At 45.5% G+C, this 143,302-nt stretch overlaps 5 protein-coding genes and 1 pseudogene across 61 annotated transcripts in view; 2 read left to right on the plus strand and 4 right to left on the minus strand.

Moving 5' to 3' along the window:
* Positions 1–17,247, minus strand: part of Nr1d2 (nuclear receptor subfamily 1 group D member 2) — a 28,787-nt gene extending 11,540 nt beyond the window's left edge. Inside the window, exons 1-4 of the mRNA XM_052190438.1 lie at positions 16,930–17,247; positions 8,405–8,671; positions 6,733–6,821; positions 826–970 (exon numbers count right to left, since the gene is read on the minus strand). Coding sequence (XP_052046398.1) covers positions 826–970; positions 6,733–6,821; positions 8,405–8,671; positions 16,930–16,945 — 517 coding nt within the window. The 5' untranslated portion in view covers positions 16,946–17,247. The remainder of the gene's footprint in view (positions 1–825; positions 971–6,732; positions 6,822–8,404; positions 8,672–16,929) is intronic.
* On the plus strand, positions 3,527–6,689 carry LOC127690884 (uncharacterized). 50 transcript variants are annotated; one of them, XM_052190417.1, is made up of 7 exons: positions 3,527–4,190; positions 4,225–4,258; positions 4,293–5,312; positions 5,449–5,482; positions 5,653–6,026; positions 6,129–6,230; positions 6,265–6,689. In XM_052190417.1, exons 1-7 carry the CDS (start codon positions 3,731–3,733, stop codon positions 6,536–6,538), a joined length of 2,298 nt encoding a protein of 765 aa, XP_052046377.1. In that variant the 5' UTR covers positions 3,527–3,730; the 3' UTR covers positions 6,539–6,689. The 50 variants fall into 50 exon arrangements, with proteins under 50 accessions (XP_052046377.1, XP_052046376.1, XP_052046375.1 ...); XM_052190416.1 differs by having other exon boundaries at positions 4,293–5,584; positions 5,891–6,026; XM_052190415.1 differs by having other exon boundaries at positions 4,225–5,584; positions 5,925–6,026.
* A 25,499-nt stretch (positions 17,248–42,746) lies between the features above and the next one.
* Positions 42,747–44,785, minus strand: Rpl15 (ribosomal protein L15). Its single transcript, XM_052190439.1, has 4 exons — positions 44,697–44,785; positions 44,043–44,224; positions 43,672–43,808; positions 42,747–43,103 (listed from the first exon to the last, which is right to left on the minus strand). The coding sequence occupies exons 2-4, from the start codon at positions 44,212–44,214 to the stop codon at positions 42,798–42,800; spliced, it is 615 nt and encodes a 204-aa protein (XP_052046399.1). The 5' UTR covers positions 44,215–44,224; positions 44,697–44,785; the 3' UTR covers positions 42,747–42,797.
* A 58-nt stretch (positions 44,786–44,843) lies between these two features.
* Positions 44,844–54,994, plus strand: Nkiras1 (NFKB inhibitor interacting Ras like 1). Of its 6 annotated transcripts, none has more exons than XM_052190445.1 (5): positions 44,866–45,063; positions 49,300–49,349; positions 49,451–49,560; positions 50,852–51,093; positions 52,091–52,553. In XM_052190445.1, exons 3-5 carry the CDS (start codon positions 49,467–49,469, stop codon positions 52,331–52,333), a joined length of 579 nt encoding a protein of 192 aa, XP_052046405.1. In that variant the 5' UTR covers positions 44,866–45,063; positions 49,300–49,349; positions 49,451–49,466; the 3' UTR covers positions 52,334–52,553. The 6 variants fall into 6 exon arrangements, 4 of the variants coding, with proteins under 4 accessions (XP_052046404.1, XP_052046405.1, XP_052046403.1 ...); XR_007979190.1 differs by lacking the exon at positions 49,300–49,349 and adding an exon at positions 54,309–54,994 and having other exon boundaries at positions 44,867–45,063; positions 52,091–52,401; XR_007979191.1 differs by lacking the exon at positions 49,300–49,349 and adding an exon at positions 54,313–54,994 and having other exon boundaries at positions 44,867–45,063; positions 52,091–52,401.
* On the minus strand, positions 54,611–106,584 carry Ube2e1 (ubiquitin conjugating enzyme E2 E1). Of its 3 annotated transcripts, none has more exons than XM_052190440.1 (6): positions 106,433–106,584; positions 105,666–105,850; positions 101,551–101,601; positions 57,451–57,583; positions 56,597–56,744; positions 54,611–55,376 (listed from the first exon to the last, which is right to left on the minus strand). In XM_052190440.1, the coding sequence occupies exons 2-6, from the start codon at positions 105,815–105,817 to the stop codon at positions 55,279–55,281; spliced, it is 582 nt and encodes a 193-aa protein (XP_052046400.1). In that variant the 5' UTR covers positions 105,818–105,850; positions 106,433–106,584; the 3' UTR covers positions 54,611–55,278. The 3 variants fall into 3 exon arrangements, with proteins under 3 accessions (XP_052046400.1, XP_052046401.1, XP_052046402.1); XM_052190441.1 differs by having other exon boundaries at positions 105,666–105,754; positions 106,433–106,581; XM_052190442.1 differs by lacking the exon at positions 106,433–106,584 and adding an exon at positions 105,885–106,097 and having other exon boundaries at positions 105,666–105,754.
* On the minus strand, positions 89,854–93,052 carry LOC127691119 (60S ribosomal protein L10-like; annotated as a pseudogene).
* Positions 106,585–143,302: the final 36,718 nt, after the last annotated feature.

Genomic DNA, 143,302 nt, shown 5'->3' on the forward strand with positions numbered 1-143,302 from the left:
TGGACAATCTCTGTGAGCTCCAGGCCAACTAGTGCTGCACACTGAGATCCTACCTCAAAAAACCTTTTTTTAAAAAAGACTAAAACAGCTAAGAAGACAGTGATGATAATATAGTGCATAATAAATATATGTGTATTATTTTTATGTGTATCAATGTTTTGCCTGCATGTATGTGTGTGTGTGTGTGTGTGTGTGTGTGTGTATGTGTGTGTGTGTATGTGTGTGTATCACATCACATATTGTGCCACAGATGCCAGAAGAAAGCATCAGGGTCCCCTGGAATGGAGTTAGAGGCACTTGTGAACCAGCCACCTTGTAAATACTGGGAACTAAACCTGAATTCTGTACAAGAGCAGTGTGTGCTTTTAATCACTGAGCCATTTTTCTATGTCAAATAAATCCTGCCCTTCATCCCCAGAAAAAGAAAACTTAAAATCATTCAGGAAGAGCTGCAAATAGTAGCATACACATTTTAATCCCAGCACTTGGAAGGCAGAGGCAGGTGGGTCTCTAAGTTCAAGGACAACCTAGTCTACCAAAGTTAGTTGCAGTACAGCCAAGGCTATGCAGAGAAACCCTGTCTTGAAAATCAAAATCATTTAGGAAAAGCTGTGAGTCAGTTTACACGAAGCAACATAAAGGCAGCCATGCAGACGGACAGCCACCATAGAGATGACAGCACTCATCCACCGTTTTGAGTTTAAACCCACAGGAGGGCACAGTGTGCTTTCTGAATCTGTACTTACCAACCAACTAACCCTGGTAACTGCTGACAGCTCAATGATCAACCTCACACTTTGCCAACACTCTGCCCTGGGCACGTACCATCTCGCGACATTCCCACAGACAGACACTTCTTAAAGCGGCATTGCTGGCACCGGTTCCTGTTCATCCTCATGATGGAACAGTTCTCATTCTTCAGGCACTTCTTATACTGGATGTTTTGCTGAATGCTCCTCCGAAAGAAACCCTAAAATAAAGGAAGATTTATCTATCCATGTAAAAATAGCCATGTGAAGTCCTCACAAGAACTATTCCCTTATCAAGCTAGTATATGTGGAGCTAGACCTATGTCAAAGAGAGAAAATCTTGACAAAGAAGTTAACTGGATCCTTACTGGTAGATACAACACTTAACAAACAAAATTCATCTCCCTGTGGAGGCTTCTCTGTGCTGGCCCACAGTCCCTTTTCATAAGCACTCCTGCTGCTAGACTGCAGCAGCAGCCCATGAGCTCTACCTTGAGAGCAAGCTCCAAAACTTTTTTTTTTCTTTTCTTTTTTTTTTTTCCGGAGCTGGGGTGGATCTCAATTAGCCCAAGGTAGCCTTGAACTATTGATCCTCGTCCCTCTCCTCCCAAGTGCTGGGATGACAAGCATGTGCCTCTATATCAAACTTCTGAAACTTAAAAGCTGACAGGTTGATAGCTGAATTCTATCACTAGAACCTTATGTTACAATAGCCGAGCTTGGTTATTTCTGGAACATTCTCTGGTGACACCAACATACCTAGACACACATGACAACCATCCCTGGCCACATGTGAGCAGCACATGTTATAGCACATGCCATTATCCAGCCATGATCCAGGGAAAGAGGGTTCTCAGACTATAAACAACTATCTTTACTACATAAATCGTAAGCACATGCTCTATGCCAGGTCTTCATCTAACCCTAGCCCAGGAAAAACAGAAAACTCAAGAAAAACAACTAAAAAAATCACTTTGGAACATATATCCCCTTAATATAACTGACTACACATGATACATCTTAATTAAATATTGACCAGATATAACACTTTTGCATTTTACTGCTATGATAATATATATTTGGTTTAAATTATGCAAAAGCTAAGAAAAATCCATTTTTAAGAAGGTATGAGGGCATGGTGGTGGAGGCACTTGCCTTGAATAAGGCACTCTGGAGGCAGAGGCATGAGGATCTCTGTGAGTGGATCTCTGCCAGCCTGGGCTAGAGTGAGCTAGCTCCAGGACAGCAAGCACTACCCAAAGAAACCCTGTCTCAAAATAAACAAACAGGGCTAGAGAGATGGCTCAGCGATGAAGAACACCAACTGCTCTTCCAAAGGTCCTGAGTTCAAATCCCAGCAACCACATGGTGACTCTCAACCATCCGTGACAAGATCTGACGCCCTCTTCTGGAGTGTCTGAAGACAGCTACAGTATACTTACATTAAATAAATAAATAAATAAATACATAAATACATAAATAAATAAATAAATCTTTTTAAAACAAACAAACCAAAACAAATAAAAAAGGGTACTGGAATCTATGAGGTAGACCAGGGCAAAGTATTTGCCTAACCTGGTTTCATTCCCAGCACAGCACTGCCCCAAAAGTATGCATTTAGCATGATTTGGTGATACACGCCTGTAATCACAGTAACTTGGAAAGCTGAGGCAGATTTTGAGTCTAAGCCAACCTGGGCTACTTCACAAGACCCTGCCTCAAACAAATACCACCAAGACATTTATCAATTATTTGCATTTCTCGATAGTGATGGAGAGGTGGCTCAGTGGTTAGACGTGCCAGCAGCTCTTCCAGCTCCCCCATGGCAGCTGACAACCCTTTGTAGCTCCTGTTCTAGCAGATCTAGTGCCCTCTTCTAGCCTCCACGGGCACCAGACTCTCAGGTGGAGCACAGACATACAACACGGCAAAACAGGAACACACATTAAAAAGTACGATACTTTTTTTAAAAGAATATATAACACATTTCATTCAAATTGTTGTTTTATTTTCTAGCTGTAAACTGAGAATGAATTTAGCTTTGAAATATTTTATATTTTCTTTAAACATATGTATTAATTATACACACAATTCTTTAAGACAATAGAAAAGAGCTTTGTCTACAAAAAAAAAAAAAAAAAAAAAAAAAAAAAAAAAAACCTCACTAGTCATTAAGAACTCCCGGACTCAACTCATTCAGATCTTTCCCAGAAGAGACTTGCTCTTCCTTATCTTACTCACTCTGCCACACCCTGCCAAACTGAATTCTTACTCTAGCCTACAGTGAGAAGACAGCAAGAACACATGTTGATCTTGTTAACTTTTTGGTAACAGGAAAATAGAGTTGTGTCAGCTTTAAGGGATTCCTGGATGCAGGTGAGGAGGCAGGGCCACCTCAAAGAGGCTACCTAAGATTCTGGTTACAATTACTGGAAATTAACTCTTCCCTGTGTGTTCTAGTTAATGATCTGACTCACTTGTATACTGTTTGTGGTTATTATTTCTTTTTGTTTGTTTTGTGTTTGAGATGAGATCTTGCTAAGTAGCTCAGGCTAGTTTAGCATCAATAATGTTCTTGCTTCAAGCATTATTTCTCAGCACACTACATTTAAGTAAATACTTAGCAATTATTCCCAGTCCACAGTACTGAACAGGATAAGATCTGATATGGTCTACATTCCCCAAAGATCAATCATGTTCTAGAAACTAACACCCAATACACAGTGCTACATGTGTCATGGGTGGTCTGCTTTCTTAAATTGGCTAATGTTAATATGAAAATGAGTTTGTTATGAATAATACATTAGGAACCAGGCATGGTGGTGCATTCCTTTAATCCCAGAAGAGACAGGTAGATCTCTATTGAGTTCTACAGAATAAAACCTAACTCAAATCTTGGTTTATATGCACAGTGCCTATGCCTGTAATCCCAGCCATTGGCAGGAGGCAGGATCACAAACACTAGGTCATCCTCCACTGCCATGCGCAGCAAGTACCAGGTCATCCTCCACTGCTCTACACACCAAGTACCAGGTCATCCTCCACTGCCATGCGCAGCAAGTACCAGGTCATCCTCCACTGCCATGCACAGCAAGTACCAGGTCATCCTCCACTGCCATGCACAGCAAGTACCAGGTCATCCTCCACTGCCCTACACAGCAAGTACCAGGCCATCCTCCACTGCCATGCACAGCAAATACCAGGTCATCCTCCACTGCTCTACACACCAAGTACCAGGCCATCCTCCACTGCCCTACACAGCAAGTACCAGGCCATCCTCCACTGCTCTACACAGCAAGTACCAGGTCATCCTCCACTGCTCTACACAGCATGCACCAGGCCATCCTCCACTGCTCTACACAGCAAGTACCAGGTCATCCTCCACTGCTCTACACAGCAAGTACAAGGTCATCCTCCACTGCTCTACACAGCATGCACCAGGTCATCGTCCACTGCCCTACACAGCAAGTACCAGGTCATCCTCCACTGCCCTACACAGCAAGTACCAGGTCATCCTCCACTGCCCTACACAGCATGCACCAGGTCATCCTCCACTGCCCTACACAGCAAGTACCAGGTCATCCTCCACTGCCCTACACAGCAAGTACCAGGTCATCCTCCACTGCCCTACACAGCAAGTACCAGGTCATCCTCCACTGCCCTACACAGCAAGCACCAGGTCATCCTCCACTGCCCTACACAGCAAGTACCAGGTCATCCTCCACTGCCCTACACAGCAAGTACCAGGTCATCCTCCACTGCTCTACACACCAAGTACCAGGTCATCCTCCACTGCCCTACACAGCAAGCACCAGGTCATCCTCCACTGCTCTACACAGCAAGTACCAGGTCATCCTCCACTGCCATGCACAGCAAGTACCAGGCCATCCTCCACTGCCCTACACAGCAAGTACCAGGTCATCCTCCACTGCTCTACACACCAAGTACCAGGTCATCCTCCACTGCCCTACACAGCATGCACCAGGTCATCCTCCACTGCTCTACACAGCAAGTACCAGGTCATCCTCCACTGCCCTACACAGCAAGCACCAGGTCATCCTCCACTGCCCTATACAGCAAACACCAGGTCATCCTTCACTGCTCTACACAGCAAGCACCAGGTCATCCTCCACTGCCCTACACAGCAAGCACCAAGTCATCCTCCACTGCTCTACACAGCAAGCACCAGGTCATCCTCCACTGCCCTACACAGCAAGCACCAAGTCATCCTCCACTGCTCTACACAGCAAGCACCAGGTCATCCTCCACTGCCCTACACAGCAAGTACCAGGTCATCCTCCACTGCTCTACACAGCAAGTACCAGGTCATCCTCCACTGCTCTACACAACAAGCACCAGGTCATCCTCCACTGCCATGCACAACAAGCACCAGGTCATCCTCCACTGCCCTACACAGCAAGCACCAGGTCATCCTCCACTGCCCTATACAGCAAGTACCAGGTCATCCTCCACTGCTCTACACAGCAAGTACCAGGTCATCCTCCACTGCCCTACACAGCAAGTACCAGGTCATCCTCCACTGCCCTATACAGCATGCACCAGGTCATCTTCCACTGCCCTACACAGCAAGTACCAGGTCATCCTCCACTGCCCTACACAGCAAGCACCAAGTCATCCTCCACTGCTCTACACAACAAGCACCAGGTCATCCTCCACTGCCCTACACAGCATGCACCAGGTCATCCTCCACTGCCCTACACAGCATGCACCAGGTCATCCTCCACTGCCCTACACAGCATGCACCAGGTCATCTTCCACTGCCCTATACAGCAAGTACCAGGTCATCCTCCACTGCTCTACACAACAAGCACCAGGTCATCCTCCACTGCCCTACACAGCAAGCACCAGGTCATCCTCCACTGCCCTATACAGCAAGTACCAGGTCATCCTCCACTGCTCTACACAGCAAGTACCAGGTCATCCTCCACTGCCCTACACAGCAAGTACCAGGTCATCCTCCACTGCCCTATACAGCAAGTACCAGGTCATCCTCCACTGCTCTACACAGCAAGTACCAGGTCATCCTCCACTGCCCTACACAGCAAGCACCAAGTCATCCTCCACTGCTCTACACAACAAGCACCAGGTCATCCTCCACTGCCCTACACAGCATGCACCAGGTCATCCTCCACTGCCCTACACAGCATGCACCAGGTCATCCTCCACTGCCCTACACAGCATGCACCAGGTCATCCTCCACTGCCCTACACAGCAAGTACCAGGTCATCTTCCACTGCCCTACACAGCATGCACCAGGTCATCTTCCACTGCCCTACACAGCAAGTACCAGGTCATCCTCCACTGCCCTACACAGCAAGCACCAAGTCATCCTCCACTGCTCTACACAACAAGCACCAGGTCATCCTCCACTGCCCTACACAGCATGCACCAGGTCATCCTCCACTGCCCTACACAGCATGCACCAGGTCATCCTCCACTGCCCTACACAGCATGCACCAGGTCATCCTCCACTGCCCTACACAGCAAGTACCAGGTCATCTTCCACTGCTCTACACAGCATGCACCAGGTCATCCTCCACTGCCCTACACAGCATGCACCAGGTCATCTTCCACTGTCCTACACAGCATGCACCAGGTCATCCTCCACTGCTCTACACAGCAAGTTCTGGGCTAGCCCTAGACTACCTCAGACTCTGTCTCAAAAGAAAAAAAAAAAGGAACTGCTCCAACACGGCAGTGTGCTGCCCTATCTGTCTGGCTCATACCTGCTTCCTGACATTCAAGGCCTGTGCCTGACTGAAGAGTGAATGAAGCAGAACTGACTGCTCTATACCCTGAGTGAGTAACCTGAGACAGCAAATTTACTTTGACTAGACACTGAAGAGGAACAGCTGATTCCTGCCCCCCTCCCTTCTAAATAAACTGTGGACATCCACAAACCTAACCCACTTTCTCTACTCCCAGAAATAGATTAGTAGTAAGAAATAAAAGCTTTTGTTACCTTACAGCCTTCACAAGCATGAACTCCATAGTGGAATCCTGATGCCACATCCCCACAGACTTTACACAGTAGAACCATGCCACTAAATTCTAGGGCATAAACAGACAGAAAATAAAAAGCTGGAAGAATCACTCAAGTGCTTTTTCCAATTGAATATGTTATCTATTTCAATTTGCAAGTGCTTTGAAACAATACACTTACACACTTGTAGCATGGAAAAAAAAATCTCTTCCTTTCTCCCTCCCCCCCACCCAACAGAGGCCCTTCCCCACACTAGGCTTGTGCGCCAAACTTCAACCCCAGCAATAGCTGGCCTTTTCATTTTTTAACAATCTTAAGCAGATTTTAAGGAAACCTTATAAATTTGTAGTTACCTGATACCAGACATGCAACAAGAGCTTAAAAAAAAATCTAGATAAAAAAATTAAGAATTTAAGCAGAGAAATTAATCAATAGAAAATGCAAAGGGTGGTGATGGCTAAAGAGATGGCTCAATGATTAAGAATACTTTCAGAAGACCAGGGTTTAGCTCTCAGCACCCATGTGATAGCTAACAGCAGCATGGAACTCAGTCCCACCTAATCAGGCCTCCAAGAACACCTCCACACATGGTGCACATATATTTTTCCAGGATCACACATACACACAAATTTAAAAAGCAAGTAAGTAAGTAAATCTTTTCAATAAAAATAAAATGTAAAGAAAGCTGGAGGTATAATTAGTGAAGATTGCTTGCGTAGTGAACATGAGGCCTAAGCTCTATCCCCAGCATCATAAAAGAAAAACTTAGAGGTGCAAAGGTTTTGAGCTATGCTGCTCAAATAAACAAGCGATAGGCAAGCTTCATGCCTTCTCTACCTGCTCTACCCACATTCGCTCAGGTAAGCTGCCTCACTGATCACTGTTTCTAACTCCTGCTTCATGAAAGTAAACCCTTGCCACAACCAGCAAACACTACTACGAGGCAAGGCTCCATACTAGGAGTCCAGCAGAAAGGCCCCTGTGTGTGGTAACGGGAAGAAGAAACACGGTTGGGCTACTGTGATCATTTGAATATGCTTGGGCCAGGGAGTATGGCCTTGTTAGAGTAGGTGTGTCACTGTGAGTGTGAGCTTTAAGACCCTAGTCCAAGCTGCCTGAAAGTTAGTCTTCTCCTAGCAGCCTTCATATGAAGATGCAGAACTCTCAGCTCCTCCTGCATCATGCCTGCCTGGATGCTGCCATGTTCCCACCTTGATGATACTGAACTGAACCTCTGAACCTGTAAGCCAGCCCCAATTAAAAGCTGTCCTTTGCGGGGCGGTGGTGGCGCACGACTGTAATCCCAGCACTCTGGGAGGCAGAGGCAGACAGATTTCTGAGTTCGAGGCCAGCCTGGTCTACAGAGTGAGTTCCAGGACAGCCAGGGCTACACACAGAAACCCTGTCTCAAAAAAAAAACCAAATCCAAAAAAAAAAAAAAGGCTGTCCTTTATAAGACTTGCCTTGGTCATGGTGTCTGTTCACAGCAGTAAAACCCTAAGACAGCTACATAGGCCCACATAACAGCCAGCCCCTGACAGAAACCATGGTTACGAGAGGGAGAATAGAGTAGTGTGGCACTAAGTAACAACCCTTGGACATAAAGGTCATCTGCATTAGTGAGAACAATATAAAATACTAACGGACTTACTTGTCATTCCGCTGTGACTCTTGGTCATGCCAGGAGCACTGGGTTTGCCTGTTTTCACAGGACAATCTGTGCGGTCGCTCTTCAGAACACCATCGATGCTAGAGATATCAGTGTTCTTGGGATTGCCGTTGGCATCACAGTTAGAGCTATTTGGAGAAGACGGGACAGAGGAGGACGAGGACTGGAAACTGTTCTCGGAACCCTCGCTGTGACAAGAGGCAGGGCTGGAGGCGGAGCTGGAGGAACTGATGTAGGCAATCACACCTCCTAGAAAGCAGTGCAAGTGGACAGACACACAATGATGCGAGTATCTGGTTTTTACTCAGGTAAATATACTACTTTACTGAATTGTTAGAAATATCACTAATTTCAGAAACAAAAAGTGATTAACACTATTTTTGTTTACACCAAAAATTCTTTATGTCTCATATTACTCCTTCTACAAAGTCCAAAGTTATGTTAGACCACACTGATCTGACCATGAGAAACCCTTCAGTAGCTTGTCTGTCATAAGCACACACAGACCTAGGGCTTTCCATTTTCTAACTTGAGTCCCTTCCTGGCTCACACCAGCAAATTGCCACAGACAAAATCTGCACTAGTCCTCAGTCTCCCCATTATTCCAGAGCTGGTTTCCTGGCACTTAGCTTAGACACAGGCATTGGGAACAGGGATTTCATTTGGAACAGCAGACAAAGTCTCCCAGTCTTGCTGCTCTGACACTCCCTGAAGACAGGTCTCCCCAGTGAGTCCAGGGTCCACCTCCCTCTAGGACCCACCCATTACTGCACTTGTATACTCATCTCTGTGCAGACGTACTATGTGTCCTTCTAACATAGTTACAGGCCACATTAAAGAGCGGCAGAAGACACACAACTATGCAAGAACAACATTAAGGTAGATGATAACACTATCTACCAGTGTACCTCTCAGTAGGCCCAAAACACAACAGTAAGTTCATTGAAGTAACCTCCACAACCTCTATGCAAACTGGCCTGGCCTCTGCAAAGCTGTAATCTTCTCGGGATGAGAAACAGTGTTTAAAATCATTCTTAGGGTATAATTTTAAACTTCTTCCCTTAAAGAGATAAAGTGCTATAAGACTAACACCAAGGCCAAACATATAATTTCCCCAAATAAGCAATTTTTATTTCCCAGATATTTACCAAATTACCCAGATATTTCCCTTATTTACCAAATAAGTAATCCTCTCCTCTGCCAAGGTCCACTGTGCTTCTACCCCCATCAACAAATTCTCACTGGTTCCTCAATGCACAGTAGAAACAAGATACAATGGTCATCTTTTTCCAGCACTATATGCACCTACCATCTGCCTGCATCCACCTATTTTTCCACTAGCTATAAGCAACCAGCAGTGCTGCAATTCCCAGCACACTTTATAGGGATGAAGCTGACCCCAGCACATTCTTGTACCATCTACTTCTTCCTTTGTGAAGTACGCATTAACTAACAGAGTCCAAGCACTGTGAAATATAAGCGGGAAGCCAGGGGACTCCTGACAATAGTCTAGATGATGGTATACATAAGGAGCTGGAGAATATCAGGTGCAATGGGAGCATTAACTTGAAAATAAAAGCTGTAGAAGATAAAGATGTGGCTCAGTGGTAGTGCACTTCCCTAGAATGGATGAGACCCTGGGTTCAATTCTCAGTACTAATAAAAAAGAAAATTAAAATGTCCTAAAGATAATAGCTCTTGACCCAATTTTTGTAAAGATGGAATCTGTGTTTAAAAATATAAGAGATAGAAGAAGGCTCTACAGGCTCAGGTTTGTGCCACATGTGAGGACAAGACAGAGTTCAGATCTCCAGAACCCAGATAAGAAAACAGGTAGAAAAGGCTAGAGAGATACTTAGTCATTAAGAGCCCTTTCCTCCCTCTTGCTGAGGACCTGAATTCAGTTCCCAGCACCCATCCATATCAGACTGCTCACAATCACCTTTAACTCTAGTTTCAGGAAATCCAAGTCTCTTCTGGGCTCCACAGGGACCCCTGCATACTATAAGTGTACAACTGTACACACACACACATACACACACACACACACAAACACACACACATATATAAAACCAATGCCAGGTGGGCATCACGTCCTGCCTGCACTCACTGTGCATGAGAGGAGACAGTGAATCCCTGGAGTCAGAATAGCCGACACAGTTCAGTAAGAAGACCCGCCTGCCTTAACTATGTAAGGTAGATAGCAATCAAGAGACACAGAGAACATCAGCCTCCAGCCTCCACACACATGTGTTCCTAAGCACATGCCAACACATATATTCAGAAACACACACTGTAAACATACATTCACAAATAGTAGTACTAATAATATAATAATAATAAAAAAAAAGGCATCAGAATTGCAACCACTTCGGTCTATTGTGTTGAAATCAACTATTGGATGTGTATTCAAACACCAATCACTCACATCCATGTTAGAAACCTCTGAGGAGTAAACCACAACCACAGCTCTCAGGGGGAGGAAACAGCATCTCCTTGGCTAGGGAACTTCTCAGTATGTAAAAATTGCACACATTTCACAAGATTTTGTTTTATGTGCCTCAGTTTGTGTTCATGAATATATGCCAAGTATTTGTCAGTGCCCACAGTGTCCAGAAGAAAGCATAAATCAGCTGGAGTTACTAGCAATTATGAACAGCCCAATGTGGGTACTGGGAACACAATCTGGTCCTCTTATACAACAGGATCTGCTCTTAACTACTGAGCCATCTCTCCAGCCTCAACACTTCACTTTTAAAAGCAAAAGTAATAATTTACTAGTCTAGGCATGATGGCACATGCCTGTATTCCCAGTACTTCCCAGACAAGAGGATGAGGAGTTCAAGGTCATCCTCAGGCACATATCAAATTGAGGCCAGATGAGCTTCATGATAACCACTCTCAAACAAATTACATTATATATTGCAAATGCATATGTGCACACACACACTAATGTAGGCAATTCCATCACCATTGTCACCCATTAAGCCCATGTCTGACATCTGTTAAGGCTGGAAGTGTAAATCTGCTCTTCCTGGTCAGGCCCACGCCCCCACATGCTATTTTGTGTGCTCCTCTCATCTGCCCACAGGGCAGCTAGTACCCCACAACTTGGGTTTTTCTTGTAATGTGGTCCCTAGCCAATCATTCTGGACCAGTGGCATCAGTATCTGACTGGGAACTTGTTAGTAATGTACATTCACAAGCCCACACCAGCTCCTCTGCATCAAAAACATGAGGAAGCTAACGTGAGCACTGCAACCTCCTGATATGGAAGGCAGTGGCCAACGTGGCTCTCGCTATCCCTGACTTTAAAGCAAGTGACCTCGGTTAGAAACTGAAAAGATGCTCAGTGGTCAAGAGTGTATACTGTTCTTGCAGAAGACAGGAGTCCAGGTCTCAGCATCCACCTCAGCAGATTGCCACTGCCTTTTAACTCCAACTTAAGAGGGATTCAAGCCCTCATCTGGCCTCTGCGGGCACTCACACTCGCATGCTCTTAAATTTTTTTAAGGCCCAGAGAGATGATGCAGCAGTTAAGAATATTGGCTGCTAAGAGGACTGAAACTTGATTGATTCCCAGCACTGACAAAGATGCTAACAACTGTTTGTAACTCCAGCTCCAGAGAACCCTCTTCTGGCTTCCTCCAGCCCATGGTGCAGCCAAAACACCACACATATAAACAAAGATTTAAGAACCTGGGTATGTATCTTAAGAAGAAAAGCTTTCCAACTTTGAGTTTCTTTTCATCACTAAACTACCCTGTCCTCTTTTTATAACACATGCTTCCCAGTCCTGCCCAAACTGGAGAAAGTAGCCTTAGAAATGGGCACTTCCACAGGATCTTTGTATAGAAGTTTAAAAATGACTACAGTCAGAAAATTCAAACACAAACTGGCAAGTTGAGCATGGTGGGGTATGCCCCTAAGTCCCAGTATTCAAGAGGCAAGGCAGGGGGGATCCTGAGCTACACACGACAACTCTACCTCAAAAGTAAAACAAAACAAGAGAGGGGAGCATTAATTGGCCAGTTACAAAAGTTGGAATCTATTAAACACAACTGACCAATCATCTGAAATGCCATGTGAATTCAATGAGAACCTTGAAGCCTATTCTGTCCAGAGAAAATCACTAATCAGTTGTCTTTAGAAAAAGAGATCTGAAGTGCATATCATAAATTCCAGGGTTAGCAAACTGCTACTATGTTTACAAGTGTCTCTACTCAGAAGAGGATACAAAGAAAAGTATTTTCCCAAGGAGTATCTCACAGCTCTGTGTCTGTAAGAAATATAGCTAATCCAGATTACTTAAAACTAGCCAAAAGCACTGCTTGGGCTATGATAAATTTTAAAACTTCCTTTACAAAAGCTCCAAAATAAAACATAAAATTTCCTAGACTGTTACTAATCCAGCTCATATCTATCTCCAGTCTTTAGGAGGTTCAGGTGCTTGTATTCAACACCTTGAAGTCACTGGGACGCATCCAGAAGCAGCTGCCTTCTCGACCTCTTCTCTAGACACCTATCTACTAACCCTATGGTTAGCAATGTGGAAGTTAAATGTAAACTTCCTAGAAGGTAAAGCTTACTCAGCAGCTCCTCTTGTGAAGAAAGGAGAGTCAAAGTCTTAAGTCCTCAGGCAGTACTAAAGCATCCATAAAGTTACTCAATCTCCAGATCACATTTCAGCCTTCAAACTTCCATTAGCCCATTTGCAAATGAGGAAGCTGGGGCTGAAATACACTGAGTAAGGCGGCAGAACTCCAGTAAGCAGCAGAACCAGGTACAAAAGTCACCAGCCCTCCAATGAGTCAGTATACAAGATCACTCTTACTGAGAAGACCTGAACAAGCAAATTTCTTTCCATCTCCCAACCCTGAGTCATCACTCATAAAACAGAAATATCTGCCAGTAATTTCAAAACTAAAATGAAAGTGTACATAAAACAGGTTATTATTTTTTTTTGTACAGTCTCTGATGACAAAGCAAGAAATGCAATATCCCTGATCCAGCAAATCCCAACACTTCCAGAAACAAGCAGAATGCACTTCTTAGAGCCTTGAGCTAAAATTAACTCAGGCAGCAGTCGTCTCTATTTTTAGCTGGAAGGAGAGTGGGGCTGGGCCAGGTTCCCAGCTAGGGCTTACCCAGGCGTCAACTGGGTAAGTCAGGAGTCAATGCCCTCCTGCAGACTGGGGTCTGCTTTCTTCTCTCCTGGGATTATCCACCCTCCTAGAAAGGAGGCTTTCTATACTTTCCAAATTTAGTCCCTGATTTATTAGTAATTCCTCCTCAGAGGTGTGCCTGTGGGTCTGGGGCTCCAGAGCAGTTTGGTCTCCTTCCTGAAAAGCTTTAAAGGAGAACTGTGAGCGGTGGTGCACGACAGGGCAGAAGGCTGAGGGTCACACATGAGCAGTGAACAGGACAGAGGTCAAGAGGAGCAAAGAACGCACCCACTGCTAAGCAAGTATCCTTAAAAATATAATCATATTTTTAAGTAAGATTACAAAAAGGAGGTCTTACTATGTTAAACTAGCAGTATTTTGGTTTCTATGTAAAACAGGAGAGGAGGGAAGTTAAGAAGTAATCTGGGTCTGGAAAGTAAGCCAGCTTCACTAGCAACAAGGCTAAGAGAGAGAGAACCAGCAGAATGCTGACATCAGGGTCTCTGACCAGGCACCTGACCCTTTTCTCAGCCATACACCTATTCCTTTTATTGAGTGGGTTCACACATTGTTGTCAACCTCACCAGGACAGCTCCCTATATTCTCAACATCCCCTATGTCAGTGGTTCACAACCTTCCTAATGCTGTTCCTTTAATACAGTTCCTCACATTGTGGTGACCCCAACCATAACATTTTTTGTTGCTACAATGTAACTGTAAATTTGCTACTGTTATGAACTATAATGTAAATATCTAATATGCAGGATATCTAATATACGACCCTTGCAGAAGGGTTGTTCAATGAAAGAAACCCTCAGGTTGAGAACCATTAACATTCCTGACAGCATGGCAATGAAGCGGCCTTTGTTGATCCAACTTCTCACTGGGTAAGTTATTTAACTTCAACTTATGTAGCCCTTCAGTTTTAGAATGCTGACAACAGTACCTTCTTTCATGAATTAACATGAGGGAAATATGGCCTGATATAGGGAAATTACTAACAAGACATTGTGATTACTACTCTGCCATCTTTATGCTAGGAGCAAGCTATCAGAATACTGAAAAAGACACCACTCCCTCTCCTCTGCCCAGCCTTTTGCTGTCCTTCCTTCTTTAATGCAGGCCCAGGACTTTTCCAAACTATCTTCTGAGCCCACTCACCCCACTAACTGCTCAAACATTTTCTGCTCCACCCATGACCAGTGCCACTGTTCTGCAGATATTCTCCAACAGCAGTTTCTGCCTGTATATCCCCTCTGATGTTTAGCCATCAAGCTGAAACCTAAGAATACACTGTACAGGAACATCTTCCTAGTTTTTAAAATGTGAGCCAAAGCTGTGGTTGTGAAACGGCTGCAATGAACTCTCTTTTATAAAACACTCTGGAGAATTTAGTATACACAATCACAATCCTGTGATAAAAATGCAGAGTCGATTTCTCATCTGTGAGACAAGCAAGGGGAGTAGAGACGGCATGCCATGAATCAGAGAGCAGTATTATAAATGACCTCTGGTTCAAAGTGTCAACTGATACCACTGAATTTGGCAGAAAGATAATGTTTTACAACACTCAAAAGGAAAGTAAAAGAAATGCTATCAGCTTCATCTGAAAAGTAGGTGGCAGAGACTGTAACACATCAGATGACAGGCCCAAACTCACTGTCAAAGGAACAAGAGGAAACTCAAGACTAAACTGCAAATTTATGTATTTCATATCAGGCAATTTCTGAACAACGGATGAAATCTAACTTCAAATACTTCCCATGAAAAGGTTCTGAGGTGCCTCCAAGGTCCCTGACTCAGCAGAGCAGTATTCAAAAGAGAAAATTGGGAGGGGGGATTAATTTGCAACAGGGTCCAAATCAAAGAACCCAACTTAAACCGTGGAAAACGCCCTACCCTACCACTTCCACAGTAGTCTGCTCACTTCACCATCCCAAAGGGCAGCAGGGGTTAAACTTGTTCAGAAAAACACAAAGCAAGGACCGAGTTAGAACTGAAAATGGGCAGGGGAAAGAAGCAGTCAACAGCCAACCGAGAAAATGTTCACATTTGGTAGCTCCGAAAATCAAGACTAACATTAATAATCATGTCCTCCAAAGGCTCAAATCAGAAAAACCTAACCCACCTGACCCAACTACATTATGAAGTTACAAAGAATCCATGTGAAGGGCAGGATTAGAACAGGCTTAATCTACCAACCTCTAAATTTCGAATGGAAAAAGAGGTTCACCCTTCCCCCCATGAATGATGACTGAATATTTTATATTCGTCAATGACTAAGAAGGACTATAGGTAATCAAAGCAATCATGAAACTATTTTGACCATTGGTCATAAAACATTTGTTAGAACTGGAATGATTTTTAATGTGCAAAGAACTCAAAAAATTCAAAACGAGAACTTCATTTGCTTCAGGTATAAGATCATCACTGGAGTCGACAAAAGCGAGGCCGGGAAGGTGGTATTATATGGCCATGTCTTTGAGGATTCAAAGTCAGTCCTGAAAACAAAAAGGATTGTTTGTTCTTTTGGCATTTTGAGTAAGGACCTCACACTGTAGCCCATGCCTGCAACTTTCTGCGGCCATCTGCCTCAAACTATTGGGCGCGAAGCTAAAGGTTTTTAACGTAAATAAAAGTTTTATGTAAGGTCCTGAAATCCTAGATCGCCAGTCCTAGGATCACAGCGAGCTGCGTGCAGAAAAGCCCTTTCCTTCCATGCTTGAAAGGACTTCTGGGCTAAGTGCCCCTTGAGGCGGACTGCTCTGTACACGCCGTCCATCCGGAGGGTGCTGCTCGACTCCCGCAGGCCTCTGAGCGAGAACGACCCACGCACTCCCTGCATAGCAAGGTCAGCCTAGCCGGGGTCACCCCGGGACGCGCGGGCTGCAGCGCGCACTGCGGCGGGACCCGCGCCTGAACTAGCGGCGGGTGCGCATGCGCAGCCGGCCCCGCAGTGGGCAGCAGCGGGAGACCCGGGGCCGCGGCCACGTCACGGCGGAGGCCCCGGAGGTGGGGCCTCGAGCTGACTATGGGCTCCCCGGCGGCGCCACCCCCACGTGTCCCTCCGGCCCCGGGGAATGTGGGTCACCGCGCGGCCTCACGTGTCTCCGCCCGCCACCGCCCAGCGCGCATTATGTAATGCCGCGTCACTCGCCCGCGCAGCCAACCGGCGCCCGCGCTGCCGAACGTAAACACACCATGCACGTGGCCCGTGCGGCAGGGCCATGTGAGGGGGGCGGCCGGCGCGCGGGGAACCCGGGTGCGGGATCCCAGCAGCCCCACGCGAGACGGACGCACAGACACGCGACCCTGCGCCCCGAGCCTGCCTCCTACTCTTACCTGCGTTCAGTTCCATGGCGCTTGGCAGGGTGCGGCCCTCACCGCGCCGCCCGGGGCTGCAGGCGGTGGGGCTCGCCGGCCCGCCTCATGAGCACCGGGTGCGGGCGGCTCCTGTGGGCCGCACGACACAAGCGCGGTGCAGCGGCTTCCTGTGGCAGTGCTCGGCAGCGGGCACGGCAGCTGACGGGGAGGGCTCCTCGACCATGTGACCCGCGCACACCCCCCTCCTCCGCCGCTGCCAGCGGTACCGTGGCTCCGCCCGCTCCTCCGCTCCTCGACTCTCCCGCTCCTACTCTCGGCTCCGCCCGCTTCCTTTCTGCAGGCTCCGCCCCCAGTGCATGGTCCTGACCTCTCCTTCCAATCCGTGGGCCCACCAGCTCCTCCCTAGACACGCCCTCCCCTTTTTCCTCCTTTCCTCACACTCTTGCTCTGGACTTTCCCTTCGCCCGGCTCCGCCCCCTGTGTGGTTACGCCCCTCCCTCCTTGGACTTGGCCTGTCGACCCCGCCCCCTCCCGAAGCTACTGTTCAAGCCTCGCCCCCTCTGCCAAGCCTGGCCCGGCCCTCCTCCCGGCTCTGGCCCCGCCCACCTCACCTCACCCCTCCCTCCCAGCTCCTCTCGCACCCGTGGTCCCTTGCCTGCAGACCTCAGGCTACGTGCTAGAGGTTGTTTCCTCTCTCCCTTCCCTCCGCGCTCTTCCTAGCACAAACCAATCTGGTCACCTCCGTGGTCCCACGGTTACTGCCGCCAAGCTTTCCAGGACTCTGAGCTTGGCTAGCTTCTGCCCAACGCTCTCAACGCCTAGCTTCCGGGGTCACCGACCCTTTCTTTTCCTGTTGTCCCCTTAGGTGTTTCCATCCAAGCTCATCGCCTAAATAAACCTGTGTTGTGGTGATCCTCACATTCACATTTCCAGCGAAAGCCTCAGCTCCGGATTTCCATATCCATCAGCCGGCTTAGCTACGCCCCTTGCGATTTTAGAACTCATCAAACGTATACTACAGATTGGTGCATTTCACCTTGCATGTAAATTTTCTAGCAAACTGAAAATGGAAACAAATTAGATACGTGCTAAGGTGAGTCTGTGAAGATAGAGTCATTTGAGGCGTGCATTTTGAATGCGCTACAGATGTCGGCACAGATAGGAAAGTAAAATGTAAAGTTTAGGCTTTGGGTATGACCGTTGCAAAATGCAACCCAGTTTGTGCTGAATTATTTTGGCATAGAATGTTGCACCATGTCGTAGGATGGACACGTTTACTTGTGAACATTCCCCCACCTCCCACCAATAGCAATCTTTTCTGTTGGCTAATCAGCCTGAAATCAGCAATTTAAACGTTTCTAACAGGCTTTCTCGCTGCTTTTTATACTCTATTCCATCCTTAGCAAACTGAGCTAATCTACCCTCACAATGCCTCTGCTCTTCTCCACACACACACCCCGGGGGTGGGAGCCATGGGCTGCTGCAACAACTCTGGAGTCAGCTCCAACAGTCTCTTCTCCACAGCAGTTAATTTTGTTGGTTGTTTTTTTTTTCAAGACAGGGTTTCTCTGTGCAGCCCTGGCTGTCCTGGAACTCACTCTGTAGACCAGGCTGGCCTCGAACTCAGAAATCTGCCTGCCTCTGCCTCACAAGTGCTGGGATTAAAGGCTTGTGCCACCACCACCCGGCGTTTTGTTTTTTGTTGTTGTTGTTGTTTTAAGCAGTTATTTTTAAAATAGTAAACAGATCCTATGACTCGGCCTCAACACTGAAAAGCCTCCACGGTCTTCCTCGAATCTACTCAGACTCTAAGGACTGTGCCTGAGTCTCATAAGGCCTCTAACCCAGCTGTCCTCTTCTTCCACGCCTCCGGCCTTAATCATCCCCACGTGATACCAGTGCAAGTTTCCCAGCTTCTATTGCAGTTTTCCTCTGTATATGAAATATCAGCTACCATCTACCTCAAGTAAAATGAGGTTAATGCAGACAGTCTAGAAAGAAAAATCACAAGTGAGTTGTGCTCTTAAAGGGTCTAGTGTAGGATAGCAACCACATGGCATTCGGCATGGCAAAACGACAAGTAGGTGGAAAAGATCACTGGTTGCTAGCCACCATCAGAAAAGAGATTAATCCACTGAGCGCAGAGGACTTAGACGTCAGGGAAGCTCCTTCTGTTCGACACTGTTGCACTCAATACATGTGAATATGTCTGTCCAAAAAACAGGTATGTCTAAGATCAGGAATTATCAGGGTTTTGGCGGTAATGACGTGTCCATGTGCCACTGTGGGGCAGAACGTTGACTGTGGGGCAAATTTCATCTTTGTGGGGACAGAAGGTACATAGGAATTCTTAGAACTTTCCATCGTTTTGCTGTGAAAACAGATAGATGGATAGATGGATAGATAGATAGATGGATGGATAGATAGATAGATAGATAGATGGATGGATAGATAGATGGATAGATAGATAGATGGATAGATAGATAGATAGATAGATAGATAGATAGATATATAGATGGATGGATAGATGGATATATGGATAGATGGATAGATAGATGGATAGACGGATATATGGATAGATGGATAGATAGATAGATAAGTGGATAGATAGATGGATATATGGATATATGGATAGATGGATATATGGATAGATGGATAGATAGATAGATAGATAGATAGATAGATAGACGGATAGATGGATAGATAGATAGATAGATGGATAGATAGATAGACAGATGGATAGATGGATAGATAGATAGATAGGTGGATGGATGGATGGATTGAGGATGGATGGATGGATGGATAGATGGACAGATGGATAGATAGATAGATGGATAGGTGGATAGATAGATAGATAGATGGATGGATAGATAGATAAGATAAGATAGGACATTAAGTCTCAAACCCAGAACAAATGACTAATTGAAGTGCCTATTTAACATTTGAAAATGGACCTGGCCACCAGGTTCTCCCAGCATCCTTCAGTCCCTGCTTGTAACAGGGTATGGCTCGCATACCCTACCCCCTACCACAGTCTCCAGCCCAGAGACTGGGCTTCCCTCCCCCCACCCAGCTGCCCATCCCTGTATAATCCAGCCATTTTGGTTAACCAGCCCCTTATTCTCTGATAGTAACAACCACACACACACACACACTTAAAAAATATATGCAGCCACACACGTTTAAATTTTTAAAATAATCAAAATGGAAAATGGTTCTCAAGAATATAAGCCTGACTCATCAATAATAATATAGCCTGGGCCTGGGCCTCCAGGTTTCTTAAGACTGCAGACTTCCAGCACCAGCACGAGCTGCTCTTCCAGAAGACCTGGGTTTGGTTCCCAGGGCCCACATGAAAGCTTTTCAACATCTGTGACTTCAGTTCCAGGGTGTCTAACACCCTCTTCTGGCCTCTGCATGCACTGCAAGGCTGTGGTACACACATATAAACAGGCAATATCCATACACTAATAAAAATTAAATTGAGAAAGCTGATTCTTTCCACTAGAGGTCTGCAGTTACTATCAGAGACAGAGAACTCCAAACAAGGCCTGTGACTACACGCTACTAGCCACTGGGATCTCATTGGGTGTCTTGATACCACAGAAACAGCATCCATACCAGGTTGTTCCCAGAATGCCAGGCTGGAGCGGGAATTGCTTTTGCCACTGTGCTGTCTTTGCACCAAGCCTCAGCCTCTAAATTCTCAGATTACTTACAACAGGTGTGCGCTTGCTCCATTCACCATGCTGTCTTCTAACTGCAACCTTCTGAGGCATGGTGGCACGTGCCTTTAATCACAGCAGCACTCAATCAAACCTTTGTGAGTTTGAAACCAGCCTGATCTACAAAGTTAGTTCCAGCACAGCCAGACTGCCAGTGCTGTTACACAAAGAAACCCTGCCTGGAAACACCTGAAATAGATTAGATAGATAGATAGACAGACAGACAGACAGACAGACAGACAGGAGATAGATAGACAGACAGACTGACTGACAGGTGGGTATGTAACTCCCAACTTCTGAGACTAAGGCAAGAGACTCTAAGCATTTGATGCTAGCCTGAGAATATGATTAAGATCTTTTTGTTTTTTATTTTCTGAGACAGAATCTCCGGTAGCCCAGGCTGGCCTCTAGATCATTATGCAACTGAAAATGACTTTGCACTTCAGATCCTCCTGCACCCACCTTCCAATTCCTGGAATTATGGGCATAGAACCAGCACAGCAGCCATTAGCTCTGTAATGAACAACAGCAAAAACCAGCAGCTGACAAGTAACTATGGACTTGGACGAAGGGGGGAAGAGCCTAAATATTACTTCTATCACAAGTCCATTCCCAACCCCCATCATTTTTTGATTTGAACATCTGTCTTATATATTTATTTCAGTTGTCCAAAGTCCATTTCTCCCTCTTCCTCTTCCTCCTCCTCTGACTCTTCTTGGTTTTTTGGTTGGTTGGTTGGATGGTTGGGTGGTTTTTCAAGACAAGGTTTCTCTGTAGCCCTGGCTGACCTGGAACTCACTCTGTAGACCAGGCTGGCCTGGAACGCAGAAATCTGCCTGCCTCTGCCTCCCAAGTGCTGGGATTAAAGATGTGTTCTGCTGAGTCTGTTTTTCTTATTTGTAACTAAGGAAACAGTCCAACTGCTTTAAATCATTTTTCACCCATTTTTAGGAAACATTTCCTGATGTTAAGTTATCTCATAATTTAGTGGTTTGCAATAGCAGCATTTAGGATGGGGTGTAGCCCAGTGGTAGAGCACTTACCTAGCAGGAGGAGGTCATGGTTCTGGTTCCATCCCTAGGACAGACAGATCAAAAGCAAACAGACCACTAAAAAGAAAAAGTGGATTAGTTCGGATAGAGGTCCCTTGACTTGCAGCTCGAACTCCTCTGGCAGCCTGGCATCTTCTCTGCCCCTTCCCTCCCCTCTGCCCCTCTCCTCCCCTCTGTCTCTCCCCTCCTTTCATGGCTTCTACAAATGTGTGCTACCTAGGATTCCTTGACACGTGACAGCCTTGAGGTTTCAGGCTGCTGTCAAAGTATTCAGGGCCCCAGGGCAAGTATTCCAGGGTCAGAGCAGAAGCCAAATCACCTTTTCCGAATAAACTTCTTGGCTGACTTCAAGGAGACCACAGCCCACCCAGCTAAGAGGGGACACAGACCTCATTCCTTCATAAAAAAGCTCACATTCTGAACATAACACAGGAAAGAATATTCCTCAACTACCACTGTTCAGACAGCACAGCATTTTGTTGGTGGTGTTTTTTTCAATTTATTTAAAAGATGTGGGATTTTGTTTTGTTTTGTTTTGTTTTGTTTTGTTTTGCTTTGAGACAGGGTCTCACTATGTAGCCTTGGCTGGTCTCCCACTCTGTAGACCCAGTTGGCCATAAACTCAAAAAGATCTGCCTGCTCTGCTTCCCAAATGCTGGGATTAAAGTGCACCACTACATCCAGCTAACCTCTTTATTTTAAGAATGCATTATTTTTCCACTCCAGCCACTGACTCCATTTCAGTGGTTGTTTTTTCTCATTTGGTTCTTCTTGAGGCAGCTTAAGAGGAAGAGCTTCTGTAGGATAAGACTTGGTCTTAGAGATATTTAAGGTTGCTGTATAATAATAAAATGTTTTCCTATTGTGAGTCACTTTTCCTCTGAGGCCAGAAACTGTTTAGCACTTCATCGGGAAACAGCAGGGGGTAAGTGAAAAGATTTACCGCCCTCCCGGCCGGCCGGTGCTCTTTCTTTGGAGAAGCCTCTCTGGGCTAAACTGGTTAACTCTTTGTGAACCAGAAAGAAAGGAAAGGAAAAGAATTAAGATGCTGTGTATACAGGGGCCCTGCCAGAGCCTTACAGATACAGAGGCAGAAGCTAGCAGCCAACCATTGGACTGAGTGTGGGGTTTCCAATGGAGAAGTTGGAGGGCAGACTGGAGGAGTTGAAGAGGTTTGCAGCCCCATATGAACGACCAGGCCGGCCAACCAGACACCCCAGGGCTCCCAGGGCTCCCAGAGACTAAGCCATCAACCAACACATGGTTCCAGGCAAAAGAGTGGCAGAAGAATGCCATCAGTGGGAGGAGAGGTCCTTGGTCCTATGAAGGCTCAATAGATGCCCCAGTGTGGGGAAATCGAGGAGGTGGGTAAGTGGGAGCGTGTTGGGTGGAGGGGCATATTCTTGGAGGCAGGGGGTGGGAGGATGAGTTGGGGGTTTGGGGGGAGGGAGGAAACCAGGAAAGGGGTATAACATTTGAAATGTAAATGAAGAATATGTTCAATTAAAAAAAGATGCTATATAAAAGCAAATATGCACAGACATATACATTCAAACTGGAACCAACCCAGGCATGAGCTATCTCTCCAGTCCCCAGCAGACCATTTTAAAGAATTGCATAAAAGCAATCCACCTTTACTCAAGGACTACACTGTAAGCATCAAAGCCTTATAGGCTACACCTGTCTAGGTAAGCATTCTCATCCTCTCTGATAGACAGCATTTCCCAAAGAGTCATGTAAGGAAGGAAAATGGTTCAGAGAAAGAAATGCAATCAGGGAAGAAGTGAAGCCCACGCTGGCTTATGACTCTGTTCTTCACTCCACACTTCACAGCCTTATGTGTTGAATGACTGGAGTTTTGTGTTGTGGGGTACCCACCCACCAAAGAAGACTGCTCAGACATGGGTGTCTTAGTGTTGTGAAAAAACTCCATGATGGCAGTAATTCCTTTTTTTTTTTAAGATGTATTTATTATTATGTCTAAGTACACTGTAGCTATCTTCAGGAGCACCAGAAAAGGGTGTCAGAACTCTTTACAGAGCTTGTGAGCCACCATGTGGTTGCTAGGATTTGAACTCAGGACCTTCGGAAGAGCAGACAGTGTTCTTAACTGCTGAGCCATCTCTCCAGCCCCACCCCCAGATCGCGGTAATTCTTATAAAGGAATATATTTAATTTGGACTGGCTTAAGTGACTTCAAAGGTATAATATTGTCACCAATGGTGAGAAGCATGGCAGCCTGCAGGTAGACATGGTGCTGAAGAAAGAACTGAGATTTCTGCATCCGAGTCTGCAGGCATCAGAGAGAACACACTGGACCTGGCTTATTTGAAACTCCAAAGTCCACCCCCAGTGGCACACTTCCTCCAACCAGCCTAACCTACTTCAACAAGGTCTCACCTCCTAATCCCTGTCAAGTAATGCCACTTCCTAATGACTAAGCACTCAAATATGAGTCTCTGGTGACCATTCCTATTCAAACTTCCACAATGAGTTTAAGCCAAGAGAAAGTCTTCATTAGCTGGTCAGTGACTGACTGTACTGGAATCCCAGTGTAGCACCAAGTCTTTCTCGGGGTGAGCTTTTAAGAACCAAAATCAAATTCTGAGTTGACATACTTACATTAAGAAAAACAGCCAGAAGCAGAATGACAGAAGCCAAAAAGCAAGGTGGGTACATTTAGAGACTTTCCCAAAACTGTGACCTTGATGGATTCGGTCTTTTTTTCATCTTGGCAGGTGGTGCTGTCTCTGTCTTGAGTTTTACAGCCTGGATAGCACTTCCACCATGGAGTCAGTTGTGCTAAGGTCTAGAGTTCTGTTATTTTCCCCACTGGTCTTAGAGAGTGAGTAAAATTGTAGACTCAGCCTGCTCTAAAGACATGTATATAATTGTCCATAAGATGCAGGGCTCCACTGTTAATCCAGTCAGAATGAGAACTGAAGGCCCAGCCAGGGCTAATAGTAAGAGTAATTAGCCAGGGGAACCAACAGAACAGAGACTGATACCAATTATCTGATTTATGTCCTTGTGTTTTTCTTCCTATCTTTCTCTTCTTTCTTTCTCTTCTTTCTTTTTTTTTTCTTTCTTTTATTGCTCCTGATTGATTAGCACAGAAACAACAGGTTTCTCCCCAAAGCCACACATTGCTCCCCCTTATCTCATGGGGAGCAAGTCTAAGCCTCTCTAATTTTGTAGGATCACAAGGGAATATAACTGTTGTTTTAATTCAGAAACATAAACTTGTAATACCTCTAGGTCTTGATCAACCTGTCTTCTATTAGGTTTTATAAAAAATTTTTATCTCCCATGATAAAGGCTGTTACCACTATATAGGTACACCTGGGGCAGAATGTGTACTAACGTACATAAAGGGGTTTCTTCATTTGGAAAGCATCAGAAGAGATACATTTAGTCAAATCATGGTACATGCCTACTATGTAGTCTCAGGGGGCAAGTAATATTGCTATAGTGCAAAAGAATTAGCCAAAAAGGTAGAACAGCAGGCATCAGAATAAGGGGAAGTTCCTAGATTAAAGATTTTGGATATTAGACAAGTTCCAGCCCCTTGTAAGTCTTCTACATTATTTGTTTCTTACTGTTCCCAGTCACAGTGGGTTTTGTTAGTCAATGGGCTGTCAGTCTGGTTAGTTTCTATCCCTTTGGAGTATGGGGACCAGGGGTCTAAGCGTAACCAGCAATCCTTGTTGATTTCTAGCTGAGATGATTGACTTGAGTGGTAGACTGTGTCAAGAGTAGAAAATAGGGAATCTCTCAGTTTCCTAGACAGCTTGAGGTAGAACCCTGACCCTGGGCATATCAAGTGCATTGCAGGAGCCTTGGCATGGAGATCTTAGGACCCAAAGGTCTGGGGAGCTCAAGGGGTAGTTTAAATGTATTCCTAGAGCCCTTCCTGCAACATAAAGTTCGATTCCCTGGGCTCTTCCTGTTTCTTAAATTCCAAATATTGTTTAAGGAGCCTCAGTTTCACAACTACAATTTTTGCAATGGAAACTCCCTTGTTCCTGGCAAATAGGGACCCAGCCAGAGGGCATGCATGGAACTGTATACTTTGCATTTATATCTCGAGAAATAAACTTCTATTTTTCCCTTTCTTCAATACAACCAGACTGTTAGAGTAGGCATCAGTAAGCAAAGGTCAGGATGGAATGTAGGCTGCTGGTCCTTAGCTACCCCTGTAACTGTCCTTCTTAGATCCCAAGCCTGACGGCGGTGGGCGTCTGACCATGAGTCTGTAGTCTACCAAATGTGAGACCAGAAGGAGGTGGAGGGGCAGGAATCAGCATTTAGTGTCTTGGGGAAATCCAGTCCCAATCCAGACTCAGAGGGAGGTGATGTTGCCCACTATCACCTCCCTCTGAGTCTGTGCACTTGAAAGCAAAGGTGTGTTGCGTTGTCTCACCTCTGCCAGTGTAAGGCTGAAAAACCGCATCTTTCAGGTCCAAGACAGTGTACACCTGTTTCTTTGGAGGATTTAGATTCATGAGAACCAGAGGTCCCAGGTTTCTTCACAGGCAGGGGTATTGTATTCCAGGGGAACTGTCAGTGCTCTAGGGGACTGTCTCTCTCTAAGTCAAGCAGTAGGGACTGCAATGTCCATTTTTGTTTCCAAGGTGGCTGGGTATTGTTCAGTCTGGATAGGAGGGCTGAACTGGTTAGATGAGCAATTACGGAGAGCCTGGAGCATCCAAAGTTTACACCCCAGGAGCCACTGCACTCTTCTCTGCTCCGAGTGGCTCTGAGTGCCCTGCTGTCTCAAGGCCTGGTCTCTGGGGATCTTGCTGGGACCTCCAGAAATGTTGTGTATTATCACCAGAGAAGATTACTCAGGCTTGAGTTTAAACCAATGAAAAATCTTTGTTATCTGGCTGGCAATTAGACTGGGTATCTGGAATTCCAGTGCAGTGCCAAGCCTTTCTCGGGATGAGTTTTTTGTTTGGTTGGTTTTGGTTATCTGTTCCTTATCTCATGTGTTGCATTCCAACCTCAGAATCTCCTCTTTTAGTTCCTCTTCCCACCACTCCTCTCTCCCAGATCCACTGCTCCTATGTTTCTCTTAAGAACATAAAAATAAAGAGCAGGCCTCCCATGGATATCCACCAAACATGTTATAACAAAAAGACTGGGCACAAGTCCTCACCTTAAGGCTGGATGAGGCGATCTGGTAGGCGAAAAAAGTTACCAAGCACCAGCAACAGAGTCTGAGACATCCCCACTCCGTGGCTGCTGCGTCTGCCTCTGGAGCCCCCGGAAGCCCTGCTTAGCTGATTCAGTGGCCATGTTCTCCTGATGTGCTTGGCCTCTCCAGCTCCTGCAATACTTCCTCCACCCCTTCTGCATGGTTCTCCCTAGTGTTTGGCTGTGGGTCTCTGCATCTGCTCCCATCAGTTTCAGGATGCCACCCCTCTAATGACAATTGTTCTATGCACCGATCTATGAGTATAGGGGAATATTATTAGGATTAATTTTTTAATCTCCCAGTAGTATTTGGTTCAATCATGGGTCTCTGAACTGTCCCACCTCTAGTTCCGGTCATCCAGGAAGTGTCAGTTGAGTGCTTTCCCTCTTATGGTGTGGGCCTCAAGTTGAACCAGTCATTGGTTGAATAGTCTCACAGGTTTTGTGCCACCTTTTCCCCAGTACATCTTGCATCCAAGACCAATTGTAGATTGAAAGCTTTGTGGCTGGAATAGTTCCCCCCCCCACCGGAAGTCTTGCCTGGTTAGAGAAAAATAGCAGCTTAGGCTCTGTGTCCCCCATTAGTAGGAGGTTTTTCTGGGGTCAACCCCATAGATTCCTGGGAGTTTCCGTTGCACCAGGTTTCTTTCTCACCTCTGAAATATCTACAAATTCCAGTCGTCTCTTACAGTGTGCTCCCCCTCTCTTCCCTCCCCCACTTCTCTCCTGCTATGTCACCTGCCCCAAGTCCACACACAGAATCTGTTTTCTTTTCCCTTCCCAGGGAGATCTATGCATCCTTCCCTGAGCCGTTCTTGTTATAAGTCTGTGGATTTTAATATGATTACCCTTTACTTAATAGATAATGCCCACTAGTAAATGAGTACACATCATGTCTGTCTTTCTGGATCTGGATTACCTCACTCAGAATGATCTTTTTTAGTTCAATCCATTAGCCTGCAAATTTCATGATATCTGTTTTTTAACAGCTGAATAATATTCACATTGTGTAAATGTACCACATTTTGTTTATTCATTGTTTAGTTGAGGGACATCCAGGTTGTTTCCTGTTTCTAGCTATTATGATTAAAGCTACTAAGAACATAGTGGAGCAAATGTCCTCGTTGTAGGGCAGAACATTCTTTGGCTATATACCTAGGAGTGGTATAGATGGGTCTTAAGGTAGATTTATTCTCAATTTTCTGAGGATCTGCAATATTAATTTCCATAGAGGCTTTATAAGTTTGCACTCCCAATGGAGGAATGTTCATTCCCCCTGCTCCACAGTCTCTCCAGTGTGAGCTGTCACATGAGTCTTTTATCTTAGACTTTTGGACAGCTGTAAGATGGAATCTAAAGTAGTTTTGATTTGCATTTCCCTGCATGACAGATCTTGCGCCTTCTCCTCCTCCTCCTCCTCCCCCCCTCCTCCCCTCCCCCTTCCTCCTCCTTCTTTTTTTTGGGGGGGGCGGGGTTTGGATTTGTTTTTTTCAAGACAAGGTTTCTTTGTGTAGCCCTGGCTGTCCTGGAACTCACTCTGTAGACCAGGGTGGCCTCGAACTCAGAAATCTGCCTGCCTCTGCCTCCCAGAGTGCTGGGATTACAGGCTTGCGCCACCACTGCCCTGCCTTTGCCATCTTCTGATATCTTTTCCAAATTCTTTCTTCAAAGGCTTAAAGTTTTTGTCATACAGGTGTTTCACTATCTTGGTTAGAATTACCCCAAGATATTTTATATTATTTATGGCTATTGTAAATGGTATTATTTCTCTTATTTCTTTCTCAGCCTATTTGTTATTTTTGTAAAGGAGGGATACTTATTTTTTTATAAGTTAACCTAGCCACTTCACTAAAGATGTTTATCAAATGTAGAAGTTCCCTGGTAAAATTCTGGGGTCACATAGGTATATTATATCATCTGCAAATAAAGACACACTGACTTCTCCCTTTCCAATTTGTATCCTGTTGATCTTCTTCAGCTGTCTTCTTGCTCCAGCTAGAATTTCAATTGCTATATTGAATAGACAGGGAGAGTAGGCAGCCTTATCTTGTTCCTGATTTTAGTGAAACTGCTTTGAGTTTCTCTTCATTTAATTTGATGTTGGCTATTAGCTTGCTGTAAATTGCTTTTATTATATTTAAGTATGTCCCTTTCATTCCTTTTTTTAAAAAAAGATTTAATTTATTATATGTAAGTACACTGTAGCTATCTTCAAACACACCAGAAGAGGGCATCAGATCTCATTACAGATGGTTGTGAGCCACCATGTGGTTGCTGGGATTTGAACTCAGGACTTTCGGAAGAGCAGTGAGTGCTCTTAAGCCCTGAGCCATCTCTACAGCCTGCACAGCACCCCCCCCCCTTATTCTTAATCTCTCCAAAACTTTTATCATGAAGGGATGTTGGCTTTTGTCAAAGGTGTTTGGTTGGTTAGTTAGTCGGTTTTGTTTTTGTATTTGTTTGTTACATCTAATGAGATGACCATAGTTTCTTCTTCTTGCAGCTTGTTTATGAATTACATTTACTGATTTCCATATGTTGAGCCATCCCTGAATCCCTCGGATAAAACCTACTTGATCATGATGGATGATCTTCTTGATGTATTCTTGAATTCTGTTTGAGAGAATTTTATTGAGTATCTATGTTCATGAGGGAAATGGGTCTGGAATTCTCTTTCTTTGTTGAATCTTTGTGTGGTTTTGGAATCAGGGTGACTATGGATTCATAAAATGAATTTAGTAATGTTTCTGTTTCAATTTTGTGAAATAATTTCAGAACTATTGGTGTCTGTTCATTTAGTCTGATGGAATTCTGTCTGGCCCTTGCCTTTTTATTCTTTTCTTTTCCTTTCTTTTCTTTTCTCTTCTTTTCTTAGGGGGTGGGAAACTTAATGACTGCAGCTATTTCCTTAAAGGGTAGAGTCTATCTTAATTGTTTATCTGATCTTGATTTAACTTTGGTAAGTGTTATCTATCAAGTGTTAACTATTTCTTTCAGATTTTCCAGTTTTGTGGACTACAAGATTTTGAAGTTTATCCTTACAATTGTCTAGCTTTCCACAGTATCTGTTATTATGTCCCCCTTTTTGTTTCTGATTTTGTTGATTTGGATGTTTTCTCTCTCTCTTTTAATTAGTTTGATTAAAGATTTGTCTGTCATGTTGATTTTCTAAATGAACCAACTCTTTGTTTCATTCATTGAAACATTCTTAGCATTGGTCTCTTTCTATTCCATTGATTTCAGCCCTCAGTTTAATTATTTCCTACTCTCTAATCCTCTTGAGCTATCTTAATTTTTTTTTTTTTTTTGGCCTACTGTATGAGATCTTCCCATTTTATTTTCCTTTCTTCTCTTCTTCTTTCTCTGATCCTCCTCTTCCCTCTCCTTTTCCTCTTCTCCCTCTTCCCTTTTCTCCCTCTCCTCCTCTTCTCTCTGCACCTCTTCTGTGTAGCTCTGGCTGTCCTGGAACTTGCTTTGTAGAACAGGCAAGGACTAAAACTCGAAGAGATCCACCAGCCTCTGCCTCTAGAGTACTGAGATTAAAGGTGTGCACCACCACTGCCCAGCTTCCAAATTCCCATTATGTGGGCACTTAGTGCTATGTTCCACTTCGATATGTTGTCCATTCGTTTTCATTGAATTCTAGGAAGTCTTTAATTCCTTTCTTAATTTCTGTCTTAACTTAGCAGTCATCTGGTAAAGAGTCGCTCAGTTTCCATGAATTTGTAAGGTCTAAATTGTTTCTGCGGTTGAAATCCAATTTTAACGTTTAGCGGTCTGACAAGATGCAAGGGGTTATTTCAACTTTATTGTATATTTGAGACTTGCTTTGTGACTGAGTGTGTGGTCAGTTTTGAACAATGTTCTGTGAGATGCTGAGAAGATGTAGTTTTTGTGTTGTGGTGTGAAATGTCCTGTAAACGTCTGTTAAGTCCGTTTGGTTCATAATGCCTCTTACCTCCAGTATTTCTCTGTTTAGTTTTTGTTTGGATGATCTGTCCACTGCTGAGAGCGGGGTATTAAAGTCTCCCACTATCAATCTGTGAGGGTCAATGTGTGACGTAAGCTTTGGTAATATTTCCTTTATAAATGTGGGTGCCCTTGTATTTGTGGCATAGATGATAGGAATGGAAAGATCATCTTGGTGGATCTTTCCTTTAATGAATATGAAGTGCCCCTTCCTGTTTCTTTTGAATGACTATACCAGCTTGTTTCTTAGGTCTATTTATTTGGACAATCTTTTCCAATCCTTTACTCTGAGGTAATGTCTACCTTTGATATGAGATGTGTTTCCTGTATCCATCAGAAGGATGGATCCTGTTTTCACATCCATTCTGTAAGTCTGTCTTTTTACTGAGGAATTGAGTCCATTGTTATTGACAAATATCAATGACCAATGGCTTCTGATTCCTATTATGTTGTTGTTGATGGTGGTGGTGGTGGTGGTGGTGGTGGTGGTATTATTGCATTTTGCTTCATTTCTTTTGGTTTTGTTGATGGGAGATTATTTATCTCCTGTGTTTTCATGGCTATAGTTAATCTCCTTTGGCTGGAGTTTTCCTTCTAATACCTATTATAGGGCTGGATTTGTGGGTAGATATTGTTTAAATTTGACTTTATCTTGGAATATCTTGTTTCTTCCATCTACGGTGGTTGAAAGTTTTGCTGTGTACAGTAGTCTAACCTGGCATCGGTGGCCTCTTACAGTCTGCAATACATCTTTCCAGGCCCTTCTGGCCTAGAGTCTCTGTTGAGAAGTCAGGTATAATTTATAGGTATTTCTTTATATGTTACTTGGCCTTTTCCCCTTGCAGCTTTTAATATTCTTTCTTTTCAACTTGAAGCAATCCCACTAAAATCAGAGACTAGACAAGGCTGTCCTCTCTCTCCATATCTTTTCAATATAGTACTTGAATTTCTAGCTAGAGCAATTAGACAACATAAAGAGGTCAAGGGGATACAAATTGGAAAGGAAGAAGTCAAATTATCACTATTTGCAGATGACATGATAGTTTACTTAAGTGACCTGAAAACCTCCACTAGAGAACTCCTACAGCTGATAAACAACTTCAGCAAAGTGGCAGGTTATAAAATCAACTCAAGCAAATCAGTTGCCTTCCTATACTCAAAGGATAAGCAGGCTGAGAAAGAAGTTAGGGAAACGACACCCTTCACAATAGCCACAAACAATATAAAGTATCTTGGTGTGACTCTAACCAAACAAGTGAAAGATCTATATGACAAGAACTTCAGGTCTCTGAAGAAGGAAATCAAAGAAGACCTCAGAAAATGGAAAAATCTGCCATGCTCTTGGATCGGCAGGATTAATATAGTTAAAATGGCCATCTTGCCAAAAGCAATCAACAGATTCAATGCAATCCCCATCAAAATCCCAACTCAGTTCTTCACAGAGTTAGAAAAAGCAATTCTCAAATTCATCTGGAATAACAAAAAACCCAGGATAGCTAAAACTATTCTCAACAACAAAAGAAATTCTGGGGGAATCAGTATCCCTGACTTCAAGCAATACTACAGAGCAATAGTATTAAAAACTTCATGGTATTGGCACAGTGACAGACAAGTGGACCAATGGAATAGAATTGAAGACCCAGAAATGAACCCACACACCTACGGTCACTTGATCTTCAACAAAGGAGCCAAAAACATCCAGTGGAAAAAAGATAGCCTTTTCAACAAATGGTGCTGGTTCAATTGGAGGTCAGCATGCAGAAGAATGCGAATTGATCCATTCTTATCTCCTTGTACTAAACTTCACTCCAAGTGGATCAAGGACCTCCATGTAAAACCAGACACACTGAAACTAATAGAAAAGAAACTGGGGAAGACCCTAGAGGACATGGGCACGGGGGAAAAGTTCCTGAACAGATCACCAATAGCTTATGCTCTAAGATCAAGAATTGACAAATGGGACCTCATAAAATTACAAAGTTTCTGTAAGGCAAAGGACACTATTAAAAGGACAAAACGGCAACCATCAAATTGGGAAAGGATATTCACCAACCCTACATCTGATAGAGGGCTAATATCCAATATATACAAGGAACTCAAGAAGTTAGACCCCAGGGAACCAAATAACCCTATTAAAAAATGGGGCACAGAGCTAAACAAAGAATTTTCACCTGAAGAAATTCGGATGGCCGAGAGGCACCTTAAGAAGTGCTCAACATCATTAATCATTAGGGAAATGCAAATCAAAACAACTCTGAGATTTCACCTTATACCAGTCACAATGGCTAAGGTCAAAAACTCAGGAGACAGCAGGTGTTGGCGAGGATGTGGAGAAAGAGGAATACTCCTCCACTGCTGGTGGGGCTGTAAGATGGTACAACCACTTTGGAAATCAGTCTGGCAGTTCCTCAGAAAACTGGACATGACACTTCCGGAGGACCCTGCTATACCTCTCCTGGGCATATACCTAAAGGATTCCCCGGCATGCAATAAGGACACATGCTCCATTATATTCATAGCAGCCTTATTTACAATAGCCAGAAGCTGGAAAGAACCCAGATGCCCCTCAAAGGAGGAATGGATACAGAAAATATGGTATATTTACACAATGGAATACTACTCAGCAATTAGAAACAATGAATTCACAAAATTTTTAGGCAAATGGTTTGATCTGGAAAATATCATCCTAAGTGAGGTAACCCAGTCACAAAAGAATACACATGGAATGTAATCTCTGATAAGTGGATATTAATTAGCCCAGAAGCCCTGAATACCCAAGGCACAAATCACATAACAAACGACTCCTATGAGGAAGTATGGAGAAGGTCCTGATCCTGGAAAGGATTGATCTAGCATTGGAGGGGAATATAAGGACAGAGAAAAAAAGGAGGGAGGTGATTGGAGAATGGATGGAGAGAAGAAGGTTTATGGGACATATGGGGAGGGAGGGGATCCGGGAAAGGGGAAATCATTTGGAATGTAAACAAAGAATATAGAAAATAAAAATATATATAAAAAATTCTTTCTTTTCTCTGTATGTTTAGTGCTTTGATTATTATGCAGCAAGGGAACTTTCTTTTCTGGCTCAGTCTATTTGGTATTGTGTAAGCTTCTTGTACATTTATGGGCATTTCCCTCTTTAGGTTAGAAAAGTTTACTATGATATTGTTAAAAGTATTTTCTGGGCCTTTTGAGCTGGTAATCTTCTTCTTGTTCTATTATTCTTAGGTTTGGTCTTTTCATAGTGTCCCAAATTTCCTGGATGTTTTGTCAGGAAGTTTTTAGAGTTAACATTTTTTGATCTATGTATCAATTATCTTTAGTGCCTGAAGTTCTCTCTTCCATCTCCTGTATTCTGTTGGTGATGCTGCATCTGTAGTTCCTGTTCACTTACCTAGATTTTCTCTCTCCAGAATTCCTTCAGTTTGTGGGGTCTTTTTCCCCCTTCTATTTCTAATTTCAGGTCTTGAAGAGGTTTATTTATTTCCTTCAACTGTTTGTTTGTTTGTTTTTTCTTGGCTTTCTCTAAGGTTTAGAGTTCATACTCTATAGAGTTGAGAGTTAGCAAATATTTCAGATAAAAACCCAGTTCTTTGTATTCTGAGACATCCTCTTCTGGACACCTTAGGCACCTATATTCATGTGCAAGTACAGCTCACACACACACACACACACACACACACACACACACACACAGACACACACACACAAAAATTAAAAGTAAAATCTGGAGACATAGTTTAGAGCTTAAGAGCACTGGCTACAGCCGGGCGGTGGTGGTGCACACCTGTAATCCCAGCACTCTGGGAGGCAGAGGCAGGTGGATTTCTGAGTTCAAGGCCAGCTTGGTCTACAGAGTGAGTTCCAGGACAGCCAGGGCTATACAGAGAAACCCTGTCTCAAAAAAAATAAAATCCCCCCCCAAAAAAAACCAAAAAAAAAAAAAAAGCACTGGCTACGTTTCCAGAAGATCTGGGTTCAATTTGCAGCACCCAGATAGTGCTTAATAGCCATCTGTAACTCCAATTCTTGAATATCAGACACCATCTTCTGGTTTTCCCTGGCACTGTCTACATTTTTATGTAGGCAAAACATACGTATACATAAAAATAATAAATACATCTTTAAAATTTTTAAAATAAAATATTTAAAGATTATTTTATAAAAATATAAGATAACCCTTAATAAAAATAATCACCTAGATAAGATACTCCATGGTGTGGGGATAGTCACTGTCCAATCCAAAAATGCATTTCTCCGAGGTCTAGGACCCACCTTCCCTTCTGTTAGGCTGTGAAATAGGCTCCACAGCCATGGCTGACCTGGGGCTCACTATGTAGACCAGGCTAACCTCAACGTTATGGCTGACCTGGGGCTCACTATGTAGACCAGGCTAACCTCAACGTTATGGCTGACCTGGGGCTCACTATGTAGACCAGGCTAGCCTCAACATTATGGCTATTCCCTTGGCTCTGCCTCCTCGGCACTCAGATTATAGGTATTAGAGATTTGTGTTGTCAGGCCACTAAGTTTTTGGTAGTGAGCTAAAGCAGCAATAGCAAACAAGTGGAGACAGCACAAAGTCCCAGCGGCCAAAAGGAAAAGAGAAGCCAGGTTCCTCGTTAGCTTATGGGCTGGGCTGTGAGGAAAGCTGCCACGATCTGTGTGCTCTGGGCCATTGCTCTGTGTGTGCAAACTACATGTTAGCACTGGGGAATCTCTCAGGTTGCTTTAAAGGTACAAAGAGAAGATGGGCGAATTGGATCGGAGGGTCCTACTGAACAACCTCACTCACCATCCCTTAAGCTATTGTCTATAGATTAAAAACAAACCTGTTAGCTCAGTGGGGGCATCTCTGGGACAACTTGGAAACCTGGGATGGGGGTGTTCCTGGGTGGATGGGGGGGGCTTCTGGAAGGATATGGGGGTGACCCTAGCTGAGAATCCTAGCAGTGGGAGGTATAGAGGCTCAAGTGGACACCTCCTGTAGCCAGGCAGGACTTCCAGTGGAGGGAGAGGGACACCAATCCACCCACAAAACCTTTAACCCAAAATGTGTTCTGCCTACAAGCTGTGCGGGGATAAAGATGGAGCAAAGGCTGAGATAATGGCCGAGCAAGGTTTGGCCTAACTTGAGGCCTACCCTGTGGGAGACAGCCAACCCCTGACACTATTAATGGTCGTCTTCCATGTTTGCAGATAGGAACCCAACATAACTGTCACCTGAGAGGCTTCACCCAGCAGCGGATGGAAACAGATGCAGAGTTACGCGAAGTCAGGGAGTCTGGTGGAAGAGTGGGGGGAGGACTGAGGGAGCTTGAGGGGTCAAGGGCACCTCAAGAAAGGGCACCACCCAGGCCTACAGTTAACCTGGGTCCACAGGGCTTGAGACCAAACCACCAAGCAAAGAGCACGCTAGGGCTGGACCTAGGCTCCTTACACATATGTAGCAGATGTTCATCTTGGTTTTCATGTGGATCCCCTAACAATCGGAGCAGGTGTGTCTCTGACTCAGTTTCTGTTGCCTGCCTTTGGATCCTTTTCCAAAGCTAGGCTGCCTTGTCTAGCCTCAGTGAGAGGATTCACTTAGTTCTGCTGCGACTTGATGTGCCAGGGAGGGTTGGTACCTATGTGTTTGGAGGGGGTGGGGGCTCGTCTTCTTTACGGAGAATGGGAGGAGGAGTGGGGGAAGGAGAGTGAGAGAGTGAGACTGGAAAAAGAGGAGGGTTTATTAAATGAATAGGTATATTAAAATGAATAACTTAGCCGGGCAGTGGTGGCGCACGCCTGTAATCCCAGCACTTGGGAGGCAGAGACAGGCAGATTTCTGAGTTCGAGGCCAGCCTGGTCTACAGAGTAAGTTCCAGGACAGCCAGGGCTACACAGAGAAACCCTGCCTCAAAACAAACAAACAAACAAACAAAAAAAAAAACAAAAAAAAAATGAAAAACACCTGTTAGTTAGCAACTCTTCTAACATAACCTGAAAGAATTTTATTTTTTTAATGGGCATCACAACATGTCTCCAGAGGTTGTTTTTTGTTTTGTTTTGTTTTTTAAAGATTTATTCATTTATTATATGTAAGTACACTGTAGCTGTCTTCAAACACTCCAGGAGAGGGTGTCAGATCTTGCTACAGATGGTTGTGAGCTACCATGTGGTTGTCAGGATTTGAACTCAGGACTTTTGGAAGATTAGTCAATGTTCTTTTTTTTTTGGTTTTTTTTTGGATTTGGTTTTGTCGAGACAGGGTTTCTGTGTGTAGCCCTGGCTGTCCTGGAACTCACTCTGTAGACCAGGCTGGCCTTGAACTCAGAAATCCCCCTGCCTCTGCCTCCCAGAGTGCTGGGATTGAAGGCGTGCGTCACCACCGCCTGGCTTAGTCAATGCTCTTAATCACTGAGCCATTTCTCCAGCCCCCAAGAATTTTATTTTTATAAGAGAGCAAGAATGGAAGCATTGGGTCAGCAAGGTGGTCCAGTGGGTAAAGGGTTCAGCTTGACACCAAGGCTAACCACTTGATTTTGGTCCCCAGGACCCATAAGGCAGAAGGAGAGAACAGACTTCTGCGAGTTTTCTTCTGAGCTTCTTGCAACCCGTGGTACACCTTTCCCCCAGCAGGCATTATTTTTAAAAAATTAAAAAGATGGGGTTGGAGAGATGGCTCAGTGGTTAAAAGCTGGTACTTCCTAAGGTCCTGAGTTCAATTCCCAGCAATGGCATGGTGGCTCACAACCATCTGTAATGGGGATCCGATGCCCTCTTCTGGTGTGTCTTAAGACAGCGACAGTGTATTCACATACGTGAAATAAATAAATCTTTTTAAAAAACTAAAAAGATAAGAGAATGGATGCTTTTATTGAAGGAGGAAAATTACTCTAAAGGTTTTATTTTTCTCAGAAAGAGCCAAGCTATGAATAATCACCGCTGTGATTAACACTAATTCTTGCAATATTGTTGCTTGTAGGTCAACCAGATCCCTTTCTGCTTTATAAATTGAGCTGGAACTGCTCCTGCTGCCCCAGGAGTGCTGGCTGCCTGCCCAGAAGTGCCAGCTCTGTACATGCTCAGTGCACAACGAGCCCATGCAGGGCTGAACTCAGCACAAATGAAAGTTCAGACGTTTGCAATAAAAACAAAACAGCCAAGGAGCTACAAGACGCGGATATCACCCAAGGAACCAGACAATTCTTTTAATTGGCCAAAGACCCACTATCAGAGGAAATGGTGACATAGACCACCATTGGTCTTCACCACCAGAGACCATCAGGGTGCTTCACGCTCAGCCTCAGCTCGTTGGAGGGGTGCGTTTGGGGTGAGGAAAAGGAGACACTCTAGTTTTCTGTGTGAGAAAATAAAGTGTTTCTACATACAGATGATGAAAGGGTTCCCCAAACAGTATTATTAGTTTTGGGGTACACAAGTATTCATTGGGGTAGCTACTGTGTATGTATGAAGATGTTTGCAACTTTTTCTTGTCATTAGTAAGCCGGATCTCATGATATAGCCCACACGGGTCTGGAATTTGGGATCCTCCTGCCTCAGCCTCCTGAGTTGCTAGAATTACAGGGCTGCACTACTAAGCTAGAAGCATTTCAAGCTGTTTATCAGTATCCACCAGCTTCTACTCACTGGACGTTAGGAGCAAAACATCCATCCAGTGTGAGAGACAAAAATATCTGCAAATATTGCCAAATGTCCCCGAGTGACAATCCCTTTATCCCTCTGAGATCTACAGGCTTAACAGTTGGGACAGTTTGTTGGAGTGTCTGCGGAGATGAAATGGTAGATGTAGAAGTCAGCAGAACAATAGAGAACTCTATTTTCATTTTTTTCCCAATAAATCACCACAAAATACAGGTTTATGAGACCACAGTCCTTGTAGGCTGGGCTGGGAGGGCGCTCCAAGGCACATCTTGTTGGACTAGAATCCAGATATGGGCAGGACTGTTTCCTGTGGAAGCCTCCGTGTGTGACCCTGCGGTCGGACCCTGGCTGTCTGCAAAGCTGGTACTGATGGGCTGAGTCCTCACCACAGTGCCATCACTCGGGCCGTCTGCCTGCTCTCCACTTACAAGGCCCTTACCATCACATTAGGCCATGAAAAATTTCCCAAGTCAAAGTCAAATGACAGAAACCTTTATCCTGTTTATTTTGTAACCCCACATGTCCATGGGTTTCAGGTTCTTGATTGTGAACAAATTTAAGGGGACTATGACTGCCTTAGTAACTGACCTATTGCTGTAGACACCATGACCAGGCAACTTAAAGAAGTCATTTAATTTGAGGAGCTTGATTAGTTTCAGAAGGTACATGGCCATCAGAGTGGGTCACATGGTGACAGGCAGACAGGAGGGCGTGGTTCTGGAGCAACAGCAAGACTCTGCCTAAGCTAAAAATACAGAAAACTAAGCATTAACAAGTTAGAGAACTATTATATTGGAAAATGGGAAGAATATTGACATTTTCATCATATCAATGATGGGTGTGTTACCAGTGATGAGTTGACTGTTAACAGATTTGGCCTACAGATTAGAACTAGGGATCAAGAAATACGGATCTTAAATGATTTTCTTCTCTAAATGCTTTATTTAACCGCTGAGCCACTTCTCCACTCCCAACGAGGACTGCTTTTTGCATTTTCCTTTCTAATGAGTGAGATGCTCTTTAGGTTAGCTAACAATTAATCTCTGGACCCAAGGGGTATGCTCATTCCACCACAGAATTCTAGTGATTAGATAATGCATAATTTCATTACCAGTTGGTCTGAGACCAGCACTGCCAATAATGCAGTTTCTTTATAGAACAAGGAGAGTTGCAAGCAAGTTAGTTCAGGTGTTTCTAGAGTGCCAATTAAATAATGATTTAATTTTGAAGGGATGGGGTGCTCTTACTGTGATTTGAAGCTATGTATGTCAGGTACATCTCCAAAAGCAGGCTTTTTCCATCCTTCCTCCCCACCTACTGCCACCCCCCACACCCATCCACCCCACTCCCCCATCCCCCAGACAGGTTTTCTCTGTATAGTCCTGGCTATCTTGTAACTCACTCTGTAGACCAGGCAGGTTGACATCCAACTCAGAGATCCACTTGCTTCCACCGTGAGTGCTGAGATTAAGGGCATGCACCATACTCAGCAGCAGCAGCATGCTTTGAGGGCTTTAGCAAGCCTAAGGCATAGACCAACTATACTATCTTGGGAGTAAATTTGTTGCCATGTGTTTTTCTGGGGGCATGGTAAACTACTGAGCCAGGGTATTGTTACATAGTCCAGGCTGGGCTGGAATCCATAGCAATCTTGTTTCAGTCTCCCAAATGGGCATTATAGATGCACACTAGGACTAGTGTAAGAGTTATTTTTAAAGGAAGCAGTGTTTCCTACTAACCCTTTATTTGCAGTGTACATCTGTGAAAAAAATTGCACAATTGTCAGACCTCATTGCAGACCAATAATTAGTCTAACTGGCCAGCCTTCCTAATACTGGACCAAGCTTCTAAAAATTAGCAAAGGACTTAATATGTATAATATGCTACCATTTGAAAAATAAGACGTTTTAATATCTTCTGAACCAGGTGTGATGATACATGTAATCCCACCAATACTGAACTGCTGCTAATTTGAGGCCAGTTTGGGACCCATAGGAAGGTAGTCTCAATAGCAGAGTATTTCATAGTAGTAGTATTAGTAGCAGTGGGCAGTATTTGCCAGGTACACACAAGGTACTAGATTCCATCCCTAGGATCATGAAAACCTGGTAAGGTAGCAGATGTGGTGGTAAACACTTGCATTTCTATTTGCACAAGGTGGAATGCCAGTTTAAGGTCTGTTGCTGTCTCAAAATCTAAATAAAACTCATTACACCTATTGCCTTCAGGACAATTAACCTGAAAAGCATATTCCCGAGAGTAAAGGTTTGTACCCAGGAAAGGGACCTTTTTTTTGGAGACAGGATATCTGTGTAGCCCTGGAACTCATTCTGTAGATCAGACTGGCCTAGAGCTCAGATTCATTGGCCTCTGCTGAGATTAAAATTGTATGCCACACACCACCTGAAGGCAGACTTAATGCAATGCCTACAACCCACAGCCTTTTTTAAGACAGACACTGTACTGCTGATTCTCCTGACTACCTCCCAAGTGTGAAGGTAAAAAGTATGTATACTATCCTGAGCTATATTGTGTGGTTTTGAGTACACCACTTAATTATATTCTTTATTGATAAAATGGGGAACAGCATACATATCTATTCTAAGTTGAGATCATGTATCATGAAAGCTAGGTATGCTTGTAACCTCAGCACTGAAGGCCAACCTGAGTTGTGTTGATGGATGCCTGTTATGATCCCTGAATCTACAAGGGAAGGCAGGTTAAAGGCAGGCTCAGCTGTGTGAAACTGATCATTTGCTATGGACTCTTAACTTCCAGCACAAAAGGGCCAGGATCAATTTAACAGGACTCCCCTAACTGCTGTGTAGACTGATCTCTAAGGTAGCAAGGACAATGGCACGCTTCTGTGACCACTGACTGACTGGCTTTAGCAGGAAATCTTAGCAGTGCTAAGGAGTGAATGGAGTCACAGTGCCCAGCCCAGGCAGTTTCCTAATTAGGATACTTGTTCTCCCATGTTTGCCATTAAGCTATCTTTTTCAAGTTCATTTGCTTTAACATAAAAGATAACATAAGGTCCACTTGTTTAACAGACATTTATTACTTCCGTTGAACAACCTCTATACAGTTCCTTGTTTTGTTGAATATAAAAGACTTAGGTCTCAGGACTCAAGTCTAGTATTTTCTGGAAATCAAATCCTTTTAAAATCTCCACAGGAAAAAATTTAATAAAAGCAATTAGATTGTGATACCAAGCCAGCTGTTCAGAGATAATACTATTCTTTTTTTTTTCTTGGAGACAGGGTTTCTCTGTGTAGCTCTGGCTGTCTGTCCTGGAACTCACTCTGTAGACCAGGCTGGGCCTCAGTATCCGCCTCAGCCTCGGAAATCCGCCTGCCTCTGCTTCCCAAGTGCTGGGATTAAAGGCGTGCACCACCACCACCCGGCTAATACTATTCCACACTCAAAAAAATCACTGTGGGAAACAACCTCAAGGCCCAGCACAAATAGAAATAAAACATGGTAGTATGTGTGCCCTTTGTGAAATGTGATGAAAGTCAAAGCAGTTACCAGCAGCTACTTAGGGGTAGATTTGTTAACAATGAAAACACAGTACCAAAATTTATTTTTCTTACCCAAGAAAGACTGACTAGAAGCTCACCCACTTTTGGTTTTTCTCTATTGTAGGCAGTCCTGGAACTCAAGATCCCCTGCCTCCGCACACACCAGCTGCTAGAAAAGCTTAATCACAACTTATATTTGCTTGGTTGATAATAACTTACAACCATAGTTACTAGCTTATAAATCCTAATGGAAATAATCTGCCCTAAGTAAGCCCTACTCCAATGTTCAATCTTCATCAGCTTCAAACCCATACTCTAGATCCAACAGAACATGAAACCTCTCCCAACTTACCTGGTCTTCTGAAAATAGAATTAGATTCAATTTTCAAAATGTGGGTTATAATTGATTTCACCTTTCTATGCATATTCACAAAACAGGTTTGAAACCTCCACCTACACATTTCTAAGCAAAATCCAACTCGCTTCTATCACATGCACCAAACACATCTGGGCTAGTTTCAGGACTCCTTTACAGGTAGGACACCACTTGGCACAAACACTATACACTCAATCCCCTAAGCAGACAAAGCACAGCACATCAGAAACAAGATACATCATCACCTGCAGTTTCCAATTATTGCACTTTAACTTCTTTCTATACGTTCACAAAGCACTCATGACAATCTGTAATTTTAACAAATAACACCTCTAAGCAGAAATGACTGTCCTAAATTGTTTATTGGATATGAATTATACAAATATCACATGTATCAGCGGTAACGGTGGAGCTGGAGAGTATTGCGCCTTCTCCAGGCTGCACGGCGAGAACCACCAATAGTGTGGTGGAACTTGTGGCCTTTTCCGAGGCCACGGCTCTTTCGGCCAGCAGATGTCAGCCCACGCATCTCTCTGTGCTTGTGGACTGGTTTGGTGATCCACTGGGTGTCAGGATTTCTTCTGATAGCTTTATGGAATGGATCAATGAGGATAACCTCAAAAAATTTATATGTGGAATCTTCACCAACCCAGTAGGAATTTAGGACTCTCAAAGCCCCACAATGGCGTCCAGCTCTCTCCTAAAACAGGGGGAAAGACCAGTCAGTTTCCTGTACTACATATAGCAGTAAATAGACAAAAATCCTTCCAACTCTGGGTCATAAAAATGAGACTGAAGCAGGCCAGGTCCCCACACACCCTAAGAATTAAAGAGCAGCTTAAATGGCAGACACGTAGACAGAAACATCATTTCTTATTCTCCCTAACACCAGGCAGGAGCTGTCCCAGTCCCCTTCAGTAAGAGATTAAGCTCTTAATCCTATACATAATTCAACGGAAAAAAAAGTAACAGACACACACTATTAGCAAAGTAAACAAAACAGGAGAATGGCTCAAAATTTTACTGCCTCTCAAAGAGCACAGGTTCTGTACAACTAGTTCTGAAGTCCAGAAACCAAAACACCTATGTAAGCACCAGAACAGTAACAAAGAGTGAATATTGATTGTGATTGCTCTTTGCCAAGATTAAGTAGAAAATTCCTCCATCCCCACCTTATGCCGAGTGAAACTCCACTGTGTTCCTCCATTTCTTCTTAGCCCACCATCCCAAATGGGTTGTCAAGACAACTGATACTCCCTACCACTTACCTCAGCAACAGACTGAAGGCTTCGGGCAAATTTCAGCTGGTTGACACCATGGTGGACAGGCTTGCCGTAAGTTGCACCCTTAGGAACAGGGCGTTTGCGACCACCACGGCGTACACGAATTCTGTAAATGACATAGCCTACACAAAACAAAATATCCGACCACCAACGTTAGACTGTTAAGACTTTCCAATGCTTCCTTTTAATTACAAAGGTAGATGAACTATGTAGACTAAAGTATATCTGTAACCTTTATATCACATTTAGAACAACTAAATTAACCAGCATTTTTTTTGGCGGGGAGGAATTCCAAACTGATGCCCGCCGGCTTTTCTAAAAGTATTATAGATCACCCACATCGAGACCTCACGCACCTTGCTTAGCCTTGTACCCCAGTCTTCGTGCTTTATCGGGCCGGGTGGGGCGGGGAGCCCTGTGCAGCGCGGAGAGCTGGCGGTATTGCCAGCAGCGGACCCTCAGAAGAAAGCGCATCACGTCGGACTGCTTCTTCCTCCATAGCTCCTGGATGTACTTGTATGCACCCATCTTGGCTCACCTTTGAGAGGAAGAAGCAAATCGAAAAGAGCGCTCGCTGTCAATAGCACCGACTACAGCCCGTCCATCCGCCTGGCGCCCCACCGTCCGCCGGGAATGAGAAGGGCTCTGCACAGGCGGGACTGACTACCCCAGGCTCGGGGAGGCCAGGACCGCAACAGGGCTGTAACCGCCACCGTGAGCAAGGCCGGGAGAGCTTCGTCCCACCACCCGGGCGGCGTGATGAGAGGCAGGCCGCGGCCAGGCTTCCACCCCAAGCCTCCTTCAGTCCCGGGCCCAGCTCGGATCCTGCCGCCATCGCGTCTCTCAAGCCTCCCGAATGGCGGCGTATCCGCGCCCTCTCTACCCTGTATCCTAACGAGGCGCTCCTGCGAGGCAGAAGCACCGAGACCGCAGCGTATCCCGGGTCGGATGGCCGAAGACTAGCGCGATTCCCGACGGATAGAAACGCAAATACCGCACAGCCGCCCTACCTGATGGCTGCCGCCAGAGGAAAGGAAGAAGCCTTTCTCCCACAATCCCTTTTGTGGCTCCTCCCCCAACCTTCGGGCCCCTCCTTCCGGTGGGGAAGGGTGGCCGCACGGTGCCTCTTGGGGCTTGTAGTCCGGACTACAGCCTGGTGGGCGGAGTTAGGCTGGCAAAGCCCGCCGCTTCCGGTTGCTCTCCCCCTAGCTCTCTGCTGGGCTCCTGAGCTGGTGAAGCTGCAGGAGGTGAGAGGCGGTGAGTTCGTGCGTGTCACGGGCAAGGGGCCCGAGGAAGCAGGCCGGGGACGGGTTCCAGAGGGGCGTCTTCGGACCGCGGTGCCCTGCGTGCCACTGTCTCACTGCCCTGCAGTGTCAGGTTGGTGTCGCCGCCGGCGCCTCGCTTCGTGATCCCGGGGCACAGTGGCCGCTAGGCGGCCGTGGCGTGGGCGTAGGCGAAGCGGCCGCACTCGTGGACCTCGCGCGTTTCCTTGAGGCCCGCGGGGAACTTGGGACTTGCGCGAACCAGGCTAGCGGGTGGACTGTGGCGCCCTTCCCCCTCTGGCTTTTCCTGTAGTGGATGGGAGCCCCGAGGTGCTAATGTCAGCCTGGGGGGACTTTATTTTATAGATGCTTTTAGGATAGCAAATTCTTCATTTGCCAAGACCTGTTCCAGGAAGAAATGCCCAGATTGCTGGCATTCTGCCCTGCGTTCTTTATTGAGAAATAATGGTTTATTGGAGTTTTTGCAGCTCCAGAATTTTCTTTACTGTCGTGCGGTTTTAATAAACTCTACGCTTGTTTGTGGCCAAGGTTGGGAATTATGATTACCTTTTTCATCAATCGGTGACTCTGCTCATCTTTTAGAATAAATGATAGCTTTAGCATTTTAAGAGTCCTCACCTGCCCTATTTAAAAATCCATGGATATATCGCTTAATAAGTGCGGAGCTCAGTCTCAGCTGTTGGCAATGCAGCGCAAACAACCCACACTTTGAGGGAGTGGAGGGGTATTGAGTGGTACAATGACAGTTGTCCCAGGAGGAGTGAGGGGTCATTAACTGACTCTACTCTTTTAAGCACATCTAGTGGAGCTTGCAAGTTAGGATGGAGTGCAGGATATGATTTTTCTTTTAGAACAGTCTTCAATAAATTTTAAGGTTTATTTTTAGTTTGTGTGTTTATTTATGTGTGTATACTTGGATGTATGTTTGTGCACCACCTTTGTACCTGGGGCCCACTGAGGTAGGTGGAAGTGATTGGAAGCGTCCATGTAGGTGCTGGGAACTGAACCCTGGGGGCTTTGCAAGGGCTGCCAGTGTTCTAACTGCTGAGCCTCTCTTCAGCCCCCTGGATGAGGTTTTCTGAGAAAATAATGCTGAAGAATAAATTACAAGTCTGTGGGTGCAGTTCAGTGGTAGTGTGTCTAAAGGTTTCATTGATGTGAAGAGACACCATGACCAGGGCAACTTTTATAAAGGAAAACATTTAATTTGGGGCTGGCTTACAGTTTCAGAGGTTTAGTCCATTGTCATAGCAGGAACCATGGTAGCGTGCAGGCAGACATGGTGCTGGAGAAGGAGCTGAGCGCTCTACATCTTGATCTGCAGGCAGCAGAGAGAGATGCGCCTCACTGGGCATAGCTTGAGCACAGTAGATCTCAAAATGATCTCTCCCACCCCACAGTGAGACCCTTCCTCCATCAGGGCCGTACCTCCTAATAGCATCACTTCCTTTAGGTAAAGGATTGAAACACATGAGTCTGTGGGGGCCATACTTATTCAAAGCACCACAATGTCCTTAGCAGTTAGGAATCAGAAACTAAACCTCAAGGTTTTAAGTTGGGGGTAGGGATGGCTTCGTGGAAGGGTTAAATGACAAGACAGAAGAATACCAGGACTGAAGGGACTCTGACCAGCTTGAGTGTGTTGAGTGTGGCAATGGCCGAAGGATTTGCCTTTCTCTCCCATTCCCTCTGCCTTTCTAAAAACCATTAGATTCCATTTCTAAAGCTAGCCACCAAGGTCTGTTCCCTTATTTGGCCACTTCCTTCTTCTGAGGCTCTCAAGACTATCAAGGTCCAGCTATCAAAGTATTGAAGTCAAAAGCCCTTTTTAGCTCACATCATTAACTTGTCCAATTAAAATTAAACACCTCATCATAATACTGGATTACCCCTTGTACCTTTATAAACCACCATTTGCCTGTGAGGTATGTCCAACTCCTTAAATCCAGAGGCAGTCCTTTGACCCTTCAGGACAGATACCCCTCCTCCCTCTCCCTTGTTCCCTACCCCTTCTCCCTCATCCTCTATCTCCTGCCTTTGCCTATTTCCTGCCCTCTGTCCCTCTGGGGAAAAGAAATCTTTGTGTGAGAACTTGGTCTTGGGGGTCCAACAGACAAATATAGCAAGCAGTGTTCTGGAATCAAATCTAAGGAGAAAAGAAACTACTGAATGATTCTGAGAATGAAAGTTAGAAAAATGGAATAGAGAGATTAATGAGGTTATGTTTCCTTAGCAGCAATTACTTTTTTTTTTTTTTTTTTTTGTTGTTGTTTTTGAGACAGGGTTTCTCTGTGTAGCTCTGGCTGTCCTGGAACTCACTCTGTAGACCAGGCTAGCCTTGAACTTAGAAATCTGCCTACCTCCTGCCTCCCAAGTGCTGGGATTAAAGGCGTGTGCCACCACCACCTTGCTAGTACTCTTAACTGCTGAGCCATCTCTCCAGCCCTAGCAATTACATTTTAAAATTTAATTTTCAGAGATAAAATTTCCTCTTTCATTTTGCTATGTAGCTTTAACTGTCCTGGCAACTTGAATGTAGACTAGGCTAGCCTCAAACCTGCAGAGACCCTCTGAGCTCCCTCAGGTGAGGAGGTTAATGGCTCAAATAAAACACCATTTTACAGTTTGTAGATCAGAAGCATCACTAGGTTAAAAGGCCCTCTGCATCCCTGGCTTCTTCATGTTTCAGTCAGTCAGTCCCTCTCCTCTAAAACCTGCCTCATAAATACACTTGTGCTTAGGTCCCCAGCCCAGCCTTGAGCTCTGTAGATCAAGGTTAATTCACTTATCAACTTGACTATATCTGGAATGAGCTACAGGATGAATGTCCAGAAATGAGGACATAGCTGTGATCCAGATCTTGAGGCTGGAAGACACAGGCTTTTGATCCAGATCTTGACCTGGTATGACATATGATCAGGATCGTGAGACCTAGTGGCCATGAAAAGCTTAGGCCCAGGCAAGGTGGTATATACCTTTAATTCCAGGAGACAGAGGCAAGCAGATCTCTGAGTTCAGGTCCAGCCTGGGACAGAGCAAGTTCCAAATAAAGAGTTTAGGTCCAGGTGTAGTGGCGCGCACCTTTAGCCTGGGCCACACCTTCTTCCGAGGCCTGCATAAGGACGCTGGAAGAAGGCAGACTCACTCCTCCACCCTCTTGCACTTACCTACCAGCACACCTGTTGGAGTCTACTTCACGATTCCAGATTCCACCGTAAGCAAAGGACCAGGTGAAACACCCACCCTCGTGGGACTGAGCAACTACTAGATTCTTGGACTTTGAATTCACAGCTGTCCATAGTTGGGTTAGTTGGACTGCAAGACTGTAAATCATTCCTATAATTTCCCTTAATCCATAGAGACATTCTGTAAGTTCTGACTCAAGAAAACACTAATATACACACAAAAGTTCTTTTAAAGTAAGTTCTCAAAATAAGTTTCCAGGGTTAATTTGGGAGCATCTTTGGAAGACCCTTTTTGTGGGGAACTGGAGAGATGGCTTATTGGTTTAGAGCACTGGCTACTCTTCCAGGGTCCTCTGGTTTCAGTACCCACATGACAGTTCATGACTCTTTTAACCCTGGGGCCTAGGGGGTATTGGGGGCACTGGTGTAGGTGCTGGGAATTGAACTTAGGACCTGCAAGAGGAGCTTTTTCTGTTTTTGCCTCCCAAGTGCTGGAATTAAAGGCTGTGCTACCGTGCCTGTTTCCGTTTGACTATGTGTGCATGCATGCATGTGGGTGCATGGGCCCACACACAAGCATTAGTGTTTTGCCTGTATCTCTGCGTAAGTGTGTTGGAAACCCTGGAACAGACAGTTGTGACCTACCATGTGGGTGCTGGTAATTGAACCTGGGTCCTCTGAAAGAGCAGCTGGTGTTCTTAACCCCTGAGCCATCTCTCCAGCTCCACCATTTGACACTCTCCCACACATAGGGTTTCTCTGTGTATCAGCCCTAGCTGTCTTTTGTAAACCAGGCTGGCCTCAAATTTTCAGAGATCTTGCCTTTGCCCTTTGAGTGCTGGTATTAAACACATTTTAACATTTTTGTTGTCTTTAGGAACCATTTTTCTTTTTACCTTAGCTGTTGATATCTTGTCTTCTGGAAAAACAAAAGCCTTAAGAAAAATGTTACTTTACTCATGGTAATCCTCCTGCCTCAGCACTTTTCTAGCATGCTGTATTATAGGAAGGAGCAAGCCATGCCTAGAGATGAACATCCAAGCCAGTCTCGAATCCACTGTGCACGGAGCTGAGGCAGATCCTCCTCTGCCTTCTGAGTACTGGGGTTATACGTCCACTTGGGCGTTTTTTACAATCTATTGCAGATGATCTCTGTGGCAATATATAAGGAACCTCTAACAGTGATCTAAGTGTGGTAAGATGACCTTACTCTGTACTGGAGTTCCCCCTGTATTACTGGTTCAACATAACCTCTAAGGGAAAGGACTTACTTCAAAGCCCCCATTCTCTCCACAGTGCGTCCTTGGAGAAGATGGGCAAGGGTTGCAAGGTTGTCGTGTGTGGGTTGCTGTCTGTTGGGAAAACTGCAATTTTGGAGCAACTCCTTTATGGGAACCACACTGTTGGTAAGATTCTTAGTTTCTTTCTGGATTCTGAAGCTGGTGGAAGGGGCTTGTGGCTCATGCTGACTGGTATAAAAGAGTAAGCAGAAGGAATTGGGGTTCTGTGGCATTCAGCAGTGTTTGCTAAATGTTCTATGCATGCCAGAAACAAACCCATAGACATAAGTCATATGAAAATGGGGTCCTGTGTACCTGCATCGAATGGGGCTCTGGGAATCATAGGGTCTCTGAGGTAGCAGCATCAGGTGACAATAGTCTTCAGCATAGCATGCTGCTGCTGTTGGTCAGGCTTAAACATGAAGAAATGGCTGTTTGCTTCAGTATGACCTAATTTGTAAATTGGGATTATCTCATTTGTTTATTCCTTCCATGAGTACGCTGTTCCATCTTCTCTGTATCACATTGCATGTGATGGTGCTTTGCCGAGCTCAGAGGTGAAGAAGATGGTGTTTTGCCTTTCATGAGGTCATGATTTTGGAAAAGAAGATACACAGGTTAAAAATGAACTGAAGTTTATGTAAGAGATTAGTAAATACCGATGTACAGAGCTTTTCTTTCTGGCAGATACACACTTTATCTTTTATAAGCCATTTTGGTGACCTTTCTTTCTTTCTGTAGACCAAACTGACCTGGAACTCAGAGATCGCCTGCCTCTGCCTCCCGAGTGCTGGAAATGAAGGCATTTGCCACCTCCACCGCTGACACCGCCTGACTAAGAAATACTTTTTTAAAATTAAAGAAAATTATTGTATGCTTGGGTGGGGAAAGGGCATGAATAAAGATTAAAGGGTAGGGCCTGGAGAAATGGCTCAGTGGTTAAGAGCACTGACTACTCTTCCAGGTCTTGAGTTCAATTTCCAGCAACCACATGGTGGCTCACAGCCATCTGTAATGGGATCTGATGCTCTCTTGTGGTGTGTCTGAAGACAGCTACAGTGAGTTCAGACTTAAAACAAGATATGGGATGGAGAGATGGCTCAGTGGTTAAATCACTGACTGCTCTTCTGCAGGTCCTGAGTTCAAATTCTAGCAACCACAAGGTGGCTCACAACCATCCATAACGAGATCTGATGTCCTCTTCTGGAGTGATTGAAGACAGCTACAGTGTACTCACACATAATAAATACATCTTAAAAAGAAAAGAAAAAAAGATACTTTGGGATGAATAACTACTTTTCATTTTGAAGAAATTAGTAGGCATGTGGCCATTATGTGTGGTGCAGGGAACCAAGGAAGCCAGCCTTGGAGGCATGGGAGATAGGGAATAACCGACCCTGGTTCCTTTTTAATGCAGGGATGGAAGACTGTGAAACGCTAGAAGACGTGTACATGGCCTCTGTGGAGACAGACCGTGGGGTGAAGGAGCAGCTGCACTTGTACGACACCCGAGGCCTGCAGGAAGGCGTGGAGCTGCCAAAACATTATTTCTCCTTTGCTGATGGCTTTGTTCTTGTGTACAGTGTGAATAACCTGGAGTCCTTTCAAAGAGTGGAGCTTCTGAAGAAAGAGATTGATAAGTTCAAAGACAAAAAGGAGGTACGTGGCTGTTTAGCTACCGGGTGTGAAGTCTGATGCCGTCAGAGTGCTAATGTGCATTCTATATAGTTTACACATTTAAAGCTGTTCAGTGATACAGGCGGTATCTGCGAACAGTGTGCATGACTGGCCAGGCCCATGAAGCAAGGCGCTTGCTCTCTGTCTCTTGCTGGGTTTTACTCTGAACAAGGAATGCTTTCCTAGCTCACATACTGTATAGCTCAGTCATGTGGGAATCCACATACACACACCCCTCTACCTACCTACAAGCATAGTGAGTCAGCACCAGCCTCTCCCTGTTTGCCGCTTTTCCTGCTGTTTGGAATTCACTAAGCTCAGTCAGCAACCTGGGAGCCATACAGCACCCCTGTTAATAGTCTGCTAGATTCTTACATTTTATTTGTTTGCTTTGATTTTGGAGACAGAATTTTTCTGGCTGTCCTGGAACTTGTTTTGTAGACCAGGCTGGCCTCAAACTCACAGAGATCTGCCTGCCTCTGCCTCCCAAGTTCTAGGATTAAAGGCGTGCACCACCATGCCTGGCTGATTGGCCATCTTTTAAAAAAAATGTTAAAGACGTATTTTAAATTATGTATACGTGGGGAGGTGGGAGGAATTATATGCTCATGAGTGCAGGTGCCTGTGGAGGCCAGGAGACCAGAAGAGCCCTGTTGTCATGTTTGTCACTTCTGAGGGTCCCCATGCACACCTCCCATCCCAGCGATCTCGGCCAGCCGAGTCCTAGGGCTCCACACTTACTAGGTAAGCTCTCTACTTCCCCAACTTGTCTTTGGATAAGGTTTAACTAAGTTGCCCAGGCTGGCCTTGAACTTGCAATCTTCCTGCTTCAAACTCCAGAGCAGCTGTGAGTTAGTTTACTGTTTTCTTTTCCTCAGTATCATTTACTTAAAAGTAGTTTGCTAAATGGAAGAGCATGACTTACCCTGTTTTTGTGTAAACTGTTATTGATGATTACCATTGTCTTTTTGTTGTCCAGGTGGCAATCGTTGTGTTAGGAAACAAACTGGACCTTTCTGAGCAGAGGCAAGTGGATGCTGATGTGGCACAACAGTGGGCAAGAAGTGAGAAAGTGAGGCTGTGGGAGGTGACAGTGACAGACCGGAGGACACTGATTGAGCCCTTCACCTTACTGGCCAGCAAGCTTTCCCAGCCCCAGAGCAAATCCAGCTTCCCTTTGCCGGGGAGGAAGAACAAAGGCAACTCCAATTCGGAAACCTGAGCCCAGCCTCAGGTCTGCAGCCGAGGCTGAGTTAGCGCCACTGCTGGCCTGCATGGAACCCCTATGCGGTAATTTAGTGCACTTTATAATTAAGTTACTGGGCTAGTTTACTGCTGCTGGACATTATTTTGTCTTTATTTGAAACCTGTTCTTAAAATCAAGTTTATTTATTCTGTACTTATCAATAACAGCAAAATAAAAGTTTAGAGAGTGTGCAGTATGCCCTGGGAACTCTTCCAGCCGTCAGGAACTCTAGACTCATTGTCATTTTATGCAAATGTCTTAGTGTGTCTGTAAGTCATTACTGTGTGTGTGGAGTGGCTTTCTCCTTCATCCTCTCATGAATTTCAGGGGTGGAACCTTACCCACTGAGTCATCTTAACAAGCCCAGACTCTGTTTTACAAAAGTTGATTGATTACTCAGGGCTAAGATCTAAGATCGATGCTCTTGGGAAGAGCCGGGTCAAATTTCTAGCATGGCTCACAACCACCCAAACAGATTCTATGGGCTTCAGTGTCCTTTCTTGGCCTCTTCAGATGCTGCATGCACTTAGTGCTCATATATACATGCAGGGAAATCACCCATACACAGAGAATAATACCTAATTTTTTTTAAAGTTAATTTTCTAGGATTATAAAGCTTGGCAATTGCTTTGTCTACCTAAATTGTCCCAATAACAACAATTTGGATCTCTGAGTTAAATTCTCGTTTCACAGAAGCTTTGATGAACAGAACAAAAGTGGTGGTTTTGCTTTGCTCTATTAAGATCTTAGGGTTAGGACGAGGAGCTTTTATATTCAAAACCCTGTTTTTTTTCTATAAGCTAGGCCTGTGTGGATGATAAAAAGAAATTCTAGAGGGTCTTTTGAAAATGGCCTCTGAAATGGCTAGGCTGAAGAACGGGGAAACATCCTTTTTCTTCTTCTTTTTTTTTTGTTGTTGTTTTTTTTCCGAGACAGGTTTCTCTGTGTAGCTCTGGTTGTTCTGGAACTCACTTTGTAGACCAGGCTGACCTCGAACTTAGAAATCCACCTGCCTCTGCCTCCCAGTGCTGGGAGGCATTAAAGACTTGCACTACCACTGCCCGGCCCTTTTTCTTCTAATAACCTTGTCATATACAATAAAATGTCAGAAATAGTGTTACCATTAGTTTTACATATTAAACTGAATTTACAATTTATTTTATGGACAACCTTACCAAGATCTAAGCAGTATTGGTTATTGTATTAAAAAAGATTGCCAGCCTTATACGAAGAACTAGGAAATAAGCTGGTTGGTATTTTCTTTTTCTTTGTTTTTCAAGACAGGGTTTCTCTGTGTAGCCCTGGCTGTCCTGGAACTCACTCTGTAGACCAGGCTGGCCTCGAACTCAGAAATCTGCCTGCCTCTGCCTCCCAAGTGCTGGGATTACAGGTGTGTGCCACCACTGCCCGGCTAGCTGGTTGGTATTTTCAGCTGTAAATCATCTTTAACCATTTAACTGAAAAGCAAACTATGAAACAGGGTATAATAAGGAATGCACTAAGACAAGTGAGGAATGGAATCTTTGATGCAATACCTTTGTGGCTGGCGCAGCTCAGTGAGTTCAAGCCAAGGACGACTATACCGTAAACCAGCATGTCCTGGGTCAATCCCCCCCCCCCCCCTTTTAGACAGGGTCTCATGTAGCCCAGGCTGGTCTCAGACCCAGTGTGTGGCTGAGTATGACCTTGAACACTAATCCTCTGGCATCCCCCACCCCTGGGATGAAGGTGTGTGCTACTGTGCTCAGCGTTTACCTGCATGAGTCGGAGCAAGGGACAGCAGCACCCCACTCCCGAGTCGTGGAACCTGCTCTGCCCGGGGAGCACTAGCTTACCAGGGTGGCACGCGTCTCTCACGAGTGCCATGTGCAGATCAGAAAATGCTTTGAGAAACAGACATTGGAGTCCATCTTCGAAGCTTAGCTGGCTTACACTGTTTATTGTTTTTAAGATAGCTCCAGGAGACTTGAGAGATGGCTCAGAGGTTAAGAGTACTGACTGCTCTTCCAGAGGTCCTGAGTTCAATTCCCAGCAACCACATGGTGGCTCACAAACATCTGTAAAAGGATCCAATGCCCTCTTCTGGTGTCTGAAGACAGCTACAGTGTACTCATATACATAAGATAAATAAGTCATAAAAGACGAAATGTGCTGTGTAATTACCAGTCCTGGCATACGTAAGTAATGAGTATTCCTTAACCTGCTTTGAGAAGCAAAGACTGCAGAGAGAAAATGAACACAGCAGGTCAGTAGTTGTTCTTAATATTGTTTATTAGTACAGTAACAAATGCAGACATAAGAAGTCTAAATCAACCAATCGACTGAACAGTTCCTATTCCACACTTACAGTTAACAGCTTAAGGTATTTCACTACAGGTTTCCACAAATCCTGATTCAACCCTTGAAGTAATTTGCATATAAAATAAAATACATTAACTACAGGTTTCCTACTTGGTGTCTGTAGCCTGGTATCCATTTTATATATATGAGGTAACAAACTCATCTTTGAAAACTGGTTAAATACCATTGTTTCCTTCTAAGAAGGAAAAACAAATTCCAATTTTTCTGAACAAGAAAATAGGACTTTACATAAATGGCCATGTATGTAACCTATACAAATGTAAGCTGATTTTGAAAGTACAGTAGACTACAATCAATGGAACACAAGTGTCTACACATGCTTCTTTCCTGTTGTACTAAAAGTCAGCTAATCTTGCAAAGTGACAGCTCTAAAAGTCGCTATTACCGGTTTGCCTACTGTAGCAAGATACCTTAAGTTACAACAAAATCCTGGGAAGTAAGACTGAATAATATCTGTTATAGAAATACCCTACTCTTTACCAGCTCCCACCCCCACCCTTTCAAAATCATAAGCAGCTCTCTCTGTGACAGACAAATCATGTAAGAACTGAAAACCCAGTTTATGTAGCGTATCTCTTGGTCCACTGCCTGGCCATTCTGTCGTGTTCTGCTCTGTTGGTCATATACTGAGTGGCAATACTCCCCACCAAAGGGTCAGCTGGAAGAAAAACATGTAGATTACTTTGGAGAAAGAAAATCAGACACTTTGGATATAAACACACAGCAGTTATCACCATGCCCATGTCTGAAACACTCATTGTCAGAAGATGTTTTCTTCTAATTTTTTTTTTTTTGGTTTTTTTTTGGATTTGGTTTTTTTCGAGAAAGGGTTTCCCTGTGTAGCCCTGGCTATCCTGGAACTCACTCTGTAGACCAGGCTGGCCTTGAACTCAGAGATCCGCCTGCCTCTGCCTCCCAGAGGGCTTGGATTACAGGTGTGCACCACCACCACCCAGATTCTTCTAATTTTTAAAAGCAGTTTTTAAAAAGGTTTATTTTCTGTGTCTGGGTACTCTGTCTACAGGTTATGGATGTAGGCCCCTAGTGGGTGCTGGAAGCTGAACCCTGGGAGCCCAACCCGGGTCCTCTGCAAGAACAATTACTCTTCAGCTGGGCTATTGTTACAGCCCCTCTTCTAATCTTCTGAGAAGGTGGGAAGAGTGGCTTGGCTTTCGTATTCCAGTTTAGTTCTCCCAACAAGTGCCACTCTTTGTTCTTCGTGTGTATGACCCAACTCAGGAGTCTGGGGTATTTAAGGCTCCTGGACCAACTTTGTTCAGCCAATTAGAGTTGTGGGTGTTGGGAAGTCTCTGTGGCTGGTACAACTGGCAACATCCAGTGTATAATGTATGCGTAGAAAAGGCCAAAAACAGCTGGGCGGTGTAATCCCAGCACTCGGGGAGGCAGAGGCAGGCGGATTTTCTGAGTTCAAGGTCAGCCTGATCTACAGAGTGAGTTCCAGGACAGCCAGGGTTATACAGAGAAACCCTGTCTCAAAAAAAAAAAAAAAATCCAAAAAAGAAAAGGCCAAAACCCAGACCTCCAACTAAATGTGTTTCTCTGAAAATGGAATGCCTAATTAAATTTGTATATTTAAGCAGAAAAATAATTTCTTTTTTAAAATAATTAGTCCCAATAAGATTACAATTCTGAAATCACCAAGTATTTGGCAGAAAGCAAACTCTGAAGTGAGCACTGGCTGTGGGCAAACCTGGCTGCAGAGCCGCACCCACTGTAGTAATGAGCCCAGAGTGGCTGCATTGTCTAACTAGTACACTAAACACTTGATTAAATGTCCTTTCATGGTCTTAGCTTATGTGGAAAACAAGTACTTTTTCATTTAGTAAGAAATACAGTGCTGATGGCCATTAACCTTACCAGGATTGCAGTCTGTAAGGAGCGAGCAGATGGAGAGGAGGACTTTTGAGATGGTCAGTGCCGGGCTCCAGTTGTCTTTCAGTATGTCCAAGCAAATAACTCCTTGGCTATTAATATTACAGTGATAAATTCTTGTACGAAATGTAACCTAAAAATAAGGCAGTTGTCAAGCACCATTCAAGTAGCAGGCATTATGACATTTCAGGTGACTGACAGGTCAGCGGGTAGACGCTGCTCAAGTGGGGCACACTCGATCCTCCATCTCATTTTACAGCAGCGCCCATTGCCAAAGGCAAAGTCCATTACTTCTTTACAGTTTTTCTTTTCTTGATCAGGCTAGCCTGGTACCATGGATCCCACACTAGCTGCAAACTTTTGATCCTCCTGCCTGCTTCTGTTTCCAGAAAGTAGGATAACATATGTGCTAATAGTAACATCTGGCTTAATTTTAATGTTTTAAATATGACTATGTCTAAGTTTGGATTGTTGGTTGTTTGCTGACCTCTTGTGTTAGCTGGAAGTAATACACTGCTTTGGAGTGTGCATCAAATCTAACAAGCTAGACCACAAATAGCACAGTTTTAAGCACTTACCCCTAGAAATGCCTATTGCCAGCTGAGGAGCCAGCCCAATCCACAATCATCACATTCTCTTAAAACTAGAAAACACTGCAGAGCAGGAAGCTGAGCTCTGTGATCCACACAGCAGATCTAGACTGTGCCGCAGCGCACACAGCTCTGACTAGCATGGAGTGACTGTGTAAGGAGGCCTCATGAGGGCAGCACACACAGCAGGAAGAGTCTAAACTTGATCTCTGAGAAGTTAAATGTCAGCAGACATAGGAGATTCCTTACCTTTGGAGGCTTGAAGGGATACTCTGGTGTAAAAGTAATATCAAGGAAGAATACTCCACCTTCATACACAGAGCCTGGAGGACCCAGAATGGTTGATCTCCACTCATAGATGTTGTCACCTTTGGGACCAGCACTGTGAAATAACACAGGAGCAGATAAAGACATGGTGACATTGTATCAGAGAAGGAAAAACCCTCCCCTTATCCTTCTGGTTGAATGCTGGGTTCTCTTCATAACAAATGTGGTCGTGAGCTGTGACAAGAACACACCAGAGCCTCCTAAACACACTAGCCAAGACAGGGTACTTTCCTCAGATGTGTGGAGACAGCAGCAATTAAAGGCTCAGGTCTTACAAGATAAGCTGCTTACTATTATGATTCAAAGAAACTCAGGACAAATCGCAGTACCTGTGGCTTCTCCAAGCACCTCTCCCGCAGCAGATAGGTGAGAAGTCAGAGCACGCCCTCTGTCAGACAGCTCCGCCCCTCCCCCATCTCCTCTTCACTGCACTGCTCAGCTGTTTGGACTATGGTTCTCCTGGTCCACACCACCCTCCCGACTTCTGGTTTCTCTCCTGGTCCGCTTGCCCCACCTCCCTCCTCTCTTCCTTCCCATCCCATCCCCAATGGCTCCAATTCAGTCTGCTAGCTAGGCTCAGTGTAGACTCTCCCCATGTCTCTGCCTGTTCTCCCCTTTATCTACAGTAAAACCTCCTCCTCTGCCATACCTAGGAGCGATCATGTCCTCATTTTCACTTAGTTTTCTCATAGCTAAATCATTTCTTGTAACCTTTTAAGTAACAAGAATCTTTGCTCTAACTAAAGTGCTTGGCACACGCACAATTGCTTTAGCTAATACATCGCTACACTCCTCCGCTTCTGGTCCCCTGTGACAGAGTAGCTCAGACTGTCTTCAGAGTCCCTCGGTTCCCACAGATGCAGGGCCATGGATAATTCCCAGGTGGTAACTACACTTCCTGCCTTATACAGTGAGAGGGGAATGTCAAGTATGCAATCTGTTTCCACCTCAGTGAGAAACTAAATCCTAACTTCTATTAGCCATCAACCAAACCCTAGTCTTGTTAACTATACTTGCTTGTACCCTCATTTGGCTACATCATCCTTCTATAACATTGCACTGGCTTCCAGAGTACTCTGTATTCAAGTACCTTAGCAATAGAGGTAAAAGCTCACCTCCAATTCTAAGACCTAGAGAGTAGTTCATAACGTGGGGTACAGGGAAAGACTAAAAACTGACTTATTCTATTTATGTAGTGTGTGTGTGTGTGTGTGTGTGAGAGAGAGAGAGAGAGAGAGCTGGAGTGACATGTGGGTGTGCCATGGACGCTGGAAACTGACCGGACCCTAGAGAGAGAGAGAGAGAGAGAGAGAGCTGGAGTGACATGTGGGTGTGCCATGGACGCTGGAAACTGACCGGACCCTAGAGAGAGAGAGAGAGAGAGAGCGAGAGAGCGAGAGAGAGCTGGAGTGACATGTGGGTGTGCCATGGACGCTGGAAACTGACCGGACCCTCTGGAAGAGAATCAGGTGTTCCTAACTGCTGAACTATCCTCTCCAGCCTCCAACAATATCTTAACCAGCTCTGTCCTAGGAATATACTATGACCCCTCTGGTATAGCTGTTACCTTTACTGCTTCATTTACTGAGAACAGAATGGGTTCTCAATTATCAAAAGTTAGCTTGATTGTGTCCCCTGCTTGACTTCTAGTCACTAGGAGGGAGGTTGGGCTCTTGGGAACAGTCAGGTCAAAAAAGTGGAAGTTGTTATGCATTAGCTCACTGTCCTAAATCAGACCTCATCACCAGAACATTCACTTCTTACCTGCCCGCAAGGATAGAGCAACAAGACAGCTATCTGGAAACTAAAAGGTGGTTCCTCATTACACTAAAACTGCTAGCACTTAGGTCTTGGAGGTCTCGTCCCAAAGTGACAGAGGAAAGCTAAGGCCTTAAAAGTTCAATCAATACCATTCCAAATGTCACCTAAAACTATCCACTGTCAAGCTGGCTGATGGTTAGAGTAAAGCACTTGCTATCAAGCCTGATGACCTGAGTTCAATCCCCAGGGCCCCGCCCCCCATGGTGAACAGAACCAGCTTTCCATACACATGTGGACCAGGCTGATCTTGAACTCGGAGATCCATCCCTCTACCTCCAGAGTGCTGAGATTAAAGTAATGAGCCACCACACTCAAAATTATAACTTAAAAACCAAGAACACCCAGTTATTTTAGGTATAATTCAGAAGACTTAGTTATCTTTTTAAGAAAAAGACTGGGGGGAGTAGGGAGGGCTGGAGAGATGGCCCAGAGGTTAAGAGCACTGGCTGCTCTTCCAGAGGTCCTGAGTTCAATTCCCAGCAACCAAATGGTGGCTCACAACCATCTGTAAAGAGATATCAGGTGTGTAGGCATACATGTAAGCAGAACATTGTATACACAGCAAATAGATCTTGAAAAAAAAAAGGAAGAAAGAAAAAGGAAAAACACTGAGGCCCTAGGATTGAGGAATGGACTGTGAAAACTGAGCTAGAAGCAGGCAAGTAGACATCACAGGAAGTGAGAGGAGAGAAAAGGGCCCCGATGTCCAAGTGAGCTAACAATGTTTCAAGACAGCCCAAGCAATTTCCGGCATTCATGATCTAACTGATAGTCTATAAAGACTCGGCACCCCTTGGGAGAAAAGGTGCGAAGACTATCAACTGGCCAGAGGCTAACCTCACACCTTCACCAGCGTTGAAATCAATTCTGGTTTGTTACACCTGGGAAGGAGGGCACTGCTAGTACCTGGCAGGTAGAGGTCAGGATGAACTAAGTAAGCACCCGGAAGTGCACCCGACAAAGCACAACACATAATTACTTCAGCTGCAGATCCCAGCAGTGCTGAGGCTGGGAAGCCCAGCTTTGGAGAGAATGGCTTAAGGTCCAGCTTAGAAAGGAAGGGGTTTTAGCTGGTTAAAGTAACAGCTCTCATTATTTTACTGCTCTGTGCCTGCTGTAGAAAAAGAAACACATATGGCTGTTACTGTTGGATTCATGCTTTCAGTGTGGTCCCTAAGTAAGTAACATCACCATCCCTTGGGGTTTTGTTAGAAATGCACACACTACACTACCCCAGAGCCCATCCACTCACTTCCTAACTAGATCCCTAAATGATTCCTGAATACACTCAGGTTTAAAGGTCAGCTATAGAGGACAGTAACTGGTAATACAAATTATCTGTTTCCTAGTGTTTGGCGTTAATTATCATTTTATTGTAGTTCTCCGCACCCTCACCTATAACTCTGCAGTGAGATCAATCCTGGCAGAACTTAGTTCTTTTAGATGGCACCATCCAGTCCACAATTGTCTATATTCCTTGACAAACATTATTCAAAAATCCCTTTCTTTTACTTTCCCTACCTGTCCTGGAACTCACTAGACCAGGATCACTTCAAACTCAAATAGTTCTCTACCTGGCTCTGCCTGCTGGGACTAAAGGCCTGCACCACCCCATCAGGCCCCAAAATTCATTTCTTGTCTTCTTTTGCTAGGCAGCTCAGAGACTGATTCAGCTCTGCTGGTAGCAGAGGGTAGATCCTTCCCTCCAACACTCTCCTCTCTCTAAGACCTACCCACGCAGCATACCTAGGACTTCTATGATGTGGTGGCCCATGTCTATAACCTCAGAATGTGAGAAGCTGAGGCGGAAAGCCAGACTGCAGTGAGTCTGACAGTCTGACATGTTTTAGTGAGCATCTGTGTAAAAGTCTATACAGGAGGAAACAAAGGCGCTAGGATACAGTGAGGTCATGGACTCTTGGGAAGAGCATGTGGACCAAAGACAAACCTAAGCAGGTTCTCGAAGACCTGCCCACACCACATGTCACTGGTGTTCAGGGAATCTAGGCATCTTTACTGGAACAAAGTGGGTCCAAGGAGTTGTATCTTCCTCACTAAAGAAGGAAACCGGCTTAAGTACCCGTCAAGAATGGCATCCCTACAAATTCCTAATTCTTATTACACCAATACTCTACTTTCCAACAGGAAGAAACTCTCAAATGGGTCCAAATCCTGGGGCTTGTTTCTTCATGGTAGCTATGCAAAAATTCTACATCAGAGGAATGTCTCAGCCTTCTGTAAGGAATCCAAACAAACAAGCCTTTTATGTGTATAGGTGGTATCCCTGGATATATGTCTGTGTACTATATGCATTCAGTGCCTGCAGAGATCAGAAGAGGGCATCAGATCTCTGAGAAGTGGAGTTAAAAGTAGTGGTGAGCTGTCATGTGGGTACTGGGAATTGAACCTAGGTCCTCTGGAAGAGCAGCCCTGGCCTAGCTCTCTGGCTCATCCAAGAAATTAAAAACATATTTTATGTATAATAGGTTGACCTTGGACTCCTTCCTGCCTCCACCTTCTTAGTGCACAAGGAATTTTTAATGTAACTTTACCGTAACATAAGGCTGACTCGTCACCTACAGATACTGTAGAATCTTGAGATTTTGCAATATATTTCAAGGTAGGAAGAAAACAAATCTATCTTGGCAGTTACACAGGCATAGCACCAGTTATCTGGCTACAAATCTGTCTCTGGAGTGTAATGAGTTCATCCCACACATACTACAAGCCTACCATACTAGTGTATAACGATACTCCATGCACCACTGTTTAGGATTAAACGGCAGTATTCGAATCAGGTAGAACAATGACGTCACTGTTTCTTCTCTCATCTGACTAGGTCTTCAGCTGCAGGTTACTACATATGCTCTGTAATGCACAGTAATGACAACTAACACACCCGGGAATTTACATTCAATCCTTTAATAAAGACATGATTTAATCATAGTGTGTGTGTGTGTGTGTGTGTGTGTGTGTGTTGCTTCTCTCCTTTCAACAAGTGGATTTCAGAACAGAGAGGGCTCAGGTTGTCAGGCTTGGCAACAGGAACCTTGACCGGGCGAGTCCTCTCCCTGGTCTCATCAGATTTTTAAGAAGAAAACTGAAATAAGCAATGCTTTTCTTTCTGGTCTGGCAGTGCAGTGCAGTCTGCAGTTAGAACCGTGAGACCATCACCTTGGAAAGACTAAGGGAACTGTTTCGGATAGACGCTCCACTACAGTACTGTGGACTAAGAGGCAGCTGGGCGAGCGTGGGTCTTGTTGAGGTTTCCTGTTTTGAGAGGGAGTTTCAGTGTTAGTTCAGGATTGTCTGGAAGCCTGGGTCCCCCTGACTCAGCCTCCTGATGTGAGGGTCGCAGGCATGTGGCCCCACGCCAGCTTTTGTCAGACATCAGCGTCCCTGTGTAGTGGGTGTCTTCCTCATCGTGTTCACCTTTTGTGTTGGGCTGCTACCTAGCACAGCCTGTGATCAGTCTCTCTCCGATTCCCAACACAGGGCTTGAAGGAATACGTGGGAGTGTGGGATTTGAACTTGGGCCCCTCTGCTTTTATAGCCAAGAGATCTCCCTAACTCATTCAAACTTTCTGACCACAAAAGCAATCGAGTCTTTAGGCAGTGTTGGACCCTAAAGGCAACACTCCCACAAGGAAAGCTTCAATTCTCACACATACACACTGTTCTTTTCCCCTCATGCTGCAACTGCTGCCAATCTCAGAGAGCAAGTGGGGGCTGAGTCAGGGCCCGGGAACTTTAGGACCTTATTACAATAATGTTTTGGTCACTTACTGTTGACATGAAACTGGTTTTTATTGTTTGGTAAGATTTTTATTAGTAGTAGTAATACTTTTAAGTGTTTTTGTAGCCCCCTGTTGCTCTAAGAAATGTCATTTATATGAAACTTTCTGCTTATGAGGGGATCTCAGAATCCCTGCACACTTTCCAGTTGAGCCTGGAACTTTCTTGCCTTCCCCTCCAACCTGCACAGTGTCCTCCTCGGAGGACATGAAGACCCTCCATCGAGGAAGCCTGAGGACATCTTTGGAGAGCAGACATGCTTTCAGAGAAAGCTGGCTTTTATGGCCAGGGAGAGAAAGGCCAAGAGGAGTTCCTCCCAGCCCCTCCAAGAAACCCATCAGGCTCAAGGTGTCTCGTGGATGCAAAGGTCCGTTTCCGTTCTCACTGGGGTCTCAAGGCCTTCCTGGAGGCTGCAGCTGTGCTGGGGAGGGCTGAGCAGACAAATCCCCAGCTGTGCTCTATCATGCTGGACATTAAGGCAACTTGCAGATGTGGAAAACAGCGCTGCTCCTCGAGGGTTTTTAATTTTGGAAAGTAGCTATCCTCATTTAGAATGCTGTGTATATTTTTAGTTTAAAATTAGATTTTTAATGTTTGTTTTAATTTAGAACAGGCCAAAACTCCATAAATATTAACAATACAATCACATTACTGGGTCTAAAGATATAATGGGGTGGCTCTAGCGACTGAACCCTAGGACTTGGTCACTCTACCATGATGCCACCACACAGCCTCAGCTTCTAAAAATGGTTTCTTTGGCTTGAGACATGATATTGCTGTACAGCTCAGGCTGGCCTTGGACTCCGGTATAGTTATGTGCCATCAAGTCTAGCTCTTGTCAGCCTGTAACCAAAACATTGGAGAACCCACTAAGTAAATCATTTTAAACATTAGTGAAATTAGCTAAAATAAGTAGACATCAAACATGCTGATGACAACTATAATTCCAGCGCTCAAAATATAGGCAGGCGGTGATGATCTATCTCAAATTTTGGCCAGTCTGAGCTATACAGTGAGTCTGATCTTAAAAACCAAAAATTCAGGATAAAGCTTAGAAACAGAGCATTTCCAATGTCCTGTGTTCAGACCCCGCATGGTGGCACACAGGTTTAATGTCAGCACCTAGGAGGCAGGCAATCAGGTCTCCATGAGTCTGAGCCCAGACTGTTCTATACAGCAAGTTCCAAGCCAGCTAGGAATACATAGTGAGACTTAAAGCGGGGGAGGGGGCAACAACAGATACTAGGACCTAGAAAAAATGCAATTGGGTAATATCACGGTTTGCGGTGTGGGAAAAGCTACTCTCATCTTAACCCATGACACAGACTGTACTCAGCCTAGGCAAAAGCCGTCACTGCCCTAGAGCTGTGTGCCCAGACTGCTCGTTCAAAGGGGCCCTCTTAACTGCATTCTTTGAAAATTCTCCACCTGCTTTTGAATACAGCTGGTGAAATTTATATATAAATCTATGAACTTTGACTTCCCAGCCAAATTGATTTTTGTTTCTTTCTCTAAAAAGAAAAATATAAGCTAGAGATGGCTCAGGCCTAAAGAGCACCTCCTCCTTGTACGAAGGACCCCGGCTCCATTTCTCTCTTCTACAGCGAGACAGCTGCCTGTCAGTGCACACACACACACACACACACACACCCCCCATACAAAGAACGGATATGTCAAGGGGACTTTATGTCCTCTGCTACATGGGCAAGGCCTTTTTGTGTCTTGGACACTCACCCCTCCTACAGAGGGCTGCGTCACTGGAGAGGTCTCTCGGACAAGGGAACCACCCAGACAGCATACACGAGCCAGCTGTAGTTAGCTTCTTCCTAGCCCAGAAGTCGGAGTAGAAAAGTGCACAAAGAATTCAGCCAGCCCCTAACTGTTATCAGAGCCCAAGTAACCCCTGTCCTAGCCAGACTCCGAGTCTAAGGCAACCTACAGTAATCAATGGCTGTTCAGGTGTTTTGTTATCTAACAGTAAATAGCTGGTTGCTTCTTTGACCAAAATGGATTTGCTACTGGTGTTAAAGCTACACAGAATGACAACAAACACAAAGTGTGGGGAGTGGTGGAGAGAAAGAGCCACAGTTAGGAAACAGTTGTCAGCTAACACACCTGGGAACTGTACACTCAGCTGAAGAATCACCTCAACTGCAGCCAAGTGTGTGTGACATTTCTTGACTGCTGTATGATGCGGAAGGGCCCAGGCAACTGTGAGTGGTACACTCCTGGGCAGGCTGGCCTGATCAGTAGGAAGGGGAACTGAAAAAGCCAGTAGGCAGTGCTCCTCCATGATGTCTGCTCCCAAGATCCTGCTTGGCTTTCCTCAAGGATAGACTGTAACTTGTAAACTGAAATAAACCTCCCCCCGCCCCCCACAGTTACTATTGGCCAGGGGCTTTATCGCGGCAACAGAAACCAAACTAAGAAGGATTAAAAAAAATATTTGCAGTATACAACATTAACAACTTAAGTGTTAAAACTTAGTGACAATAGAAAGCATGCACAGGCATTGCTCAAGACAGGAGACCTAAGTAGCTAATAAATACTCAGTCTTAGATGGTCACATAGAAAAGTACATTGACAACATTGTAACCTTTTCTGTATCAGAAAGGCATCTTCTTTAGTAGGACTAGTAACGATGATCACTGTACTGACCATCTCCCTAAACTACACTATGGCTAGGAGACAGCCACACAGCAGTGCGTGTGTACAAACTACATTACGGCTAGGAGACATGCTACCACACAGCAGTGCGTGTGTATAAACTACATTACGGCTAGGAGACATGCTACCACACAGCAGTGCGTGTATACAAACTACATTACGGCTAGGAGACATGCTACCACACAGCAGTGCGTGTGTATAAACTACATTACGGCTAGGAGACATGCTACCACACAGTAGTGTGTGTATACAAACTACATTATGGCTAGGAAACATGCTACCACACAGCAGTGCGTGTATACAAACTACATTACGGCTAGGAGACATGCTACCACACAGTAGTGCGTGTATACAAACTACATTACGGCTAGGAGACATGCTACCACACAGCAGTGCGTGTATACAAACTACATTACGGCTAGGAGACATGCTACCACACAGCAGTGCGTGTATACAAACTACATTACGGCTAGGAGACATGCTACCACACAGCAGTGCGTGTGTATGAACTACACTACGGCTAGGAGACATGCTACCACACAGTAGTGCGTGTATACAAACTACATTACGGCTAGGAGACATGCTACCACACAGCAGTGTGTGTGTATAAACTACACTACGACTAGGAGACATGCTACCACACAGTAGTGCGTGTATACAAACTACATTACGGCTAGGAGACATGCTACCACACAGCAGTGCGTGTGTATAAACTACACTACGGCTAGGAGACATGCTACCACACAGCAGTGCGTGTGTATAAACTACACTACGGCTAGAAGACATGCTACCACACAGTAGTGCGTGTGTATAAACTACACTACGGCTAGGAGACATGCTACCACACAGTAGTGCGTGTGTATGAACTACACTACGGCTAGGAGACATGCTACCACACAGCAGTGCGTGTGTATAAACTACACTACGGCTAGGAGACATGCTACCACACAGTAGTGCGTGTGTATAAACTACACTACGGCTAGGAGACATGCTACCACACAGTAGTGCGTGTGTATGAACTACACTACGGCTAGGAGACATGCTACCACACAGCAGTGCATGTATACAAACTACATTACGGCTAGGAGACATGCTACCACACAGTAGTGCGTGTATACAAACTACACTACGGCTAGGAGACATGCTACCACACAGCAGTGCGTGTGTATAAAAATGTGGCTTGTAAATGAGATGAGGTACGCACAGTGAACAGGAAGAGTACACAGGAAAATGTATTCATTTAAGAAAACAAGAACAAACAAGGTTCCATAGCAGTACACAAACAACCTCATCTTTGGGAGCAACACAATGCAGCCAAACTATCAACAATAGCTGAACTTGGGAGATAAGAGGAAGGATGTTTACCCAGGCATGAGTTATTAACTTAGAGTGCAATGCCACGTATTCCTTCTAGAACATATTTTTACACTGAAAATTTAAACAAGAGGTGAAGAGATAGGATCCAATCATCTACTAATAAAGTAGAGGAAAAACAAAGCAAACATCTCAGGTTCTTTAGGTAAGCGTGCTCTGCCTGAGGAGCCGTGTTCAGGCTCCGCAGGTCAGAGGCTATGCACACCACTGCAACTGTTCCATCCTGTTCCACAGAGCAGGCAGCTTGGATCTGAGGTAAGACACACTCCTGTTATTTAGGCCCAAATAACTTTTCAGTGGTGACTCACCGACTTATCTGAAATGCCTAGACCCAGACAGATTTCAGACTTGGGGGGAAATTTACAAATCAATCAATCAATCAACCAATCAATCAATCAATCAATCAATGTGTGTGTGGGGACAGCGCCCCTGCCATAACCGAGGTAGATTTGAGTAAGATTAATTGGTACTCCTACAGTATAACATCATGGGCAAGACTCTAAAGTAATCCATAAGACGTGTAGGGAATGTGGGACCGACCATGTTACCCGTCAGGCATAAGAACTGGTAAGGCTGAATGAGTGAGTTCTAACTCCAGGAATCTCAGACTTGAGAACGCCAGGTGGGGAGCCATTCCCTGCCGGCCTCTGTACCTGCTCTAGAACAGGTAACCTGCTCTTGACACTCCACTGAGAGGACCATGGGCAGTCAGTCACAGAAAGTAACACCTGGAGTTATTTTCCATGCTAATGAGGTATCTAGATAGTCTTAAGCCTACAGCCAATGAGTTTCCTTTGGGGTATACCTTCTCCCAAAAGGCATTAAATTGCTGGCTCATCCTGAATAAAGTATATGCATGTATGCATGTATACCCACCATCAAATAGCCAGCGCGAACCAGCAAGGATCATCACAGCTGTTTCATTAAGGATCCCCTTGGGGAAGGCCTTCAACTAAAGAGCAGCACCTCAGCTTCCTGAGGAAGGCTTTCTCCCCTCCAGCCACTCCAGTACGTACTCTTGGGCCCTTGCTCCTCTCTCTGCCTGGCGCATAGATGCCCCCAGGGGAAAGGTAGACCTCAGACCCCCCCCCCCGCCCCCCAGGTCCTGACTTCCGCTCCAGTAGTATACCGCAACACCTGGGTACCCAAGGAGACTAGAAACCTGTTTCTGACTTTTCCTTGGCAGAGGCAGGACGCAGTAAGGCATGTTTATAACTGCTCTCATTTTCATTTTAAATGCTTTTAAAAGTTACATTTACTTCTCTCTGTATATGTGGAAATCAAAGAATAACTTGTAACATTGGCTCTCTCTTGCCACAATGGGTCCTAGGAACTGAACTCCAGTCACTAAGTATAGCTGCAAGCATCTCTACCCAGGAGTCCCTAAAACCTGACCATGGTTAAATGGTTCCAACGTCCCTTGTGGCTCAGTGGGCACATTAAACACAAGACAAAACAGGCATTTTAAAAACAAGGAAAAATAAAAGTTCCTCCCTACAATTACAACCAGAGTTCTACCGCTCAGTTCACATGCTATTTCTTTGTTTCTTCCTGTTCCGCTGTCAGGGAGCTGATGTCCAACAAAGCATGCCACGGTGAGGCAAACCAAAGGCAGACTTACTCCAGATCAGCTTAAAACAGCAGCAACAGCAACAAGAACCGACTTACAACTACACATCAGGAAATGTCACATTACAGTCATATTAAAAACAAGGATATCCATGGAAGGATGTTTCTGGACCACAGCAAGGCCCCCTGCTTGTCAGAGGCCATGCCTGCTGCCAGAACTGCAGATAAGCCTCCTGGTCGTCAGCGGGCTGTCTCAGACTCTGTTGCCTGCTCTTAAACCCTTCTCTCCTACTGGCTTGCCGCCTTCAGCCCGAACAGGATGGTTTGTGTCTAGTCTTACTGTAACTTGCTGTGCCAAACTTGGTTTAGATCCCTGGGATTCCTGTTCTTTTCTGAAGAGAAACAAAGGAGCAGTGAACCTGAAGGAGATGGGAATGGGGGAGCACTGGGAGGAGTGGAGGTGGGGGAGGCTGAAGTCAGGTGCAATGTATGAGAGAAGAACACACTTAAAATACACAAATACATGGTGTGTGTGCACAGCCCTCGTTCCCAGGCTGGGGTATGTACAGCACAGCAGTGCGTGGCCAGCAGGAGTGAGGAGCTGGGTTCCCCTTCCAATACCACCCATGTGTGTGTTATGGGTTGAATTAGGACTCTCGAAAAACTTGTGAGTTGAAGTCCTAAATTCCAGTACCTTGTCCTGTAACTTTATTTGGAAATAGTGTATCATTGCAGATATAACTGATTAGAATGAAATCCTTCTAAACAAGGTAGGCCATCAATTCATAAAATGATATTCTTACAAAAGAGAAATTAAGATTACAGGCACACACACATACACACACACACACACACACACACACACACACAGAGAGAGAGAGAGAGAGAGAGAGAGAGAGAGAGAGAGAGAGAGAGAGAGAGAGAGACTGACAGACAGACAGACAGAGACAGACAAAGAATCAGAAGTACTTAACAGAACAACTAATAGTTCAAATATTACGGGTGCATTGCAAAGGAAACAAGAAACAAGCACAATTTCAGCTCTATCTCCAAGCTCAAAGGAGGACATAAGCCAGCACAAAGTCAGGTGGTCTCAGATGCAATCTAAGCATAAGGCCGCTCTGTGCCATCCCAGCCTGTAGCTAGGTACTGAGAAGTCTGACAGCCATAGGATGACCTATACTCAACTATGAGGTAGTCCTTATGACGCAAGCTGTAGCTGCCCCTGGGAAGATAAGGTCAGTACCTTTTTGTTCCCTCCTACTCCACCCAAGCTGAATCCACAAGCACAGAACTATTTACTGCAAAGGAGTGTCATCTTGCTTCTGTCTTGGCTTCAATGGCCTGTAGAGACAGAGGCAGGGTGAGAGACTACTGAGTGTGGAAATACCCTGCACAAGTCGGGGCTGGGCGTGGCATCTCTGACTTCAGTGACCCCATCCTCTTGTCTGCACTCAGCGATCTATCAAGCTGAGCAATGGCACAGAGCTAGGTGGCACAAAGCTCGGTACTAGAGCGCCCCCTGGAGGCCCTAATGTGTACCACACACGGGAATGGGACATTTTACAGGTGCCCAGGTTGACACTTACTTATTTAAATGACAGCCATTTAATATCTAATACTGAAAGATTACAAAGCAAGGTCCTGACTAATAAAAATGTCTTATTCTGTGACTTTCTCATTTTATTTTTGAGGCAAGTTCTTTCTATGTATACATGGCTGGCCTGGAACTTGATACTTATATTTAGACTAGGTTGGACTTGTACTAGAGATCCACCCATCTGTCTCCTTAGTGCTGGAAGCAAAGGCATTTGCCACCAAGCTTGATTCTGAATTTTCAATTTTACATGAAGCATATTTTCAGAGAATTAATGGCTTAGGTAGCTAAGTATTCCATTTAAGTTCATAGAAAAGGCCCAAAGGCAAAGAATACAAGTTTGTTAGGAAGGAGACAGTTACAGCTTAAGGTGAGAAGCTGGCTTTAAGATACACAGTGGGGTTAAGGGACCCAAATGCCTGAACAAACCAAAATTACAGAGTAAAGGGATATAAAAATGAAGCATGTGAGGCATTTGTCTTCCTTAAAGGGAACAGATAAAATAAAACATGGTACAGTGAATATTCTTCTGGTCTCCACCAGCACTGCAGTAAGGGCTTGTAAAAGGCACAGGTGCTGGGCAGGAAGACAGCAGCCACATGCTAGGAAATTAGAATGCAGATAGTGGCAAAGGGTTGACAGGAAACAAGTTAGGCTCAAGTGCACCAGTCAGCAGCCTCCCGAGGACCTGTGGTGCCTCTGAGGCTGGAGTGCTGCAGGAGAATGCTTGGTTCAAGGGAGAAAGTGCTAAGGGGAAGTCCAAGAGCCTTTGTGACAGGTGGAGTTCTAAGAAGGGCTGTTTCAACTTCCTGCTAGCCAAAACCATACCAGAGAGACCAGGCTGCGCTTTACTGACAAACAGCAGAGTCACCTGTTAACCTTGCTGTGATACAAACTCCCCACAGAGGCCAGAGAATTACAAGAGGAACCAGACTGGGCCAGAGACTTGTTTAAGCCTGAAAGGGATTCTAAAGAGGACACATGACAGCCAGCTTTGGGCTGCAGACTTAAGTGACCCTGAGCAGGAGACTGAGCCGAACTAGCCCAGGTTACTAAATGTGCACACTGTTTTGAATTGCTACATTTGCAGTAAGCTGTTAGGGAGCAACAGTATTTTCTAGAGATGGGGAAAAACAATAGGAAGGACTCAGCACCAGGGTCGTTAATATGGACGAGGGCAGAGGTGCTGCGCTAGGCAGTGAGAGCCCAGAGCCCCTCCTCTACTCAGTTCCCAGACGGCAGGCCAGCTCTCAACACAGGTACTCCGTCGGCATTAGACAACCAAGGAGTACAGTGCCTCTCTAAAATACAATGCAATGACCAAAACTAGAGGGCAGCCAGCAACAGGACACCAGAATTGTAGAGAAAAGGACACTTCAAGTAAAAGCACAGATTTCAAAAACTCCAGGAAAGTCAGCTAAGATCTAAAACATTAAGGTACAAAAAGAAGGTTCAAGAAAAAAACAAAAAACAAACAAACAAACAAACAAAAAAAAAACAAACAAGGAAAATGCTCCATAAAGGATAAACAGAGGAAGGCACGGAGGTCAGAGAGTGATAAGGAAAAGCCCTTACACTGGATGTGGAGCTGCATTCCTGGAATGGAAGGCAAAGGTCTGGAAGGTGAAGAGCCTGAGTTAGCGACAGCAGCTGGTCTCAACCATAACAAGGCAGGCCCCACCGCTAGCAACCAACAGCTCAGGGAGTCGAGCGCTTCTGGGAGCTCAGCGTGGGTTCAGATGGCCAGACTGATGTGGACACAGTAGTCCAGCAAGGTGGGCTGAGACGGGGACTCTCCAGGGCATGCTGGCCGACTAGATAACATCATGTGATTCAGGCTCAGCAGTCTGCCAGTAAGGGTGGAGAGGGACTGTGGACGGGCGGGTGCCACCTGACAGACGCCAGGCCCTTCCACACACTCCACAGCTTCATGCACATTAGCTTGTGGCTCAAAAAGAGAGAATTAATTTAAAGGAACAGAATTACTTTGAAAGAGTTTACTTGGCACCTTGTTGGGTTGTTATTTAAAGAGCTGGGGCTCACAAGTCTAAGACTTACAGACACGGTGAGGTAAGATACACGCACTGGATGGTCACTGCAGTCTCACTCCTGCATGCCTCTCCCAGTAGTTAACTAAACGCACCATCCACAGTTGCCACTTTGATGTTCTGTTGGTGGGTGTTCATGCTGACAATGACCACTCGAGTGAGGGCTACCAGGGCAAGACACTGCTAAAGTGATAAAATTAGAGCCCTCAAGACTCTTGGCAAGACATCTGTCAGGGGGTGTGGCTGCCAGCACTGGAGCAGCAGCAGCTGCAGCACTAGTTCCCAGTCCCCAGAAACCTGAACAGGGGACAGAATGTTCATCTCCAGCCAGCCAGAGCTGTCACTGTGAGCCCAAGTCTCTGGCCTTGGGCTCCACCACAATGATACCGGCTAAAACCAGCCTTCACGCTAAGGCAGCCGCCGTTCTGCAGGTGAGTCTGGTGATCTTTCCACACAAGACTGCACAGCCCCTAGCAGCAAGTAGACAGTGCATTCTCCTATGTTTACAGGAGTGCCACAAGCTTACGGTTCATAACTTACCCACTTAGACTTTATGATCTGGTAAGTTCTGTGCTCAGCAAAAAAGTTTGACTTCTGGATAGACAGATGAGGCCAAATCATGCAAGGCCTTTAAAGAGCCAGGATGATTTTAGATGAAGCAAAGCCACAGCAGGTTCTTTAAAATACCATTCGAGAAAGAATTTTACCCCATTTTGCATCCAAGAGTAAGAGGGAACCTTCAGGTAAGTAACCTTAACCTACCCACAGCCATTTAGCTATTAACTGGTAAAGGCCAAACCCAACCCTCTATATTCCGAACCTTTTCTATACACGACCTCCTATTGTTAGAAGTAAAAGCTTCACCTGGGCTAGTGTTTGGAGCGAGGAGCCTGGTAGTCATTTAACACCTATGGCATAATTCAAACACTCAAAAAGTGGTGGACGCTAAGCCTGCTTGTGGGCAAGCAGCAAGAGGTTCTGGTAGCCAGGAGTGCAAATGCGCGGTTATGCTTCACGGTGCCCAGTTAACTGAATGCAAGGCTACAGTAAAGAATTTCCAAACACACAGTGATGGAACCCAACACAAATGTAAACACGTAATGTATCCAAGGTATTTCAGGCCTTGCAGCCTTCACTGAAGCCTTTGCCTGGAGCACATGATGTGTGACCTTTGCACTGTGCATGCAGACAGGCACACAATGCCAATTAAAACTGCCTCACATGCCTTAGCTGGAACTCTGAGACTACTGCATGGATGAGCTACAGTTTCCTATACACAAAAAGTTCTGTGCTGTAATAGAAACAACACTTTTTTTTTTTTCGAGACAGGGTTTCTCTGTGTAGTCCTGGCTGTCCTGGAACTCACTCTGTAGAGTAGGCTGGCCTCGAACTCAGAAATCCGCCTGCCTCTGCCTCCCAGAGTGCTGGGATTACAGGTGTGAGCCACCACCGCCCAGCAAAACAATACTTTTAATTGGGAAAAAAAGGCTTTCAATATTTTCCCATCATTCCTTAGCATGTAAGTACCAAATTAGTACATCTCTGAATTATATTGTGTACTTTTTGAGTTTTAAAAATATTTATTAATTATTCAAGAATTCCTTATAGTATATTTTCACCCCCATTCCTCTAAGATCCACTCAAGAGCCTCCCTGTGCCCCAACTTTCTGTGTTTTCTTTTTTGCATGTTTTATTTTAAAAGCTGTTGAGTTGCTAACCTGAGTTTCATAAAAAATAAATAAAAATAGTAAAGTAAATAAGAAAATAAATCAGATAAAAATGCCAGAAAATTCTTTAAATTTATCATCTATTCTCAATAAGCATTTAATTTATACCTATTTCTACATCTATATATACAAATATAGGTATATATAAATACACCTATATACACAAATATATAAAATAGGACCCCAATGGTCCTATTTTTAAAAATAGAGAAAGGGGTTGTATAAGTGAGAAATGTTAGGAGTCCTGCTTTAGAGGACTGGTCACAGGGACGTGGTGTGGTTGTGAGCTCAAGGCCACAGACTGGCCATTCCACATGCACGCACAGGCCGGTCATTCCACATGCACACACAGGCCGGCCATTCCACATGCACGCACAGGCCGGCCATTCCACATGCACACACAGGCCGGCCATTCCACATGCACGCACAGGCCGGCCATTCCACATGCACACACAGGCCGGCCATTCCACATGCACACACAGGCTGGTCATTCCACATGCACACACAGGCTGGCCATTCCACATGCACACACAGGCCGGTCATTCCACATGCACACACAGGCTGGTCATTCCACATGCACGCACAGGCCGGCCATTCCACATGCACGCACAGGCCGGCCATTCCACATGCACGCACAGGCCGGTCATTCCACATGCACACACAGGCCGGCCATTCCACATGCACACACAGGCTGGCCATTCCACACGCACGCACAGGCTGGTCATTCCACATGCACACACAGGCCGGCCATTCCACATGCACGCACAGGCTGGTCATTCCACATGCACACACAGGCCGGCCATTCCACACGCACGCACAGGCCGGTCATTCCACATGCACACACAGGCTGGCCATTCCACATGCACACACAGGCTGGCCATTCCACATGCACGCACAGGCCGGCCATTCCACATGCACACACAGGCTGGTCATTCCACATGCACGCACAGGCCGGCCATTCCACATGCACGCACAGGCCGGCCATTCCACATGCACACACAGGCTGGCCATTCCACATGCACGCACAGGCCGGCCATTCCACATGCACGCACAGGCTGGCCATTCCACATGCACACACAGGCCGGCCATTCCACATGCACACACAGGCTGGTCATTCCACATGCACGCACAGGCTGGTCATTCCACATGCACGCACAGGCCGGCCATTCCACATGCACGCACAGGCCGGCCATTCCACATGCACGCACAGGCTGGCCATTCCACATGCACGCACAGGCCGGCCATTCCACATGCACGCACAGGCTGGCCATTCCACATGCACACACAGGCCGGCCATTCCACATGCACACACAGGCTGGTCATTCCACATGCACGCACAGGCTGGTCATTCCACATGCACGCACAGGCTGGCCATTCCACACGCACGCACAGGCTGGTCATTCCACATGCACACACAGGCCGGCCATTCCACATGCACGCACAGGCTGGCCATTCCACATGCACGCACAGGCCGGCCATTCCACATGCACACACAGGCTGGTCATTCCACATGCACACACAGGCCGGCCATTCCACACGCACGCACAGGCCGGCCATTCCACATGCACACACAGGCCGGTCATTCCACATGCACGCACAGGCTGGCCATTCCACATGCACGCACAGGCTGGTCATTCCACATGCACACACAGGCTGGTCATTCCACATGCACGCACAGGCTGGTCATTCCACATGCACGCACAGGCCGGCCATTCCACATGCACGCACAGGCTGGTCATTCCACATGCACACACAGGCTGGCCATTCCACACGCACGCACAGGCTGGTCATTCCACATGCACGCACAGGCCGGCCATTCCACATGCACGCACAGGCTGGTCATTCCACATGCACACACAGGCCGGCCATTCCACATGCACACACAGGCTGGTCATTCCACATGCACGCACAGGCCGGCCATTCCACATGCACACACAGGCCGGCCATTCCACATGCACACACAGGCTGGTCATTCCACATGCACACACAGGCCGGCCATTCCACATGCACGCACAGGCTGGCCATTCCACATGCACACACAGGCTGGTCATTCCACATGCACACACAGGCTGGTCATTCCACATGCACGCACAGGCTGGCCATTCCACATGCACGCACAGGCTGGTGTGCCAGCTCAGCACTGGGAAGCTCCTCTGGGGGGGAAGTAGAGAGAAGGAAGGATGAGCGAGGCCTAGCGCTGCAGCTTTTTATCTACTAGTCAGTTGACAAGAATAAGAAGAGGGCCTTTAAGGCCAGCACCCAAAAGACAGAGGCAGGCAGACTTCTCTGAGTTCCAGGCCAGTCTGGGCTAGATGTAGGTAAATATATAAAAATAAACAAGAAAAGGAAAAGATGAGAGGACCAGATGTCCTGCCACAGAGCAAATCTGAGGCCAGCCCTGGCTGCATGAGACCATGTCCAAGAACAAAGCACAGTCAAACAACAAAAGGAAAAGCAGTCTACGTTTTCACAATTTAACTAATCTAATGTGAATGTGTGTATGTGTGTAAGTATTGTGTACTTTGTGTATCACCTACATGCCTAGTACCTGTATATACAATGAGAATTTATCCATCCATCCGTCTACCTATGTGCTCATCCATCCAGCTGCTTATCCATCCATCTATCCATCCATCCACCCATCTATCATCCATCCATCCATCCATCCATCCACTTATCCATCCATCTACTCATCCACCTGCTCACCATCTGCTCATCCATCCATCTGCTCATCCATCCATCTATCCATCCACCCATCTATCATCCATCCATCCATCCATCCACCCATCTATCATCCATCCATCCATCCATCCACCCATCTATCATCCATCCATCCATCCATCCACTTATCCATCCATCTGCTCATCCATCCATCTGCTCACCCATCCATCTGCTCATCCATCCATCCGCTCATCCATCCATCCGCTCATCCATCCATCTGCTCATCCATCCATCTGCTCACCCATCCATCCGCTCACCCATCCATCCGCTCACCCATCCATCCGCTCATCCATCCATCCGCTCATCCATCCATCCGCTCATCCATCCATCCGCTCATCTATCCGCTCATCCATCCATCCGCTCATCCATCCATCCGCTCATCCATCCATCTGCTCATCCATCCATCTGCTCATCCATCCATCCGCTCATCCATCCATCCGCTCATCCATCCATCTGCTCATCCATCCATCTGCTCATCCATCCATCCGCTCATCCATCCATCCGCTCATCCATCCATCTGCTCATCCATCCATCTGCTCATCCATCTGCTCATCCATCCATCCGCTCATCCATCTGCTCACCCATCCATCCGCTCATCCATCCATCCGCTCATCCATCCATCCGCTCACCCATCCATCCGCTCACCCATCCATCCGCTCACCCATCCATCCGCTCACCCATCCATCCGCTCATCCATCCATCCGCTCATCCATCCATCTGCTCACCCATCCATCTGCTCATCCATCCATCCGCTCATCCACCTGCTATCCATCCATCCATCCATCCATCCATCCATCCATCCATCCATCCGCTCATCCATCCATCTGCTCATCCATCTGCTCATCCATCCATCTGCTCATCCATCCATCTGCTCATCCATCTGCTCACCCATCCATCTGCTCACCCATCCATCTGCTCACCCATCCATCCGCTCACCCATCCATCCGCTCATCCATCCATCCGCTCATCCATCCATCTGCTCACCCATCCATCTGCTCATCCATCCATCTGCTCATCCATCCATCCGCTCATCCACCTGCTATCCATCCATCCATCCATCCACTCATCCATCCATCCATCCATCCACTTATCCATCCATCCGCTCATCCATCCATCCGCTCATCCATCCATCTGCTCATCCATCTGCTCATCCATCCATCTGCTCACCCATCCATCTGCTCACCCATCCATCTGCTCACCCATCCATCTGCTCATCCATCCATCTGCTCATCCATCCATCTGCTCATCCATCCATCTGCTCATCCATCCATCCACTCATCCATCTGCTCACCCATCCATCTGCTCATCCATCCATCTGCTCATCCATCCATCTGCTCATCCATCCATCCACTCATCCATCTATCTGCTCATCCACCTGCTATCCATCCATCCATCCATCCATCCATCCATCCACCTGCTCATCCATCTTCTCATCCATCCATCCATCTGCTCATCCATCCATCCATCTGCTCATCCATCCATCCATCCATCCATCCATCCATCCATCCATCCATCCATCCCATCCATCCCATCCATCCGCTCATCCATCCATCCACCCACCCACCCATCCATCATGTGCTGGTGTTCTGCCCAGTGCCTGTGGAGAGCAGAGGAAGGCATCAAATCCTCTGTGATTACAAAGGGATTTAAGTGAAGTCCAGTATTCATGAAAGCAGATCATTTCTGACAAGATTTTCAAGTGTAATTTCTGTTATTTCAGAGATTGTTTTTGAGATAAAAATGATGACAGTTTTTCAACTTAGGTTTCACAGACCAGTTATTTCAAGTCTACACTGAGCTATGTGTGGACACACATGCAAATGTTACCGGAGGTTGTGAGCTTCCTGAGATGGGTGCTGGGAACTGAACTCAGGGCCCTCTACAAGAACACGAGCACTTGTAATTGGTGAGTCATCTCTCCTGAAGGGACTTGTCACCTTAATCAATATGTTAAATGAGTGACTGAAAAGTCTTTTATATTAGATAACTTATCATTTAACAGACAAAAGGAAAAGTAGACCAATCAAAGAACTTGGCAGGCACAACTTATGCCGTGTTCCTGTCACCTGCCCTGGGGACAGAGTTGAGGGCCAGTATAGAAGCCTGTTCTACCCTAATCACACTATCTGCTGTGCACCAACAGAAGCTCTGACTATCCTCTAGATCCGAGTAGTGTTCTCATTTGTAAAATGAGCAATAAAACTAGATCAAGGTCCCCTTTCATTTTTAGAACTTCCAAGAAAAGCTGGCATCTTTTGTAAAAAGAATTAGTTTTTTTCATCGAAACATTATGTAAGTTTATACAGAACAGTTAGAGGTTTTTTGTTTTTTTCCATGTAAAGTCCATTCCTTCCCTAGACGGAGGCTCCAACATGGCTAGGCCTTAATCTTTCCTGCGCTGTGTTTTCTTAAAACAGCACACAATGTGTGGATGTATCTTAGTGAAGGCTTATGAACAGTAAGGGAAATGAGAACAAGTTTATATAGCACTGACTGCTTACTGACCAAATTCCAGAGGTACACAGGTAATTTATTTACTGGTTATTAATTTTAGATATCCCCACTTTACTTACAAAGTCAAAATGTAAGAATGTATTCACAAGCCTCCTGATGATGTTACAACTTCTTGGCCTTCCAATCTGCACCCAGTGGGTCTTATTCCAAAAGCCTTACTTAAAAAAAAAAAATAAATCAGCTACTTGTGTAGGAAGAAGGGGAAGAGAAGGAAGATTTCACAGGAGGGGATGGAAGGAGGAAGGAAACAGAATGGGAAAGGAGAGAGGATCTGAGAGGAAATGGGAAGCAAGAAAAACCTTAAAAGCTAAATTCTTTTCCTAAAACCGTATCTTACCTCCCTACAACTAGACAGTAGAATCGGCAGCTCCAGGGTTCTTAGAAACAGCTAAAACCTCGAAATAGATGCCAGCCCTCTTCCAGTTTCCCTAATGCCTTTACATACTGGGCTACTGTTTTGAAAACAATATTTTTTTTTATTTCAGTGCTTATTCATGTAGATAAACTAGAAAAACACGTGGAAATTTAATGTCATCAATTCACAAAAGTTCTCCAAAAAACAGCCCACAGGAGCTGTGTCTTGTAGCTGGCGTCTTCCTTCCCTTGTCTTCTGTCTGAGGCAATGGTGAGGGCACTAGAGCCTCCCTCCTGTTCTCCACTATTGCCCCTCCTCTGCTTCCTGAGGGGCATCACACGTGCCCTGGGGTGTAACTCAGAGGTACAAGCACATGCTCAGCATGTATAGGATCCTAGGCTCCATATTACACTTTGAAAGAAAAATCCAGTAAAGGATAAAACAAACTTTAAAAGATACAAAAAAAGAAGTTTCTAAAATTAAATGCTTTTTAAGTAACTTAGACTACTTGAGGGGCAGGTGCCACTACTCCCATTTCATTTAGCTTTTACTTTTATCTATTTACATTTTATTTACTTACTTTGTGTGTGTGCCCCTGTGCCCCTGAGTGAGGCCTAGCTCCAGGAGCTGGCTTCTGGGAGCTGGACTCGGGACAGGCCTTTGCAGCGCGCTCACTCCTGCTGAGGCGTTTTCTCCGGCCTACGCCTTGGCTCTCACCTTGGCTCTTAACCCGAGCTTCTGAGTTTTGTTTTGGTGCAGGTGGGTGAGCTTCTGGACATGACTCTAGAGGAGTAGGGCCCTCAGTCTGTTTTTATTAATGCCTTCTATATGACAGATAGCAGCCCGGGCACTGACATGAACTGTGGAATGCCAGATCTACTTCAAGTAGGGGAGCAACTTTGTTCAATGTGTAAAAGCTAAAATAAAGTGTCAACTCATTATCTATTCTCTATATTCTTTTTCCAGTTATAAAGGAACTGAAGCCATTAATTCTTTTTATTTATTTTATTTATTTTTCCATTTCAGGGAATATCACCAAGCTCTAAAAAGAATGCAGTGTTAAATTCACTTTAATTTTTAAAATAAACCTTATAACTTTGGGCTGTGTCTCTCGTACTTAGAACTCTCAGGAGCTGTAACTCACACAACTGTTTATTCCAGCACTGTCCCTTCCCAAGCTGCCCTCCCTGGCTCAGTGGCCTCACCCTTCTCGATGCTGTGGCCCTTTAATACAGTTCCTAATGTCGTGGAGACACCAACCATGACATTATTTTGTTGTTACCTCATAACTGAAATTTTGCTACTGTTATGAATCATAATGTAAATGCCTGATATGCAGGATATCTGATGTGTAATCCCCCAAGGGTCATGGCCCACAGGCTGAGAACAGCTGGACTGAATCCTGATTGGGTTTCACACGTTTGCAAAGACACACTGGCTAGCACACAGGCAGCTGGGACATTATAGCTGATACAGTTAAAGAAAAACTTCCCAAGGAACTATTTCTTAAAAAATACAATTGTAATTAAAAAATAAAACCAAAATTGTAAGAAAATATTATCCAATCTGTAATACAAAGAGTTTCCTAGTATTAAAAAGTGCAGACACTTCTGCTGTTTTCTTTTCCATGGATGGCTGCCACAAGTTCTGGTTAAACTCACAGCTGAAACTGGAGGTGAGGAGAGGCCACAGGCTAAGGAGACAGGCCACAGACCTTGTGAGGACAGAAAGACCGAGACAGTGAAAACCTGAGCCACACTAAGAAAACTGACCCGTGCCGTGTTTGCACTGTGCCCTCTGCAGGACTGACAATCCACAGGTGAAGTATCTACTCTGGGCTTCAGACCCACAGAACTGGAACTCATGCTCACAGACTTGAGCTCATCTTTTAAGACCCTAAACCAAACACCACTGACATTGTGTGGTAAGGAAATGTGAGTGCTCTCACACAGACATCCCAGACAGTGTTTCAACAGGAACCAAGTGTTAGCCTGTTAAGTTGGCTCAAGGTTGGTGATGTGAAACTGTTGGCATCTTACATCAACCTCAGTTACATCTAAACACAGAACAAAATTTGTGAGAAATATAAGAAATTATTCTCCGTCTAGCTTTTCCAATATAGCCCCTTTTCAAAAACCTTATTTTCTCCATCTGCATGATGATTTATAGTGTTTAAGGACTGCTGAGAAGAGCTTCAGGACACCCTGGACCTTCTCAACTGCCTTTCAACCTGGCTGGAAAAATTTTCTAAAAATGGGGGAAACACAATATACCTAAAATAAAAAATCAGATTAAAGTCATTATTTCAGTACTTATCAAACACTTTGATTCAGCTAAGGGTCACAGCACACACTCCATTTAGTCAGGAAAATTTTATATTTACAAAATACAAAGTATCTGCATTGTACCCACGGCAAAAGAGATAAAGAAATTCAGCACAGTAAAAGCTAAGCAAAAAAAAAAAAAAAAAAAAAAAAAAAAAAAAAGACACTGGACAATGGGCACTGAGAAAGGTGTGTATATGTAACATTAATGAAACAATCCAACCCCATGCTCACACACATACTGACTGCTATCATCTTTGCAGGTCTTCACTAGTGACATGACAGGGCTGGGTAAGACATAGAGACCACTGACATCACAGCATGCAATGGCTAAGACGCTAATGGCTATCACCCCATGGTCTTATCCGGGAAGATTAGAGGTCTCTGTGAATGCCATCCTGAGTTAGAGGCAAGCATAAGTCAAAGAACTTTCATCTAAGAACTGGAATGAAAGGACGAGAAGCAGGCTTTTAACTTCCTATGATTGGGAACCTAGTTTGTTGGCTACAAATGTCTCTGTGCTCACAGGGCCGGCCTTTCTATAGTAACAAGCCGTCTGTGTCCACAGACACACAGCCAGTGGCGTTCCTTTCCGCTCCCTTCTCTGCCCAGGTCCTATCTAGATCTCTTTACTTTCTCAGTTCTAGGTCCTTGCCTCTCATGAGCTCACATCAGACCCTTCAATCGCCTGTGGAACAGAACAGAAAGTCTTTCCAGGTATTAGCTCTGCCCAGCACTACGAGCTCACCACCACCACCACCACCATCACCTTCTCCCTAACTTTATCCGGACCCCATAGCTGAAGACCCTGTGAGGTTCTGGCCTGGGACAGGAGCAAGACTAGGAGTTGGTTTCATCAGATGCCTAAAGGGTTGGATGAAAGAGAATTACAACAGAGCTCACATCTTTCCTTTCTGGTCGGCTCCCCAGGCCTGAATGCAGCACTGGCCCTGGGCTGATAGCAGTCACATTTTCATTCTCCACACCCAGTTTATAATTTTAGTCAAACCAAAGTGTTGAGTTTTCCCAATTGTGATGATTTTTCTCATTTATCTACCAAGTAACTGCTTCCACCAGTGTCTGCAAACAGCCAAATGAGCTAGCTATCTTCATATGCAATCTGATCTATACAGTACTACTGTACATTTTCTTAAAAAATAAGACTATAAGCCAATACACAATATATGTCTATAATTCTCACACTTAGGGGTAGAGACACAAGGATCACAAGTTCAAGGACACCCTAGTCTATAATAGTAAGAACTGCACAAACAAAAATCCATACATTTAAAATGTCCAAAATGTTGTGTGTGTGCACATGTATTTAATCCCATCACCTAGAAGGCAGAAGCAGGCAGATCTCTCTGAGTTTCAGCTCAGCCTGGTCTACATAGTGAGTTCCAGGATAGCTAGAGCTACATACAGGATACAACTGTCAGTTACTCCAGTTCCAGGGGATCTGACACCCTCTTCTGGTCTCCTAAGGAACCAGGAACGCATGTGATATACATTTATATATACATATACATACATACAAATATAAGTATAAATGTGTATATATATACATGCACATACATACACACATACAAATATAAGTATAAATATGTATATATACAAACACACACACTCTTGCAAAACACTCATACTGAAATAAAACTAAATCTTTTAAAGAGTTTCTAAACAGATTATTTCTAAATAAAAGACTAAAACTGAAGATCCAAGCTTTGTTCTTTTTTTTGTTTTTTGGATTTGGTTTTTTTTCCAGACAGGGTTTCTCTGTGTAGCCCTGACTGTCCTGGAGCTCACTCTGTAGACCAGGCTAGCCTCGAACTCAGAAATCCGCCTGCCTCTGCCTCCCAAGTGCTGGGATTACAGGTGTGCACCACCACCGCCCGGTTGTTCACTGTCAACTTCAACAGTTAAATAAAGAACAGTTACTACAATTTGTTTGCACAATCACTCCAATTTTCTTTGATATATTCAGATGTTAGGTACACTAAAAACTTAAAAATAAAACAAACCAGAGTAGCACATGTTTTTAATCCAAGAACCCAGGAGGTTAGAGTCAGGCAGACCTGTGTGAGCTAGAGTCTAAACTGGTCCCTAGTCTGTTCCCGGGTTAAACAGCTGGCCCTACCTAAAAACAACAATAAAGACCAACTTGGGACAGGGTGGATCTGGGAGAAGTGAGGGGTTACAGTAGGGAGTAACTGTCATCAAAATACATTGTATGAAATTCTCAAATAGTAAAACAATTATATGTATGTAATTGGTTCTGTGTAGAAATATTTTGCATTCATGTATATATGTGCACTGTATTTGCCTGGCACTTGAGGAAAACAGAAGAGGGTACCAGATCTCCTGGATCTGGAGTTACAGATGGTTGTGAGCCAAAAGCAAGCAGGGAGTTGAACTCAGGTTCTCTATAACAGCAGCAAATGCTCTCAGTCACTGAGCCGTCACTTAAGCCTCAACATGCTGTTCTTGTTTTTTAAAGACATAAAACACTTAGATTTGGGTCTGGAGGATGACTTAGTGGTTAAAGGCACTTGCCACCAAGTCAAATGTACTTTAAATTCTGTAATTAAAAAAAATTTAAAAGCAAATTAAAAAAAACCATAAGCAAATCAATCACAAAACTCAGGTCTAGCTGGTGTATTACTGAGCCTTTAATCCCACCACTCGGGGGGCAGAGCAGGAAGAAGCCTGATGCCTGCTTTCTCTCCACAGCAAGTTCCAGGTGAGGAAGCCTACAACAGCCTCCCTGCATGTGTGACTGCAGGCCAGAAGAGGGCGTCAGACCTCATTACAGCTGCTTGTGAGCCACCATGTGCTTGCTGGGACTTGAACTCAGGACCTCTGGAAGAACAGTCAGTGCTCTTAACCTCTAAGCCATCTCTCCAGACTGACAAACCTTTGTATACTAGGTAAATGAAAAAAAAAAATTCACCATGGTCTTTTCCTTACTTAACAGCAGAGAGAGAGAGCGAGAGCAAGCGAGCGAGCGAGCGAGCGAGAGAGCGAGAGAGAGAGAGAGAAAAATATAATGAGAAACTGGTCCCACCTGGCACAGTGTGACACATCTATAATCCCAGCATTTGGGAGGTAGAGGCAGGAGTACCAGCTAAAGGCTGTTCTTGTACCCAGCAATTCAAGGCTAGCTGGGCAACATGAGACCCTGTTCCAAAACAAAGCACTATCAACAACAAAAAAAGGATGTAATTTTTTCTTTTTTCTTTTGGTTTTTCAAGACAGGGTTTCACTGTGTAGTCCTGACTGTCCTGGAACTCATCTGTAGACCAGGCTGGCCTTGAACTCAGAAATCCGCCTGCCTCTGCCTCCCAAGTGCTGGGATTACAGGCATGCGCCACCACTGCTCAACAGGATGTAATTTTTTAAAAATCTGTGTGTGCCTGGTTATACATGTGTCTATGTGGTAGTATCAGGTCACTTAAAAGCTGGAGTTACTGGGAGCTGTGAGCTACCAATGTGAATGGTGAGAATTAAACTCGGGTCCTCTGGAAGAGCATCAAGTAATATCATTTCTTATCACTGCAACACTAGTAAGAAGCGCTGTGATCACACTGCATGCTGCCATTTTCTATAGCCTATAGCTGAAGCTAGTTCCTGAGATCTCAAACACACATAAGAATGACTATATCACCACCCACTGCTCTCTTCTCACATGGACACCAGGTTCCTGTGGGTCCTCACCACCCGCCACCATCTCTTCTGGCACGGAGCTTACTTGGTTCTGTGAGTGTATACTAGTATATAACTGAGGCTGAGCCTGGTGCCCAGCACTGCATAAACAGGCTGACCTACTGCAATCCCAGAGTGCTGCTCATGCTGCACACACACACACACACACACACACACACACACACACACACACACACACACACACACATTACACTTGCTCATTCTAGAACTATGCAGCTAAATCCTTCCTTGTCACAGTAACCACGTTAAGATTCTGGCAAGCTGTCTCCTGGTTTCCAAAGTCCCCTGTCCCTAGAGTCCCCGGTCCAGATGGGCCACACCCATTCTGCCAGTCTCGGCTGCATCTACTCTGACAGGTAGAAGGCCAGCTGTGGGATTATTTTTTTTCCACTGCTGGACTCCAGCTGCCTTTAGGGACAGGAACAACCAGGACCTCTGGCAAGCAGGACCCCAGCACTGGCTCTGCTGACACAGTGCCTCACAGGCCTTATAAGGCATTTGCTTCCATCCAGTCCTTATGCTAAGGACACTGGGCAATACTGTATTTCTTGTCACAGGTAGGGACACAAAGTTTTGGTAGAATGTATTCAACTGTTGTTAAAGTTTCTAGATACTACAAAACAAGATCTGTTACATGAAAAAATGTCAGTAAAACTATTAATAAATACTTGTCGGGCGGTGGTGGCGCACGCCTTTAATCCCAGTACCTGGGAGACAGAGGCAGGCGGATTTCTGAGTTCGCGGCCAGCCTGGTCTACAGAGTGAGTTCCAGGATGGCCAGGGCTACACAGAGAAACCCTGTCTTGGAAAAAAAACAAAAAACATAAAACAAAAACAAAATGTAAGCGTGGTGTACATGCCTTTAATCCTACCACTTGGGAAGCAAAGCTCCCTGTGTTTGAAGCCAGCCTGGTCAACTTCAGGACAGCCAGAACTACAAAGTAAAAACCTGCCTCAAAAATCCAAAGAGGTGACAGAGGGGCTAGAGAGATGGCTCCAGAGTTAAGCTCGCTGCTGCTCTTCCACAGGATCTAAGTTCAAATCCTGGCACTCACGGGGCAGCTCACACCATCCATTACTATGGCCCCATAGGATGCCTTTTTCTGGTATGCAGACAAGACATACATATAAATTAAATAAAATAATGAATAAATACTAAAGAATTTTTTACAGACTAATTTTTTCTTTTCGTATGTATGGTACGCATGTTTATACATGGGCACACACCGAGGTGAGGCGCTAGAGCTACAGGTGGTCATGAGCCACCCAACATGGCAGCCACACTCTCTCCAGCCACCCTTCTTCTGCTTTGTTTTGGTTCATGACAGGTCTAATTATATAGCTATGCCAGGCCTGGAAGATGATCCTTCTACTTCAACGTCCTAAGTGGACCACCGTGCCTAAATCACAATCAGCTCTTATAAATTAGGGCTTGGAGCACAACCTGAGTTCAAGAACAAATATGGTAGAGGTGAAAAACCAACTTCTACAATTTCTCCCTCTTTTTCTCTACCACTTTTCTTCCCTTCCCTTCCCTCCCTTCTCTCCTCCTTCCTTTCCCCTCCCTGTGAATAAAAGCCAGGCATGGTGGCACATGCCTTTAATACCAGCACTGAGGAGACAGATAGACCTCTGTGAGTTTGAGGCCAGCATGGTCTACATAGCAAGTAGGGTGTGTTGATTTTGACTAGGTATGGCCCCAGAGACTCATGGGTTTGAATGTTTGACTCAGGGGATGGCACGGTTAGGAGGTGTGGCCTTGTTGAAATATGTGTGGCTATGCTGGAATGTATTACTGTGGGGTTGGGCTTTGATATCTCCTAAGCTCAAGTTAGGCCCAGGGAGGCACGTCTCTCTTTGCTGTCTTCAGATCAAGATGTAAAACTCAGGTTTGTCTCCAGCACCATGTCTGCCTCCATGCTGCCATGTTCCTGCAGGCACAATAATGGACTATACCTGTGAAACTGTAAGCCGGCCTCAACTAAATGTTTTCCTTCATAAGAGTTGCCATGGTAATGGTGTTTCTTCACAACAATAAAACTCTGACATATGGCTACCCTGATTTTTTGAGACTATCTAAAAAACAGTAAACAAAACCCAAAATGTAATAATAATAAAGAGAAGTCAAGGCTGGGTGGTGGTGGCGCACGCCTTTAATCCTAGCACTTGGGAGGCAGAGGCAGGTGGATTTCTGAGTTTGAGGCCAGCCTGGTCTACAGAGTGAGTTCCAGGACAGCCAGGGCTACACAGGGAAACCCTGTCTCGAAAAACAAACAAAACAAAAAACAAAACAAAACAATGCCCCCCCCCCCCAAAAGAGTCAAAAATCTCAAATAAATGTGTCTTTCACTGAGGCGTACTGGACACTCCTCTACGCAGGGCTTCCTGATGACACGAGGAGAATGACATGGCTCCCCCATTCTCCTCGTGTGACAGCAAAGAGAGACGTGCCTCCCTGGGCTTAACTTAAGCTTAGGAGATATCAAAGCCCAACCCCACAGTAATACATTCGCCATGCTAGCCTCCCTGGCCGTCCTCACACTCACCACTTTTCTACTTGTTGCCATTTGGCCTAAAATGCCCTCCTCATGGTTGGGTTCCTATCTCCAGTGTCACCTCCCCCACAGGGCACTAGCCAATGCCCTAACTGGCCAGCTCCTAGTGCAGCAAACCTGAAGTTCCTCTGTGCAATGCAGAATGTGCTTCTACATATAAACAGGCAACAGTAAATTAAGGAGAAACTGTTTTATTGAAGACATGGGCTTGTCTTACTGCCTTTCCTCTGTACGAATGAATGCTTCCGAACACTGGAACACCATCTTCTCCAGGGCTATCTTGAGATTATGTGGCACAACAGTACTCCCTTAGTAAATATTGGAATGAGTGGGAATATACTCAAGAAGTCACTGTCCTCAGCTGGGCCACATGAGGAAGGGACCCAGGGCAGCCTGTACCAAAGTAGCAACAGGACTGCAACAATTTATACTGCTCACACGGGTCACTGAGACAGATACATTACAGGTGAGAGAGCTGGAAGGAGCCTGCTGCTCACTCCGTGAGTCACTGACAATCATGGGAGGCCCCAAAACAATTTCAAAAGCAGTGACAACTTAACTGGATGCCCAGCCAGCTGCTGTCTAACAGTCAACTCTCATGATGCAATAGCAAATACTTGCTAAGTTATGTATTTCAAATATTCATTTAAAAATCAGAACCCGGGCTGGAGAGATGGCTCAGCGGGTAAGAACACTAACTGCTCTTCCGAAGGTCCTGAGTTCAAATCCCAGCAACCACATGGTGGCTCACAACCATCCGTAATGAAATCAGATGCCCTCTTCTGGTGTGTCTGAAGACAGCTACAGTGTACTTACATACAACAATAAATAAATAAATAAATAAATAAATAAATAAATAAATAAATAAATAAATAAATAAAATCAGAACCCGGCTTAATGTGGTACATTCTTATTGAGGTCTGAACAATGCTCTCAATGGTTAGGTTCCTGAGAACTAATATATATGGTCTGATACATAGAAGCCTTTGTTATGATAGGGTTTCAAGTCCAATATCCTAGGCTGGCTTGAACTTTCAATGTAGCCAAGGATGACCTTGATTCAGAACCTCCTGTCTCCACCTCCGGGGTGTAGGATTACAGGGTATGTACCACTTATTAATTTTATTTGGTGTTGGGGATCAAACCTAGGGCACTGTGCATGCTAGACAAGAACTCTAGCCACTGAAGTGTTACCTGGCTTCTGCATTTTGTCTGTTTGTGGTGGTGGGAATTGAACTCAGGATATGGCATATGCTAGGCAAGCACTCTACCACAGAACTATAATCACAGGCAGATACATTAAGTTTTATCTGCTTCACAGAAATTCATATGTAAGAGTTTTCTGGCTAGGTGAACATGTTCATGAGAAATTTCTGAGAAAATCCAACTGGCTAGTCACAATTTTCTTAAAGGAATAGAAAGGGAGGGAGCAGACTAGAGGGACACAGAAATTATGCATGGGTTGGCAAGGATTCCAAGCACAAAGGAAAATGCTACTGGATATATGGAGCGTAGGGTCAGCTCAGCGCATAATAGGAGACTTTTCTGTTTCTTGATGTGAGATTTATATTGAACACGATTTGGTAGGTAGGGTATAGAAGAACACTGTGGAAACCTTCAGGAATTCAGGGCTCTCCACCAGTCCAGAGGACCACAACCGGGGATATATCTGACCCCACAGCCATCAGGAATGTGTCTTCTCAGCAACTATGTCTTCCAAGTCATCTGCATTAAACTTGGTGAGGTCCCACTTCTGTGAGATGTGGATCTTCTGGCGGCCAGGGAACTTGAGCTTGGCTGTGCGCAGAGCCTCAATCCCATGTTCCTGCTTCTGCAGCTTGGTGCAGATAGACAAGATGACCTGGCCAGTGTGAACCTGACTACTGTGCCCTGGGGCTTCCCAAAGGCGCCATGAATACCTGTCTGGGGCCTGTCAGCCCCATCTTGCTATGGAAGACATGAAAAGGGCGGGGCCTCACTCGGGTATGAAAGCTGTCCTTGCCACAACTCTTTACCACATATTTGTTGGCACAATACAGGTACCTCCAGGGCTTCAGAAAAGAGTTGTTCATATTCATCTGACACTGTGGCCACAAAGTGAAAATTCATCTACTTTCGTTTTCTTCTGTCCTAGGTCAAAGATGCAGTTCAGGGACACACGGCAGCAAGGAGACGTTGGGTATGGCTTGTTCTCACAATACCTGTAACACTGGGGGGGGCGGGGCGGCCGTCCACGATGACAATAGGATCGCTGGTGGCACGCCAGAGGAAAGGAGTAGGATACTATTTTTTAATGTTCTTTAGGTAAAATGGCAGTAAGCAAATGTACCATGCTTAGACTTAGGGCTCCCTCAGAGCTGGAAGAGGGGCTCCAGCGGGTCTATCAGGCTGGAAGCACACACCTTTGGAAAGCAGTGACAGTTGGACCACGGACAAGCCACTACGTGTAGTAAGGTTTTAGCAGTGGCTCTGAGAAATAAAAACAAGGCAGGCAGCGCCATGGCAGGCGACACACGGGTAAAGTCAGCAGTACTTCTCTGTGTGGTAAGTTCCACAGCAAAGAGCACGTCTTCATAACTCCCTGCACAGCTCACAGGGAGACTGAGAGACAGTGAAGACTGCAGAGCCACCACTGCCACCTGAAACCTCTGGGCTGAAGGGCAGACACCTCTACTTTTTACACACAGACATGTTTTAACTTGCAGATGCCACAGTATAGAGTATGCTTCGACATTTATAAACTGTAAGACTAAAATAAAGCAGAGTCTGTTTTATTGGGGGCGCAGAATCCAGAAGATGGACACCAATCCCAGGTTCCACTTGGAATAAGAATTGTATCCTCACTGACATTTAGGGGGCTTTCATCATTCCACGGCACTCACCCTGCATGTGAGAACACCCCAAGGTGCCACACCAGCCCCTCTAGGAGTGGAGAGATGAGACCAAGGATGTTCTCCAGGAGAGCCACGTGTCAGGACGAAGGGCGATCAGCAGCTCTGATGGCGGCTGCGCTGCACTGCCAGGTGCTGTGCACACGGTACTATAAGCAGGCAGCTACATTTATTTTGAGATATTTACTTAGGTTAGAGGAATGTTATCACTCTTGTTTTAGAAAGCCTCTTGGGTGCTTGTAATAAAACAAATGTTTTCTTTGAGGGTCTTTTATGTAAACCAATTGAATGATCTTCTTCTATGAGGATAAATGTGTTCTAGTAAACTCTGCCAAGAAATAAATTTTTATAACACCAATTCCAGTAAATTATGTTTTAAAAGTGAAGTGTATTCCCACGGAGATGGCAAGGTTGTGGGACTGGGAGAAATTAAAAAGGCTCTGTAGTGAAAGCCCTCTGTAGACAAGACACCTGTGGCACACCTTTCCATCCGCTGCCTCAGGCAGCGTCTAAGGCTTTCATGACCTCCAATGCCCGTTTTCAAACACTTCCCCAAAATAATGAAATTAATTAAGTGCTACCTCAAATGAATGAAATTAAGCAAGAGCAAGAGAACATGCACAATCTAAAGATGGTATGGTTGGCTCAGGAGAATGAAGAAGCTCACCAGGTGGGTTGTAGGATCCTGGGAGCAAGGCGTGGTGGGACACACCTTTAATCCTCCTGCTGCTCAGGAGACAGAGACAGGCTATGTTTCAAGTTAGCCTGGACTACATAGCAAGCCCTAGGCCAGAGACCCTCTTTCAAGAATAAAATAAAGTAAATCCCAGGGCTGGAAGGGCATGCCAGCGGTTACGAGCATGAACTGGGGCCTCAGGTGTTCAGCACTCCCTTCTGAACACACTGGGTGAGCACTGCACCCATGTGGCATGTGTGTGTGTATATATATATATATATATATATATATATATATATATATATATATATATACATATATATATATATATTTGTTCTTATTCCCTCTCACCCACACATAAGTAAAAATAAAGCTTAAAAGAAAGAATTCTAGGAATTAAGTAATTTTGCCTAAAGAGGGCAAATGAAACAACTAATCACTTTTCTGGATAAATACAACAAAATCTTTTACCTGAGAATAACAGAAACATCCTTTTTAAAAGTGCAATTCCCCCCCCCCCCTTCCTGTGGGGTGTGAAGTGCATCTGTGCGGGCCATCAGCACTGGGCAGTGAGTAATTGCTGGATGACTTACTTCCCTGTGCACACCAGGCATCAGGTTCAGTTTAATGAGCACTTGGAGAGCGTGCAGGTCAGAACTTTGTGATGTCCCCTCTCCTCTTCATCACACTAAGAAGGTGTGATCACCTAAGTGTGAGCAGGATGCTCAAGACCCACAGAGAGCTAGTCACCCCTCTCTAAGCGAGCCACAGGCTTTCCCTAGTCACAAGACTCAGCAGCGAGGCTCCCAAACCCCTTCAAAGTATTCTCCATCTAGAAAGACACCTTAGTTTGGATGCCTGGTGGGAAACAATGTCATACCTACTTTGCCTGAGCAGTCATATCCAGCCTGACCTCCCAGCACGCACAGCCTGGCTCTATGCCAGGTTTTATCGCCTTTTCGCCCACTAAAGCGTCACTTGTAGCTTCAACACCGAGAAGGGCTCCCCAACTCCTCACTGGACCTCCTCCTGCTTCTTCCTTTCTTCTCATCCTTGAGTACTTTGTTTACGTGTACTTAATAGTCCTCTGTAAGGACATCCCCGCCACACGCACACCCAATGACCCACTCACTCGCTGTACTCCAGAATGTCTTCCCTACCAGCCATCACGTCACAAAGTGTATGGATCCCTTTATGTGCTGGTCTGTATTGCCCACTGTGCTGCCTAGATTTATGTCAACCTGATTCAAGAGTCAGTCGTCGGGGAAGTGGGAACCCAATTAAACTGCCCCTGTGACTGGCCTGGGACTGGCCTGTGGAGCAGTTTTGATTCATGATGGATTTTTGAGGATCCAGTTCACTATCCCTGAGTAGGGTTCTAAGCTGTGCAAGGAAGCTGTCTGGGCAAACCATAGAAGCAGGACAGATAAGCAGAAGCCCTCCACGGGCTGCTTCCGTTCCTGACCTGACTTCCAGCAATAATGGAGTATGACCTCAAGTTGCATGGTCTTTATCACAGCAATAAACACCTTAACAAAAGACAGCTACTAAAGTCCACGTTGTACAGCAGACACGAGCTCGGGCTTAGCCCTGCAGAGCAACGGCGGGCCTCAACACAGTTCACTGCTGCCACTATGCACAGGAGTTTTTCTGCTAATAAGATTATCCCAAACTACTTTTTCTAGGTTTTTTTTAATTTTTTTTATTTTTTTTTATTGTGTTGAGACAGAGTGAGACTCTCTAGCACAAGTTATGCCCAAACTCAAGGTAATCCGCCTGACTCAGGCTCCAAGTGCTTACGTTAGAGGCATGATATATCAATCATATCAAGTTCAAGTCTCTGTAAGACTTACTAGGGGTATACCACACATAAACTTTCCATCTATCATCTAAACAGACACAAAGTCCTGACTTTATTAGTGATCATCATACCAATGCTAAGAGCCCTACTGAGACTAAAACAGTGTTACATGAAACAGTAATAGGCCACGTTGGAGAGTCTGCTGTGATACTGTGGTCAAGCTGCGTCTGAATACTGTGCAAGAGCTAGATGACATCGGCCCTGTTCCTCTCATCTGTCACGTTACCAGCTTGTTACATTCAAGTTTGCACACTTTCTGACAAGCAGAGGAAATGGTTTCTTCAACTCTGACAGGACACTGCCCCAGGTAGCCTCTTGGCCTTCTCCTATACCATATGGATTCTGGAAAGCTATTCAGTCATATGCGTATGTTAAAGGAGAGAATGGTTTGAATATAGCAACTCCTGCGTTAATTAGCCTCAAGAGCATAGGTCTGATGAGCTTCTAGCCTCCAAGGGGAGGGCATGCCCAGGGGTGAGGACAAGCTGCACCAGATACCAGGCTCTCCCTCAATGTCACTCAGGGCATGAGGATGAGGATGAGTGCTAACCGTTTCCTATGTAAGCCCTATTTCACTTTACTGATGACAAGAGTGCATGCGATGTCTCAGGAGGGTTGGTTCCAGCACCTCTAAATCCAACTGTTTGGGACAGCTTTAGGAAAATGGAAGCCCAGTTTATTTAGCATCCCTACACCTGTGCTCCCTTATAGACAACCTCATAAACTGCTATTTTTTTTAAATTACACTACCAGCCCAGGCTGAATAGACCATTTCTTTCTCTTTCTCTCTTTTTCTTTCCTTTTCTTTTTTCTTTTCTTCTCTCTCCCTCTCCCCTCCCTGTTTCCCTCCCTCCCTCCCTTCCTTGTTTTCTTTAAAAGCACACTGATGTCCAGCCCCTCTGTGATTCTTAAAGTTCCCAAACTGCCGACCATGCTTGGGGCCACGGACAACTGGGAAACAATGTCCCCAGCTCTTCTTTTCCCTGTTTCCTAAAGACTATAAGAAGTTCTGTAGCCGTCAGGTCTACACTGCTTGTGCTGTGGTTATGAGTTGAATTCTCGGTGAAGATCAGTCATCAGGTACCACAGGGATGCTGAGACAGAACAGTCCCTGTCCTCAAGGAGCTGAAAGTCTCCTGGGCAAGAGCAGGCAGGAGGCCGGCCTATGTTCTCAGTGCTGCAGTGCTCCTCACACAGAGAGGACCCGTCCCCAACGTCCCCAAGGCGTCAACTTCTCAGCTTTACAGAACACCTGCACTCCAAGAGCCTCAATCCCACATTCTACCACCTTCTTTTTTTCTACTTAAAAAATGATTCGTCTTATTGTCCCTCCATCCTTCTCTGTTTGCTTTCCCTTCTTGGTCTATTAAAAATAAAAACACAACAACAGCAACAACAAAAACCATGCTCAAAAGCCGTTTAAGTTTCTTCCTGTCTCCCAGAGCCATGGCAGCCCTTCCTGCTTCTTGGCTTCCTCTTTTTCTAGATATTCTTTCTCTACCTGTCCTTCACTGCAGACATTCCTCAGAACACAGTTCTATTTGGAACTTGCTCTGTAGCCCAGGATCTTCAAATGCACCATCCTTCTGCCTCAGTCTTCCCTGTGCTGTTACTATGGCGTGTGACCAACCTTTAGAACAATGCTAGAGCCCCTCTTCCCGGAGAATCTCATACACCATCAAAGCCTTTCCAAACCCACGTGGAATGTCACCATCCGTCTTGGCACCTTTAGCCACTTAGTGGAAGCAGCTTTCCTTCACATTCTACCATAGACAAACAAGGAAACCACACATCCTGGTTAGCTGTGACTGTGAGGCTGACAGCCTAGAATTATCTGGGACTCGCAAGTGAGAAACTACGGAAATCAGACTGATATGTCTGTAGGCAATTACTTTGTTGATTGTTCTAAGGAGGGCCTAGCCCACTGCAGGGGGCAGCATTCCCTAGCTGGCCATCCTGGGCTGTCTGAGGAAGCTAACAAACTTTACCCTGCATAAGCCAGCAAGCAACTCCTCTATGGCTTCTTCTGTTGTATTTCCTTGGTTAGAAGTAATGCAGTATGGACCAGCAGGCAGACCTGCCTTAGCATCTCTACTTGAGCTCCCGCTCTGATGTGGCTTAGTAACAGACTATAATAAAGACTCTCTACCCTAAGCTGGTGTTGGTCATGGTTGGTCACATCATCAGTGAAACTAAGAACTATACAAATGTCAAGTGTCCATATCAGTTGAAGTGTATCACGCTAGTCTCCCAGTGTCTTTTGTAGCTCTGAAATCTTTCAAACTGAAAAGTTGGGGAAAACATGCAGGGTCAGAGTCAAAGACATAAGTCATTGCCTTTGCCTCTTAGAGAATTTATAATCTACTTAATTTGCCTAATCTTACCTATAAGCAGGCAGAGCTAAGAGTTCAATAATTGATTAATAATGAACTCAAATATACAATCAAACTACAATCATGGTCTATTCTGTGGCGGCAACATGCTAGACACTGTATAAGATCCGCAGACCAATGTTGGAGACAGAACTTGCCTCTCTAAGCAGCTTCTGTGTCACTGAAACCCAGAGCCCTGTTCCCTTCAGCAGGCAAGGTTCTTCTGGCTCAAGGCTGCTGCTGCCTATTTCCCAAGACTTCTGACCTCCACCTGCACCACTGCACCAGGTCGAAGCCCACTGCTTCCTACTCAGCCTCAAACCGTCCTTGTCTTTGTCAAATTGTTTCATAAACATTTCATTTCCCACTCAAGTTTCCAAGATTCTCTGTCTATAAAATGAAATTCAAAGCCCTTGGCTTGACAGAGAAGCTCAAATTTTACTCTTGTCACACCCTCCCACTTGTTTTGTATTCTCACCCACAATGCTTTGCTGGCAGGTTTCTCCAGTGAGTCTCCACCTCACTCTTCCACCCAGTTCCCATCTCCTCTAGAGATCCTCCCAGGTGACTAACTGGTCCAGCACAGCGAGGGCAAAGCCATCTCTCATTCTTCTGACCCCACAGCAAGGCCCTGGCAGTCACTACTTCAGTACTGTCTTAGTACCTTTCAGAGCTTATGAGCCACTTCTAAGTAGTTCCTTTTCAAATACTACAAGCACATATGTCGTGACAGAGAATATAGGAGTTTTTACCTAAAATTAGTATCACCTTTTGAGCTATAAGAATTTTTAAAAAAACATTCAACAACAATAGTGTTTTTATTGTGTTTGTGTGTGTATGTTCTATAAGTGAGTGTGGGTACCTGTGAAGGCCACAAGAAAGCACTGGATCCATTGGAGCTGGACTTGTGGGTGGTTCTGAATCCTCTCACATAGGCGCTGGGGACACATGCCAGTTCCCTAGAGAGCAGCCAGCCTCTCACCTGAATCGCCTGCCTCTCCAGTCCTACTGCGGTTTTACATACAGAAACCCGCTACATATAATTTAGCATTTTAACATTCTCAGTGTACAATTCAGTGACAACATTACATTGTGCAACACTGTACAACACTGACACTCTTCAGGTCCAATATGTCCACCACTCAATGGAAACTGGTGATTAATAACTCCTTACCAGGAGGCAACAACCTGTCTCACAAAAGAGGGTCCTAGTATGAAGTGGTAATTTCAGGATTTGAAGGTGGAAGCGGGAAGACTAGGAATTCAAAGTCATCCTTCACTAACCAGCAAGCTGAAGGTCAGCCTAGCTAGATGAGGCTGTCTTGAAACGAAGTTGTGCACCCACACCCTGGAGGGCAGGCCAGGTGAGCAGTGGGCCCTTCAGCAGAGAGAGATGAGGCTGAGAATCATGAGACAGACAGACTGCTGGTTTTTCTGGTTTTTGTTTGTTTGGTCGGTTTTTGGTTTTTCAAGACAGGGTCTCTGTGTATCCCTTGCTGTCCTCGAATTCTGTTTTATTTTGTTAATGATATTGTTTCATCTCAAAGAATCTTTAAAAGGAAAAGAAACTTTATCTGATTATGTAATGCGACTCGGTGGGGAAGGTACCGACTCAATTTTACATATTCAAATAAATAAAAACACTTGTCAAATATAATAACATTATATAAAGAAAATAATTCATTTTTACTACCCCCTCCTCTGCTTAAAAGGCTTAGTGACTGCTCAAAAATACTTCATCTGAAATAACACCAACCAAAATTCTGAATTTTAGGTTTCCATTTGTACTAGAGGCTTACTTATAACACAGACATTCCTATTAAAACTCAAGTAGAAAAGACCTGGGCAAAATATGCCATTTATCACGAGTAAACTCTCTGTCCACAGCACTCACATTTAGTCATCCAACTACAACAAAGCAGGAGCTGGGCTACAAACGGCAGCCATGGGGTCCTAGTGGCTCAGAGCCCATGGGCTGCATCAAACAGAGCAAGTTTATGGAACTGTTACAGAAATCAAAACATCTGTTTGATTGGCTCCTAAAAGAGGAGCCAATGATAACCAAAAAGCACAATAAACTCCAGAGAGTGAATTCACTATGAGAGCGCACACGCGCGCGCGCGCGTGCGCGCGCACACACACACACACACACACAGAGACAGAGAGAGAGAGAGAGAGAGATTCACATACACACACCACTAAACAGCTTAATGTTTGAAAGTAAGAATTTAATTTACATGGCAATATAAATCAATTTATATTTTTAAAAGTCTCCAGGGGCCAGTGATGGCTCAGTAGTTAAGAGTCTTGCTGATATGTTAGGGGACCGAAATTCCATTTCTAGAATCCATGTTGGGCAGCTCAGAACCACCTGCAACTCTAGGAAATCAATGCCTTCTTTTGACTTCCACGGGTACTAATCCAAACCCATATCAGAAACGCATGTGTAGACATAATTTATATAAAAAAAGATCTAAATACAATCATTACCTGTTTTCATGCAACATATTTAGCAACTGCAACTCACACAAGGTTTGAAGACCAGTGACTTGGAGTGCAAACTGTTCTGTCAAGTGCAGACAGCAGCGGGGAGGGGCAGCAAGCCTCCCCTGGAGGGCAGCTCTCTGACCACTAAGCAGCTGCTGCTGGGAAGATGCTGTGTGCCACGGCTGTGTTATAACAAAGTGATGTCTAAATTTAAATCTACACACTGATACTGACAGAAAGAAGTCCTAGAAAGGGTGAAAACCTTTTATTAAGTGAAAACCAATTATTCAACTTATTCAATATAATTTATAATTGATGAAACTACAATCTCACTAATAAGTACTGAGTACTTATGCTGAGGGTAACACCAGAAAAAAAATTAATGTATCATTTTATATATATCATTTGATTCACACATCTTAATTGGAAGCTGACTTCAAAAAGCATTCAAGCTACCTTATCTATTTTGTCTCCAACAATTAAGGCCATCAAAATATTAAATAGTTAAGTCTTATGGCACAGCAGGTGGGCACTTGGCTCCCAAGCCTGACAGCGGGTCTCTAAGACACACATGGAAGGATTCTGCAAGTTGTCCTCTGACGTCCTTACACACACTGTGGCACATGTGCATCCTCACACATATACAACATGAATAAATGCTATTTTAAAGACTGGTTTTAACTTCTATATAGGAAGCAGCATAAAATATAAAGTCAACCTCAGACAGGAGCCGAGGACAGAAAGCACAGGACGGCTCAGCACAGGGTAACACTAGGAAGACAGTCAGACGCAGAAACTCAATAGAAATGCATTACCACTCAAAACAGTGGCTCTCAACCTGTGGGTCCTGATACCCTGTCACAGGGGTCACATAGCAAATATCCTGCATACCAGATACTCATATTAAGATTCATAACAGTAGCAAAGTGACAGTTACAAAGCAGCAACAGAAATAATTTTAGGGTTGAGGGTTGCCACAATATGAGGAGCTGTATTAAAGGGTCACAGCATTAGGAAAGCTGAGAACTACAGACTTGAAAGATTCAGTGGGGAATGTTCCAAAAATTAAAGCAGCTGCTGTATGTAAAGGCAGCTTAATATATACGCTTTGGAAAAATAAAGATACCTAGTATGTTCTTGGCAATCACACTCGTCCCAAACCATTTTAGAGTAATAAGCCTCGCTGTCGCGCCGCGGAGCACACCATCAGCAGTGAGAGCAATGCTCAAAGGTTTCGGACTGAAGGCGTGATTATGAGAATCTACAAAGGTAAAGAGTCCTTCACACTTCTGAGACACAAGCCTCTCAGATGAACTCTGCTACCGCGTGGACTCAAGGGTACACTTCCTTCTTCTAAAACACAATTATCTTATGAAAACCTTCAAATTGTTCAGTTTTAAATCTGATAGCACTTACCCACAAGAAAACCACTGTATGTTTGAATAACTGATACTCATTTGAAACTACAATTTATAATTTGATCAGCTAGAGCTGTTTGAACTCACAAGAGACGCACACAAGGGAGCCGACACCAGCAGCAGTGGCAGCTACAGTACAGACCTACCGCAGGGAGCGTCCGTGATTCTATACAAACAACCAAGGGAAGCACTGGGCTTTCATCTCTTAATATTTCTCTACTTCTCAACCACTAAAAATGATCACCCACACCAGAAATTCTGAGACTAGTTTGGGGCTCAGTTAAAGAACCTAGTTTAAGGTACCTTTCTCTGGATGCAGCTCAGTTGCTAGAGTACATGAGCCTGGCAAAAAGCCAGCATGGCACCCACACCTGCTAATGCCAGCAGAGAATGAAAAACTCAAGGTTACTCTCAGTTAGACATTGTTTGAGGCCAGCCTGAAACACTGTCTCCAAAAAAAAAAAAAAAGTACCTAATACTCAAAATAACTTTCTTACAAATCAGGACAAAATCTCAAAAAGTACCTCAAATCTGATCAACACTATGAACAAATCTGTACAAAGTGAAAGCACTAGGGTGGACCAGATGGCTGGTGAGGAGGATGCTGACAGCGCAAGCCTGGCAGCCGGAGTTTATCCCAAGAACCCACAAAGGTAGGAGAGACTAGTTCCACAGAGCTGTCCCTTAGCCCCCACACGCACACAGACTAAACCACAGGTGCTGAAAGCCAAACACTTCGGTTAGCTTCCGCCCTGAATGTTCACACATATGTGCTGTGAACACTCACTAATACTGGCCAGTGACTCCTCCCTACAAATTTAAAGCAGCAAATGAATGAAGCCTTACCTCCATTCAAGGCTGATCCTGGCTCTAAGGTTTGTTTTAGACCTCCATGGTTCAAATATCAGTTTAGACAAGTCATGACTTCTTGCCATCTTGACTCAGAAATGCAAAACTGGTCATTTAAGTAAAGCCAAATGGTCAAGACATCCTTTGAAAGCTGGCTTCAAACTATTTTCACGCTGGATTAAGCAATATCAACAAAGAACACCATCTTTTAAGCGTTTAAATTTATCATTTAAAGCAAAATTATTCTACTAAAGCCACAGGTTACTTCCAGAATTGCTTTACAAAGTCAACACAACATGATGGCGCGGGTCTGAGGACTAGCTTGCTCTCACTGCACGCTCCGGCATGGTAGGGGAGCTGTAGTAAGGCTATCCCAGCAGAGCAATGCCGCAAGCTGCATGTGTAGAGGCCGACGTCACCTACAGCTACAATGAAAAAGGCAAGCTCCTTTTCCAACTTCAAGTTTGTCTCAGATGCACAAGTGCCCACTCACTCCATGGAAATCCATCACTTCTCAACAAACCTTAGCCTGCCGCATGCCACAGCACAGATACATATACATTTCACTTGATGTTAGCACCAAACCACACACAGACCATAGAAGAAAAGCAAAATTCTATAATAGAAAACACGAAATAGAAGTCAGGAGAAAGTTAAAACAATGCATAGGCAGCTTACCTGCAGTTTGGCGGAGGGTCTAAAGTGATGTCTGCCAGCTCCTTCTGGATCCTGGGAGATCAGGACACAACGTTAGTTACTCCACTGAGGTCCCGGTGCAGGCAAGAAGCTCGAGGTCTCGCCCACCCTCGCCAGCATGGCTTCTAGTGCTGCCAAGCTCACTAGGGCAGTTGGCCTGGGGTTTCCCTTTTAAACACTTTAAACTTTTCTCAATTGCTACTCCCCCAGCTTTCCCAGGATCTCGCCCGTGAATGAATACAAAGGTCTCCCCTGGGATTCCCCAGGTCTGCTCCTCCTGCCCCAACCCCAGGACTAGAACTCTGCAGTGCTGGGCCTCTTGGCGCCCTAAACAAACTGTGACTCCACACACCAGCCCACCCCAGATCAGGCACACGGTTCTGTGGCCCCAGTCAGGTACCCCCTCGCCCCACCCCCACCCTGTAAGGCCGGGATGCGCGCACCAGCGCCCCACGCAGGCTGGGACTGCTCAGACCCGGACCCTGCCCGCAACCGGGCGCAGCTGCCTGCCGGCAAAGCCAATATGGCCGCTCGGGCCCCAGTGACCACCACCGCCAAGGGTAGAGCAGCCCAGGAAGTACTGGGTGGGGCTGAGGGCAGGGGACCCCGGGCGGCCGCACAGGTGCACTGCCACCTGCGCCCCCCCCCTCGCCCGCCCGCGAGCAGCGCCCGTTCCCAGCCCGACTGCCGCCGCCCGGGCCGGGGCCAGGCTCGCTCGCTCGCTCGCTCGCTCGGGCAGCCCATCCCGGCCGCAGCCCCGCACCGCGGCCCCCGCTCCGCTCGCTCGGCTCCGCACCTCCTCACCTCACAAAGAGCCCATCCCCCACGCGGAGGCCGAAGCCACTGACAGTTCACACCCGGCCCTGGCCTTTGTCTTCTCTTCTGCTAACCCAGGAGCTCAGGGCTCCTGTTAAAACACCGAACTCTGGGGCCTTAAACTGCCTCTCCTAAAGGGAGCTTAAGGAGCTATTTGTATAACTTCTCATCCTAATGGGCTGTTGTTACAACTTAAAAATCCACCAAGGTAGCTAGTAAAAAGAATGACCACACTCAGAACTCGGTAATCTCAGCGACAATGGATGTCTCTGCCTTGCCAAAGGGGAAGAATCCTGCTATAATGCACTGACATGTTTAGCTGGTACTTCTTTCACATTAAAAGGAAAACAAATTGAGTGGTGCCTGGGGAAGTTCTTCAAACTTTCCTATTGAGCACTTCCTGTCCCTACAGTTTAGAACATCCAGTTTCTCCTGACATTATTAGTGTCTTGCTAAATTCTACTTCCAGCAAGCACTTCAGGCCCTACATGTTTGCATCGGGTGTTTCATTCCCAAATGGATGTTAGTTTGGAGGACTAGTTTCCGGAATCTTGTTGTGTTGGAATTGACAACCTTCAGATCTATCAGAGAGCAAATGTGTCTCCATGAGCTGTAAGAGTACAAAGTGCTCCTTTAGTGCTCAGAAGTGAAGCTTCTAAGAAGGCCAGTGAGGGCTCACAGCTAAAGATGCCCGCTATCCTACCTGACTGACCCCAGTTCAATCCCTCGAAGCTACATGCGGAGAGAGAACTGTCTCCAGGATTGGCCTCTTACTTCCACATGTTCCCTGACATGCTTGAATGTATCCACACATACCACATGAATACACACAAAATACAATTATAAGTTTTTGAAGTCCAATGCCAGGCAGTTTTACTCACTGAATCTCAAACTCCACCATTTGCAGCATTTCCAGACGACTGATGCAAGGTATGCAAGTGATTTAAAGACCTGTTCAAAAAACGTGTGTCTGGCCCAGCACAGTCCCCACAGTAGCTCTCCTCTACCAGGGACCATGCTCCACAGAGAACAAATCCCCTAGTCTGTCCATGGAGGTCTCATTCTCACATCATCTCCTGCTGCATATGCCCTTCCCAACACATTCTAACTCCTGCCCTAATTTCCCGTTCATTCTCTCCTAGATACCCTTTTCACTTTGTGCCTTTGGATGCTAACCTCAGCTTTCCTTTAACAGGAACAGCCACTGCTTCAAGAAGGCATTGACGAGTCTAAATCCGTGGCACTAACAGACACATACGGCACGTAGGCTTGCTGGTAAAACCACCACTTGCTGTTTTCCAGCAGTCATTTCTCCTTGTACTGTTTCTTTACCAGCTGTTTCCAAGTAGTCTCTCAGAGGTCAGGTTAACAGGGAATGATATGGTTGTTCTTCCCAAAGCTTTTCTGAGGGCAGGGCCTTCTCTAGTCAACAATTTGTCTTCCCTTTTACTGGAGAAAAAGGTCCAGCTAAAAGCAGCAGGGCTCAGGACATCAGCTGGCCTCTTCCTACCCTCCAGAGACCTTTAGAAAGGAAAACTTTGAACTGATCCTACCCGGCACAGCCCTGGGATTACAGGCCTGTGCTGCCACTGGTCCTGACAATGCTTCATGCCTGCTAGGCCAGTACATGACCATCTAAGCTACCAAACAGTCCATTCTACATTTCTTTGTTTTGTCCATGAGACAGACTCTTGTGGAACTTATGCTGCACTCACAGGACATCTATCTGCCTGTTTCTGTTTCCAGGGGCTGAGCTGATAAACGCCTGTACGGCTATGCCCAGAACTAAGTGTCTAACTTCCTTAGCTTCTACGGGAAGATCTACATATTTGTACTACACTGACAAAAAGCAAAGAACTTTCTAAACCTGTCCATTTTCTTCTTATTTCTGGCACAATATAAACGCCCCACTGACATCACAGCTAATGCCCTGTACTGGGCAGGACAGGTCAAAAGCAGAACAGAGAGCTTAAGAAGACCAGGATTGATCAAGAAAGGTCATCCTGAGCAAGAAAGGTAGAATCTAGGCTCAGGGAGATTCACAGGGGTTCATCAGAGACCCTGGAGAGGCTGAGCTGTAATCAAACCACAGAAACTGATTACGGATTTACCAAAGTATCAACTCCTCTCTCAAGACCTGAACACTAACCATCTAAAGTGAGCTGAAGTCACTCCATCAGTCCAGTTAGGTCACTAAGACAGCAGACCAAGTTTCTGAACTTCAGGTCAGGGAAAACAACAGAACAAACTGACAATCACTGAGTTCCAGGCTCACTACTCAGCATAGAGATCCAAAGCCATTTAGACCTTCCATTTCATGTTAAAGTCTTTTCCCCACCAGCCCACAGTTTCTGTTCCTCACTATGGCCAACTAGCTCAACAAAAAGGCAAGGAGTTATGAAAGGATGGAGGGGGTTCCCAGGTATCTGCTAGAGATTATTTTAAGGATCACAGGGATCAGAGAACTCGTTTAAGGTTGACAGGGATAAAGTATCCACCTGTCTTTTTACACAAGAGATTATCGCTGGGTGTATTCTGTAATCCCAGCAATCAAGAGACTGAAAGTACTGAGTTCAAGGCCAGCTTGGGCCACAAGAGATCCAGTCTAATAAAACAAGTCTTCCTGAAAAGTATCAAACTTAAGTTCTTAAACAGAAAAGATAAAAAGTCTCCAAAAATAACTGAAATCATTTTACAGTCACTCACTGATTCTTTCATCTCCCTCAACTCTCCAAACAGGCAAAGGCCCTTCAAATTCTGCCAGAAAACATGACGTAAATGTCTTTTAACCACTAATGGGAGTTAGTTAGTCCTTAAGCAATGTATGGAGAAAACACTGTTCAGAAAACAGCAGCCCTGCAACAGGTGAAGAGGAAGAAAGAGGGTCAGTACTTGTTCTGACAGAGTTGCCCAGGAAGGTACTCTTAATAATGAAGTATGCCGGGAAGTCAGATTCGGGATTACTAGGATGAAGACGCTGGAATCACATTCAGAGTCACTCATAAAAGTAAAGAGGATCCTTGAAACTTCAACAAGAAACAGACGAGGCCGACCACAACTCCTGCATGTGGACAAGGGCATCAACAAAACCAGAAGCATCGAGCGAGCGAGCGAGCGAGCAGTGGAGAAAACAGGTGGGACTGCCATGCCCCATTTTCCTGCCGAGAACGTCGTTGAAGCTCCCTCCCTGACTCCCTGACGTGCAGTGCAGCACGAGGGAGGCGACCGACCGACCGACCGACCGGGAAGCTAGGATGCCTGTGGAGGAAGGAGTGGGATACCTCTTGGCGCTGGTGGACAGGAGCTTCGAGTTTTTGCTCATGCTGACTTTACTCTCCTTCTTCTTGGGGGTGCTGCCTTCTTTCTCGGTCTGCTGGTTGGAGGACGAAGATGAGGAGGAGCTGGTGCTGGCCCTCGAATCGTCATCCGACATAGCGAACCCCCCACCCCACCCCGCGAACGGCCCCTGCAGGGGGAGGAAACAAAACAGAAACACAGACCATGCAGGCGCTGCAAAGAGGGAACTCCGCTGTCAGGAGGGCGCGGGCCCGGCCGGGCCGCCCCCGCCGCCCTGCAGAGGCTCGGGGCCCACCGCCGCACCGGCCGAAGAGACGCGGGGGGCCGCGATCGCGCGGGGGCGGCCCGGGGAGGGCCGGGGGCCGCCGCCGTCCCCGAGGCCTCCCGGCGTCTGCTCGAGTTTGGCGAGGTCGGGACTAGCCGAGCAGCGAGAATGGGTGAGGAAGCCGAGCGTGGGCCGCGTGGGCCGCGGGGACACGGCTCCCGGCCAGGCCCGGCCACGCGGGGCTGCGTTCGCAGGCCGGCGCGCACAATGCGCCCCGGGCGGGCGGGCGGGCGGGTCTCCGCGGGGACCGGGCCGCGCTGACAGTTCGCGCGGCCCCCGCCGCCCCGGCCCGCCGCCCCATCCCCGCCGCTGGGCCCTGCTGCCCGCGGCCCGGCGCTGCCGCCCGCCCGTCCGCCCGCCCGCGGCCCCGCGGCCCCAGGCCCCGCGGCCCGCCCGCTCGCCCGCCCGCCCCGGGGGCCCTCGCACCTCTCTTTGTGTCTGGCTGCTCCGTGCCGCCGCCGCGGCTGCTGCTGCGGCTGCGGCTGGGCCTGGCCACTCGTGTCTCGCTCTCGCTGGGAGAGAAGCGGAAGTGCAGCAACAGCAACTATTAACCAGGCAATGGCTTCCCCGGCCGCACACGCTCCGCGCCACTCCTCCTCTCCGCCCCGCCCCGCGCCCCTCCCCCGCCGCACCTGGGGGCCGCGGCCCCGGAGCCCCGAGAGACCCCCGCGTGGCCTGGGGACCCAGCGCTGGGCGGAGCCGAGGCCGCCAGGCAGGGTTGGGGGCCCTGGGCTGGCGGACCCCGGGTGAGCAGGGTGGTTCTTCCCAAGAGGGCTTTGGGAAAGGGCCGGGGGTGAGGTGGCGGGTGTGGGGAAAAGATGGTACTCTCCTGGCGAGGACTTTGACTCCTCCCCAAAAGTGATCCGTTTAAAAAGAAAAGAAAGAAAAAAAGAAGAAAAGAAAAGCGAAGGAAGGAAGGAAGGAAGGAAGGAAGGAAGGAAGGAAGGAAGGAAGGAAGGAAGGAAGGAAGGAAGGAAGGAAGGAAGGAAGGGAAAGAAAGAAAGAAAGAGAAAGAAAGAGAAAGAAAGAGAGAGAGAGAGAGAGAGAGAGAGAGAGAGAGAAAGAAAGAAAGAAAGAAAGAAAGAAAGAAAGAAAGAAAGAAAGAAAGAAAGAAAGAAAGAAAGAAAGAAAGAAAGAAAGAAAGAAAAAGAAAGAAAGAAAGAAAGATAGATCCCTTAACAGGGTTTTCCTTTGGGTTGACACTTGTTCCTCCCTCCAGCAATTACATGCTTGGAGCAGAGGTCACGTCTGTGAGAAAAACCCAGGCTAGCTTCTGTTCAGGACACCGGGCATGTACAATTTTATACGAGATAGCCCTCTTTCACTTGTTATTGAAAAGGATGTGGACTTTTTTTTTCTTTTTAAATGTATATGATTGGGGTTCTAGACAGGTAACTGCCTGGACTTGGGATTGTAAGATCACTGGAAATAAACCTTGAACTGTTGATTTTGACAGGATTTGTAATTCTTAAATTAAATATAATGTCTGAGTCTTAGAAATTGAAAAAAGTTCTAGACAGCACCCTACTTTCTTTTTACTCCAATATGATGCTATTCAAATAGTATTTTTAGAATAATCACACAGCAATGTCACTAAATTGTTCCTAGTGTGGCACTGTACTGAAATTTATTTTTAAAAATATTCCACCATTAAATTAGGACTTAGTTTCTTACTTTTTTGTCAGTTACAGACCCCTGTCATCCAAGCAGCAGGTCCATACATATACGATCTTGAGTCCAACATCACTCAGATTTCCATGGCCCACTCATTTAAACTGCCATTGCTTCCCATGGCAACAGTAGCTTCAGTTCCCACACACATGATATAAAGAAAGCTCACGGCATATCCAGGAGCACCCAGAGCCCGCATTCTCACTATCAAGCTAAACCTAGCTGCCAATTTGAAACTCCAGCTGTGTTAAGATTCATAAAGTAATTGCACACTCTATTCCACTCAATCTTTAAGGAAACCTGTATCTAGTAAGAGTGGTCTTCAAATTGTGTGTAGGTAGTATCAGTGATAAGAAGACTTCTCATAGGCTATCATTTGAGCCTCCTGTCAGCAGAAAGAACTGTTGTTCCTCTACTATCCAAAGCAAATGATTCTTCCCAGTTTGGGACAGGGTTTCTCAGTGTAGCTCTAGCTGTCCTGGAATTCTAGACCACGCTGGCCTGGAACTCACCTGCCTCTGTCTCTCAAGTGCTGGGACTAAAGGTGTTCACCACCACCACCAGGCAAACATACATTTTGAAGAAATCTCCACAAGTGTTTGGTTTTGTATGTGCTGGTAGAGCTTATAACGATGATAATACTGGCAGGTCATGGTGGCTCAGCCCCAGCATTGGGAAGGCAGAGGCAAGCAGACCTCTAAGTTTGAGACCAGCCTAATCTATATAGAGTTCCAGGCCATCCAGAGATGCACCCTGTCTTCCAAAAAATAGTGAAAAGGATAGCTATGTATTCAAAGTATTCTGATGTAAAGATTACTATTTTAAAACTTTAAACATTTTTAATTTAAGATTTTATGTGTATGTATACCAGGCTAGCCTTGAGCTCACAGAGATTGCCCCTCCTCTTCCCCCTGAGCACTGAGATTAAAGGTGTGTGATGCACGTGTGCGCGACCCTCCCTCCTCCCCCCCCCAGCTTCTAACCGTTCTACTTTTTTTCCTTTGGCAATTTTGGGAATTGACCCCAGGGCCTTAACACAGGTCAGATAAGTTCCCTACACTCCTACCTAAACTGACTGGTGTTCTTAGTTACAAGGCATAAGGATCTGAACTGATCTCACTAGCATCAGTTTCCTCATGTATAAAGAGCAAGAATACCCACATTGTCAGATGCCTATCTATAACATGCTCAGTTAGCCATCCAGCAAAGTAAAGGAATAATTCAAATCTGGGGTTCTAGGATGGATTTTCTAGGGAATTCTTTTAGGATGTGGGATCTTTAAGACTTGGAATTGATGATGGGTACTTTATTAGTAAAATCATTTTCAGGAGTTCAACGCCTTCCTCAGCTATGTAAGTTTGAGGCTATGTCACATGAGTCCAGGCCTGTCACAAAATAAATAGACAAATTTAAAAGAAAGAAACCTTTCAGGAGGAAGACAGAGTTGAGGAATGAGGAATTTCCATGTCTGGAGGGACATAGACTACTTTCCAGCTTGCATTCAAGTTCCAGTTGAAGGAATGAAGGTGTAGAAAGCCCAAGGACCTTCCTCAGCTCTGATGCCTAACCGTCCGCACACCAACCACTCAGCTCTGATGCCTAACTGTCCGCACACCAACCACTCAGCTCTGATGCCTAACTGTCCGCACACCAACCACTTTGTCACTTCTGGCAGTGCTGGTATGGAAGAAGGCCTGTAATTATATTAAAGAAAAATAAATTGAATATGAAAAACAAGCTCAGATAATATTTTTAAAATGCACTAACTGTGGGTGTGATAGAATATGCCTGTAATCCCACCATTTGGGGGCGGAGGAAGCAGGAAGATGAAGAAACAGTCCAAAGGTGGGACTAGGGCAGGAGGAGCGCTAAACCAGTCTCTGAAATAAAGCAAGGTCAAGTCCAGCCTTGGCTAATTAAGACTATTTCAAAAAAGAAAACAAGTTAGTAACAATACCAACCAAGCTGGGCGGTGGTGGCACACGCCTTTAGTCCCAGCACTTGGAAGGCAAAGGCAGACATATTTCTGAGTTCGAGGCCAGCCTGGTCTACAAGAGTTGGTTCCAAGACAGCCAGGGCTACACAGAGAAACCCTGTCTTGAAGAAGAACAAGAAGAAGAAAAAAAAAAAAAAACCAACCAAGTGAGCTGAGAAAGCCACATAATCTGTAATGTTTACTTATTATTAGAACACACTAATGTCCTCTATTCAAATCCTCCATCCAAAGGATAGCCATCACTAATCATTCTGTATTTATGGGTGTATTCCATGTCATTTTTTTCCTAAAAGAATAACCAATAACTACCTATTTCCCCATTCCCAGTTTCCCCAGAGGAAGCTGTTCTCCTGCTGTGGGCTCCTGGAGTTCAGGCAGATGCCTCAGACCCATTAAGTGCTGCGATTGGACCACTCAACTGATAGTAAAAAGACAAAGGAAGTTAAGGATTGGGAAGCTGACGTTCCCCAAGGCATAGTGAGCCTGGCACCACATTTCACCATGTTCAGGTTCAAAGCCAGGCTGAGCCAAATAGGAAAGACGAGACACACACACACACACACACACAGAGAGAGAGAGAGAGAGAGAGAGAGAGAGAGAGACATACATATACACAGATAGACATGCAAGTTCAAATACCAAGCAAGGAAATTGACATGTTAATCCAGTAATCCAGCTGGGGAGGGCACCTCAAGTCTGTAAGCCAACACTCACAGGGCTGAGATGAGAAGATCACTATAAATTCAAGGCCATCCTGTGCTACGTAGAGAGTTCCAGTTCAATACGGGCTATAGCATGAAAACTTGTCTTAAAACCAAAAATAAAAATAGCAAGAAATTGGATAGACAGACAGACGGATGGATGAACAATAGGCAGATAATTCATGGTTTCCCTTTCTTTTTGACTGCTTGTGGTTTGGGTTTGTTTTCATTCTTTGCTTTCTGTTTGAGACTAGGTCTCCTGTGGAACCCGGGCTGCCCTGCGCCTCGTGGGCCTCTTACCTCACAGCCCTCAAGGGCTGGGCTTATGAGAGTTTTTCACATCAGTCTCTCTTGGCATAGTTTTTAAAACTTCCTTGAAACCAAATAGTAAAGATTTCCTTTTTCTGCCAAACAAACAAAAGTATCCCATGATTGGAATTTTACAATAGTTTCTTCAAAAAGGACTCTTGTGGCTTCTGTCCACCAACTTCACTATAGGCTTTGTGTCTGGTTTCATTTTTTGTTTGCTTTTTTTTTTTTTAATATCTTTATAGGTATTTTGAGAGCTCATGTGTGTGTGGCCTCTTCTTGGAGAACATTGTAGTTCTCCAAGACTGAGCCCAGGGCATCTGGCTTGCTGGGCAAGAGCTTTACCTGCCGAGCTGGCACTGGCCCTGACAAAGACAAGGAATGGGCAAAAAATAAAGCCTGTTTTCAATTTGGATGGTTTTCTCATAGAAAGGAAGAGGTAGAGGGGAGAGAAAAGGATGGGGTTTGGGGGACTGAGAGACGGACACTTTCAAGTCCTTGCACCCACTCCTCTGACGTCACAAGAAGCTAGGACATATGTTATTTTTTTCTACCACATGAAGGCATTGGACAACCATGAAATTCTTAGAACTCAGTAAGGTTTGATAAGAGTAGAAATCTCTCAGGCAAGGGCAAAAGGTATATTTACTGTCTGAAGGTGAGCAGGAGGTATCTTCTCAACATACAATTCAGCACTTCTCCTTTGGAGGATCTTCTAAAGTAACTAGATTTCATTCATTTGTGTGCATGTGTCATGTGTGTCTGTCTGTGTGTGTGTCTGTGTGTGTGTCTGTGTGTGTGTGTGTGTGTGTGTGTGAGAGAGAGAGAGAGATAGAGAGAGAGAGAGAGAGAGAGAGAGAGAGAGAGAGAGAGAGAGGAGTCTCTGTAGTCCTGAGTAGTGGGTGGCCTGGACATTGTTAATCTTAATTAAACTCATAGAGATCTACCTGCCCCTGCCCCTGCCCCTGCCCCTGTCCCTGCCTCTGCCTCTGCCTCTGCCTCTATTTCTGCCACCTAGGGGCTCGCTAAAAGGCATACTTGGTTAAATTAGGCTTCTTCATCAAGGTAGATTGTATTAGAATATAATTGGTTAGAGCAGTTCAGTTTGTGAGTCTCTGATATCTCTCCCCTCCCCCCCCCCCCAATTTAGTACTTTTTAAGTAATTGGGGAAATGAAATAGTATCAGAGAAGACTAATTTCCTTCAGGAGACTGAGACAAGATCATGTGAAATTTCAGGGCAGCTTAGCTGCAGAGTAAGACTCCGTTTCCTGTCTCCCATAGTTTTATGATGTTTTATAAAACCATTTCCATCTCTTTATTGTATATGTATGTGGTAGAGGGCATATGTGCCGCAGCATGCATGTAAAGGTCGGAGGATAACTCTGAGGAGTTGGATCTCTCCTTTCGCTACGTAGGTAGTGGGATCTCAAACCATCAGGGTGGCAGGCGCCTGACCCTCTGAGCCCTCTGCTGTTTCTATGGTGTGGCAAATTGGTCAGCAGATTTTTGAATCCAGCTTTGAATTCAACAGTTTTTTTTTAAGATTGATTTTTACTTTTACTTATGTGTATGTTTATATGTGGTTGTGTGTACTTAAAGGCGGGTGCCCACAGAGGCCAGAAAAAATCGGCAAACTTGGGGGAGCTGGAGATATGGGCTGTTGTGAGGCACCCCACGGGGGTTCTTAGAACTCCTCTGTAGAAGTGGTAAGTGTCCCTGGCCACTCAGCCCCAGGATCCATTTTGCTGTTGTTGCAATAACTGTAAACTTCAGAAGCAGTTAACAGCAGAGATACCAGTATTTTGTCCTTGGAGACGGGACTTCATGTATCCTAGGCTAGCCTGCAACTCTCAGTGCTACTGAAAGTGACCTTGAAGTTCTGATCCTTTTGCCTTTAACACTTTGGGGTGCTAGGACCACAAGTATGAGCTATCACACCTGACTGAAACGTTGTCTCTTAAAAACCGAGAAAGCCAATGGAGTCTGCCTATAATTACAGTACATGGGAGATGAGGTAGGAGGATCATAGGTTCAATATTGGCTACAAATTCAATTCAAGGACAGTTTGAGCTAAAAAGCAAACCCTTATTTGTAAATAAATAAACATTCTAAATTATAGATACCTTTACATTGTAAAATCATTGTAAAAGAGTTTTTAAAACAGACAGACAGACAGACAGAGGGCCTGGTGGAGATGGCTCAGAGAGCAAAGGAGCTGCCAGCTCTGGTGACCTGATCTCAATCCTTAGGACCCGCATCCTGAGGGAGCCCATTTCTTCAAACTGTTCTCTGATAGTTAAGTAACACACAGAGCCAACTATGATACTGTATGCCTATACTCCTGCCACTTAGGAGGCTGAGGCAGTTGAACCAGGAGTTCAGATTTTCATTTGCTCCACAGGCAGCTTGAGGCCAGCCTGGGTGTGCTACAAGGAGACTTTGTCTCCGAGAGGAAGCCATCATGAGAAGGGTGAAACTGGACTGGAAAGGGGGGGCGCTCCTGCCAGCGCATCGGGGAGGGGTGCTCCTGAAGGCCGGGGGGGGGGGCGCTCCTGCCAGCGCATCGGGGAGGGGTGCTCCTGAAGGCCGGGGGGGGGGGGCGCTCCTGCCAGCGCATCGGGGAGGGGTGCTCCTGAAGGCCAGGCACGGCCACCACACGACGCTGTTCCTAGTTCACTAATGTTAGCCTTATTTAGGGCAAAGTCAGCCAGACCCCTTGTACTGGGCACGCGTCAGACTACAGCCAGCCGTTTCCCTTCTTCAGCCAGCCAACCTAGTACTGTAGTTTAGGGGTTGATGGTGGATGAAATTGATTTCTGGCTGGTTACTAAGGTTCCTGGTAGCCATTGTATAAAATTAAAACATGAAGAATTAAAAAAGAAAAGAAAAAGAAAGAAAAGAAAAACAGAAAGAAATGAGCCTTTACCTGCAAAAATGGTCACTGGTATGAAAGACAGTTAAAAATCAAGAATATAGACTTCAAGAGTCTAGACAGACAAGGGCACTAACTGTGACATGTGACCCAGAACCAGAGACAGACAGAATTAGGCCAATTAGAAACATTAGAGTATGAAGTTAGATTAGATAAAAGTGCTGTATCAGTATTAATTTCCTGAAGTAGATAATTTACTGAGGATTTTTGTTTTGGTTTTAGGAAATGTACACTAAAATCTTAAAGGGGAAGGAGGCATGATGGCATTGACCTTCCCAAATGTTTAAGACCAGTGTGTGTGTGTGTGTGTGTGTGTGTGTGTGTGTGTATGCGTATGCTCACGCAGGTGCAGAGGTGTGTGGCCAAATATTATAAATTGGTAAATATAGGTAGAGGGTAAATGAATCTTTGTGAAATTCATTTGACATTCCCCCCTTTCCTTATTTGACCCTCTGAACTTCATAAACCAAAGCAAGGCAGGAAGCATCTGCCTGTAATCCAGCCTGCAGGAGACAGAGAAGAGTCGGGACTTGAAGGTCATCCTTGGCTACATATGAAGTTTGAGGCTAGTCGAGCATACACAAGATCTTGCCTATAAATAAACAAATAAATGAATAAATAAGAAAACTTTAAAGTCGTGAAGGAAGAAACCAAGGAAGACGCCGGAAGATGGAGAGACCTCCAATGCACATACATAGGTAGTATAATGTTGTGAAACTAGTTATCACATCAAAAATAATCTATAGGTTCAGTGGGATTTTCCCATCAAAATTCTGAAGCAATTCTTCTTAGAAAACAAAAAGCTTAAAATTCATATGGAGGCATGAAATGTTCCAGATCTCTAAAGCAACCCTGGAAAATAAAATACCTTGCTGGAGGGTATCACCAATGCCCCCTTCCCCCCAGTTTTCAAGTTATCCAGCTGAGTCATCGCAGGAAGAGCAGTGTGGTATTGGCACAAAGGCTGAAACACTAAATAATACTGGGGATCCAAATACAAATTACACAACCCAAAGATGCCAAAAATACCCATTGAAAAAGAAAGAGCATTATCAACAAATGGTGCTGGGGAAGCTGGCATCTAGGTGTGGAAAAATGAAAATGAATCCTTTTCTCTGTCAGAATTAAAAAAACCTCACTATAGACCAGAACCTTACAGAGGGAGTCGTGGGGAGCACACTCCGGGGCACAGGCATAAGTAAAGACACTCTGAATAGGAGCTTGATCATACGGAAATAAGATTTAAGTCAAAAAGTACAACATATGAAAGTAAAAGGCATTTGCATTGCAAAGAAAACTTAAAAAAAACCAAACATTTACCTATTATTTTATTGTAGGATATTTTAAAACATAGGCAATACAGGAGGAATTGGGGCATATGAAATTTTTTATTTCTGTGCTTTCACATTTCTCATTTCCAACACCTGAAGTCTTCCTGAAGTCTTTGAAACCATTTTCATTTAAACCACTAATCGATGGTATAGCAGTAACATGTAAGATTCCCAAAGAAACCTTAATTGAGTGAAGAGGCAACCTACAGGATGGGAACAAGTCTTTGTCAGTACGTATCTGATAGAAGATTAGTGTCTAGAATATACAAAGAACTTAAAAAAAAATAAAGACAGCAAACAAACCAGCTTGAAAAAAACCAGACTGTGGAATTGAACAAAGTGTTCTTGAAGAAATGCAAAACACCGAGAGATGTTTTAGAGAGTATTCTATATCATTAGCCATCAGAGCAATGGGAGCTAAAACTACAGAGAGCTCTCGCCTTAGCCCACAGAATCACCAGTGGTTAAGGCAAGCAAGGGAACAAACGCTGCAGAGGGTGGAGGAGCCGTGCTCTGTGCTGAGAGTAGTGAAAACTGGTGCAGCCACTACAGAAGCAGTGTGAAGTCTCCTCAAAACGCTGAAGGCGGTTCACCATGTGACTCCGCTTACCTCTCCTGCGTATCTATGGAAAGACACGCATCCTACTGTAGGGTACCACCTCATTGATTCTCATCGCTGCCGAATTCAAAATAGCTAGGAAACAGAATCAGCCTAGATGTCCATCAGCTGGTGAATGCTTATTCATCTGTAAAATATTAAATCATAAAGTTTGTAGATAACATTTATCTGTGAGGAACTGTGAAAAGTCATACAGAGTGAGGTAATATAGACCTAAAAGACAAAAACAAACAAACGGACTATGGAATTGAACAATTGAAGAAATGCAAAACACTGAGAGATATTTTAAAGAGTATTCTATAGCCTTAACCATCAGAGCAATGCAAGTTAAAACTACACAGAGCTTGTCCGGTCTCTCTCATCTGTTCTTGCTAGTTTTGAATCTTCAGATTTATGTGTTCGATCTGGAGTACCATGGAGGACAAGATGCTGGTAAGGGACATTGGACAGGGAAGACAGGCATACACAGGGTAGTAACGGGGAGCTGTGCAGAAGAGGCTTTCAGTGGGAAGGGAACAGGAGGACAGAGCAGGAGAGGGTTGGAGGAAGGAGTCACGAAGGCTGAGTGAAAACCTCCACAGGGGATAATGCCTCCTTCAGAAGCCATAGTTGAGTGAACAAAATCCCAACAGCAGGCAATTTGGAATTATTAGGGGCGTTTCCAGAGTGCTCCCAAACAATAAAGCTATTTCTATTGCTGTTGGTTACCCACCAGAATTTGATGGCAATGTCTTCTTGCTGAACACACCATTTAGTTTGGTCACAGGAAGTAAGTAAATCAAGCTGGTGCTGACTGGAAGCCTTCCTGGTGGCCAGTTTCACAGTGCCAGACAGTGTGACATAGGTTGCTGGGGGGGGGGGGGGGGGCGGGGGCAGGCATGAATGGTACCCAGTTAGGTACCCTGTGAGATACAATAGCTACCAACCTGGAAAGATGTGCTTAATGTGTAATCGTGGGTAACCAACCGCATTCTCATTAGATTTGAGGCCTGCTCCACTGGAAGAAACTCATGCCTGCTACTGTAAACCTTGCCAAGTATTCACATCTGGGAAGATCCCAGGCCTTAAGAGAATATACTACTGTCACTTTGCTAAATGGACATAGTACCAAACTTTCTTTTCTATGTGTACATTTGTCTCATATCCATAGACAGTGAACCCTTAAGACTTAATTGGAGTTGCTTATGTTTTGCAGAGACGATAATTAATTCAAAGACCTACAACTGGTTAAAGTCAGGAAACAAAAGTCTGTGGAGGGCCAGGATCTAAATAGCATTTCTACATAACCCTCTATTCAAAAAACTCAGGGAACATGTGGACGAGAAAGCAGAGAGTGAGAGTCAGAGAAGATGAGGCGTCTTCTGGGCGTGGCAGAGCCAGCATGCCCACGAACCCCTGAGCCCACACTGCATCCTGACAGCGCTTTGATCTTTTTTGGTGGCCGAGGGAAAGGGTATCACTTTGCTCACTGGCATAGCCGTGGCTAAGAGTCTGTGCTCCAGTGAGTCGGCTCGGCTCGTAGCCCACACAGCAGGCCAATTTAAACTCGCTAGTCATACACACCAAACATGAAAGTGGGAAGGGGAACTGTTAGAAAAAAGAGGGCTCATTGGGGAGAGGAATGGAGATTAGAAAGGGTCACAGGGTGAAACTCATTGTGTACATGCATAAATCTGTCAATAAAATAATTTTAATTATTTTAATTTTAATTAAAAAGGAAAGAAAGAAAACAATTAATAGAAAAGTCCAGGAAGGAAGGGCCAGGAGGAAGCCATTGAGGAACTTTGGCTCAGGGGATCAGCTCAGGATTCCAAAAGCTCTCTATGATTTTAATTGATCACTATTTGACTCAGAAGTTCTGGAAATCAGGTTCCAAGATGGCAGAGAACTTACCTGCTTAGGGACTGGTTTGGTGTGTAAAAAAACTGAATGAGGGCCACACATGATGATGTGCATCTACGATCTTAGCTGTGGGAAGCTAAAGCAGGATCATCATGAGTTCAAGACCAGCCTGGACTACATAGTAGTCTCAAGCCCCGCCTGGCCTATCTGAAAAAGGAACCGATTTATCAGCAAATGAAGACAGAGAATGAAAGCCTTGTCTCAGCTGCGCGCGTCCTCATTTCCCCATCTCTGATTCACACAGAAATGACTTCACTGTCAGACAGTGGACAAGGAGTTTGTGAAGGACTTGCTGTTGTTCCCTGGGGGAAGCGGGCAGGCAGGGGTGACTCCAGGGAGCCCCCAGCATAAAAAGAAGTCCCAGCCTTGATGTCAGAATTGCTGAGTTCTGAACTGGAAGCATGTAGACATCTCTGATGCACTTCATCCTGCAGACAAGACCAGAGGCTGGAGTGCAGAAAGAAGACAGGTCTTCTCCAGGAGAAGCAAAAGGGACAGGGGACTTGGGGAGTCCAGACTCTGTGCCTTGCTTGTAAGCACTGGTCAGAGACAGCATAAGCAGCAGCAGCTGATCTCTTTGCTGCCAGGAGGCTGAGCTGTTCCAGGTGCACTGTCTCCCAGAGCTGACATCCCCTAGCCTGGGCACTAGGCTGGGCATAGATAGGGTCATCACACCATGTGTGTGCACACAAATGCGTATGCACATAGTCATACACACATACAAGTCTATACATGTATGTACATATACACCTTTGTTCACACACATGCAAATGTACCCATACAGACATACACAAACTTCAGTGACTACACACAAACACAATCAGAAACCACCTTACTTACATCTCACAGAAGTAAGGACAGCCCAACCTGGCTGAGGGGACAAACACTGAAGTCCCCTTGGCTTGAGCTTACCTTGAGAAGTCTTTCTCATCTCTGTGGAATACAAACGACGGGCAGGGACACGGCTTTTGTGGCCAGCTTCCCACAGGTCATGTGCTGAGAGTGGAAGGCCCTCGTTAGCTCCCCCTGCTCTGCCATCCTGCAGAGGTGGGCAGCTCAGGAAGGCTGACTGAACACTCACGAAGGCCTGAGTTTCCACAACTCTGGCTTTTCCTGACTGCCCGTGCGCACGTCAGTTTTTCAGGCCACCTAGCTTTCTTTTGCTGTGGCACTGCATCCAATTTCTGAAGGTGTTTTCTTAAATGAGAAGCATCTGTGAAAGGCTTGGCTGGACCTGGCATAGACCAGGAGCCTGATAAATAGTCACCGTCTCCACTGGACTCTACCTTGTATTACACCCTTGCACTTTTTAAAATTCACCTTGGACTTCCTTTGACCGTTCCAGAGTTAAATTAGAAGCTTACATGCAGCCAAATCTCTTCCAGAGAGCAGAAGTCGACAGATGGCTCAGGAGACATCTGTGCTTGAAGGAAGGAAGTACCCCTCTTGCCCTGCTGTGCAGAAGTGCTTTGCAATGGCCTGGTCACCCCTGCTTCTGGAAGGCCTTTGGAAAACTGTTGGGAAAACGATCTTTGCAGAGTATCTGCATCTACCACCTGGAATTGATTCTTTATACTTTGAGAGGTAAAGGTAGCCCAGCCTATTAGAAATCTTAAATCAAGAGATCTGGGAAAGTTGGTTGTGGGAAAGAAGGGACTTTCAAAGAAACTGAAATAAAGGAGCATCTCTCTGAAGAGAGTTAAGTACAACACAAGCAAGCAGGGGGTACAGTGAAGCTGGCCGCTCCTTCCTGGGCTTGCTTAGTTTCCACGGAGATCTGCATATGGGGTTCCTGGGAATAGCAGACGAGATCTGGTTTCTATAGCATCTATGAGACATTCATGTCCACCATCATTTATTAACTCTGTGTGCACGTCCACACACTCAGCACGTATATGCACGTGTAGATCAGAGGACAGCTTCCTGAAGTCCGTTCTCTCCTTCTCCCATGTGGGTCCCAGGGGCTGAACTACAGTTGTAGGAAGCATCTTTACTAACTAAGCTATCTTATCAGCTTGTCTGTTTTTTTTCTTGTGCTGTCTCTTAGGCTCTCTCTATTTTTCTTTCAAAACATTTTATTTAATTTTATGTATATGGATATTTTGCCTGTATTTTTTAATGTACATGCCTGAGGAAGTCAGAAGAAAGTGCCAGCTCTCCTGGCCCTCAGGATCTAGAGGTACAGGTGACTGTGAGCCTCCGCACGGATTCTAGGATTTGAGCTCAGGTTTTCAGGAAGAGCAACACCCACATCTTAACTTCAGGCTTTTGTTCCAGCTCTGTGGTTTTGTTTGTTGAGATAGATTCTTACTCTTAGTCCCAAGATGGCCTGAAATTCAGTGTGTGGTCCAGACTGTCCTTGGTCATCCTCCTGCCTCGGCGTCCTGAGTGCTGGCCATGCACCATCCCACATAGCTCAAGGATATTTTGCGTATAGAAATTTTACTGTGTATGTAATTTTTTTAAACTCAGAGCCCTGGTCGTGCTAGAGAACAGTCTACGTCTGAGTAACAGCTCCAGCTCTAATGCTCAAGTTCTTATTTGAGTTTTTATCTCTCTCTCTCTCTCTCTCTCTGTGTGTGTGTGTGTGTGTGTGTGTGTGCTCAGATGCACAGATATGTGTGCTAGGGTTCTCTGAAGGAAAAGAATTGATAGAATAAGCATATATATTAAAAGAGTATTCATTAGACTGGCTTATATGGTACATTCAGGGTAGTGCAGCAATGGTTGTCTCCACTGGAAAGGCCAAGAATTGAGCAGTTGTTTAGTCCATGCGGCTGGCTGTCTCAGCAGTCCTGATCCGGTACTGGAGGCCTGGGACACACCTGGACAGTGGCTGCTCTTCAGTCTGGGTTGGAATCCCAAAGACGCTGGTTCTGATAGCAGTGAAGGACCACCTCAGTGACAGTCCTGTTAGAGGACATGCAGACAAAGAAGTGAAGCTATATCCTTTTGTGGTGGCTGCCACGAGAAGATGTGGCCCAGATTCAGTGGGGGTCTTCCTGCTTCAAATAATCTCAGAAAATCCCCCCAGAAATGTCCACAGCGTGGATGGTAGGTGATTGCACATGGAGTGAAGCTGACAGCAAAAGTAGCCACCACAGATGTGTGCGTGTGTGTGTGTGGGGGGGGGCGCACTTCTCTACATGTGCCACAAGTGTCACCATGCCACACCTGTGGCGGCCGCAGTGGGAATGGTCATTTTGGTAGACCTTTAATTGGGGTCTGGGAATTGAACTCAGGCTTCCGGGTTTGAGTGGCAAGTGCCTTTACCCACTGAGCCATCTTGAGGCACTCAAACTCTTATTTAATCTAGAAAAGAAATTTAGAGCCAGGCGGTGGTGGTGCACACCTTTAATCCCAGCACTTGGGAGGCAGAGACAGGCGGATTTCTGAGTTTGAGGCCAGCCTGGTCTACAGAGCCATCCAGGACAGCCAAGGCTACACAGAGAAACCCTGTCTCGGAAAAAAAAAAAGAAAAAAAAAAGAAAAGAAATCTAGATCTGAGATTTAGATCTGTTGGAATTGTCTTTAGATTCTACATTTTGACTTATTTGAGGAGCTTAGAGCCACGCTTTGCGTTGGGACAGGTTTTCCCCTATGTGAAGGAAGGATGTCAGTTCACCAGCCCTTCACTCCCTCAGCTCGGGCTTGTGCCTGGCCCTGTGTGCGCCATGGGGCCCTTGGCCAGGCTGGGCACCGATCAGAGGATCCTTTCCACACAGACACTGAGGTTACAACACCAGGAGCTTGCTTAGCTCTAGTCACGTCCAGCTTAAAATAACCCCTTACGGTGGCGGGCTGGCCTGGCCGATAGGGGCGTATATTCTAGATGTTATTTTTGGAAATTGTTAGAGAATGAAATGAAAACTTGCGATTTCCTGTGAAGTAAAGGCTAGGAAGTGAAGTAAAGATTTTATGAAGTTGGAGGTGAATGTATTTACTCTCCTCAGCTATTCTAGCTTGCAGGTCACTGTGGGCCTTGGAGTTAGGACTTCAGGTCCCCCATCCCTGCCCGCCCGTTCCCACCCCAGCTATATTCCTGTTTGTCTTAACCAAACCATCAACTGGCATTTAAATAAACAGGTGGCTCCAGGGATTTGAGGATGAACATGCAGAGGACCTGAGTTTGGTCTGTAGCACTAACGTTTCATAGTTTACGGCTGCCTCTAACTCCAGGGCATCTGACATCTTCTTCTGGCCTCAAACGATGCCTGTACCCATGAGCATGTACATACACAAACATACACATAATTTAAAAATGTAAAAATCTCTTTAAAAATTAAATTACAGACACCAAGACAACTTGTCATTAAACTTCTCAACATGATTCTTCAAAACAAAACAAACCCTACATACTATCCTCACATCTGACACAACTCCCAGTATTTCTTTTGTCTTTCTTAATATTCCGCTCCTATTTAATTGCATAATGTTGTTGGGGATGTGGGCCAACAGCCCCAGACCAGCAGGCTGGGCACGTGGCCTTTGTCTGCTCTGTCTCATTCATGTCATGCCTCACCTGGAGCAGCTCTCCATCTGTTCTGCCTCTGCTGACCTCCGCCCATCTCTCTTTGGATTGCAGCATTGACCTACTGAAGAGATGTGAGCCGCTCACACTGCAGAAGGCTCTGGGTCTGCAGGACTGCTCTGCTTAAAGTAAGCCCTCTGTCCCTTCCAAGCCCTATACAGTTAAGGTTTCATAGAAAAATCATGATTCAATTGCAGTTACGGTTTGTGTCAAGACAATCAAGCCAAGGGTGACAGGATGTACCTCCTTTAACGTCACATCAGGGAATAGTGACTCCTTGTCCTTTCAAAGGCATGAGAAACAGGAATAGCTACCTCTTCATACCTGTTGAGAGAGAGAGAGAGAGAGAGAGAGAGAGAGAGAGAGAGAGAGAGAGAAGGAAGAGGAGGAGGAGGAGGAAGGAAGGAGAGAAGAAGGAAGGAAGGAAGCTACCTCTGTGGTCAGGGATTACTTTAATGGTAACCACTCTCCTAGCATGGGCAAATGGGGTCTGATCCTCTGTACCGTGAAGCAAACAGACCTTGAGACCTAAAATCAGAATTATGAGCTACAGAATCTTCCTTAGCTCCTGTTTTCTTGTTTTAGAGACAAAAGCAATGCCAGCCCTAAGACACATTGCAGTCCTAAGGACTATATAAGAAAATAGTAACACTGCCAATAGCTGCTGTTTACTAAATAACTCACTCTGCCAAGCCCTGCACAAGAGCTTCCCAGTCACCATCCAGCTAATACTTACAAAACCCACTACTGTGTGCTGACGTCATAGATATAGATACGGGACACTGGGGCAGAGGGACTCACCAATTTGGCCAATGTGAAAGAGCTCGTAAGGGGTGCAGGGGGTGTGAACAGCTGGTCAGCCAGATTGCATAGCCCAGGTGGGAAGTCATGTAAGTGACAGAGACACGAGAAGCCCTGGGTATGAGACAGCTCAGTTGGGAGAAGCCTCCTAGCTGAGCTCCGTCCCTGGAATCCATAGCTGGAGAGAACTGACTCTCAAAAGTTGTCTTCTGATTTCCAAACATGGCACAGTGGACACACACACACACACACACACACACACACACAGATTTTCAAGAGTGACCATTGGCAGTATGGTGGTCTGAGTGAAAAGGCCTCCGGGCTCATCTATCTGAATGCTTAGCCATCAGGAGTGACACTACTTGAGAAGGATTAGAATGTGGTCTGGCTGGAAGAGGTGCTGCCTTGTTGGAGGAAGTGTGTTACTGCAGGCCGGCTTTGAGGTTCCAGAAGACACAGCCTGCCTCTCTCCCAGCTGCTGTGGCTCCAGGTGTAGACCTCTCCAGCCACACCGCTAGCTTCATGTCTGCCTGCATCCTTTCCTGCTCTCTGTAGTGATGACAATGCTGTGAACCTGTGCATCTGTAAGGCAGCCCCACAAACGCTTCCTTCCCTAAAAGTCGCCATGTCAAGTGTCTCTGCACAGTGATAGAACAGTGACTGAAATGGACACCAAACGCAGGGTACATAGTAAGTTTGTGGCTAGCCTGGGTTACCTTGCCTCAGCAAACAGATGTTTCCCAGCCACGTGAGCACGTGTGGAACATACTTGTAGTTCCAGCACTCGGGAGGTGGGAGAGATGAGTTCAAGGCCAGGTTGAGAAAGACAGTTTCTTTTGCCTTTCTATTCTTGCTTCAAATCAGAAACTCATAATGATTAATTTGCTGACAGTTTTAACCCTATAAATTACACACACAAACACACACTCATTTTTTTTAAAGATTATTTTTATGTGTACAGCTGTTTGACTTGCAAGCCTGGGAACCATGTGTGTGCCTGACGCTTTTGGAGGTGGGAAGTCAGTGCATCTCCTGGAACTAGAGTGACAGAGCACTGTGAGCTGCCACTGTGGTGACTGGAACTGAATCTGGGTTCTCTACAAGAGCAGTCTCTGCTTTTAGCCTCTGAGCCAGTTCTCCAGCCACCATTTATATGTTTTCTTCTTTCTTTCTTTCTTTCTTTCTTTCTTTCTTTCTTTCTTTCTTTCTTTCTTTCTTTCTTTCTTTCTTCTTTCATCTTTCTTTCTTTCTTTCTTTCTTTCTTTCTTTCTTTCTTTCTTTCTTTCTTTCTTTCTTTCTTTCTTTCTTTCTTTCTTTCTACAGGGCGTGTATCCCAGGGTGATCCTGAATCCCCTGTGTAGTATAGGATGATTTTAAACCCTGGCTCCTCCCTCTTTGATCTTCCTAAAATAAGTTGTGCCTAGCTGAAGGGACTTATGATCTTTCTCAAGAAGGGTAGCAGTGGAAGAGGATTCAGAAATCTCTGCTGCTCTCACAGGAACAAAACAAACTCCAGTCAGAGAAGGGCTTCAAAGAATCTAGACTGCGCCAGCAGCCTGAGGAGCAAGGCCTGAAGCTCAAGGAAAAAGGCCTGCAGTCCAGCCTCCACCTCTGACAAGACCACGCGTCCCAGAGGTCACTTTCTTCTGTTTGTATTTTTCTCTCTCTCCCTCTCTTCCTCCCTCCCACTTCCTCCTGCTCTCTCTTTCTTCCTCTCCCTCTCCCTGTGTGTGTGTGTGTGTGTGTGTGTATGTATGTCTTCCCACTGTGCCGCCTTCAGGTGCTGTTCACCTTTTTTTTTTTTAATTTTTTTAAGATTTATTTATTTATTTATTATATGTAAGTACACTGTAGCTGTCTTCAGACACACCAGAAGAGGGGTCAGATCTCATTAGGGATGGTTGTGAGCCACCATGTAGTTGCTGGGGTTTGAACTCAGGACCTTCGGGAGAACTGTCAGTGTTCTTAACGGCTGAGCCATCTCACCAGCCCCCGCTGTTCACCTTTTTAAAGATAGGGTTTCACTGTCTAGCTCTGGCTAGCTTGAAAGGAAGGAGAAGATCGGTTGAGTCAGAGAGGAGAGGGAGACCACAGCGGCTGTTCTGCTACAGGGTTGGGGGATGGGACGGAGGATCTGAAGGAGCAGAAGGAAAAATGAAGGTCTGCAGCCGGCCTACCTGCTTTTCTGGCAGGAGTAGCCTGTGGGTTTGCAGGGAAATGCCTGCTGCAGTTGAGGGCTGGATAAAGTTCCGAGTGTGTGTGTGTGGTGTGTGTGTGTGTGTGTGTGTGTGTGTGTGTAGAGGAGTTAGGAGAGAAAGGTCTATGGGATCCACAGGAGCCAGAAGCAGGGCAAGGGCGTAGGGAAGGCCTGTGCAGGCGTCTGAGACAGAGCTGTGGATGGAACTGGGGAACTGAGTTTGGACGGGTGGAGGGAGAGGTGAAGATTTGCCATTAATCGGAGTGGCTCGTGAGCAGGTCATCTCAGGAATACCATTTGGAAGGCCCTGCCTTCTTTACACACACACACACATATACACACACACACAGACACACACACACACACGCACACACGCGCGCGCGCACACACAAACACACACATGCACACACACTCATGGCAGCAGAGAGGAGCACAAAATGTTTATGATTGTTTTCAGAGGAATTAATTCTGGCCCACGTATTCCTTCAGGTTGAGTGCAGGTTAGCTCATTATTATTTTTGTAGAAGCTCAAGTCCCTCCAACAGACTAGCTCAAAGACATGACACAAATTCACTGTGCTCGGCCTCCTTTGTCCCGTCACTCTCTGTCACCAGCCTCACCCTTTCAGCATCAGAGAAACTAAGGAAACTGCCCTGCTTTGTTCCTCCCATTTCTTTGCACTAGTGTGTGTGTGTTTGTGCTTGCCTGTCTTTGTACTAATTTTCAAAACGTAAATTTGCCGAGAAAATGGTCTTGGTGGCTTAAGAATATAGATTTTATTATCAGTCCTTTTAACCAAGTCTTACTTTTTTTGAAAAAGTACACAATTTCTCCAGCAAAAGAAAGATCTAGTATTTTCCCAGGCCTCCTAGCAAACAGAGGCCTCTTGGGTAATATTTACATCTCCATGCGGTTGAGTCAAGGCTGTTCTTGGAAAAGCTGAATAAGAGGGGCATTGATGGCTTCCAGTAAGGCTGGGGCAGTGGTGAATGAAGATGGTGTAGCTTGGGAACGGATACAGGCTGGCGCAAAGAGCCATCGCTTGCTCTTAGAACGAAGCAGACACTGGGCTTTGTGGATGTCTCTGCTCCTCCTCCTCCTCTTCCTCCTCTTCCTCCTCCTCCTCTTCCTCCTCTTCCTCCTCCTCCTTCTCTTCCTCCTCTTCTTCCTTCTCCTCCTCCTCCTCCTCCTGCTTGGCTTCTTAACAACCCAGGCAGTAGAAAACAGTACCCACCTAACAGATGACGGAGGAAACTTGAGCACAGAAAAGGGAGTTAAGTCTCTGCCTGTCCTCTGGATTCAGGACTCTCTCAGAGTCCACACCTACTGCTCTTGTGCCGTCCAGGGACAGCGGCGTCTGGGAACTTGCTAGAAACCTCCTAGGCTTGCCAACTTTCTGCTGCAGTTTGAATCTGAACAGTGCAGATCTTCCATTGCAGCTCCTTTCCTCTTGATACGCGGCTGCCTACACCTGTTCACGCTCTGGTCTCTGGGAATCTGTTTGTACCTTTTTAAGGCTCATTCATTCATCTACAAAATGAAGATGGGCCCAAGATTGCTGAAAGTTTGTACACTTGCTTGTCATCTAGCAAGAGAACGGCGATTTTAGGCTACAGAGCAAGACTCAGAAAACAAAAAGAGTTCAGGGAGCTGAAATGTGTTAGGTGACTGGAATTTTGTGGGCTTTTCCTATGTGTTTACATAAGGCTTTAAATTTTTTTTAAATGATCATGTCTGCACAAATGATAGCAATAAGTAGATACAGGACTTCATGTAATAAAAACTTAAAAACCCTACCAATCTACCTTCTTGGGACAAACTCAGAAATAGTTTTATTTCTTTTGCAGATTTGTTTCACATATATGCTTGTACACACACACACACACACACACACACACACACACACACCACATTGTAGAAATGGTGTAGTGTATTTACTTTTGTCTCCATTGCCTAGTTCTTAGTGGGTAGCTGCACACAGTAGGCATCTAATAAGTGTACTGGATGAATAAATGATGCATCAATAAAGGAAGTACTAGAACGAGTCGGGGAAGGCGGTGGCTTCATCGTGATGCCAGCTAAGCATCTTCCCCCGTGCCCCGATCCCTTCTCTGTGCTATTTTTATATTCCTTTATTTGAATTTGTTTGTTTGTTTATTCTAGACATAGTTTCATCTGGCCCAGGCAGTCTTGAGCTGCATATGGAGACCAGCAAGATCTCCAGTTTGTCCCCCCTCCCCTTTTGTTTTTCGAGACAGGGTTTCTCTGTGTAGCCCTGGCTATCCTGGAACTCACTCTGCAGACAGGCTGCCCTTGAACTCAGAAATCTGCCCGTCTCTGCCTCTCAAGTGCTGGCACTAAAGGCGTGCACCACCTCTGCCCGGCTTAGATCTCCAGTTTCGTATCCATCTCTATTTCCTGAGTGCCTAGAGTACAGACTTGTGCTCACATGACTACTTTATATAGTGCTGGAGCTGGAACATAGGTTTGATGCCTGCTATGTGAGTGCAATGTCAACTGAGTTACATCTCCAGCTGAAGGAACCTGTGTTCAAGAGCAGTGTCCCAGGGACAGCTGTCTGCTGCACTAGGCTGACCCTTGTCCTGTAGGTGAGCACAGTCACCATGAGTCTAAGTAAACCAGCTTTCTGAACCAGTTTGTCTTTTTGGACATATGTTCATCAAGGCTGTTCCCAAGGAGCAAGAAGGCGCTGCTATGCCGCAGGACTGCAGGGGAAGGCCTCCGTCCCCCACTCACAACCTCCACGCCCCACTCACAGCCTCCTCCCCCCACTCACAGCCTCCTCCCCCCACTCACGGCCTCCGCCCCCCACTCACGGCCTCCGTCCCCCACTCACGGCCTCGTCCCCCACTCATAGCCTCCGTCCCCCACTCACGGCCTCCTCCCCCCACTCACAGCCTCTGCCCCCCCACTCACGGCCTCCGCCCCCCACTCACAGCCTCCTCCCCCCACTCACGGCCTCCGCCCCCCACTCACGGCCTCCGTCCCCCACTCACGGCCTCGTCCCCCACTCATAGCCTCCGTCCCCCACTCACGGCCTCCTCCCCCCACTCACAGCCTCTGCCCCCCCACTCACGGCCTCCGCCCCCACTCACAGCCTCTGCCCCCCCACTCACGGCCTCCACCCCCCCACTCACAGCCTCTGCCCCCCCCACTCACGGCCTCCGCCCCCCACTCACGGCCTCCGCTCCCCTCTAATCCTTCATGCCTCCTTCACCTCCCTAAAAGCTCATCGGCATAGCAGGTTCCCCACGGAGGCCCCGATCTCCCTGTGCCCCAGAGTCTAACTCTGCCTTATCTTTCCATACACCCACCCACCCATCCATCCATCCATCCATCCATCCATTCACACATCCACCCAGTCATCCACACCCCCATCAACCATCCATCCATTCATCCACCCAGCCGCCCAACCATGTTCACATCCACACAATCATCCATCCATCCAAACACCCACACACCAACCCACTGAAATATACATCCATCCATTCATCCACATATTCACCCACAAACCCATCCAACCACCTATTCAACCACCATCCATCCATCCATCCATCCATCCATCCATCAATTCACTCACCCAACTGTACATCAACCCATCCAACCATCTAACCACTCATTCATCGATCCATCCATCCACCCATCCACCCATCTATTCACCCATATACCAATCTCCCATCCATGCATCCATCCTTTTACCTTCCCACTCATCCACCCTCCCACCCATCAATTCATCAATAGATCCATCCACCCACCCATCCATTCTTCCATCCATCCATCCAACCGTCCATCCATCCATCCACACATCCATCCATCAAACCATCCATTTATCCAATCACCCATTAAACCATCCAACAACCCATCCACCCATCCATACATCAATTCATCCACCCATCCACCACCCACTCATCCACCCACACATCCATCCACCATCCACCCATCTATCCTTCCATCCGTTCAACTGTCCATCCACTCACCCAACCATCCAGCCAGCCAATCATCCATCCATTCATCCGTCCATTCTCCCATTCATCCAACCACTCATTCACACATCTATCCATCCATCCATTTCTCCATCCATTTCTCCATCTATTCATGCATCCATCCATCCAACCATTCATGCATGCATCCATCCATCCATCCATCCACCCATCCAATCATCCATCCACACATCCATCCATCCATCCATCCATCCATCCACCCATCCAATCATCCATCCACACATCCATCCGTCCATCCATCCATCCATCCATCCATCCACACATCTATCCATCCAATCATCCATCCACACATCCATCCATCCATCCAATCATCCATCCACACATCCATCCATCCATCCATCCATCCATCCACACATCCATCCATCCATCCAACCGTGCATCCACATCTACCCATCCACCCACGCATCAATCCTTTCAACCACACTTCCACCCATGAATACAGTCTTTCAGCCGGCCATCAACAAATCCATCCACCAGTCCTTCAATATACCCATCCATCCATCCATCCATCCATCAAACGGGGCTATACAACTGCTAGGATCTCCTTCTGCTTCATGAGCCTGGGTTTCCTGGAGTATTTTGAGGAGGACAAAATGTATGAGGTGTTGGGGTGGGGGTGGGGGCGGAGCAGGGGAGATCACCTGGTTGCTTCAGGTTTAAACATGGATTTCCCACAGGTAAACCAGGAGTTCAGCATTTGAGGGGTGTCTTTAGCTTTTTTTTCTTTTTGGACAGGGTTTCGTTATGTAATGAATTCTGACTGCCCTAGAACTCACAGAGATCTCCTCCTCTCCAGTCCGGGGTTAAGGGTGTGTGTCATTTGATGAGAGCTCTGCTGGTAGAGGGCTTCTTAGAGACTTCTGTCATTAAGGCAATTCTTTCTTCCGAAATGTTCTCAAGTCCAAAAGGAGAATTTCCTTACAGAGGAGAGATGGGAGGTTTAATATTCCTCCTCCTCCTCCTGCTCCTCGTCCTCCTCCTCCTTCTCCTGCTCCTTGTCCTCCTCCTCCTCTTCCTCCTTGTCCTCATCCTTGTTGTTGTCCTCCTCCTCCCCCTCCTACTCTTTCTTGGTTTGTTTTGGCTGGGGAATCAATCAGGAGCCTCTAGAATTCCAGGCAAGTGCTCTACCACAGAGCTATACACCTCTAGTCCTTAATTTTTTTTCTGTGTATGTCTTTAGAGATGGATTTCACTATGTAGCATCGCCTGGCCTGGAACTTACTGTGAAGACTGTGCTTGACTTGTACTCAAAGACCTGCTTGCCTCGTTCATGCTGTTCATGTTGTGATTGAAGGTCTATGCCATCACACTTGGAAATTTTATATTTAAAAGTCTGGTTACATCCTCTCCCTCCCCGCTGTGTCTGTGTGTGTGTGTGTCTGTGTGTCTGTGTGTCTCTGTGTCTGTCTGTCTGTGTGTGTCTGTGTGTGTGTATCTGTGTGTGTTTGTGTGTCTGTGTGTGTGTCTGTGTGTGTGTCTGTGTGTGTGTCTCTGTGTGTGTCTGTGTGTGTCTGTGTGTGTCTGTGTGTGTCTGTGTGTGTGTCTGTGTGTGTCTGTGTGTGTGTCTGTGTGTGTGTCTGTGTGTGTCTGTGTGTGTCTGTGTGTGTGTCTGTGTGTGTCTGTGTGTGTGTATCTGTGTGTGTATCTGTGTGTCTCTGTGTGTGTCTGAGTGTGTGTCTCTGTGTGTGTCTGTGTGTGTCTCTGTGTGTGTGTGTGTCTGTGTGTGTCTGTGTGTGTGTCTGTGTGTGTCTGTGTGTGTGTATTTGTGTGTGTGTCTGTGTGTCTCTGTGTGTGTCTGAGTGTGTGTCTCTGTGTGTGTCTGTGTGTGTCTGTGTGTGTCTGTGTGTGTGTGTCTGTGTGTGTCTGTGTGTGTCTGTGTGTGTGTCTGTGTGTGTCTGTGTGTGTCTGTGTGTGTGTGTCTCTGTGTGTGTCTGTCTGTGTGTGTCTGTGTGTGTGTATCTGTGTGTGTGTGTCTGTGTGTCTGTGTGTGTGTGTCTGTGTGTGTGTGTGTCTGTGTGTGTGCACATGGAAGCTGAGTATGGAAAGCACTCTCCTTTTGCCATGCGCTGTTCAGCATCACCCAGCTTAGTGGCCATCACTAGTATAATCTGAAGGATGTTTTCTTCTCTTCTACACTATTGGCTTCCTGACTGTTTGAGGTAACTTAGAGTATAGGGTTTAAGCCTTTCTCCTGCTTTTTGTGTTAACTTAGATGATTTTCCTCGAGGATCAGGTCAAATGTGTTGCCTGTCTGTTTCAGGGACAGCCCTGGCCACAGTGTCCCTGAAGAAAAGCTGTGCACATGGGCAGGTATCCCTGGGTGTTCGGCTGCCTGGCTGTTAATGGTCGAAGCATGGGCCACTGACAGGAGCACTGTGACCAACATGTCCGCAAGGTATTTTTGGAGGGGGAATTTCTGTTTTATTACTTGGTTCTTAAATCTTTCCCAAGGAGCAAATTGCAGAGTCAAACTGTGTGCATCGGGGCCTCTTCCTGCCTGCTCCAGGGTCCTTACGGGTGGCTGAAGGGAAGGTCTTCCTTCCTGACTGATGCCTCTTTCCTTGGGAGTTAGTTCCCCATGTGTCTACTGAGAGGGTTTTTGCTTTTTTGTTTTTAAGGCTTATGTAGTCCTGACCAGCCTGGCACTCAGATCCGCCTGCCTCTGCCTCTGAATCGCTGGGATTGAGTCTTTTATCTTGGCCTGTGTCTCCCTGCCTCCTTCTCTCTCTTCCCCTCCTCTCTCACCTGTCTCTTCTTTTTCTGTCCATCCTGCTTTCTCTCTTATCCTTTTCTTTATCCTCTCTCTTCCCTACCTACTTCCCCTCTCCCCTTTCCTTTTCCGTCTTTCTTTCTGCTTGCACGGTGTCTCTGTCTACTGCCTCTCTCTAACAGGGTCTCCCTCTGTGGTCCTAGCAGCTTGGGTTACAGCCTCCTGCTGTGCAGCCTCTAGGTGATTACTGGCCAGCAGCACCCGGATTAGGGGAACACATTGTTGGGTGCCTATTCTTTGTTGTCAACTTGACTATATCTGGAATTAACTAAAACCCAAGTGGCTGGATACACTTCTGACTTTTTTTTTTTTAAATACTAAATAATCTAAAGTGGGAAGACTCACTTTTAATCCAGATATCTTCTGAGGTGGGAGACACAGCTTTAACCTGGGCCACACCCTGTGTTGGCAGCCTGTATAAAGAACAGGAAAAAGGGAAGCTCCTTGTCTGCTTGTTCTTGTTCTTGCTGGCACATGAATTCCTCCCCTGGCATGCGGGCCTACTTCTTTGGGATTCCAGTGTATACTGAAGAGCAGCTGAGACATCTGGCCCAGCGACTACAGAATTCTTGGACTTTCCACTGGCGGACAGCCATTGCTGCGTTAGCTGGACCACAGCTTGTAAATCACCCGAGGAAAACCCTTGTGTATGCTCATCCTGTCAGAGTCCTAACCTTCCCAGTGCTGTTGTGGTGACTCCCAGCCATAGCATTATTTTCACTGCTATTTCAAAACTGTTTGTGGCTGTTGTGAATCGTAATGTAAATATGTGATGAGTGGTCCCTGTGGAGGGTCGGTCATTCAGAGGCAGGGCTCTGAGCCTCCAGGGCATGACATTTTCCTGCTCATCTCCTGCACAGTCCAGTGTTGGTGTTGTTCCTGAGGTGTGCTCCTAGTACCCAATGCTGTGGTGGGCTCCTGTGACTGTCACATTCCTTCTGACACTTCAGAGGGACTGGAGGGCAAAGGAGACAGATCACATGCTTAGTTGAAAGCCCTAGAGTGGTGAAATTTAAGAATTGAACATTTGAAGCTAAATAAGAATAAGGGGTGTTCAGAAGCACAGTTATGCAGAAGCATGGCCTCAGTGAAGTTTTTAAGTTAAAAACTTCAGCTACGGGGATTAAATCGAATTACGCAGTAGGAATACTTTCTGGTACATTCCCCAAATAGCTGTCCTGCTCCAGCCTTTGCCTCCGCTCTGGTGTTCCTTGACTCTCCCTGGTCTCAGATCCCCAGAACTGTGGCCCATGATGCTTCTAGAAATCACAAAGAATTCTCTGGGAACTGGCTTTTCAAGATCCTCACGGTTGGCCACTGCTGGGGAAATGAGGGTGCTACGTCAGTGGCCTCCTTAGAAAGGGTAAATGTACCCTTTAAGTATCACCTTCACACGGGTGAAGCAACATAAACATATTCCTGCTACTCAGTGTCTGGATGCGCTGAATGGGAGCTCTCAATCCTCCCTTTGGTGACATTTTACAGAGAGGATTCTGTCACGTGAGGCTAGAGGCAGGTGCTGTGCTTGTACATTCGAGATGCAGACTCTAAATCACGCACTAGGGAACAGAGTGGCTGTCTCTGCACGAATTCCTCCTCCCAGAAAGGAGTCACATGCTTGTCTTGGGAACTTTGCCGTCTCACGCTGGGGTCCCAGGGGCGAAGGATAATGATTTCACGGTGCCTGCCGCTTGCTCTCTCTGCTTCTCAGCTCAGGTCTTCTTTTGAAGGGAAAGCTGCCTCATCCTTTTAAAGGACATCACAAGACTCTGTGACACGATTCAGCTCTGGCATCCACTGCGGACATTCGTGTGGCTTGGAGCCAGGCCTCCAGACTGCACAAACTTTCTGTCCGTCTGCCACATGGAGGACAGGGCTGCAGCTTCAGAGGCCTCGAGCTGAGAAGATAGCTCAGGAATGAAGATGGCCACTACTGCTTTCCCAAGCCTCCATAGCTGCTAGGTAAGGGCTCAGGCCTGCCAATGCCCCTCCCTGGCCGTTTGTGGTCAGTACAGTGAGAGGAGAAAGGGCCAGCATGGTCGGTTTGCTTTAATAGACATAGGGACAGTGTGCTTCCTTTGCTGGGTACTCAGGAGGGAGGAGGGGATCTTCTGTGCCAAGCGGTAAGTACCTTTGTCCTAGCACCTGAGAAGGCCCCTCCTTCTCAGTCTCCACTACCACTTGGAGACTCTGTCAGCCCGAAGTTCAGGGTCCTCACAGAAGCCACCAAGTCAGCGAGGTAATTTATCCTAGTCTCGGGACTGGCTATGATGGGGACCCCTTGGTCTAACGTCTGTGTTTGCTTCCTTTGTGACCTCCTGTGAACTGCGTGCTGCCTGACCTTTCCGAAGCTTGAGTCCCTGACAGGTGCTTTACCCCACAATGAGAGGTCAGTGCCTGAGGTGAAGGGACAGGTGCAGGAGGGAAGGCAAGCCTGTCAGGCCAGCTGCAGAGCAGGCTGCTACAGTTTGAAGCCGCAGGGAGCACGGGGCACCTAGCTCAGCCCAGCAAGCAGAGATGGGGACTGGGCGTGGGTGCTCACGAGGGCCTGTCAGCTACACACGCCTGTCAGCCACACACGCCTGTCAGCCACATACGCCTGTGGGCTATACACATCTGTCAGCTAACACACGCCTATCAGCCACACACGAAGGCTTCTGGGAACAGGCTGCTCACAGGAGTGTCTAGTCATGTCCATAGCCAAGGTGGACCTATAATGGATGCTGGAGCTGGCCACTGGGAACCATGCTGAGGCTGGGCAGGGTGAGCCTTGGCTACAGCTTCAGCTCCTTGTGCCTCCAAGCAGTTGCTTGTTTTTATTGGTTTGTTAGAAATTGCTTTGCTTTGTAGCCCAGGCTAGCCTCAAACCCATGTTCTTTCTACATCTGAAGGTATGCAATGTTATAATTGGCTCCGTTGTATCATACAACATGCACACACACCACAAATACACACCACCACTACTATCATATGCACCATGGTATGCAGCCTCCTCAAATGTTGCCCTTTCTTCCTGGGAACCTCTACTCATTTATTTCCTATAGCATTTTGTGTCTTCACCATAGAGCCCCGTGTCCCATTTTTTGTTTGTCCAAAACACATTAAAGACCTTGATTCTTTTCTATTTTATTTTAAGATGCATTTTTTAAAGCCAGGTGTGGTGCCACACACCTTTAATCCTAAGACTTGGCAGGCAGAGGCAGGGGGATCTCTATGAGTTAGAGGTCAACTTCATCTACACAATGAGTTCCAGGACATCAGGGCTATTACACATAGAAATCCTATCTCAAAGGCCAGAGGAGGGTGCCGGTTCCCCTGGGACTGGAGTTCGAGGTGACTGTGAATCCTGCCATGGACACCATGGACGCCATGGACGCCATGGACGCCATGGACGCCATGGACGCTGGGAGCCAATCACAAGTCCTCCACGGCCTGCACAACTGCTTCTCCAGCCCCTGGTTTATCTCACAGAGCCACAGTCTATCTTCCCTATGGCTGTATGGTCAGTGGTGCTGTGGTACTGTGACTTGAATGTTCCCTTCCAAATTCGGATTGAAACGGAATTTCATTGCAGTGGTGTGGGAGGTTAAATCTTTTAAAATTAACGAATTAATCTCACTAGTTTAAAGCTAAGTCTCTTAGAGGTCACCAGTCTCCTTGGTGCCACCATAATGAAGACATTAGTGACATGTTACGGAGCTGGGTTAGTTACAAAATGGAGGCTCTGCTTACCCCTGTCTTTTGCTTTTGTTCTTATTTCGTTTTCTATTCTTCATTTTCTCTCTCTCTCTGTGTGTGTGTGTGTGTGTGTGTGTGTGTGTGCGTGTGCACGCACATGTGAGAACAACAGAGCCTGCTGAGGCCAGAAGACGACACTGGGTCTCTCAGAGCTGGAGTCCCAGGTGGTCGTGAGCTGTGTGATGTGGGTGCTGGGACCTGAACCTGGGCAGCCAGTGCTCCGAGGCTGCGCCCTCCCTGCAGCCCGGTTCCTTTTCTTTCTTTTCTTCTTACTTATGGATTTAGAGATTGGGCCTCATTCTGGAGCTCTCTGTGCAGCTTGGGTCAGCCTTGAATACCTCAGGCTCTAGTGTACCAGAATTACAGGTGTCATCCACTGTATCTGGCCTGTTTTCTTGTCACGTGATTCCTTTTTGTGATGCTGTGACAAAACAAGGAAGTCCTCAGTCCTCAGTAGAGACCACCTCTGAGTTTTAACTCCCTGATTCCAGAGCTCACAGCCACATAAATATCTTTTCATTGTGATGATGATGATGATGATGGTTGTGGTGGTGGTGATGATGATGATGGTTGTGGTGATGATGATGATGATGTTCAGGGTCAGATCTTTTGTTGTATTGACAGGAAATGGACTAAGATACATGGTGTGTGTATGTTACCTAAGTAACACAGGACATTAACTGCTTTAAACCTGTATCACATCTGTCAGATCCAGAATGCAGCGAGCCTGAGAGAAGCTGGGTGGCGGCAAATAAACACTGTTAGTTTTAAGGGCAGTGCTCTTGCTGCCATGGTCTCCCCTTTCCAGCTGGTTTTCTGTTTCAGTCAGGCACATGGCATTGACGTCACAGGTCTGAAACACAACCAGTCGGTGTACATACTCTGGGCTGCTGTGAGACTGTTGGATGCTTAAAAAGTTGCAGATACTGGGATTGAAGCGATATAGATCAGTAGTTAAGAGAACTGACTCCTCTTACAGAGGTCCCAGGTTCGAGTCCCAGCACCCTCGTGGCAGCTCAGAGCTGCCGACAACGCCAGTGCTGGGGATCTGATACCCTTTTCTGGCCCCTAATGGCACCAGGTTCGAATTTGGTACACATACATACGTGGAGGCAAAACACTGTTACATAGAAAATGAAAATAAATAAAATTTTTAGAATTTTCACTAAAGCAGTTCTATTTTCCTTCGACTTTTATATTCTTGAAGATCAAACATAGGGTATTATTCATGTAAAGCAAATATTCTACCCCAGTTCTTTATAATTGTTATTAATTGGGGAGAGGGACAAGATACCACTAAATGGCCCTGGCTGGTCTCGAACTCACAGAGATCAACCTGCCTCAGATTGCTGGGATTAAAGGTGCTTGCCACACTGGGTCCCAAGGCAGCCCCGCTGCCCAGATCCCAGTGCCTGGTTCCCTCTATCAAAGGCACCATTTCCATATTGTATCACTGTCACACGCTGGCCTCCAGGATCCCAGCTCCAGTCCCCCCCCCCACCCTCGCGGTTTCTAGCTGAGCGGAGAGGCTTTCCTCTTGCTCCTGTGCAGTCTCACCCTACAGAGCCCCCAGTGTTTGGAAATGGATGCCTCTCCTCTGTGATTTGGGACATTTCCCTCTGACAAGTCTCTTAGTATGCCAGGGGATGGCCTGGATTGAAATTTTTGTCAGCAGGCCATTTTCTCCCTCACCGTTTCCTCTCTCCTGCTTGCTCTGTCTCTGTCACTCTAGCTGGTTGACTGCAGCTGGATGCTAAGTTGCAGTTTCCTCATGCCCTCCTGGGCTGCGAGGATATTGGAATTCTCCCTCCTGGTGAGTTCCTGCTTTGTGACCCTTTCCCTCCTTCTCTAAGCTGTTTTCCTCCTCCAACTCAGAGATTTTTATCAAAGGCTTGCTGTCTTACTGCGAACCCTTGGCCTCAGAATAGCTCAATGGCCAAAATGACACAAATTCTCAGGGTGTAAGGGTGTAACAACTTCTGCTATTGTATAAGCAAATGACCCACAAAGTGTCTTATCTCTACGCTTTCTCTACTTTCCACTTGAAAATCTTTTATTTCTATGCTTTCTTGGTTCTCCTATTTCAAAACAAAATAAAAGCCTCTTAAAGATTTGTAAGTTTTTTGGGTATGGTTAAAAATCTGTAAAACCTATAGCAAAATTTAGCTTAAAATTTGTAACAATAGTCTGATAGTTTAAAATAATCTGTACACAGCTAATCTTAATTTCTTACCACGTGCCTGTATGTAACTTGGATTCAACCCTTGTTCAGGAAAATAGCTGTTTTTAAATAGCAAGCATGTGGCTTGCCTCTGTCTTTGCTGATGACCTCACCAGTATGGAAGCAACCATGTGCTGGAGGCCATCTTTATTAACGTTAAAAGAGAGTTCATGCCCTATAACTTTGCCATCATCTTGGTTAAGATGATTTACGTGGTGTAAACCAACTAAGGTAACATCATAAGAAGTTGTAGTCCTACTGAACCCTCTTCTACTTACCATTGTATCTCCTTTAAGACTAAGGAGACAAAATCAGGTCTCCACTATTTTGGATTAGGGTCGATTTTTGTATGATGATTTTGCCCTGAGAGTAAGAATTTCAATAAACTATATTTGATAAATGAGGTTTATAAAATTCCTAATGCTACAAATGTCTAGTCAGGTTAACAAAAACTAACTTAGAGATATTTTTATAACCATTTATGCCTTTGTTAACTGTGTTCAATGCTAGACTTCTGGAAAATTTTAGATAAGGGACAATGTATATTTGGTGAATAAGGTATATTTGATTAATAAAGTTTATAAATTCCTAAGTCTAATCAGGCTAACAGAAACTGACTTGAAGATACATGTCTGGCCTCTTTGTCTTTGCTAGGTTTGTTAAGCCTTATTTGCATAAACTAAGTCATACAAGAAACTGTGATATTCTATAATGGTGCATTTTGAAAGGACCAGGAAAGTAAGGTTTCCAGTTTCTCAATGGACTGTATTTATGGTTTAAACTTTTATTTTGGTGCTGAAGGGTCTTCAATTAAATCTTCAATTCAAAATGTTAAGGCTCAAACTTAGCAGGTGTAAAGGTATAAAATCTGTTAAAGATAATTAGGACATGTAACTTAATGATCAATCCACTTAAAAAGGATCAAATTCTCTAATGTGCTCAGTACTGTGTATGTTGCCATGATATGAGCAAGTGTAATTTATAACCTTTAGCCTCCTGTCAATGCTGTCAATGTTAAATCTGAAGCAAGTGATCCAAAACAAGTGGGGTTTGTTTGCAATCTGGAATACTTACGAGATGATGCCCCTCCCACTCCTCAGAGAGCTGCAGAATATTGAATTTAGAGTTTAATTAAAAAGCTTCCCATGACAGACAAGAAATAAAATACAAAATAAAATAAAAATAAATAATAATAAATGGCAACTCCTAGAGGCAGCCCTAAGAACTCTTCCAAAGAAGATGACAGGGCACAGACAAATCTTCCTGGACTGTGGTAATACTAACCAACTGGGCAAAGAACTGTCATGTGCACCATCTGCCACCAGGCCCTGCCCAAGCTGTGAACACCTTTGAACTGATTGTACTACTCTGGCTTGCCTAGTAGGCCAGTGTTCCCAAGTTCCTCCTCCACAGAAAAGTCTCTCAGACTTTCTGGGTCTGTAGCTGGAGGCCTATACTGCATGGGTGGCAGTGGAAGACTTAATGCTGCCCTCTGTTCCTGTGATGGTGCTTGGCCCAGGGAGGGCTACTATTAGGAGGTGTGACCTTGTTGGAGTAGGTGTGCCAATGTGGATGTGAGCTTAAGACCCTCGTCCTGGCTCCCTGGAAGCCAGTCTTCTCTGGTTTACCTTTGGAACACGATGCTGAACTTGCTCCTCCTGCACCGTGCCACCCTGGATGCTGCCATGCTCCTTCCTTGATGATGATGGACTGAACCTCTGAACCTGTAAGCCAGCCCCAATGAAATGTTGCTCTTTATAAGACTTGCTTTGGTCATGGTGTCTGCTCACAGCAGTAAGACCCTAACTAAGACAGTCCCCAAGAAAGACATCAAGATCACCATAGAGAAGGATAGGACAATCATGAAGTAGTGGGTAAGTCTCTGTCACTCTAACCGATACATAAGCCATTTGCATTATACTGCCTGCTCTAATTTATCCTTCTCAGATCTCTGATGGTACTGATATCCAACTGTAGCTTCTCTTCCCGGTAATTTGCCAGTCAGTCCATTTCATATGTAAAAATCAGGCCTTGACTCTTTTCTAGATCTTCTAGGTCTCTTGTGGGGGAAAAGTAGACTTTATACTGAAAGAGATAAAAACCACAAAACAGGTTTCAATATGAAAGACAAACTTGAGATATCGTGCAGCTATTACTAACTAAAATTTCACCTTTTACTATTCTTTTACTTAAAGAACTTGCTTTGTAATGACTGCTCTCAGTAATAAACAACCTGCATCTCATGGGATGATTAGGTGGAAAAAGAAAGGGTTAAAGGTTGTGTATTTTATAAAAGTCTAAGAAAGTAATCTAAGGTCTCTAAATGCTAGCTATAAAGGACTGGACACGCAGAAGCTGAAGTTGTGAGGGCCTGAGAAAGTGATTTATGGCACATAAGTCATAAGGGTCTAGGAAGTGACTTGAGGTGTGAAAAACTGAGACACATGTCCGACCTTTCCTTTCTATGCTACTGCTATATAAGACTTCACAAGTCCAGAGTTTTAATATAATCAAGAGTTCTGAGAAGCTGTTGATGTAGACCTGGTAAAGCACTGACTGCTATTATCATAGTCCCAGCTCAAAATGTAAGTTTCCTTTGGTTGTTTTCTAAGTGTAGACTTAAAGGTGCTTCTCATTGTGTTGAAAACATCTCTGTCCAAACTATCCATCCAGCTTTCTGGACAGAAGAGAGAATACTCATGCATTTAACCTAAACCCACAGTTCTTCTTGCTGTGATACAAAGCTGAGCTACTGACTCTTACCTGCTTTTTCTACAGTGTGGATTTCAGTGCAGAATATACACACTGGTAATGCCAATATGTGTAGAGCTTGTATTTCTTTTTGAAAACTTAAAAAAAAAAAAAAAGAATCACATAAGCTCCAGCGACTCTCAACTATCAAAGGTTAAGTGGGCTCGGGATAACAGCTGCGGTCATCAGTTTGTCTTTCTCACCTACTGCGGACTCCTGAGGTGGGGCTCCCTCCTTCCCCAGTCTTGGAACTTCCCCTCTGCCAACGACCAGGACCACACCTCTGAAATTTCAAGTGTGTACTCAAGATAAAGACTTTCCCGTAAGTTCCTTAACTTTACCTTCTGTCTCCAGTCTTTGTTCCAGCAGATTTCCAGTCAATGTCAAGCTACACACTGTTCCACATTGGAACCCGTGAGCCCTGTGTGTACGGAAACCCTGTATAAACCAGATGCTTCTGAAAAACTTTACAACTGGCCTGAGCCCCTCCTTTAGACCAGCATTCCTGACAGCTCCAGAGTGGCCTGCACTCCACTAGCCCCACATGGTCCCACAGAACCCAGGCATCAAGTGAGACAGATATCCTAGCCTGAATCTTCTCCCGGTCCAGGCCTTTGACTGGTACTTCAGCCTTCCAGGGCCCTGACAACAACTTTTAATTTCAGTCACAGAAGAGATTAAAAACTGCCCCTGATCACCAACAAAATTCCTTTTTTGAAAAAAAGAAAAGATTTATTTATTTTATGTAGGTGAGCACACTGTTGTTCTCTTCAGACACACCAGAAGAGGGTGTCAGATCCCATTACAGATGGTTGTGAGCCACCATGTGGTTGCTGGGAGTTGAACTCAGGACCTCTGGATGAACAGTCAGTGCTCTTAACTGCTGAGCCATCTCTCCAACCCCAACCAACAAAATTCTTTTTTTTTTTTTAAGATTTATTTATTGTTTATATGTTAAGTACACTGTAGCTGTCTTCAGATATACCAGAAGAGGGTGCCAGATCTCATAATGGATGGTTGTAAACCACCATGTGGTTGCTGGGGTTTGAACTCAGGACCTTCAGAACTGCAGTCAATACTCTTAACCACCGAGCCATCCCTCCAGCCCAATCAACAAAATTCTTAATTTTTATTTTTCACACAACAGCATATTAAGTGTCCCAGGCTGAACTTGAATTAACCCTATAGTGCTGGAAGGCTTTGAGTTTCTGCGTTTGTCTCCCTGTTGAGGAGTTAGTATAACAGGCCATTGCCACCAGGATTGGCCAAAGCAGATAATTTTACTAGTAAAATGATTTTAAATTACACACATAAAGTAGACATATAGAATTGGAACTGTCTTTCCAAGCATCTGATTACATGTTATCCTTAAATTCTGTGTTGTGTTTGTGTTCTTCTAGCACTCAGATTGATCATACAGTACATAATGCATATGTGGAGGCTGCATACGAAGTTTGTTTTTATCAATATGCTCCACCATTCTAACAGTCATAATGGGGACAATAAAGATTAATAATAAGAGAAAATGAGTATATGTAATCACCGGATATCATGTGGCAGGAAGCTATAGAGGTGGCTCAGAGGTTAGGAGCACTGCCAGAGGACCAGAGTTTGGTTTCCAGCACACACAGTACACAGACATATCAAGACATCCAGACACATAGAATAAAGTCTAAACAATTGAAAAATAATGCAACAGGTTTTTCACCAAAAGACTGCACACTGGCCCTTTAAAAATCCAGCTGGCTATTCTAGACTCTTCGGTTCAGTGTCGCTAAGGCACTCACGTTTAGCTGCATGGTTGTGTGTGTGTCTGTGTGTTCTCACTCATCCTCCCCCAACCCCACCCCGCTGCCATCTCTCTGTCTCTCTCACTTTCTCTCCCCTCTCTGTCTCCCTTTCCCCTCCTTTATGACTTCACAATCTCATGTACCTATCTCAGCCTGGCCTTGAACTCCCATGTAGCTGAGGTTGTCCCTGACCTCCATACCTGCCCAGCTGCACTTCCCGAGTGCTGGGGTTGTAGGTGTGCACCATCATGCCCAGTTTATGCTGTGCTGAGCTTTGAGCCCAGAACATTGTTTTGTTTATGCTAACAAGCACTTTACCTGCTGAGTTATGTCACTAGTGTGTGTTTTATACATATATATAATATACGCATATATTATATACAAATTGAATATATATGCTTAATTCTTTGAGAATTGCATACAATATATTTTGATCATACACACCTGGAATTTTTTCCTTAAGTCCTCTAATATACACCTCAATCTCCCTATACCCCAATTGTGTGTTCTTCCTTTTTAAAAAATAATTTATGAACTCTAATTTGTGCTGCCAATATACTCCACTAGATTGTGGTTGACCAGGAAAGAATCACAAAAGGAAACTGACTCCCCATCCCTAGAAGCTTCAGTCAGAGGTAGGGGCTTAAGAAGCACTTGGACTTCTTGCTAGAATATTGTGTGAAATGTTCTAGAATGTTGTATGAAAACACTGGCAATCATGCGGCAGCCGGTTTCGCTGGGCTTGAGGTGTGGGGACCTCCTTATCACTGCCTTCTCAGGAGTCCTTTAACCATTCAAGAGTCAGTCTATTAAAGAAAAAAGGCATTACTACTTTAAAAGCACAAACTATCTAAGGAGGCTAGAGAGGGGGCTCAGAGGGCGAGAGCACTGGCTCTTCTTCTGGAAGCTTACTTTTCAGGGGACCACGGAAGTTGTGGGTCCCTGAGCACAGTGCCTCAGTCTCCCGCTGATCTTTCACACTCGCTCTGCCTGCTCTTCGGTGATGGTCCCT

Source organism: Apodemus sylvaticus, chromosome 8 (assembly GCF_947179515.1).
Source record: "Apodemus sylvaticus chromosome 8, mApoSyl1.1, whole genome shotgun sequence".
Lineage (NCBI taxonomy): Eukaryota > Metazoa > Chordata > Mammalia > Rodentia > Muridae > Apodemus > Apodemus sylvaticus.

Excerpts from the sequence above, each read along its gene's own strand:
- LOC127690884 (XM_052190383.1), top strand. The coding sequence starts at position 3,731 with ATGCGCAGCAAGTACCAGGTCATCCTCCACTGCTCTACACACCAAGTA. Across the intron at positions 4,191-4,224 it reads CTCTACACAGCATGCACCAG|GTCATCCTCCACTGCCCTAC; the intron begins GTCATCGTCCAC and ends AGCAAGTACCAG. Across the intron at positions 6,027-6,128 it reads CCCTACACAGCATGCACCAG|GTCATCCTCCACTGCCCTAC; the intron begins GTCATCTTCCAC and ends AACAAGCACCAG.
- Ube2e1 (XM_052190440.1), bottom strand. The coding sequence starts at position 105,817 with ATGTCGGATGACGATTCGAGGGCCAGCACCAGCTCCTCCTCATCTTCG. Across the intron at positions 101,602-105,665 it reads CTGTCCACCAGCGCCAAGAG|GATCCAGAAGGAGCTGGCAG; the intron begins GTATCCCACTCC and ends CTGATCTCCCAG. Across the intron at positions 56,745-57,450 it reads ATCCCTTCAAGCCTCCAAAG|GTTACATTTCGTACAAGAAT; the intron begins GTAAGGAATCTC and ends CCTTATTTTTAG.
- Nkiras1 (XM_052190444.1), top strand. The coding sequence starts at position 49,467 with ATGGGCAAGGGTTGCAAGGTTGTCGTGTGTGGGTTGCTGTCTGTTGGG. Across the intron at positions 49,561-50,851 it reads TTATGGGAACCACACTGTTG|GGATGGAAGACTGTGAAACG; the intron begins GTAAGATTCTTA and ends TTTTTAATGCAG. Across the intron at positions 51,094-52,090 it reads AGTTCAAAGACAAAAAGGAG|GTGGCAATCGTTGTGTTAGG; the intron begins GTACGTGGCTGT and ends TTTGTTGTCCAG.
- Rpl15 (XM_052190439.1), bottom strand. The coding sequence starts at position 44,214 with ATGGGTGCATACAAGTACATCCAGGAGCTATGGAGGAAGAAGCAGTCC. Across the intron at positions 43,809-44,042 it reads GGGGTACAAGGCTAAGCAAG|GCTATGTCATTTACAGAATT; the intron begins GTGCGTGAGGTC and ends TGTTTTGTGTAG. Across the intron at positions 43,104-43,671 it reads GCCTTCAGTCTGTTGCTGAG|GAGAGAGCTGGACGCCATTG; the intron begins GTAAGTGGTAGG and ends CCCCTGTTTTAG.